This window comes from Carcharodon carcharias, chromosome 26 (assembly GCF_017639515.1).
Source record: "Carcharodon carcharias isolate sCarCar2 chromosome 26, sCarCar2.pri, whole genome shotgun sequence".
Lineage (NCBI taxonomy): Eukaryota > Metazoa > Chordata > Chondrichthyes > Lamniformes > Lamnidae > Carcharodon > Carcharodon carcharias.
This window is the reverse complement of record NC_054492.1, coordinates 33,446,274-33,590,452: the sequence shown is the minus strand read 5'-3', so window position 1 is coordinate 33,590,452 and position 144,179 is coordinate 33,446,274. Positions and strand designations below refer to the sequence as shown.

Sequence of the window (144,179 nt, the reverse complement as noted above, 5' to 3'; positions counted from 1 at the left end):
ATGGCTGTTTCTTCCTCCAGGCTTGTTCTTATGTTAATAGCGAGGAGGCAGGATGGAAATACAAGAGTTTAAATAAATACATATCTCCTGTGGCATTGCTCAGGTTACTTTTTTTATCTTTGCCAAAGGATTGGCAGTCAGCTGGATGTTATGGGGAGGAACAACAAGATGATAATGACATGAACAATTGGTTAGGTATGTTTGTTATGATTGATTTTCTTCTTAAAGGTGTAGGCCAACATGAACTCAAACTGAGTTGGACAAAACTAAAGTGTTGCTATACGGTTCATTCCATGTTGATAAACTGTGGGTGGGGAAGGGGGAGTCTTGAAAACTGCTGAGGAAGATGATGGTCTGGACTAACCTCATAGGAGCCACAAGACCTTGTAAGACATGACACAAGATGCTAGTTTTGGTTTTGACAATATTTTTGGCGGTTTTTGTTGCTTCTTGTTCTGAATTTTGTGCAAAGCTCCACAATGTTTCTCAACATCAGTGTCAGAACAGTAACTCATCTGTGCTTACTTTGTGGTTCAGTGAATTAGAGGCATTATGGTATGTTTTGTTGGCATGAGACTGACTGCAGGCGAGATAATGTGCATGGTGTGATGGTGCTGGGATAATCTGTTCCAAGTGCAGTATGTTGTCGGTTAATGAGACTCCTTTCCCTTTTTCTGCTTCATACTGTGAAGGTACTGGTGTAGGTGATATGGTGGGGGTGGGTGAAGCATTCCTTCTCCTCCATAATTGGACAGGTTTGTGGTGGGGAGTGATCGATTGAATTTTCTATCTCAACTTCGCAAACTGGGATTTCACTCTTTCCCCCACCCCCAACTCCCTTCGGGAACATCACTGGTGGCATGTTCCCCACCTGATATGCACAAATGGCAGTGGGAGGACAAAGCCCCAGTCCCAAGTGGATTAACCTCCAGCTGGCCTGACTTAACACCGCTCCCTGAGGCTGCAGGTGGTAAAGGCCTGGAGATCCTTCAATGAAAACAGAGGGTTTAGAGTGGCCTGCCCTCCCTCCAGTCACCCTGCAAATACCGGGCTGTTGAAGGAGCCTTCAATAGGAATCTTAAATATAGTCTTCATCTGCCCCTTTTAAACTTGATGCCCCTTCAAGTGTTGTACTCTGCAGCAGCACAGCCAGAGTTTCCTCAGTTGAATTCCCTTTGGCAAGAAGAGGATGGCTGTGAATAAAGAAGGATAGGGAGGGGTAGGAGGGAATGGAGGTGGGACAAAGGGAGGAAGTCCTGCACTCCTGGAACTCTTCTCAGAAGAAGAGAATTCCCACCCCTCCACCGACGCAGCTCCATGGAAACCAGCAGTTTCACACATGACCCAAATGTGAACCAGTTGAGGATAAATCTGATTATTTAGCATTGCTGCTGGAAAACTTAACAAGATGGGAGCACATATCAGAACTTGGGTGAGGAGGTCTGGCAATCTGGTTTGTAACTCATTACGATATCCATTTTAAGAGACAAAATGAATCATGTGGACTGTGAACTAGCCACATTGACGTCCATGCTCAGATTCCTGATCCGCACAATCACCATGTAAAACATTGCATCGATACTGTTAAAGTTTAGCATGTGTCCATTATTGTCCACAGTCTTTACAACCATGCCAGGGCTTGTGATTAATCTCCATCCTGTCCTCAAACAAAATTCACATCTTCCAGTGGGGAATCACTGGGTGACAATCAGAAATGGGATTTCTGGCTGATTTCCTTTTCCCTCTCCTCTTCTCAGGGTTACTGGATAATTCTGACAACCATGAGTGATGTGTGGCTGAGATCAACTAACTGAGCACAGACCATGGAAGGGACCTGTTTTCTTCCTTTTCTGTCTTAGTTTTCTGGCCAGATTTTGAAACGTCACCACAGGCTGGATCCAGCCCCTAAACTGGAGATTCCCCATGCCTGCTCTAGATCCATAGCTTTGAGCTTGTCTCTTAACTGCCCTCTGAAATGGCCTAGCAAAGCACTCAGTTCAAGGGCAATTAGGGATGGGCAACAAGTGCTGGCCTTGCCAGCGACATTCACATCCCGTGAAAAATAAATCCCAGTGTTTTGCACTTCCTTGTCAACCCACAAGCCTTATGTTTTGTTAGCAGTTTAAATGTTTCTTAATTGACTATTCAAAGAAAGAGATATCTAACAGGAAAGCGGAGGAGGTTATACAAGCATACACTTTCAAAAGACCAAACTATAAATAAGTAGACTGTGTTTCAAGATTTCTCAGCAGCTCTGTGACATGTTTAGATAAGAGTTCACATCATTCTGTTACAGGGAGTCCAAGCCTATGCATAGAACCACAAGTGGGCTTTATTTATACTGTGTGACCTCGAAATAACGGAAATGCTTGAGTGAATGTGAAAATGAATAATTTAAACATAACATGTGTACTTAGTGCTCCTCTTGTGCTTTCTTCAGGGGATTTACTCCATTAGAAAGATTGGCCCTGAGAATCAGCAGGCTGTAACTCTGATGGTCAGCCACTTTTCAATGTGGATCCTCACTGGAGTTAGTGGGGCTATTGCGGATAATTTAACATGCATGGCTCACCTTGACTGCAGTGCGTGCATGATACACTGCAGCAACTTACCAAGGCTCCTTCGACTGCATGTCTCAAACTCTCAGCTTCTACCACCTGCCAGGGCAGCAGGAGCATGGGAACACCACCAACTGCAAGTTCCCCTTCCCAGAGACATACCACCTAATTGGAAATACATCGCTGTTTGTTGCTGGCAAAATGTACTGTAAATCCCTGCCTAACAGGATTACCTACAGCAGAAGCATTGCAGTGGTTCAAGAAGATGGCTCACCACCATCTCTTCAAGGGCAATTAAGAATAATAAATGCTGGTCTTGCCAGGGACACTCATATCTCATGAACAAATGAAAAAAATACATGGTACCTATGTCACTGTGGGCACATCTCTGGTACCTGTTGCTACAGGGAAAAAACATTGCCACACCTCATTGGTCATGCTGACTTCCAATCTTGACCCAAGTCCCATAGAGTCGGAGAAGAGGGAACACTTTAGGCAGTTCTGGCAGTAAAGAGTCTCAATCCCAGCTCCAACTCCACTCCTCTTTGAGATTTGCCTTGTAAGGCAGGCCGGCATGAATATCCCAGAAACAACAGAGTTCCAGTGCAACAGGGCCCGTTAAGTTTTCCCGTAGGTTTTGCCAGTGTGTGGTTGAGAATATTGCAAGAATCCATGGAAATTAGGGGCCAATTTGTTTAATAAATGAAACAAAAAAGTGAAAAAGCATATACAAAGTTCCCACTTAGAGCCTTTTGTGTCACACTTTCTCCTTCAACCAGAAAATTCAGATTGTGTCCATGGCCACTGGTGTCTAATTAGATGGTACAAGCTGTACACAAGATGTTAAAGGTGAAAAGTGGGGACTAATCATGAAAAATAAATGAGCAACACCAATATAAAATATATAGCAACACACACAGCCTTTCATGCTACATATAGTCCAAGGAATTCTGAAAGATTTTAATAAACATCAAAGTGATAGTAAAAGAATGTTACTGGAGATAAATGCAGGCATGGTTGAAGAGGAATGTTACAGTTCAGTGAAGTGCTAACTAAAAACCATTCATTGCTGCCAAACCTATCTCTGACTAGCGTGACCAGAAATTTGTGTCAAAATTAAACTGAACCAAAAGCATTAGGATGGATTGACTCAGTGTATCACTGTGGCAAATTTCCCCAGGCATTCATCCTCTACTTCTCTGATTTTGGTTTTTAGTGTATCCCATTCTGGCTCCTCTCTCACTCTACCACCTTCAGCCACTATGCTCCTACTCTCTGGAATTCTTGTTCAGAGCTTGGCTGCCTCACAAAAATCTCCCCACTTCCCCAACATACCTCTTCAGGCATGCCTTCATTTACCTCCACTAACATTCTCCCCCTTCTCCACCTCTGTAACCTCCTCCAACCCCTCAAACCCCTGCAATATCTGCACTCCTCTAATTCTGGCCTCTGGAGCGTCACCAATTTTAATCGCTCCACTATTAGTGGCCATGTCTTCAGCTGCCAAGGCCTTAAGCTCTGTAATTAATTCCCTCTACCTCCCTTTCTGAGGGTTGTCAATCCTGCAGGATTGGGCTGTTGTCTCCAGGAAATGAAGATCAATCTTCAGGAGAGAGTTCTGTGTGCAATCCTGGAAAAAAATCATAGGGACATTAAAGAAGATAGTTTTTAAAAAAAAACAAAAAAATTTATTTGAACATTTCTCTTTACCAGATGTAAAAATACTGAAAATGTTTGAATAAAGGCTGGCAGTCAATTGAGTAATATGTCTTTTTGCTTTCCAGTTGGCATAGGAAGACAGTGTGTAGCAAGAATGGATGTGTTGGCCGACAAATGGCCAAGTCATGTGATGAAACCTCCAGGAATAAACTTATTCACAATTGGCAATCCTACCCTGTCCTCCTTTAGGATGCTCCTTAAAACTTATCTGTTTGGCCAAGCTTTTGGTTGTCCGCTCCAATATCTCTTTAATTTGTGTCAAGTTTTGTTTTATAATGCTCCTGTGAAGTGGCATTTTGTTATGATTAAAGGTGCCATATAAATACTGGTATTGTTGTTTCAGTTTAATATTTATTAACCCAAAGGCCTTGGGACATCTGTTACATGTAAATCACCGCACTTACATGTATGTTGTTGCTGATTTATCTTTAATGATTGTAGCAGACATTTCCTTTTAACACAGAGATTAAAAACAAAAAACTGCTGATGCTGGAAATCCAAAACAAAAACAGAACTACCTGGAAATACCCATCAGGTCTGGCAGCATCGGTGGAGAAGAAAAGAGTTGACGTTTCGAGTCCTCATGACCGTTCCACAGAACTGTTGACGTTTCGAGTCCTCATGACCTTTCCACAGAACTGTTGACATTTCGAGTCCTCATGACCCTTCCACAGAACTGTTCCACAGTTCTGTGGAAGGGTCATGAGGACTCAAAACGTCAACTCTTTTCTTCTCCACCGATGCTGCCAGACCTGCTGGGTTTTTCCAGGTAGTTCTGTTGTTGTTTTGGATTTCCTTTTAACATCTGTCTATATGTTGACCAAAAATTGTGGGGTTCCTTTTCCTACAGCTCCCTAAGTGAAACTACTTTAGTAGGGTGAGACATCCCCTTATTCCAGGCTGATTTCCTGGCTTTAGGATCACTATGAGCAGACTTCCATCAGGGATCAGGTTTCAGAGAGGGAGGGGAAATTAGTGTTTCCAGCTGACAAGCATATTTTTAACCTTTGTTTCCAATATTTTCTAAATTTGGAGATGAGTAAGTTCCATTCAGATCATGATATTTTAAGTCCCCTTTTCTTACAATAATGGTATCCATCAAAAAAGAATGGTGTTCTTAGTGTCCAACAATGATCAGAAATCCAGTGTACAAGCTTTTGCCATCATTTAGATCCCATTATAATTATAAAATTATATACAACACAAAAGGAGGCCATTTGACTCATTGTGCCTTTGAAGGAGCTATTCAATTAGTCCCTGCACTCTCCTTTATAGTGTGTTCATTTGGGTGGACATGGATGGATGTGTGCGACACACAGCGAGGTGGACATACAGCATGCAGTTAGGGTTTGGAATGCAATGCCTGGAAGTGTAGTGGAGGCAGATTCCCTTGAGGCATTCAAGAGAGCATTGGATGATTATTTAAATAGAAACGATGTGCAGGGTTATGGGGAAATGGCAGGAGATTGGCACTAAGTTAAAATGCTCAGAAAGCTGGTGCAAACATGATGGGCCAAATGACCTTCTGCACCGCAGCAATTATGTGATTCTATTTCTAGCGGAAAATTTCAAAAGTAGTGGTGGGAAGTGGGGAAGCGATGGAATGTCTTCCCGTCTGCTCTTCCTCCTCTGTCTGCTGGAGTTACACCAAGGAGCTGGATGTATCTCCAGATGAAAAGCTCTCCCAGTACATCTAGCACACCATTTTTCATCAACCAGATAGCACACACCACATGCCATAAGAGCACACCAATTTGTCCCAAATCCAACTGGATCCCGAAAGCCAGGCTGCAAGAGTGTTAGATTTTGCAGCAATCTCCGATTTCCCACAAGTACAAGGGGCATTTGACTGCACTCATGTGGCCTTCTGAGATCACTGGCAACAGCTTGTCACATCCATCGATAAGAAAGGTTTGCACTCTAGATTCTAGAACAGTCCCGGCAAATTGGAGGGTGGCAAATGTAACCCCACTATTTTATATAGGAGGGAGGGACAAAACAGTGAATTACAGACCTGTTAGCCTAACATCAGTAGTAAAGGTCGTGATAACAGGACACTTAGAAAATATCAATGGGATTATACAAAGTCAACATGGTTTTATGAAAGGGAAATCATGTTTGGTAAATCTACTGGAGTTTTTTGAGGATGTAACTAACAGAATAGATAAGGGAGAACCAATGGATGTGGTGGATTTTCAGAAAATTTGATGAAGTCCCACATAAGAGGTTAGTGTGTAAAATTAAAGCACATGGGATTGGAGGGTAACATATTGTCATGGATTGAGAATTGGTTGGCAGACAGGAAAGAGAATAGGAATAAATTGGTCTTTTTTGGAGAGACAGGAGGTGACTAGTGAGGTATCGCAGGGATCAGTGCTTGGACCCCAGCTATTCACAATATATATCAATGATTTGGATGAGGGAACTAAATGTAATATTTTCCAGTTTGCTGAATTTCTGGGCGTCAAGGGGCATGGGGAGAGGGCAAGAGTATGGCTTTGAGATGGAGGACCAGCCATGATCATATTGAATGGCGCAGCAGGCTTGTAGGGCTGAATGGCCTACTCCTGCTCCTATTTTCTATGTTTCTATGTCATCTTCCAGATAACAAATTCCAGCTGGTTATAGAGCAAAACAATCTTAAAGAGAAAGAACATCAGTCTCTTAATGCTGGATGCTTCAGAGATACCTGCTGAAAATTACAAATACTGCTATTTTCCTATCTGAAAAGCTGCCTGGCCAACTGTTAAACTCGGAGTGACCTGAGCCTCTGTTTGCTTAACAACAATTGTGTTTGTGGCTTTAAAGGGGCACACTAATAAAATAATACATTGTGTACTGCACGGTATAAAATTCCTGTCTTTATAGTGGTGAGTATAAATATCATCTATATCACTTAGCCTTCCAAAAAATAAGGCATTGCTGAAATTAGAATCTTGAAAATTCCTTTATCCCCTTCCTTGCTGTCATTAAAAGAAGGAACTGACTTTGAACAAAGGTTACTGTGTTGTTGAACCAAATGTCTTTGCCCTTTCTGGCACTCCCCACCATAACTCTGGTGGGCACACAGCGGAAGGGCTGCAAACTATAATGAGACCCTAGTGTCCTAAGTACGGATCATGCCTAGTGATCCAGTTTCCAGTGGCTGCAAGCCTCTACTCATCCCAAACAAGTCCATTGATTGTTGAGAGTGCAGAGCTCGGGTAACGAATCGAAAAACACGGGACTTCCCACATCCTTGGCCTCTCCATAGTGGCCAGTAAGCTAATTGAAAGGAGGCAAATGGGCTCATGGAAGGGCAGTTGTGGGGCCCACCTTGAGCAGAACTATGGCCTAGACTCTTTTAGAGAAAGACAGAAATTTTGTTCATTTGTAACACAGGGCACTGCACTTCTTGTTTTTCAGCTGACATCTCTCCCCTTGGTCTACTGCTATTTTGGTGAAATCTGCAGCATCTTCACTGTGGTGGGCATCCATGCTTTGCCACAAATCATGCAGATGCCCAGCGGCAATATCCAAATAAAAGGATCTTCCCACTGATAAACTTCAGCAGGCTAAATGGCAGAGATCCTTGTTGGTCACGGTCCTGGTGTAACTGCCAAGGTCACAGCCCACACATTTCAGAGCCATTAATGCTTTTTGCTGCTCCACAGGTCATCCTTGTCAGCCTGACCCTTGCCAGAATGGAGGCTCATGCCTGGCTGGAGTCTCTTTGGATTCCTATTACTGCATCTGCATGGATGGATTCAGCGGGAAACACTGCACGGAGATAGAACAAGGTAAGAAGCCTGGGGGAGAGCTTGATTGGATGACTGATGCTAAGGTTTGAGCTGTTTGTTCTTCCACCTTGCGTTTCTGTCTGCATGGCTATTTATCTATTCTTTTTCACTTTATTGGTTCAAGGATTTCACAGCTCTGTGGCTTTACACAGAAGCAAAGCAAGCAAAATTGGATTGAAATTAAATAAATAATTGAATGCAAATAAAATGTCAGATGCAGTAACAGAAGACCACTGCCTATTGTCCAGGACTTGGCTCCATGCCTAATAGCTTCTGTTTGAGCAGAATTTATTGGGGAAAGAATTCAACTGCCATCAGTGTATCATTGATTAGTGAGGATATACAGCTGTTTGTTTGTCTCTGACAGTAACACCATCTGTTGATTCTTTGAAACTCTATAAACTGCTGGTGTCCTGCAATTGAGACAGGCTAGAAAGAAAGACTTACATCTAACAGTGTCTTTCGCAACTTCAGGATATCCCGAAGCACTTTACAGTCAATTAAATACTTCTTGAAGTGTCATCACCATGGAAGATCTTGTAATATTGTAGGATAGTCACAGGTAATGGTATTAATGAGAATGAGAATTAACAACTTGATGAATATAACTGTGAAATGAGGGAGGGACTTAGTTACATAAGCAAAATAGATCCTTTTGATGTAAAATCAATCCACCAGAATTTAATTATTTATATACTTGTGACTGAACACTGCAAAATTCTTACCTCGGGCCACAAGAAAGATACAAATAAGACAACTTTCTTGGGCTGATTTTTAACTCATCCATCCAGAATCAAAGACCTACTATTTCCCATCACATCATCTAATTTCTTGTATGAGTCTGAAGTTTTTACCTCTATTCCACTTCCAGCACAGTGTAAGTGAAGTTCCTCCTACCATCCTCCTAAACTTTCCTTTCTACAGTTATACAAGCCACCATTATTCCAGCACAACGTCTAGAATGTAGGTAGACTTATAAAGTACAGGTCAAAGATTATAAAGTGCTTAGGGACATTCTGATGTTGTGAATGATTCCAAGTCAATGCACAATTGTGCACTGCTTCAAGCTGAAGTGTTATCTTTCCCTCACATTGCTGAACAATGTTGTGTTACATATAAACCTGCTAGCAATGTCTTTTTAGCCATGGTTAAAATGCATGAAAAAGACGGTTAAAACAAAATGCTTACATCTCTAATGTACCTTTTACAACTTCTGGAGGTACCAAAGTACTTAGCTAATTAAATACTTTAGAAGTGTAGTAACTATTGTAATACCACAGCCTATTTGCACACAGCACGGTCTCACAACCAGCAATGTGATAATGACCAGGTCATCTGTTGCTGAGGTTTTGGCTTGAGATAAATATTGGTCAAGACTCTGGGGAGAATGCCCCTGCTCTTCCTTCAAAATAGTGCCAGGAGATCTTTTACATTTGCCTTTTTAAAAGAAGTACAAGTTAAAACATCTGAGGAGGACTGAGAACCATCTCTAGTGAGAGGAATTTAAAAACAGAAAGATTTTATTGTATAACTTCTGAGCTGGGTCCACAGTGAGTCCAAATTCTCAACTTGCAGCAACTTTTCTGTCTACTTTGCAAGTCTACCTTCATTCTAGATCGACCATCCCAAGCCATGCCAGAGTAATGGTGGCTTGGATAACCACGGAAAGGAAAGTTTAGGAGGATTGTAGGAGGAATTTCTTCACTTACATTGTGGTGGAAGTGAAATAGAGGTAAAAACTTCAGACTCATACAAGAAATTAGATGATGCAATGGGAGATAGTAGTTTTGTTATTCTGGATGGATGAGTTAAAATATGCCCATGAAACTTGTCTTATTTGTATCTTTCTTGTGGCCTGAGGTAAGAATTTTGTGGTGTTCAGTCACAAGTAGATAAATATGGATTGATTTTACATCAAAAGGATCTATTTTGCTTATGTAACTAAGTCCCTCCCTCATTTCACAGTTATATTCATGAGGTTGTTAATTCAGTGCCTGGACTATAATTAATTAGAACAATCTGGAACTGAACAATGTGGCTAAGTGACCTCCTGCTGTTCTGTAAAATGCTATGATCTGTGCAAGGAAGAGTTAACACTGCCATAGTGTTTTTACTGTGCCCAGAATATCCCAAGCTACTTCACAACAAAATGTTTAAGAAATTTAACATGCTACTTAGGTGTATTGTCACTCAGCAAATCTCACAAATGGTAAATGGCCAGTTAATCTGTGTTGTTAATATGGTGTTAAATGAGGGAGGAATATTGGTCAGGATACTGGAGAGCACTTTGCTCTTCAATAGTGCCCTGGAACCATTGACGCCCTGTGAGCAGCATAGGAGGGGAGGATAAAATCTTAAAGAGGAACAGCTCACTCCATAAAGTGTTGGACCAGTGACTAAGATGAATTTACCTTTTTTTTGAGTAAGCGCTTTCTTTGATGTTAACCATAGCCATTTTCACCTTTTGAGTTTCCACTTCTATCTGTGAGCAAAACTTAAGGAGTCCAAAGTACTACAGTGGGGATTCTTATCTCCTGGGAGTTCTGTTGGGCAATGCCATTTCGCTTTTTATCTTCAATTTAGCTGTACCCAGGAAGTTCCCTCACATCACTTCCTGTGGTTTGCAAAGTAATTGTGCAGCCATGTTTCTTCTCCCTCCTTCTCAGCATATCATTTTATTTTAATAAAATTTATTGATGCAATCAAAACAGGAAGTGGTGCAGAGAAACATACCGGGTATACGCTGGAAGACATAAGGTATAACGATGTCACTAGATACTCCAAACCCTCAGGTAAGCTGCCTGTGATTTCTGACAACAGAAATGATGCTGTTGGACAGAAATTCAAAGCTTGACTGTGCTTCAGGTCACAGATCCTCACGAGTCTTGTGCAGGGTTCAAAGCCATTCTCAAACTCTCGCAGAAGGTGTCAAACCTCTTTCTCTTTAGTCTCTCTAAATTAAATGTTTGGTAATTGTAGTTGCTGCTTTGTGCGTGCGTGCACACTGATTGCTTGGGCTGCTGCACTCCCTTTCCATTCTTCGGCCTGTGTTTGAACGCTCGCTGCTAGCGTGGCGACACAACAATTGCTAGGCATATTTCTCAAGTTGGCGGGCTGACCCTGATGCCTGCTTCCTCGCTCTCCGACACCCTGATCAAAATACACTCCAGGGAGACCTTTCAACTCTGGAACTGGCGAGTTGAAAGTCAGCTTTCTGTTTCTTTTGCCTGCAGTGTGTGGTGCGGAGCTTCCATAGTGAAGCAGATATCTGAGCATACAGCAATAAGCTGCATATAAAGCCTGAGAACCTTTTCTTTAGCCTAGAATCTGCATCATTCTACATGACAATCATTTGCTGACATTGGCAGATCCTTGCACCCCAGGCAAATCATTGTCTGCTGTCTTTAAATTGCTGCTTTTGTTGAAAGATCAGACCTGTTCTTGAAATATATCACTATTGTCTGATAATTAGCCAAAAAAGGAATGTCCTTGTCCTGCAATGCCCCAAAATTCTGACTGTGTTTTTTTCCCTCCCCTCCCTCCTGAACCCACAGAATCTAGTCGAAGTAAACATTCCTCAGATGTGAGCCTGCAACTGTCAATTGGCTACCTGACCATGCCAGCCAAGGGCAATAGTGTTTTTATTTATTGTCCATACACACGTCTCTCGGTTGGAATCACAGAATGGGAGATCGGCTGTGATAATTTATCTCTCCTCCTTGATCTCAAGTGCTGGTTTTAGCTCGGGGCAGGTCCACGAGTGAAATTCCCACAGGCTCCTAGCCACATTAGGCCTCAGACCATTTTATCTCATTTAAAGTAGTTCAGCTGTGTCCTCTGCCCAAAACTGGTAGCAGTGCTGGCGTGACAGGTGGGTGGCAACAGGAATTGGAGCAGGAGTCGGGCGCCAATGAGCGCTGGAGTAAACGCTCCCCAGCAAGGTAAGTAATACAGGACTTACACAGATGGTGGGTGGCGGTGTGTGGGGCTGGGCCAATTGCAGCAGAAGCAGACAGGGCTGGATAGACCTGGACAACAGAAGCACAAGATTTCTTTGGACCCGGAAAACGATTCCAGGCCACGAGGAACCTGATCAGAGAGTTTAAAAATGCTTTCTTACCTGGTGACTTTCTGCGAATCATGCATTTTTGGTTTAAAATTACAAAAACCGATATGACATTTCAATATTTATGAAGCCCCGATTTGCCGCCTTTAGGTGATTGCTCTGTTTCCGATACCCGGAAGTCAAAATTGCCGGTGATGTGGTAACACTGTGGGAACCATTTGATTGCCCTCTTAATCCCTTGTCCGCATGGTTCCCACTGGGCAGGCAGGGTTAAAACCATCACTGTCACCATTTCCCATCACCAACCCAGGTCCGGTTTGTTATCTTATCACAGGTCCATGGTGGATCTGGCAATGTTCCTAGTTTGCAAAGGTCAGTTAGGTGTACAAGATTATGAGGGGCATGGACAGGGTGGATGGGGAGCAGCTGTTCCCCTTAGTTGAAGGGTCAGTCACAAGGGGACATAAGTTCAAGGTGAGGGGCAGGAGGTTTAGGGGGGATGTGAGGAAAACCTTTTTTACCCAGAGGGTGGTGACAGCCTGGAATGCGCTGCCTGGGAGGGTGGTAGAGGCGGGTTGCTTCACATCCTTGAAAAAGTACCTGGATGAGCATTTGGCACATCATAACATTCAAGGCTATGGGCCAAGTGCTGGTAAATGGGATTAGGTAGGTAGGTCAGGTGTTTCTCACGTGTCACTGCAGACTCGATGGGCTGAAGGGCCTCTTCTGCACTGTGATTCTGTGATTCTCACTGGATGCTGTGTTGAGTCATCAAAGAACTGAAGAAGTATGTTGGCTGGGAAATTCCTGAGAATTGCTCATGCGCTGATAGTGTTACTGTGCAAGTCCGATTTCTTGCTTTGCTAATGTGCAATCAGATTCAGAAAAATGGAAAATATTCAAAGTGAACTAATTGCAAGAGCAGTTAACTGCAATAAAAAAAAGCAGCCAAAGCTAATGTTTTGCCACTAGCATACATCACTGAAATGTCACAGAGCAGATTAACCTTTTGAGTACTGAAATTGTTTTGGAATTTGCACATTTGTTAACAATTAAAAATAGTTTTTCCTTTTATATTTATAATGCATTTATACATTTATACCACAGTCCTGAAGAAGTAACAGCAACTCTGAGGAATTTCCCAGCTGTTATTTGGAAATTTGGCAGAAACATCAGCTTAGTATCCTATGCATTCCCCTAAAACTCCTCTCCTTTCCACCTCATCAGAATAAACAATAAGGACAACAATAATATGCATTTATATAGTGCCTTTAACATAGTAAAACATCCTCAGGTGCTTCAGAGGAGCATTATCAAGCAAAATTTAAGGTGATGGTGACCAAAAGCTTGGACAAAGAGTAGGTTTTAAGAAGTGTCTCATAGGGGGAAAAAACAAGAGTAGTGAAGTGGAGAGGTTTAAGGAGGAATTTCCAGAGCTGATGTTCCAGGCTAAAGATGAGGTCTGATGGATGTGGATGAATTGAGGGGCTTTGATGAGGCAAAACAGGAAAACTGTTTCTGCTGTTGGGTGAGTCAGTAAGTGGAAGGTGTAAATTTAGGACCATGACCAGACGAATAAATAGGGTTTTAAGTTCGGTTGTTAAGATGTGCCTGACTAAACATGGTGATGGAAATGGAATCTATAATAGCTTCTAAAAGGGAAGATTGTCAATATTTTAAGAAGCAAAATTTAAAAGGGTATGGGAAAAGGGCCAGCAGGGTGGAACTATGGTGGCTGAATGACTTTGGTCTGTCAATTGTTACTGTGGGAGATCAGGATTGTCGATTTTGGCCTCAGTCTATTCCTGAGTTCATTGCCCAAGTTGTCGAGCATTAAGGTTCTGGCTGGATAGCTTTTATAGGGTGGAAGAAACCTGACAACTACTTCCAGTGAAGTGGACAAGGTTATCAACTGATTAATGACTCGAGTTCTGCAACAGAGTGCTTGTGGCCTAGAATATTTTACTTCACCCGGCAGCCAGATTGACTGAGTGGTTAACTCTAGCCTGCCAATTTAAATGGCACTTTCTACACACAATTATTTCTTTCTTCCTTTGCAGGGCCTTGTCACCCTAATCCCTGTGAAAACGGTGGCCTGTGCGAATTGATTTCACGCAGAGGAGATGTCTTCAGCGAATACACCTGCAAATGCCCCACTGGATTCCAGGGCATTCATTGCCAAACAAGTAAGTGAAATGATTTTATTTGGAAATTATTATCTGTGAACAATCCATGGATATCACAACTGTTAAACTATTGGGCGTCGGTGAAATTGAGTATGATGGCATCCAGTGTCTTGCATTTTGAGCTTCTAGTAGCAGAAAACGGACCCTGAATTGAATGGTCTCTCCCTCAATTGCTCATTAAATTAGCAAATGTATTAATTATGAGGCAGTCATGTAATCTTCAAGTTTAGGTGTTGGGTGTAAAATACTGGGCTCTGTTCTGGTGGTCTGTGATGATCTTTGAACCCATCTGTTAGATTAGCATCCTATACAGTTTACTTTTGAAAATGACTGTTCTTAATTTAGGGCCTTGTTAGGCATGAAATTGGATTGCTGGATTGGCTGTATATGGCGAAATGCCTACCTCTGACTCATGCTCATGCCTAGCAATGGTTCACGCAAGTTTTCCCTGTAACCCCTATTATTATTGATTATTCATAGTAATCTTACTATAGTTTGGGTGGGGCACTCATTTGGTTTTAAAGGAAATAAACTGTGCGTCCGACACTTTAAAAAGTTTGATTCCGAGAATTAAATGGACTACAGACTGTGCATTATCTCTGCAAATAGGAAAGGCTGTTCTTCATACTAAAACCTGTTAATATCGCTCCTGGGACTAGGTCAGAGTGATTAATGTGTATCCTGATAGCTCCCATGATTTCGATGGTTAACCAGCAAGAAATCCACCAAAGTGAGAAACCGTTATCACTTGGAGTTTGGATCTCATCCCAGAATAGTTTCAGAAGAGCCAGACAGCTGACCCATTTCAAATGGACTTAAAGGGGAGATTGTTCTCAAACTGTTATTTTTGAGATTTTCAATTATATTACAAATATCTCATGGTCAGACCAATGCTGGAAATGTGTCAACTTCCACATGTATGCGGACAATACCTAGTTTAATCTCTCCACCATCACTGTTAAAATTATAGAGTTATAAAATAATACAGCGTGGATGGCCCATCGTCCCTGTCCAGGGTTTAGGAGGTGCTGTCAAAGAAGTGTTGGCGAGTTGCTACAGCGCATCCTGTAAATAGTATATGCTCTGGCGTGTGGGTGGTGGAGAGAATGAATGTTTAGGGTATTCAAAGGTGCTATACAATTGCAAGTTGTTGATGGAATTGATGTATAGTTGTAAAGTGTCTAGGAACTGATATCGAGTGGTTCAGTCACTCGGACAGTATTGGGACCAATTTTGCAGAATGTCATCACTGCGTTTGTAAATGGAGCTGTCAAACACAAGCCCAACATGACCTGAATTTCAATGGGGATGGAGGGGACAATGTGAAACCTTGCTTTAGAAATTCATTCACTCAACTCCTGTCACTCTCGTCAATGGGAAGACATTTTCTATCCCATGGTGGTAATCTATCAAAAAGTAGATGAGCATTTGCATAGCACCATTCACAACCTCAGGATGCCCCAGAGACTTGACAGCCAATGAAGTACATTTTGAAGTGGAGTCATTGTTGCAAAAAAAAAAATGGCAGCTGTTTTGGGAGATGGCAGTGGAGTGGTAATGTCACTGCACTAGTAATTCAGAGGTCCTAGCTAATGCTCTGGGACATGGGTTCAAATCCCACCGTGGCGGTTGCTGGAATTCAAAATTCAGTTAACAAAATCTGGAATTGAGAGCCAGTCTTAATAATTCTGAATGTGAAACTATGGTCGTAAAAACCCATCTGGTTCATTAATATCCTTCAGGGAAAGAATACTGCCATCCTTACCTGGTCTGACCTATATGTGGCTCCAAATCCACTGTAAAGTGGTTCACACCTAACTGCCCTTTGAAATGGCCAAGCAATTCAATTCAAAAGGGTAATTGGGGATGGGCAACAAATAATTCTTTGGGACTTCTTACACCCACGAGAGAGGGCAGTCAGAGCTTCAGTTTAACATCTCATTTGAAAGGCTGCTCCCTCAATATTGCAGCACTCCCTCAGTACTTAACTTGAGAGCTAGCCTAGATTTGTGCTCAAGGGCTGAATTTTAATGGCCCAGGGTGACAGGACTAGAGGCAGTGGTTTTGGTGGGGGGGTGTGGGTTTGGTGAGGTTGGTAAGGTAGTGGGGAGCTGCATTGGGATAGCTCCCTTTCACTGTCCCACTGCTAGGGAAGGTTCCCAATTAGGAGGTTGCCTGTAGTCAATTTGCCAAGTCAGTCCTACTGCCAGCAAGTACGGATTTGGGTTCTCCTTTTAGTCTGACATTGGAGTCCCAAAGCCCATGTTAAAACTCATCCAAATCTCTGAAGTGGGACTTGAATACTCAACCTTCATGATTCAAAGACGAGAGTGCTTGTAACTAAACCGCACCGGAGACATTGTCCGGTATTGCCTTGTGTGAGAGTTGCTCTGTAGCCTCCAGGATTTCAGCTTTCGCTACATAAATCTTAGTGTTGGTGAAAACGAATTCATACTTAATGCACATTTTTCCCCACTAAAGAGCATACATAGGGCACTTCGATTTGGCCATTGCAGAAAGGGCTCTTTGCCAACTCATTCGGAAGAATTTGGATTAATTTAGCCAATCATCTCTCGTTGATAAACAGCTGATAACGCATGACTCATCCTGAGGGAAAAAGAGATTTCCTTTGACTTCTTCACATTAGGAAGTGACCCCTGCAACATTGTAATGTACACAGGGAACTAGGTCGTGCGGTGAATTAGGAAAAATAACTTGTTGTTTGACCTCAGGGATCTAGCTTGAAATCCGGCCCAGATTTTTGGGATGAAAGACTTCTCTGTCTTCAGTTGTAAATGTCTGGTTTAAAATGAGTTTGGGGCCATTTCAACCCAGGCGCTAATGGGTTTGGGAGCACAACACAAAACTTTTTCAATCGCTGCTAAATTGGCAATCTCACTGAGGCTAGAGGGTGGCTGGTGTAAGAAATGAGAAAATGTTGCCCTTACACAGCAGGGGCCATTCTGGAATTTGGGGTGGGGTCAGATTGTAGGCAAATGTAGAGGGAGCTTCAAAATGTTTCTTACCTCTGCCGTCACAGGCCTAGATGGAACTTTAGTCTGTACCTGACCTGTGCTGTTCCAGACCTAAGGGTGCTTGATGGACGCAGTTTTGCAGGAGGGCTACTTCATGTCAAAACTGTGCTGAAGATCATAAGATCATAAGAAATAGGAGCAGGAGTAGGCCATTTGGCTCCATCAAAGTTGCCCTGCCATTTGAGATCACGGCCAATCTGAACTGGCCTTAACTCCACTTTCCTCTCTGTCCCCATGTCAGTCCAGAAGATATGCCCTGGAGAGCTTGATGAATACACATGAAAGGTGGAATTGGTCAGCAGAATTAGTTCAAAATGGGCTGATAACAAATCAGCAACCTGTTTCCACCAAAGAAAAAGAGGCCTGGTGTAAAACGGGCAAGTAAGTAAATCCATTTCAGGGAGGACCATGATTCTATTCTTACTGTGTATCGAGTCTGATCATATCAGGAATGACAAGAGTGACTCTGACTGCTCTGGATCTAACTGTATCAGTGACTGACTATACTGAGTCTACCTATAGCCACCCTGACTGCACCAGGGGCTGACTATACTGGGTCTGAATGTACCAGTGACTGAATGTAGCTGGTGCCCTCGAGGTGGCTGAGGTGGGGAAGAAACCGTCGTCCATTTCTTTCTGGATTGTGTCTGTGCAAAGAAGCTCTGGAAAGAGATGCAGTGTTTTTGGTGAGGTTCATCCCGAGCAGCTCTGTGACACAGAGTCCATGCTCTATGGGCTGTTTTCAGGGACACACGCCAAGATAAACATCAGTTGCTGCTAGAGCACCATCAACTTGGTGAAAGATCTTCTTTGGGCTACCTGAAACCTATTGGTCTTCCAGTGCAAAGAGTTGTTCATAGTCGAGTGTTGCAGACTGGCACACTATCTAAGGACCAGCTGCCATAGTTACACCGAAGGGCTGGAAACTGAGTAAAATCCCTCAGGCAGTATCTTTGACATGGTATGTATATTGTGAATATTGTATGTAATTGAAATTGTATTGAAGCACTTCAGAGTGCCACATGAAACATGGGAAGAATTTGTTTGTATTGTACTTTTGGTAATTTCCAATTTGAAAGGTTCTGGAACGTAATTGTACAAGTTTTAATGAATAAAATGCTTTTTTTCCCAACAATGTACCAGTGACTGACTGACTGTATATGGTCTGACTGCAATGAGTCTGACTGTAGCTGGTCTGACTGTTCTTTTTCATAAGTGCTTTTTGACTTCTTAAAGACAATTGAGAGTGTGAATGGATGGGGAAACAATTCATTCATGGTGAGTGGTATGAGACGATTTTAATAAGAATTGCACTTTATTTCAGTTATTTTGGAATTAAGAAACCCAAGAGTTTTGCGTGAAAGAAACATCAGTTCTGGTACATTCAGCCCACTTACCAATGAATACAGACTCCATACTGTCAGACCTAGCAAAGTTGGATCTAGTGGATTCAATATGGTCAAACCCAGTACAGTTAGACCCAATACAGTTAGTTCTGACCCAGCCATTCTTGGTATGGTCAGTTTGGTAATATTAGGTGTGGTATATTTACTCTTGGTATGGCCAGAAAGAGTGCAACCAATCGTATATTCCTGACAAAAATAAAAATACCTGGAAAAACTCAGCAGGTCTGGCAGCATCTGCGGAGTGGAACACAGCTAACAGAGTCCGTATGACTCTTCAACAGAACTAAGTAAAAATAGAGACAAAAAAATGCCGGACATCCTGGTCCAGGTCAAAAATTCAGGTGGACTCCCACTTCTGCCTCTATCATTTAATAGTTGGACTGGTCCCAGCTGGTGAAAGGCAAGAGGTTGTTCAAAAAGGATTTGTAAACTTGCCCTTCTGTGGTCGATGACCAGAAGAAATGCTTCAAATATTTCATAAGAAAATAGTAAAGCTGTAAATAGTAGAACTCTGAAAGCAAAACACAAAATGCTGGATTTACACATCAGATCCATCAGCATCTGAATAAAGACAGTTTACCATTTGGGGTGGGGATCAGAACTGGATGTATTTCTGATGAAAGGTCACCACCCAAGATGTATGTCTGCCTTTGGTTGTTTCAAGTGCTGATGGACCTCCAGCATTCTCTGTTGTTTTCATTATTCTTTTTCAGATCTGTTGCTTGCCGTTGGGCTATTTGATTCTGATCCTATTCCCATGCCTTTCAGTAAACTGCCTGAGGGTGTGTTTCTGCTTAAGAGTGGATAGGTGTTTACTAAACACAGAATTCTGGATTTAAGAAGATTAACATGCTCTCAATATGCAGCGGCTTTAAAAAGGATTTCCAACAGCCTGGCAAGACACTGGAACACCTGGTCAATGGAGAGAAGATTAAAATCTTAGCAAGGTGCTGTCTGTGAAGATTCAGCATTGGACTCTGCATTCTGCTTCCTCCCATTTCATTGTTGCCCCCACTCAGCAGTTTTTCTGACATTTTTACTCAAAACATCCCCATTCATTTTAAATCAAATAACATTTCACTTGATTTGCGGATAAGCTTTTCATTCTGCAAGATTACCAAGTGTACATCAAAGTCAATCCTTTTCTTTTTCTATTGAAGTGTATGGAGATGGAAACTGGGAGAGGTCTACAAGGGGAGCCTGATCCATTTTACACTATTTCCCAAAGTTTAATGACCGTCCCCCCCACCAAGAGAGTCAGCTGTGTAGCACTGAGGCAAAACTCTCTCACTGAGCAAAGCAAAGAACTGAGATGAGGAGTCATTTCTTTACTCAAAGTGTGGTGAATCTTAGGAATTTCCTACCCCTGAAGGTTGTGGATGCTTCATTGTTGTCTATATTTAAGGCTGAGATGGACAGATTTTAGGTGTCTCAGGAAATTGAGAGATATGGGGAGTAGGTGAGAAAGTGGAGGTGAGACAAGATCAGCCATGATTGTATTGAATAGTGGAAGAGGCTCAAGGGGCAATATGGTCTACCCTGGCTTACCCTTGCTCCATCTTCTTATGTCCTTATGCTCTTACCTGCAACATAAGTAGAACTTAATTTACTAGAACCTGTAACTCATTGCTTATTGTCTAAAGAAGATAGAATTTGCTACCACAAGGGATAGTCGAGATAGGTAGCATAGATGTATTTAAGGGGAAGCTAGATAAGCATAAGAGAAAGAAAGGAACAGAAGGTTATGCTGACAGGATAAGATGAAGTAGTGTGGGAGGAGGCTCATGTGGTGTATAAAAACTGGCATAGATTGGTTGCATTAAATGGTCTGCCTTTGTGCTATAAATTGTACGTAATACTGGGAAGCAACTAAGATAAATAAATTCATTGTGTGAAGGTCTGGGGGAGTTTTAGTCCTTGCCCACCCTCTCGCTTCCTGCACTCACCCCCCCACAAGGCATTGTGTGAGCAAGAAAGAAAAATGAAAGATGTGTGTTTATATAGCACCTTTCATGACCTGAAGACATCCAAAAAATGCTTTACAGTCATTGAAGTACTTTTGCAGTGCAGTCACTGTTGTAATGTAGAAGTCATGGCAGTTAACTTGTGCACAGTTGCCCACAAACAGCAAAGTGATCTTCTTCAGTTCTCTGCCTGAAGGCTGGTCTAACCCACAGTGCCATGATCTCCATCATGGGTAGGCCAAGGAGGCTGGTCCCATAACAGCCAGAACAGGGGTCAAACCCCGTGCTGTTGGCGCCAATCTGATGCACACCGGCCGTCCAGCCCACTGGCCCCTTCCAAGAGTCATGTATGTAGCAACATACATTTTTACATGCATATTGTAGCCTGGAGCTATGAATAGCAATGGTAAAGGCTCCAATTTCTTTCCATCACAAGGGGCGGAATTTTATGGTCCCTCCCTCTGGCGGGGTTTTCCTGTCCTGCCAAAGTCAATGGACTTTTGAATGGTTCACTACATTTTATGACCCCGCCCCCACTGCGATGGGCCTGTAAAAATCCACCCATGGAACTGTTAACAAAATAACTAAATGGGGGCTCCCATGTTCATTGTGAGGTGAGCTGTATCCCTTGTTGCTCAGATCTGATAGTTCTTCCAAGAGAGGCTCTTTGATGATGAATTGGCCTTTGTTCTTTAGCTGTGGAAGAATTGGTTCTGCTTTTGAATACACACATTTTTTACAGTACTGACTCTCCCTGCCCCAGAGAGGAACATAATCTCTATAACCAATCAGAGATTAACTGCAATTGATGCCTCCAGGATATATATTTCTTCCTTTCAAGTAGTGGGTAACAGAAGAAGGAGGTATTTACAAAATGATGTAGCTGAAATACCCAATTTACATGATACATTGTGGTCAGTGAGAGATAGCCTCCTTCTCTGGCATCTGGTGGCACAGCATAAATAGTCCTCGTCATTTATTTTTCTGCAGGCAGTCTGAATTCTTGGCCAATCTGCAAAAGTTGGTAACATTTTCCCATTGACCTTGTCAACATCAGTGGAAGATTCACAACCATAAGTATGAGCTCCCTTGACTGACTTTTGAGCAGCTGTCTATAATCGAGGCCTCTGACTGTTTCCTTGGTCTCTCACTACTTTTTAAGTGTATGACTGCGTTGTTCTTTCTCCAGCTGCCTGGACAGGCATAGGGAGAGAGAGGGGCAATAAGTAGTTTCTTGTATAGTATTAAATGGAGCCATTTTTTTCCCCCAAAATTATCATTTGAAACTTGGCAACTGGAAATGAACTAACTACTTATATGCCAGTTCTTTGGGTGCTGTCTTTGGTCTCTAACTGGGACAAGCTTAACCACAGTGACTTTATGAAGGGGTGTAAATATTCCACGGCAGTTGGAATACAATGGGCTGTAAATTCTGAGCTCCAGGGCAGTGTAACTGGGGGATACCCAAAAGATGTGTTGGAGAACTACCCCCCCCCGCCCCGCCACCCCCACCTGAGAAGTTCCCAGGTAAGGTTTGCATGGCAATTGCCCAGGAAGTGCAAATTCTGGTGGCTGATTGCCTTGAACAGGGAACCATCCCACAATGTGATTTAAATTGCAAACTTCGGATGCTTCCAACTGTGTTACATCAGTAATTACCCAGAAAAAAAAAGAATTAAAACCACTTCTAGCTTCTGGGTAAGTATCGTATAGACCCACACCAATCCCCCAGGGAACTCCCAACTCCCCACCCCCAAAGGAACTCCCTCCCCCAAGGCCTGTATGACGACCTCCCCACACTCTTTCCCCCACCCCCATCCCTAAGGCCCAACTGGCCCAATTTAGCACAAATGAGTTGATTGTGGAGATTAAAAAAGAAAAAAAGACTTGCATTTACATAGTGCTTTTCATGAACACTGCATACTTCAAAGTGATTTACAACCAATTAAGTACTTTTGAAGCAAAAACAGAATTACCTGGAAAAACTCAGCAGGTCTGGCAGCATCGGCGGAGAAGAAAAGAGTTGACGTTTCGAGTCCTCATGACCCTTCGACAGAACTTGCGTTCGAGTCCAAGAAAGAGTTGAAATATAAGCTGGTTTAAGGTGTGTGTGTGGGGGGCGGAGAGATAGAGAGACAAAGAGGTGGTGGGGGTGGCGGGGGGGGGGGGGGGCTGGTTGTAGGGACAAACAAGCAGTGATAGAAGCAGATCATCAAAAGATGTCAACGACAATAGTACAATAGAACACATAGGTGTTAAAATTAAAGTTGGTGATATTATCTAAACGAATGTGCTAATTAAGAATGGATGGTAGGGCACTCAAGGTATAGCTCTAGTGGGTTTTTTTTTATATATAATGGAAATAGGTGGGAAAAGGAAAATCTTTATAACTTATTGGAAAAAAAAGGGAAGGGGGAAACAGAAAGGGGGTGGGGATGGGGGAGGGAGCTTACGACCTAAAGTTGTTGAATTCAATATTCAGTCCGGAAGGCTGTAAAGTCCCTAGTCGGAAGATGAGGTGTTGTTCCTCCAGTTTGCGTTGGGCTTCACTGGAACAATGCAGCAAGCCAAGGACAGACATGTGGGCAAGAGAGCAGGGTGGAGTGTTGAAATGGCAAGCGACAGGGAGGTTTGGGTCATTCTTGCGGACAGACCGCAGGTGTTCTGCAAAGCGGTCACCCAGTTTACGTTTGGTCTCTCCAATGTAGAGGAGACCACATTGGGAGCAACGAATGCAGTAGACTAAGTTGGGGGAAATGCAAGTGAAATGCTGCTTCACTTGAAAGGAGTGTTTGGGTCCTTGGACGGTGAGGAGAGAGGAAGTGAAGGGGCAGGTGTTGCATCTTTTGCGTGGGCATGGGGTGGTGCCATAGGAGGGGGTTGAGGAGTAGGGGGTGATGGAGGACTGGACCAGGGTGTCCCGGAGGGAGCGATCCCTACGGAATGCCGATAAGGGGGGTGAAGGGAAGATGTGTTTGGTGGTGGCATCATGCTGGAGTTGGCGGAAATGGCGGAGGATGATCCTTTGAATGCGGAGGCTGGTGGGGTGATAAGTGAGGACAAGGGGGACCCTATCATGTTTCTGGGAGGGAGGAGAAGGCGTGAGGGCGGATGCGCGGGAGATGGGCCGGACACGGTTGAGGGCCCTGTCAACGACCGTGGGTGGAAAACCTCGGTTAAGGAAGAAGGAGGACATGTCAGAGGAACTGTTTTTGAATGTAGCGTCATCGGAACAGATGCGACGGAGGCGAAGGAACTGAGAAAATGGGATGGAGTCCTTACAGGAAGCGGGGTGTGAGGAGCTGTAGTCGAGATAGCTGTGGGAGTCGGTGGGTTTGTAATGGATATTGGTGGACAGTCTATCACCAGAGATTGAGACAGAGAGGTCAAGGAAGGGAAGGGAAGTGTCAGAGATGGACCACGTGAAAATGATGGAGGGGTGGAGATTGGAAGCAAAATTAATAAATTTTTCCAAGTCCTGATGAGAGCATGAAGCGGCACCGAAGTAATCATCGATGTACCGAAGAAAGAGTTGTGGGAGGGGGCCGGATTAGGACTGCAACAAGGTATGTTCCACATACCCCATAAAGAGACAGGCATAGCTGGGGCCCATGCGGGTACCCATAGCCACACCTTTTATTTGGAGGAAATGAGAGGAGTTGAAGGAGAAATTGTTCAGCGTGAGAACAAGTTCAGCCAGTCGGAGGAGAGTAGTGGTGGATGGGGATTGTGGACTTGAAACGTCAACTCTTTTCTTCTCCGCCGATGCTGCCAGACCTGCTGAGTTTTTCCAGGTAATTCTGTTTTTGTTTTGGATTTCCAGCATCCGCAGTTTTTTTGTTTTTAAGTACTTTTGAAGTGTAGTCACAGTTGTAATGCAGGAAACATAGTAACCAATATGCACACAACAAACTCCCATATATAGCAACGTGATAATGACCAGATAATCTGTTTTTATGATGTCGATTGAAGGATAAATATTAGGAAAGGCATCGGGGATAACTCAAAACAAAAACAGAATTACCTGGAAAAACTCAGCAGGTCTGGCAGCATCGGCGGAGAAGAAAAGAGTTGACGTTTCGAGTCCTCATGACCCTTCGCCGAAAACTTTTTGTTTTGGATTTCCAGCATCTGCAATTTTTTGTTTTTATCGGGGATAACTCCCCTATTCTTCTTCAAAATAGGGCCATGGGATCTCTTACATCCATCCAGGCAGATGTCCTCTATTTAACGTCTCGTCCAAAAGACAACACCTCTGATGGTGCTCATTGGTGGGGCTGGATTGGAAGGTTGGATACCTGCAAACAGCTCTTCAACTATTGAAAATCACTCTGTGTTAAAAATGTGATCACTCTTAAAAATATCACTGATCGTGCATTTAAATGAGTTCACAATCTGTCTCACTCTTTGGCATCATATAAACCTCACTTTGTATTTTCCCAGTGTTACCAGCTTTGCTGGTTGAGCGTTTTAATCTTAATTGTGCTGGTCAGGCCTCAGAGACAGAATTGGTGAGGAAGAGGATGAATTGGGGGTTAGATCACTGCAGCCTGTGGGTCTATACGATACTTACCCAGAAACTAGAAGTGGTTTTAATTCTTTTTTCTCTGGGTAATTACTGATGTAACACAGTTGGAACCATCCAAAGTCTGCGTTTTAATTCACATTGTGAGATGGTTCCCTGTGCAAGGCAATCAGCCACCAGAATTTGCACTTCCTGGACAATTGCCGTGCAAACCTTACCTGGGAACTTCTCGGGTGAGGGTCTCCTAATACTTCAAATTGGCCAGTCTAAGAGGTTTAAGGTCTGGGTAATTATTTAACCTGTAAACTCAGGATTTGATGTATGCTGTGGAGAGACAGCAGGTTTCTCCACCTCCCTCCCTTTCTCACTCACTTTCTCTCTCAACAGAAACAATTTGAATTTGACAATCAGTGAGAAACACAACTGAATGTCAGCAATCTAATTTCAGACTAGTGCACATCTACCCCTCTGTATTCTATAGAGGCTGTAATGTACACAGCTGCATGTAAATGGTTCTGTCACTCACCTCAATAAGCAGCTGAATAGGATCAATAGAACCTGGTGATCCCACATTCCAGAAATTTCTTCACTCATGAGTTAAACCTTTGTAATTGGACTCTTGTGAGCTAGATGTCTTTTAAATTTATGAAAGATGCTGTCAGTGTTTTAATCCAACATATTACTTACTCTGGATCAATGGAGCACTTTAGGGAGGGAGACGACTGGAAAAGAGGTTTCCGCTTATTACAAAGTACAACCTGGGCATGGGACCAATGCAGTCTTGTTTTAACAGGCCTGTGCGAGAAAAGAAATCCTTGTACTCGATGATTAGAATATTCCCTGGAAAGGTCATAGCTCAGACATTTGAACTTTGAGTAACTTAATGAGAGATTGAAAGCTAATGATTTAAGAATGATCGGATCAAAATTTATGTGATTCCTGCACGATCCCTACAGTTTTGTAAGTCTAATGGCCTCTGAAGGTATTGCAGTAATTATGAAGCACATTAACTTTTTTAGGGAATTTAGGAAATTAAGCAATGCATAGTTTATGTAATCTACCAGCCAGCCCTGAGACTCAGATTAAGGCTGCATTTCAAGAAGTGGCATTTCTGAATACTAACCTGGGCCATTTGCAGCAGCCACCTCTACCCATGGCCCCAGGCAGACTGCAGACTCTATTCGTATCTTGACTTCTGTTCACACCCCACCTGGGATGCTGCTGAGCTCCTCTGAGATCCAATATCATTCCCTCTCAGCTTCCTACTTTCCGGATAAAGTCATCAAGCAAATGCAATTAGGAAGCAGGGTTATCCACTTCTCATAAAAATGCCCCAATAAAACAGAGCTGAAACAATGCAGAGAAGGGTTAGAAGGTCAATCCTGTCAGTCCTAAGACTGTGTTATGGGAAAAGACTCAGAAAAACTTGGATTCTTCAGCTTTAAAAGTAGGCAACTGATAGGACGTTAGAAAGGATATTAAATACTAATTGGAATAGAATACCTTAATCCCAAGAACTATTCCAAGGTTGAGTGCAGAACAAATGGGACATATGTACAAACTAGTAAAATGTCAGAATTGAGATTGATTACAGGAAGTATTTCTTCATACAAAGAGTGACTAATATCTGATTTGGTCACAGAATTTGATAGAGGAGGCATTGACATTTTGTACTGAGGTATTGTAAGCCTTTGTGGAAGCATGGGTTGGATGGGACAAAAAATTCCCCTTATCTATACAGAAGAACTTTATTCTCAATTGGACTTTATTAACATTGGTCTGTAGTTTATTTCCAGTGGAGAAGTTTGGCATCAGGTCACAAAGGCATGATCTGAAGTTTACTGTGTGAAGAAGTCTTTTTTTTATTCATTCATGGGATGTGGGCATCACTGGCTAGGCCAGCATTTATTGCTCGTAACCACTGCAGTCCATGTGGTGTAAGTACACCCACAGTGCTGTTAGGGAGGGAGTGCCAGGATTTTGTCCCAGAATAGTGAAGGGACGACAATATAGTCCCAAGTCAGGATCATGTGTGGCTTGGAGGGGAACTTCCAGGTGGTGGTCCCATGTGTTCTTCTAGATGGTGGTGATCACGGTTTTGGAAGGTGCTGCCTTGGTGAATTCCTGCAGTGTATCTTGTAGATGGTACCTACTGCTGCTATGTGTCTCAATGGGAGTAAATATTTGTGGATTTTTTTTATTATTCATTGGATGTGGGCATCACTGGCTAGGCCAGCATTTATTGCCCATCCCCAATTGCCCTTGTTCAGAGGGCATTTAAGAGTCAAGCACCTATAGGGCAGACCAAGTAAAGACTGCAGATTTTCTTCTCTAAAGTGAACCAGATGGCAATCAGCAATGGTTTCATGGTCATCATCAGACTTTTAATTTCAGATTTTTGTTGGATTCGTATTTCACCATCTGTCATGGGATTCAAAACCAGGCCCCCAGAGGATTACCCTGGGTCTCTGGAACACTAGTCTAGTGACAATACTCTTGTAGCCACGGTGTTTATATGGCTAGTCCAGTTCATCCCCCAGGATGTTGAGAGTGGAGGATTGGGTTTTGCTTGGGCTTCTTGATGCCACACTATCAAATGCTGCCTTGATGTCAAGAGCTCCATCACTGTATGGTGCAACAATTTTGAGTGTGGCCTTGGAATAAAGCAGTGGTTGGGGTTGTGGGTCTGACAATGCATGACATTAGCCTTAGGCGTGGAACTGCATTACTATAGGTAATCACTGAGATGGAAAGTAAAATACATTTTCTCCCTCTTTCATTTTCTTGCCTTTGTCCCTTCTGAAGATAGTTTGGGAGTACTGGGTTTGGTGAAATTATACTGTGAAGCTTTTCCACTGTGATTAAGTTGTCCTGTGTATTAATATGCAGAAATTCTCATGTTAGAATGCTGCCTTGCAATGTTTAATTGTGATTGGCTGTACATTAATGCAACCCAGTTCTTATTGATAGAAGTTACAAACCTGTAGAAGATCTTTTAATATTAATTATTGGGAAGTGGGCAACACACTGGCAAGGCCAGTATTTATTGTGCATTCCTAATTGCCCAAGTTTTTGGTCAAACTGTGTGGCTATCTAGGCCACTTCAGGGGGCAGTTAAATCAGTCATGTTTGTGTGGGACTGGAATTAAAAAGAGATCAGACTGAGTAAGGACACGAGGTTTCCTTCCCTGAAGACATTAGTGAACCACTTGGGTTTTTATGACAATCCAACAGCTTTTTTGTCACTTTTATCGGGACCAGCTTTCTGTTTCCAGATTCTGTAAACGAAATTCAAATTCGATAACTGTCATGGCAGGATTTGAACCCAGATTTTCTGAATCACTAGACCGGTAATACAACCTACAATAGCCTAACATCATTACAGGAAATAGGAGCTGGATAAGACCATTTGGCCCTTTGAACTTGCTCCACCATTCAATGAGATCATGGCTGATCTTCCACCTGAACCCCACCTTCCTGCACTATTCCTTGTTTGTCATCCTTCCAAAAGCGAGAGATGATGGGAATATAGCCTCAGAACTTTAGTGGGGTTAGATGAGATCATCTGCTGCACTCCTTTTGATGGCTGAACAAGCCGATTCTGGAAAGGCAAAGTCTGTCACAAGTGCCGTGCATGAACTTGTCATTGCCAGTGTTGTGGGGTGATCTCTGCTGATGCTTTGTTTGCAGGGCTGGCGTCTGCTTCGAAGCTTCTGAAATCACATGTTGTGGTGGTGGCAAATTTCTGCCCAGGGCTGGTGTTGCCACTCGTTATGATTGATGTTGAGGGCTTTCATGACTCTTTTGGCTGCATCCTAGAATTGAAGCTTTGGGTGCTCTGCATGGCATGGGCTACCTCCCCATATCCTTGGGGTTGCGACCATCTTTCATCCTGTGCACATGACTAAGCCAGCGAAGCCTTTATCCCGGATCCCTTAATTCCCTTAGTACCCAAAAATCTATGGACTTCTATCTTGAATATATTCAATGACTGAGCATCCACAACTCTCTGGGGTAGAGAATTCCAAAGAGTAAATAAATTTCTCCTCCTCTCAGTCGTAAAAAGACAACAGCAAAACAACAATGGGCGGAATCATCCCAGATCTGCAGGCAGGAAAAATGACGTTTTACTCACCGGCCGCAATGGCAGCTTCTCATGTGGTATCGTCCCAAACCCGCCATATTAGTTATGCATTCCTGGGGTACAAGCCATTTTGATGGCGGGTGGGGTCTAATTTGCCTGCCACGCTGTCACCTCACCACTTCATCACACCAGACACCACATTTAAAATCCAGCCTCGCCCAGTGCTTCCAGCCCAGGACTGCAGCAAAGAAGACATGGCCCCAGCAGACAAGAAGACTGCAGCTCTCAAGCGCCTTTTGGCTGCCGTGGAGGCCCGCTGTGATGTCCTGTATCCCCGCTCTGGCTGCAGGAGGGGCAGCAACATTACCACTCCAGATTGGTAGGCGGTGGCAGTGGTGATCAGTGCCAATGCTGCACAGAAGAGGTTGGCCATCCAATGCAGATAGAGGATGAATGATCTCATCCATGCAGCCAAGGTATAGCAATTGTCTCATCACTCGAAACTCACACGTTCAAGCTCATCACACATTCACTGGCATCTCACTCACTGCTCAAGGGACATCACCACTCACTCTCTCTCACACACCCTCATTTCTCCATCTCACCTCATCTCCTCTGGAGACTGCGTCCTCAGTCCTCACCATCTTGAGACCACTTGCACAAATCAACATGTGCCCCCACACACATCCTGGGATACCTCACATCCCCAGTACAGCCCTTGTCCTGCAGCCTCTTCCCTTGCGTGAGGCCACTTCTCCCCCCTCCCCAAGCAAGCCCTAGCCCTGCAGCCGTTGAAAAGCCACCCATGTATGGCTGATCTAGTAGGTTGAGACCTGCCGCTGAGCCCTCTTTATAGGTGATGTGGAGCCGCCTGTGAAGGCTGGCACTGATGACTGCGAGTACTGACTGAAACAAGGTAGGCAAACAAACCTTGAAGTCCCAAGTGAAGTGCAGCCTGCCAAGTGCACACCTTATATATGCTGTTGTGAAACACGTCGGTGTGTTTTCCTGCCAATGTGGGTGGACAATCCAACCGGGGCTATTGAGTCCGGTGAGCTGGCCTTATAATGATATGCAGATGTATTACAATGAGGTTCCCAACATTGTGAAACCAATTTTTGGCCTTCTCGCCATATTGTCCACTCACACCGCCGAACACGCCCAACCGCCAGTGGGCACAGAAAATCCCAGCCAATGTCTTCCATCTGCATGGCATCTTTAGTACGAAAATAATCCCAATGCCTATGCAGAGGGAAACCCCAAAAGGATATGGCGGGGAAGTTGGAGATTATGACCAAAAGCTTGGTTGAAAAGATGAGCTTAAAGGAGGCTTAAACATTTGGAGAGAGAAATAGAGAGGGGTTTAGGGATGGTATTCCAGGAAGTGGGAATGGGTATCTAAATGCCCCTGACACTAGTAGTGGGGCAAATAGAGTGAACTGATGGAAGATCGCAGATTGCAGTATTTTTAATAATAAAAATAATATTAACATATATTCCTTTTTTTCAGATGTCAATGACTGTTCTTCCCAGCCTTGTAGTAATGGAGGGTACTGTGTGGACCTGGATGCAGATTTCTCATGTAATTGCCCATCTCCGTATGTGGGGAAAAGCTGCCAACTCAGTGAGTGTTTGTGCTACTCATCACCTGCATGTTGGGTTGGGTTGGGTTTTGGGTGGATTTGTGGGTTGGCACTTGCCTTTTCATCATTGGGACCTGGCTTCAAATCCACACCTAACAGAGGGATGTACACTTCCCCTAACTACTGGGTACAGAGAATGGGACCAGATTTACAATAGAAACGAGTGAATAAGGGGATGCTCTCCTGTATTCTTAAAGAGCTCAGAAAGAGGACACAGAGGGGAACTTGTACACCACAGTATTAGGATAATTAATCATTGGTGGTTTGTGAACTTGATGATGATGATACCTGATTCTCAGGTAAATATCACAAAGTCTAGTCCAGATGAAGGAAGTCATTCAGCCCCTCAAACTCATCTTTCTGCCAAGATCTATGATTCCTCCCATTCTCCATTATGGGGAACATTGTTGAGACAAAGTAGAGGGAGCTTTACACTGCATCTGACTTTCACTGTTCTTGACCCGGAAATAATTCACGCTGACACTGAGTGCCTAAAGTGGTAAGGGTTTAATTCCTCAGTACTAACATTTCTCACACTGCGCACCAACATGATCCTGTTCCTGTTCACTACTGAGTAATTACCACTGCAACATCTGCATGGCTGGATGTCAGTAGAGGACAGAATGGAGCCCAACTGTGATGCCCTCCATTGCCAATCAGCCTGCTACCACTCAGCAACTCATCTGTCAACTTGATTGAGGTACTGGAGGGTCGTTGGCCCTTGTGGAATTGTACTCCAACTTCAGGAGAGGAGGTGAGACGTTTTGGATAAACAACACACACAGCCAGGGGCTTGGAAAAGCACATGAAGTCCCCAATAACAATCCTTTACCCAGCTTAGCCTTTTTGGGGACTAAAGTGTCTGCCACATTTTTAACATTCCTCCATGACAGTAGCTGTGGTGAACTAAATACTGTTGAATGAATCAGGCCCCTTCTGCTAAGTTTATTGTAGAATTACCTGCCACCAACCACACCCAACACACACACAACTACTGCACATGTAAGCAGCTGCAGCTCTCTCACCTGCACATTCCCCTTCTGAATGAAGCCTGATCAGAAAGGAAATTGCCGTGCCAATGGGGAGGGGTGGGTTTACGGAGACAATGGGTTGTTAACTTTGCGAGCAATTGGAATGTAGAGCAGCCAGACTGAAAAACTCACAAGCATTGTGCTGTGAGCTTGCCCTTTAGTACATATTCTGTGTTAGCATTTGCTTTGTTTATCCTTTCTGTCTGGAAATTCAGGTAACAGTCTGCTCTTTTTACAAGAGAGAGGCTGACATTGGGTGACTGCCTTTCCCAGTGTGGTAGCGAGCCATAAATCCAGGTAGGATATTGCATTGAAATCAAGATTCATCGCATTTTCTCCCACTCCATCTTAATATGCTCCAGATCCACAGAAATCCTTCCCTACCTCAGTCTTCCCTTTCACCTCTCCAAATCCAGGCTGGGGACACGTCATCAGTAGTGTTTCCTCTGCCCAACTCTTCAAGCTTGCTGGTATAATGCATCACAATCTTTGGCCCCCTTGCCAGGGTTTGTCAATAATGTTAAGAAGTCTCACTCCTGGTTATTCACCAGTTTTCCTTTAACCTCCTCATTTCAGCCTGTGCAAGTCCATTAGGAATGGAGGGGGGAGCGATAGATGACCATCAGATCAGTGCCTCCTCAGTGCACCTTGGATTTCTGGGCCTGAAACGCTGGCGTCCAGAGCTGGCACGACTCAACAACAAGGGAATTGTGAATGCTTGGAGTATGGCAACCTTTGACATTAATCCATGGTTTCAGGTACTAAATCTCAAAAATATCTTTCCGCTTGATTGAAGTGTATAAGATTATGACAGGTTTAGATAAAGTAGAAAGGCTGTTCCCATTATCAAACACTTCAAGGAGAATGTGAACGTCCTTGAGAGGATGCAGAGGAGGTTTTCCAGAATCATTCCAGGGAGGAGGGGTTTTAGCCAGAAGGTTAAATTGGATAATCTGGGATTGTTCCTAGGACAAGGGAGATTGAGGGGAGATTTGATAGAGGTGTACAAGATTATGACAGGCTTGGATAAGGTAGACAAAGGAAAGTTGTTCCCAATTGCTGATTGTACAAGGACAGGAAGACATAGATTTAACATTTCAAACAAGGGATACAGAGGGATTTGAAGAAAAACCTTTTTTATGCAGCGAGTGGTAATGACCTGGAACTTGCTGCCCATTAGGTTGGTGGAAGCAGAGATGATCAATGGTTTCAAAAAGAAATTGGATAGGCACTTGAGGAAAATAAACTTTCTGGGCTATGGAGATAGAGCATGGGAATGACTGGGTTGTTCTACAGAGAGCTGTTGAAGACCCGATGGGCTGACTGACCTCCTTTTGTGCTACAATGACTCTAATGGGATTATAGGAAACCCTCCAATTGACCAAGTATTGTTAGTAGACTTGACACTCAAAATGTCCATCCAATTGCAGAGCAACCAAGAAAACCAATAAAAGGTTGGAATATATCAGATAATAGGGCAGTTGCCAGAGGAAGTCACCATCAAATTATACAGTGCTCTGATGACACCACATTTTGAGAATTACATAGTATTTAGAGTACAGAAACAGGCCATTTAACCAGTGGGCCCATGTCAAGGTATTATTCTCTGCATGAGCCTCCTCCTACCACTACTGTTAAAACAGAAAATGCTGGATAAACATTCATTAGGTCAGGCAGCATCTGTGGAGAGAAATAGACTCGATGACTCCGATCTTGAAAAGGACAGATTTGGTGAGTGTGATGGGTGTCTTGCTGGAGGGGTAAGAAAGCAGTCTTTTCAAAGGGAAACCCACAACTGGGTTTCCCTGCATGCTGAAGAGATTTATTTCCTAACAGCACAATCCCCATCCAGGATCAGCCCAACCCACCCATTTTTGGGGGATTAAATTTCATGCCAAGGTCTCGTAGCTAAAAAAGTTAATGTTAAATATGTAAATACAGAGAGTGTACATCATCAGTGAGGCAAAATCACATGACAACAGAATATGCTGAGAGATAGCCCTGTGTTGTAAATGCCTTTAAAGGACCTCAGCAAGACATCACTAGAAGGAAAGTGTGTCATGTGATCCAGTCTTAGTTTCATTTTTGCTTTGAGCAGAGGACAGACATACAGCTCTGATGTCGTCAAGCTTCATACCAGTTGTTCTCATGTGCATAGTCTTAAGTGAATTCACAACACGTTTACCCAATCCCTCATGAATGATTTGTGCATAATGTCTTTTGCAACAAATAGGACATATCATTATAAGAACACAACACCATGTAGAGCCTTGTGCTAAGCCTTGTACTGTACAGTCAGTATAATGTTCAATTAAGTGTAAAGTTTACCAATAGCCTTGCCTTCAGCAATACCTGCAAATCCCTGACCATGAGCAACCTCATCTAAGACCTACAATGATGATAACAGATCTCAGGGCTATGATTTTTCATCAGAATTAGAAGGAGGTGGGTTGGCACTTTAAATGCTGTAATGAAACCATGGGCCTCTTTGTTCAGCTTTTCAACTTTATCTATGGTTGGTTGGGTTTCCTGGTTGGAAGGCCAGCAGCAGGTGGCTTGCCGGATCCAGGAGGTGAGCGCCTTTACTCCTGCCTCCTGCATGGCTGCCTGAACAAGCCTTGCAATTGGGCAACCCACCGACCACCCAACCTTTCCTATTGGACATCCAGTTCCCCTGGCCAAACCCAGGCCTTACTGGAGGGGGAGAATTTACCTCTTATGCAAAGCAGCTGGGGTGGTTGGATTTTGGGCCGGAAACTTCTGAATTAAGAGGTCAAGTTGCAATATAATTACCTGTTTTGAAGGAAGATGTTTCTTTGTCTACTCAAAAACGTTACATTTTTGGTTTTGCAGGTGAATTTGCTGAGAACGATGCAATTTACTGGAATTGTCACACAGGGCGCATTGGCCATGGGGGCTCCAGAATATATCAAATTGTATAAAATTGCTTACAGCTTCGATGGAATAAACTTCACCACCATCAAAGGCAGCGGGAGTAATAAGGAAAAGGTAAAGTGTAAATGATAGAGATCTCTGTTGATGAAACTTTCTTAAAATGGCCTTAATGGACAGGCCCTTGGGTATATGCGACAGTTAGGAAGGATATATATTGTTACATTTCAGATAGGTTCAGATGAGGCTCAGCTACTTAATCTCATTCATATGGAATCCCAATACATAGTCAAACAAAGCGCTGAAAAGGGCAATGTTGTTTGTTATCTGATGGCCCACTTGGTTATAATGCTGCCCTGTGTGGTCTTTCAGATGTGATGCTAACCTGAGACCCAGTCTGCTTATTTAGGTGGATGTGTAAGATCCCATAACACTATCTCGAAGACCAGAAGGGGAGTTATTCTGGGCAATATTTATTCTGTAGCCAACATAATTAATACGCATTATCTTGTCACTATCTTATTGCTGTTGCTGGGAGCATGCTATGGTCAAATTGGCTGCTACATTCCTTCATTGCAACGGTGATTAGACTTTTAAAAGTACTTAATTGGCTGTAAAATGCTTTCAGAGGTCCTGAGGTTGTAAAAGTGCCATGTAATTGCAAGTTCTTTATTTCTTTTATGGAGCCATTCAAGTGAGGAAATTTGATTGCTGGTCTTTCTGCACTTATCTGAACTCGGTGGTCTTGGGGTGGGGGTGTTGGGGGTGGGGGTCGGGAAGGTGCAGTGTCGGGGGGTCTATAATTCACTTCAGTATCATGGGGCTAGGATGGTGAAACTTCCTAGTCACTATTCAATGCCTGCTTGGACATTGGTTAAAGGTGGTGCTCAAGAGGAGCTGTAATCTTGTCTATGGTCATAATGTCTGCCAACACTCATTGTCTAAGCTAACATTAATGGAATGGCCACTCAAGTGAGGTAATACAAGGTGGCCATCGCTTATGGAACAGTACCTCAGTGGGGTGTCGAAGGAAGGAATGCATTTGGGGGAAAAAAATAACACCAAAAACCACCTCTCCAGCACCAAGATGTGGCAGCCTTTCCTTAATTACCAAGGGTAGAATTTTTGGGTCGTTGGGCGGGCACGATGGGCAGGCCTGGGAGCAGCCGGGGAACAGTCCGCCGCCCGCGATTAGCCCCCGACCGAAACATCACACTGGCTGGTCAATTAGCGGCCAGCCAGCCTGAAACGTGAGCTGAAAGGCTCAGTGCTGCCAGGGTGGGGGCGGGAGGAGGGCAAGCAATGAAGTCAGCGTGGGTGCGGGGGAGCGGGCACTGAAAGCTCCCTGAAGGGAGAGAGCTGCGTCAGGGAGCTGAAGAATTTTAAATACAAAAATAAAGACTTTGAAACTCTGAAAAAAATGTCCCTGCATCAGACTCCCTCACGTAAACACATATTCTGTCAAAACATTTTTTTTAATAACTATCGGAAACCTCATCCCGCCCGTGGATGAGGTTTCTTCAAATATGCAAAGGCCGTGTGGCCGATTTGTCCACCCGCCAATTGTAAAGATGGATGGACAGTGAAAAATAGCTCTTAATTAATACACTAATGGCCTTATTAGATCTCTTAATTGTTGGCAGGCGTGCTGCTGACTCTCTCTCGTGCCCATTGACCAAAATATCGCGCGAATGTGTGATGCCATTGGAACGCTCACCCAATGCCACCGCGCGCTATTTTACGCCCAATCGGGTCGGGCGTGCACCTGCCTGCGGGACCTAAAATTCTGCCCCAAGATTTTGTATTTTTGGCAATTTACCATTGCCATTTTCAATGCCTTTTCTTGTTTTCACAGTTATTTACTGGAAACCGCAATAACAACGAACAGAAGAGGAATCTGATTGATCCACCCATCATTGCACAGTATATCCGCCTTATTCCTGTGGTGTGTCAGCGGGCTTGCACACTGCGCATGGAGCTGATTGGCTGTGAATTGAATGGTAAATCTTAGATCAGGAACATTTGGGGTGGGATGAAAGTCAAATGCTTCTGGAACATAGCTCAGGGGCTGGGAATAGAATGGAAGGGGAGGCATATTCCCTGCTAAAATCCTTTGCAGAAGGTGGGTAATGAAAAATATCCCCATTATTGCCCAGATATTGCTGCATCAATGCAGGAAACAGCTTTAATGAGGAAATTTTGTTTGATAATTATCTTGTGAAGTGCCTTGGGGCATTTTACTATGTTAAAGTTACTGTATAAATACAAGTTGTTGATGTCGTTTAGGACAAAGGGAATAATTGTGTATCAATACAATAGATGGTGTGTACTCAGACAATGAAGCATGTGGCTAACATGAGATTGTTGGTTAGAATTACACTGTTGTTCCTTGTGATATAGTTAGAGTGAGGCTGCTGCTTAGCTTGATGTTGTTAGTTTACAAAATGCTCGATCCTGGACTTTACGTCATCCATTTAATCTCCTGAGGAAAAGTTCTCTATGATGACTCCCTTGTCCCTAAGGGTAATCATAGATAATTCTGGAATATTCTTCTGTCCTCCCATTTCCACTTTTCAATTGCCAAGGACACTTGCTTGCCCTTGACCCCAGGACCACAGAAGAACAATTAAGAGCCACGGTGAAGAATTTGCTAATTCGCCTGTCCTTATTTTTATGACTTCCAATTCCATTCCAACTAGATATTTACCCTATTCCTTTTTCAAGGGGTTAGTGAATTTGTTTCTAATATGGGTCAGTTTGGCTCAGGTGAAAGTGCGAAGAGTTCGTAGCGCTTTTTCTTCTGGGTAGAGAGTGCTGTGAGTTCAAGGCCTACATTAGGGGTTCTGTGCAGAGCATAGGCTGACTGTCCACTACAGTATATAGAGTGTGCTGTACTGCCAGTGGTGTTGAGAATAAAATCAGGACCTTCTGCCTGTTCCTGTTCTCTCAATGTCCAGGGCAAATTTGCTCCCTCAACCAATGCCATCAAAAAAAGTACAAATTGATTGGCCATTGCTGGTGAAATAGGGTGCTGTGCTTTCTGACATAACAAAAGTCACCACACTTCAAAGGAAAGGCATCTAATAAGATGTTACTTCATCACAAATATTAATGTTATTTATTTGTTCTTTCCCAGTTGCTCAGAATCTGCTGCATGATGGTAAGGATGGGATATCCTATTACTGAAAGTAGTGAGATGAGTGGGGGAGCAGAGGAAGTCTGCCAATCTGTTTATGCACTATCGCTGACATCTCTATTGACAGTGAGTGTTAGGTTACTAATAGGAAACAGCTCACTTGACATAAGGTACTTGGAGTAATTTATAGGCAAATAGAAAAATAATAGCATTTTCGACTCAGTTGTAATATGTAGGCACTGTAATCCTTCCTCTTCCCTTTACACTGAGTACTGTAGTCTTGTCTTCCCCTTAGCAATATTTTAACCATTTTCCTGAAGGTATAGATTCTTTGCTGATGTAGGGTTCCTCATCCACCAGTCTAATCATGGACATGAAACCATTGTTGATTATTGTAAAACTCATCTGGTTCACTAACATCCTTTAGGGGAGGAAATCTACTGTCCTTACCTGGTCTGACCTACATGTGACTCCAGACCCACAGTAATGTGGTTGACCCTTAAAAATGCCCTCTGAAATGACCCAGCAAGCCACTCAGTTCTCAAGGGCAATCAGGTATGGGCAATAAATGCTGGCCCAGCTAGCAATGCCTACAACCCATGGACGAATAAAATAAAACATACTCCTGAGGCACTGCAGCCAAGAGGCCATTCTTCAAGTGTAATTCTGACTCGTGAGATAACCAGGCTCTTCAAACATGGGGGCAATGATGACAGAGGCTGATCCTATACTCATGCAATGGTTCTCACAAGCACACTATCAATGAATCGCAGTCAGGAACTTGGAGCAGAAATTTGCGCTGAGTGGGTGGGTGTGGACCCGATCCGCACAAGCGTAAAATAATGCGCAATATTTCAGTTGGTGGGTGTGCATGGGAGTCAGCAGCGTGCCTGCTGACAATTAACAGGCCTATTAAGGCTATTAAAGTTCTAATTGAATAAAATTTTTCGCTGCCCGTCCAGCCTTATGGTTGGTGGGATGAGGTTTCCAACAGCAAATAAATTTTTTTTAAAAATAATTCATAACATGTCCCTGCTCGTGTAACAGAGTCACGTATTTTTAATATTGCAAACGTTTTTTTTAATTTTTAATGCTATAAACCTTCAGTTGCCTCAGGGCTTTCATTGTGCACATGCACAAACTTCCACACTCGCCCTCCTCCCATGCCCCCCCCCACCCCAGCAGCTCTGAGCGTTGCAGCGCGCGTTTCACACTGCCTGGCTGTTAATTGGCCAGCCAGCATGAAATCGATATCGGGGCCTGATCGTGGCGATTGGCTTTGTGACCGCTCCAAGGCCTGCCCACCGTGCCCGCCTGACAAGGTAAAAATCCTGGCCTTGGAATTGCTTGTTTGTGCCCACTGCTGATCCACCATGGCTGAACCAGCCCAATAGATTTATCAATTTATAACTTCGTTTGTTCCCAATTCTATAGGTTGCTCTTTGTGTCCATTCGCCATTCTCCAGCGAACTAAAAAAACCCATTGTTAAACTTTTCCAATTACTGTTTTCTAAACAGTAGTAGAGGAGCTCCATAGTGTTCAGGGGATGTGCCCTTTTGACCTGTTGTTTTTTTGTTCTCTGTGGGTGGAGCTCCTCACTTGTGTCTCACGGTCATTCAAAGAACAGGCATTAATTCCATGTTGGCCTAACTCCCACTATTTTGGGGGTCATTTGGTTGTTAGCAAGAACCCTGGCCTTTTTTTTTAAAGAAATTTGCTGGAATCATGAAACGTGATCCCCAAAATGCCGAAATCCTGGAATCTCACATGATAAAAATTGACTTGTCCAGTGACTGTAGGACAGTAGAACCAACTATGAACAGATACCCATGAAGAATGATCACTTGAAGTACTGGAGGCTGCCTGGGACAAAGGGCTTCAAGAGAACAAGAGAGGATAAAGGATGATGTATTATATTTAGTGATTTGGAGGCACTTCCCACTCTGTCATAAAAATTTGTGTTTACAGTTTACTTAAACACAACAGGTTGCTCGGAGCCACTTGGGATGAAGTCAAAGTTCATTAGAAACAATCAGATTACTGCCTCGAGTACGTACAAAATGTGGGGGATTGACGCTTTTACCTGGGCACCTTGCTTAGCACGCCTGGACAAACAAGGAAAAACCAATGCCTGGACTGCTGAGCTCAGCAACAAATCACAGTGGCTTCAGGTATTGGTCCTAAACCTTCTTGACTAAATTAATGTGATTGTGTCTACTTTTTCACAGGTAGTGAACAAATAAATTGGGGACTGGATAGTGCAAAGATTGGGCAGATGGTCTATCTCCCTCTGAAGGAATATCCTTGCACCTTTGCAGCCTAATTCTAGAATTTGAGCTGAGTTTGTTAAATGTAGATCCAGAAAAAAATCTTCATACAAAGATTTGCGTGAAATGCACTGCCCCTGAAGGTCGTGAATGTAAAATCACTTAATGTGTTTAAAAGGGGGAGATCAATGCTTTCTTGGCAACTAAGGGACTAAAGTAATGTGAGGAGAAGGTAGGTAATTAGGATTAAAAAGACTGCCTCTCACAGCAATGAAACAGGCTGGAACAATTGAAAGGCTTCCTTTTTTTCTGACTGTAATCTGGAGTAGATCTACTGGAAACAAAGGGAGATGAATCTCAGTCAGCAGTGCAAGTTACTACAGAAACACCAGTCCATCATTTGTGACCAACATTTAAAAGCTGATCACGTTATTAGGAGAAATAAACAATAGATACACAAATATGTGTAAAAAGTAGTAATTTCAGGTCCTGTTGGGATCATGTGAATATAATCTGTCGAATGCATGGATTTGAGTTGATTAACATAGATTATAATGTTGGGTTGATATAATTGCGTATTTCTAATCCTTGGAGGAGGGCCTGTAAATGAGATGTTTCCCTAAATTGCACCAAATTGGCACTTTGCCTCTGTCACTGTTCACCTCCCACAAGAGTTTGAGGTGGACAAGGACAGCTTTGACTGATATGTTCCCTCCCCCATGACCAAATAAGCCCACGAAGACTCGATGCCTAGACTCACACTGGAAGAATTGCAACTTGGGTAAGTCAGGAGAGAGTTTTCACTGCCAAAACATATAAGAGCAGCACTAGTTACCAACTTCAGGAACAGCAAAGTACTGGCATTAAGGTCGGAGGGAAAATTGACGTGCTTATAGAGTCCACGAATTTGCAATTTGTACACGGTCTGTTCAAAGGATTCAGCTCGATTGAGCTCTTGTCCTTTTATTGTCTTTATCACCTAGACCTACCTTATGTGATGCCTATCTGTTGTCTCTTTTCTAGATTAACCTCTTGATTTCTAAAAGGGTCACTGGCATCATCACCCAAGGAGCGAAAGATTTTGGAGTAGCTCAATATGTAGAATCCTTTAAAATTGCTTACAGCGATGATGGACAGTCGTGGTCTATTTACCAAGACAGCATTACAAGGACAGACAAGGTAAACAATGTGGTGTGCTATGCATTTACAGTGCTGTGTGCTAAGAAACACAACAGATTCAAAAGAACCTCAAAGGATGTTAATGGGGAAACATTCATATTTATTCTAGGTATTTGCCAAGCTGACAGCATAGCTACACAGTTATTGGCAGTTCCTCCTCTTAGAGAGGAGATTGTGGGTTAAAGCCCCACTCTTGTGCATCTTATCTAAATTACTTATTCAGTACTGTACCCAAGAATTGTCGAAGGGTCTGTCCTGATGAGATATCAGACTGAGGCCCCTTTTGCCTGCTTCGGGTGGATGTTACAATGAAAAGAGTGGAAACTCGAGGCCACCATCAGAGGCATCCTGCCTGCAGGGGAGTTTTCCTGGCGTCCCAGTCAACATTCTGTCCTCAGTGCTTCCCTATGTCACAGTCCACACACTTCAGCACAATTTTTCTTTATGGGAAGTACTTTGGGACATTTCTGAGAGATAAGCTCTGTACAAATGTAAGTCTTTTTCCTGCTTAGATTTAATCAGCCCTGTTAGAGGTGGTTGAGCAAAGGTTAATGAAGAGTGCTAGTTAAGAGTTGGGTACTGGCACTCTTTAACTGAAAACTGTTCAGATTTGACTCGGCCATTTCGAGCTACTCAGGGGAATTGTCCTTCAGCCAATATTGAGCAAGTGAATGTCAGAAAGTTTCAAGCCATCTAGCTGACATCCACCTCACAGCCCTGAGAGTGATTTCCACTGCCCGCAACTCCTAGAAGGCACTCCTTCCTTACCCACAGAGCGGGAGGTGCTGGTGTTAGGGTGGTGAGGCTGGAAGCTAGTGGATTTCCCTCCTGTCAGCTGCAGTTACTACTGCTTCCCAGGACCACCATACTAAAGGTGACGATAGAAATTGGGAAGGTGCTGCTAGTTCCTTTATTTCATTCAGTGGGATGAGAAGGTCTTGTAATGGTCACGTCTACTTCCAGTAGTCCCCTAACATTTACCTGCCAAAAGCCTTGATCCCAGCCCAGGCCCTTGGCATGAGTCTCTCTTCTGATTACTGAGGTGCATCTATCTTTAAGGTCCTTCACCCAACTCTGCTGCTGCAATTTATATTGAGTTAGCCGGGGTGGTCTGGGGGCCACTGCAGTTCATCTCAGCCAGTTGGGCTAAGGAGGGAAAAATGAGATTTCCCACTCCTGTTGGCACAGTAGTGACCCCTGCTGGAAAGTGTTTGTATGAACATCTTAATAGGCCTGGCTGTAATGAATGCCTCTTCACGATTTAATGGTCTACCAGAACTCACTATCTAAGATCACACTTGAAGGATGGTCAGTCAAGTGAGGTACCATATGGAGTGATGGCCCAGCTAGTAAAGAGAAAAGAGTTGCGTGGGTGGGGAGCAGCGCGGGGGTGGTATATTGTTGAATAAAAAGTTTGTAATCGGAATAAAGAATAACATCTTCTTTGTTTCTTGAAACCATTATCGCAGGTTTTCCAGGGAAACTATGACAACTACAGCCATAAGAGAAACATATTCGATCCCCCATTTTATGCACAGTTTGTCCGGATCTTGCCTCAGACCTGGCACGAGCGGATCACACTCCGTGTGGAGCTCCTGGGATGTCAGGAATAGACACTTGTTTCTTGCATGCAATAGGGGAACATTCAATATGTCTTGCGCGCTGATCTGCATTACTGCATTGTACCTGTTTATACACACTGGAACACCAGCTTCACTTTATGATAATTTTTCATCAGCAGAGACCAATTGACCATGTTTTAAAGCAACAGGACCCATAATATTTGTTGCGTGCCTTCCCTTCACCTGCGGACCTGCATGATCTGCAAGTCCCCATAAGTGTCTGAACCTCCATTCCCAGCTTGCCATGGGATATTAATGGGAATTCCTGCTGTTTTCTTTCCTTTCTCTTGCCCACTGGCAAAGAAATGCAAGCAAACATTGTTGGGAAGCAGGATTATCTCAGTTTCCACACAGTATGTAAAAGAACCCTAATAAAAATGAAACAATTGGTGGTCCTATTCCTGTGGGGAAGTGTCAGACTTCCACTTACTAACTGAACGGAGCAGCGTGATTGAAGTTAGGAGCTCAGCCTGTGGGGAAATCTCTGGCACTGCCTGGCCCAGCAGCCCTGAGAATGTTTTAAGCAATTGGGATTGTTGTACTTAAGAGAAAAATGAGTTTATCACTCTAATGGATCAATAGGTGAAAACCTCTACTTCTATCTTAGCCTCCAATGAGACAGGGAAAGGATCTTTCACTATGTCACATCATTGATAAGATATGAAACTGTATTTGGGATGGAATCTCTAATAAAGATTTCAACTGAGTAGGGGTAACTTTAACTTCTTACGACAACGTAAAACAGACAATATCGGATTAGTCGTCCATTGTACATCTCTCTTGGTTTTCATTTTGCATTCCGTTGAAGCCAAAAGAAATTGGGAGGAATGTGGAACAAGCAGCTGATTCGCTATTGCCCAAAGTCAAAATTACCCCCATTAACCCCTCAACAAATATCCTTAAGTGTTAGTAATCCCTGTTGCATTGGGGTACAGTTTACGTGCAGGTCACTATATATGTGGATCCCTTCTCCCGTACAGAGAGTTTCTCAGGGATTGCGATCAATGTAATGGTTGTGTAAGAAACTGCATCTTAAAGGAAACTGCATCTGCTAGTGATGGGGCTGTGGAGTGATATCAAAGCAGCCATGGATCAGACCAGACTGAATGTTTGGGGGAGGGCAACTGCGCAGTTTGATTGCAATGGATGTAAGCTACATCCTGAGACTAAAGACAAGAACAAATATCTCACACAAAGGGGAGTAGAAATCTGGAACTCTGAGGCTGAGTGTCAATTGAAAATTTCAGAACTGAGATCAATAGGTTTTTGTTAGGTAAGGATATTAAAGGCAACATATCAAAGGCAGTTCGATGTGATCAAGATACAGATCAGCCACAATCTAATTGAATGGCAGAACAGGTTCAAGGAACTGAGTGGCCTCCTCCTATGTTCCTAAATGGAGAGCAATAGGGGTTTGGCAAGTTACAGTCTCCCATCTCTGCCTCTCACCTAAAGTCAAAACAAAGAGCAGGAAACTCCCAGCAAGTTTGCAGCTGTCATAATTTACAAAGGCATCGCCTTCAGCTAAATTAAAAAGCAGGATTAATGAAGAGGCCAGTTTCTAATCATACATCATTTTAATTAACACAGAGAAATTAGATACTTCTTACAGGAGACACCTGGAGGTGATATTTTTTGCTTGCTTGTATCTGTAATCTGTCTGTTTGCATATTTCCCTTAGGTACTTGTTATTCAATAGCCAATGCGTAGTTCAGCTGTGCTCCGACAGGGAACTAGAGAATGTAGGGGTAAGAAGAGCACTTCTGTCTGCACTGCTCACCTGAAAACAACAAGTGTGCCAAGGCAGGAGAATTTGTGAATGATCTGTGCTAACATTGTCCATTCAGAAATCATCTGTATAGTGATACACCATACAAAGATTTGTGAACATGTCTGTAGGCAATCCCTAGTTAAACAAGGTGCAGTTCTTAAAGGTGATCTTTAGGTATTTATTGACTTACTTATTAACTTAGGTCACCAATTCCTACACCTTTGTTTTCCTATGGATTTGATGTTGGTTGGCTGTAGGTTAGTTTGCTTGCTGAGAAAATTTAACTCATTAATTCATTGGCAAGGCATTTATTATTTTTCAAGGAACTTTCCATTTCATAGCCTCTACACTGTAATACCAAATGCATATAAAACATTAGGAACATACACTTTGTAGAGTAGACCCAATGGAAGTAGAGTGAGTATGTATCCCAATAACTGGCAATGGAAAGCTAGAAGTCCTCATCCAGATATACCATGAGATTTCTACAGTCCTTACCTAGGACATTCTCAAGGAGCTTTTAAAGTACTTTAATATCACCAACATACAGTGATCAAATACTCCATGGGACGATGGTCTTCTCAGCTGGTACTGAGGGATTGCTATCTGTAAAGTGCAGAAAGTCAAGGTTAAACAGTAAAGGTGTGAAGAGAGTTGAACTTACGGATGTTTTTCTTGATTATCTTTGAGGAATTGGGGAATACAGAATTGTGCCTCAGGAAAGTGAATGGATAGAATGATAAGACTGATTATACATTGTTTGTGTGGAAGATCAACTTATTGAGGTAGAGGTTGTGATAGAACAGATTGTACATGAATTGTAGAAGGTGATTATATGGGAGGTGTAGATCCCACAATAATATAGTTTATACAAGGGCTGCAAGAGGAGTGGGATTGATGGGCCAAATGGCCTTTTCCAATCTATTTTTTTCTTGCGTTCTAAATTAGCTGGTGGCAGAGATGGGATCAGGAGTTGGGAAAATAAGTGAATCATGAACAATTGAGCATGAAAGAAAGGGAGCTTTGGAGGACCTCTCAGGACTTCAGCAGCGGACACTTTGCAACAGTTTGTGATTTAGGATCAAAGTTTGTGCATGACTGAAGTATGATTTTAAATGAAGCTGTTGAATTGTACAGCACAGAGGGAGGCTACTCAGCCTATCATGCCCATGCTGGCTCTTTGAAAGAGCTATCCAATTAGCTCTGCACCCATGCTCTTTCCCCATAGCCCTTCAAATTCTTCTTTTTCAAGTGCATGTCCAATATGTTTGTGTGTTCTGGTGGAGTTACTGAATGAGATTTTATATTAAGTAGGAGTAATAATGCGAGGTTTCTTTCTATGGCCTATGTTCCTTGGCCTTTCTGATTGTAAATTGTAGGGGCCTAGTCTATCCAGAAAATGAAGTATCATTTCAGCTAACCCCTTTCACCACCAAAAAAGTCCAACAAAACTCAATGAAGCTGAATTTATTAATCAAATGCAGCATGCTTGACTGGTATATCCTGTGCCTGCAGAACAGAGTTCATAAGCTTCTATAGAGGCTTTAAGGCCTTTCCAATGAGGACACCCTTTTTGGATTAACCCTTCTTGTGCTGAACACCAGACAACTTGCATGACTTATGCTATAAAGTACAGTAGTTTATAGAGCATAACAAACACTCCGCCACTTACTGTAATCTCTGATTTAGGTAAGAACTAATTCTGCTGGATTTTTTTTCTTATTGGTGCAAACAATTAAAAGGATTAAAACGATGTTTTCTAGCTTTCTGTGTCTTTGTTCTGTATTGCACCAGTAACGTTGATTCCTTTGATAGACCCAAACTTTTAAGTTTTCCTTTACTTTTGGACTTCAGTGTCCTGTACAATGGTCGTTGATTCTCTGAAGCATATCACACACACAATCTTGATTCATCAACAATGCAAAGAGTGTAGGTAGTTTAAACAATAAAGACTTTTATTTATACAGTGCCTCTCATGGCTTCAGGATGTCTCAAAGTGCTCTACCACTAATGAAGTACTTTGTGAAGTGTATGGAACTGCACGTCACCAAGAATGAAATTTCTTCAAGATAAGTGAGAAAATAATTCATACACCTTCCCCTCCTACCATGACACTCTGCCCACCATTCCCTCTCCCCACCCTCCTACAAATCAGTTGTAGGAGCAAGGAATATTTCCATTTTTGTTGCATTTGCCAAAATCAGAAGTCTGGCCTTGAGGCTGTTAAACACTGGCTCATTCACAAGCACACGGTTCACAGCAAGTTTCATTATAACAGCATGAGGTGTTCAGCTGGGAGTTAAGGTAAATCTGTCAATATGTGGGTTCATTAGCAGCTGGGGGGCAAAGACTTCAAAGCTCCTACACATAAAGAGACCTGCCTTAACAAACAAAATGAAGCCTCTTTTGTAGGAGTAATGTAATTTGTTTTAGGAGAGAATGGGTCAAATATGTCGCAGTGCAGAGGGTGGTTTAAATATGCCAGCAAAACTTCAAATACCTTCAATTTCAGATCTGTAATCTTACATGGAATAGACATAAAACAGATTCTAAAGCTTACAAAAAGCCAGTCCCTTTAAATATATTGTAAAGTAAAAGTGGCCAAATGTGACTCTGTTTGATCTTGTCCCTGAACATTAGGTTGATTCATTCCACTGTCCACACCACATGAAGAGATAGCTTTCAGTTTTGAATTATCCTGTCTGATGGATTCACTCCAATCTCCGATCAGAACTGGACTTGCAGAACACTTCAAACGACAGAACAGCATTTACAGCCAATTACAAACATTAAAAAGAATTAAAGCATTGGATTAAGATGATAAGCACGAAACCTAGAGCAAAATTCAGATGCTGTGAAACTTATTTTAGTGAATGGTAAATGAAATATGGAATTGGGTTGCTCAGTGAGTCAGAACACTGTCCCTTCTTCTTTGGGACTAGGTCCAGGCTGAAGGATGGAGTCTGAAGGAAACACTCCATTGCTAAACAGTTGCTGCTGAAGGTCCATTACTATTTGTTCAATAAACATGACTTTTATGGAATCTCCAGCATCCTGAAAACAAGTCAAAGTCACAACCCAGCTTCTAATGGATGCAAATTGATGCCATGAGTTTTCTCAATTAGGTCTTAGGATGGCTGATGTGGAAAATGGAACAAGGTCAGACTTGTAATGTAGTTCTGAGGATGGAGTTAAGGCATCTTAATGGGACACTGCTGAGAAAATATCAAAGGATTTTGAACATTGGAATGTGTTTAGACTAGGTGGTTCCAATGTGGAAGTTACTCCCCCACAGTCGCCATGAGATGATGGACTGTGCTGAAACTTTGAATTCCAGGATATTCATAACTATGAGGCTGATTATTTCTGCATCCAACTGTACTGGATTCCAAGGATACCCTGTAAACTAGGACATCACAGCAACAGAACAGTTAGCTATATGGTAAGAGGTTAACCCACCCAGGTTAAAATAATCTCACATGGTGTGCGATTTATCCCCACACAGCTCTTCTGTGGTTGCATATATAACAGTTAAACTATGGGTGGAATCATCTGCCCTCCCCCATGGCGGCTTTGGTGGCTGGAGGGGGCATTTAGTTGAGCGGGCTGGTGGCATGTTCCCGCCTCCACCCCGATTAAGTCCATTAGAGGAAGGCCGATGGATGGTCTTCCCCTCCTGCTGCCAGTTGAGGCCCTTAAGTCAGCAATTAATACCCATATAAGGGCCTCATCTTTAGTATTAACACAGCTTCAGGTGAGGAGCTCATCGTGCAGGGAGCATGACAAGCAAACCAGTGTGGGGTACTTTGCGGCTCCTGGGACCGTGTTCAAACGCACTCAGTGCCTGATTGAGGGAATCGGAAAGTGGGGCTGTTGGGGGGGGGGAGGGGGGAACTGAGAGCAGCCTCACTGCCCTTGTTGCCGAATCTCTTCCCCTGCCACACCCCTCTAACTATCATTTTTCAGGCTTGGGATCCAGTGATGATCCTCTGCCTCGATTGAGTGTCATACCAGCAGCAGCCACTGCCTCCCTGGTGGCACTGCTGTTCAATAGAGCTGTTGGCCTCCGATTGCCAGCAGCTCGGGTCCTTGATCCCAGAGGAACATCCGCCATTGGCCTGTCAAGTGCCTGGGTGGATCAAGATGCAGCAGACCTTCCCAAAAAGAGGCTCCGGCTGCATCTCCAGCCGGTGGCCGAGACCCTCCTCCCCTTCACAACATTCCAGGCTATAGGATTCACATCAATGCAACCATAGGAAGAGATGTTAGCTGTGTGCAGATTAATCTCACACCATTTGAGCTCACTTTACACTGTAGGTTAATTTCTCCCCGTTTGGGTAATTTCACACTTTATGGGGTTAATCTCTCACTTTGTGGGTTAAAAAAAAACTCACTGTATTGGTTAATCTTGCACTGTGTGTGTTAATCACACACTGTGTGGTTTAATCTATCACTGTATGGATTAAACTCTTACTGTATGGGTTAATCCAATACTGTGTGGATTAATCTCTGTGTGTGTGGATTAATCTCATATTGTGTGGATTAATCTCACACTGTGTGGGTTAATCTCTCTCTTTGTGGGTTAAACTCTCACTGTGTGTTAATCTCACACTGTGTGGGTTTCTTTCTTAATGGAATATATCTTTCACAGAATCACAGTGCAGAAGAAGCCCTTCGGCCCATCGAGTCTGCACCGAGAAACACCTGACCTACCTACCTAATCCCATTTATCAGCACTTGGCCCATAGCCTTGAATGTTATGACGTGCCAAGTGCTCATCCAGGTACTTCTTAAAGGATGTGAGGCAACCCGCTTCCACCACCCTCCCAGGCAGTGCATTCTAGACCATCACCACCCTTACATTCCCCCTAAATCTCCTGCCCCTTATCTTGAACTTATGCCCCCTTGTGATTGTCCCTTCAACTAAGGGGAACGGCTGCTCCTTATCCACCATCTCCAAGCCACTCATAATCTTGTACACCTCGATCAGGTCGCCCCTCAGTCTTCTCTGCTCCAACGAAAATAACCCAAGTCATCCTGGTGAATTTCCTCTGCACCCCCTTCAGTGCAATCACATCCTTCCTATAATGTGGCAACCAGAACTGCACACAGTACTCCAGCTGTGGCCTCACCAATAGAGTGTTGAATGAATATCTCACATCCGTCTTCACTCAAGAGAATGAGGATGAAGGTATTGAACTCAGGGAGAGAGACTGTGAGGTTCTTAAGCAAATTGATATAGGGAGTGACAAGGTATTGGAGGTGTTGGCAGGCTTAAAAGTAGACAAATCTCCAGGTCTAGATGATCTGTGTCCCAGACTGCTGAGGGAGGCAAGGGAGGAGATCGCAGGGGCTCTGACCCAAATTTTTTATTCCTCTTTGGCCACGGGGGAGGTGCCAGAGGACTGGAGAACAGCTAATGTGGTTCCGCTATTTAAGAAGGGTTGTAGAGATAAGCCAGGGAACTACAGGCCAGTGAGTCTCACGTCAGTGGTAGGGAAACTATTGGAGAAAGTTCTGAAGGAGAGTATCTATCTCCACTTGGAGAGGTAAGGTTTGATCAGGGATAGTCAGCATGGCTTTGTCAGAGGGAAGTCATGCCTAACAAATTTGATTGAATTTTTTGAGGAGATGACCAGGTGTGTAGATGAGGGTAGTCTACTTGATGTAGTTTATATGGATTTCAGCAAAGCCTTTGACAAGGTCCCACATGGGAGACTTATAAAGAAGGCAAATGCACATGGGATACAGGGTAATTTGATAAGGTGCATTCAAAATTGGCTTAGTTGTAGGAGACAGAGGGTGATGACAGAAGGATGCTTTAGTGACTGGAAGCCAGTGTCCAGTGGCGTACCACAGAGATCTGTGCTGGCTCCCCTATTATTTGTCATTTATATAAACAACATAGATGACTACGTGGGGGGTAGGATTAGTAAATTTGCAGATGACACAAAGATTGGCCGGGTGGTTAACAGTGAGGTTGAGTGTCTTGGGCTACAGGAAGATATAGACGGGATGATCAAATGGACAGATAAGTGGAAGATGGAACTTAACCCTGAAAAGTGTGAGGTGATACACTTTGGAAGAAGTAATTCGACAAGAAAGTATTCAATGAACGACATGACACTAGGAAGTTCTGAGGAACAAAGGGACCTTGGCATGTGTGTCCATAGATCTCTGAAGGTGGAGGGGCATGTTAGTGGAGTGGTGAAAAAGGCATATGGGACACTTGCCTTTATCATTCGAGGCATAGATTATAAAAGTAGGGAGGTCATGTTGGAGTTGTATAGAACCTTGGAAATATTCATTCAACACTCTAGCGATGTCCTCTGTGTTAATCTCACACTGGGTTAATCTCTCATTGTGTGGGTTAATCTGTGGGGGTCAATCTCTCACTGTGTAGGTTAATCTCTTTCTCTGTGGGTTAATCTCTCACTGTGTGGGTTAATCTCTATCCCTGTGGGTTAATCTCTCATTGTGTGGGTTAATCTCTCTCTCTGTGGGTTAACCTCTCACTATGTGGCTTAATCTGTGGGAGTTAATCTCTCACTGTGTGGGTTAATCTCTGTATGGGTTAATCGCACACTGTGTGGGTTAATCTCTCACAGTGTGGTTTAAACTCTCAATGTGTGGGTTAATTTCTCTCTCTCTGGGTTAATCTCACATTGTGTGCATTGATCTCTCACTCTGTGGGTTAATCTCACACTGTGCGGGGGTCATTCACAGTTTTGCTGCTCCAAATGCAAAACAAAGTTTAAAATGTTTCCACATAGTGCATCTTAACTGGTTTCCGGCCTTGCACCATACCTTGGTTTCTCAAACAAAAAGTGGCATACACTCACACTCAAGACTCACGCGTACACTTACCTCAAACACACATTCACACACATGGCTTTACACACACAGATATAAGCATACATAAACACAGACACACACAAACACACACACACACAGATATTGTTTAACTATGCACATCTGGTCTGTTACAGAGGGGCTCAGGCTCCTTGCTTCAGTAGCTCAGGGGATTCATGTTTGTTTTCAATGTCAGTCTGTGTGAATACTGAGCCACTACTGGACTGACCAAAATCCTGATCACATTCACAGATACTCTCAGCCAGAGGCAACCATCAGCTCTCTGATCACTGAGGCTACACCAAGTAGGAAGCAACTTTTAATAAATTGGAAAGAAAGGACAAAGAGGTTTCCGGGAATCTCATCAAAGTTAAACAATGCATAGTAAAAAGGGTCATCTTATAATAACAATCTGATCAAGCGCTCCCTGGTTGACACAGCATAGGTTAGTTATAGAGTAATGCTGTCTCTGCACTGTTCTCATCAAACAATCCCAGGGAAGGTACAACATGGTTGAGATACAGGGCAAAGTTCCCTCTACACTGTTCCATCAAACACTCTGCCGGCCAGATAAAGCACAGGTTAGATACAGAGTAAAGCACCTTCTGCACTGTCCCATGAAACACTCCCCAGGTCAGATACAGGTGGGTAGCTAGAGAGTAAAGCTCCCTCTACACTATCATGTACTTTGAGATCAAGTGCAGCATAGATTAAACACAGGCAGTTTTAGCCTTGAGTCTAACTCAGTCTGTTATCTTCTGTGTAACTCACAGTTGTGAGATGATTTCCCTAATCAATTTCCTCTATAAAGTAATGAAGAGATACACATTTCGCGCAAGTTTTTTTGATGGCTCTCTCCTACGTTTTGCCACAGAAGCTCCTGTTTACAAGACTGAAATAGAAAATGTTGATAAAGTGTGTGAGCCCAGAACACATGGGCTGAGAGTGATGCCCAATATCTCTGCGCTGTTTTGAACAGAATTTTGACCTATATTGGGTTAGATGGGAAGCTGAAGGTAGCTGGTACCTAATTCACCACTTTAAAGAACTGGTTGCTGTAATAGCTTCCAGATTATAACTGAAATGAATTGACAGAACTATCATGATATAGTGCAGCAACAGAAGTCACACAATCCTTTATGTCCCAGGATTGATCCTCAGTCTGTTGTGACTTTGCTGCTTTCAGTAAATGAATTACAAGTTGTAAAATCTCTTGAAGAGACACTTACCTGTGTGAAAAGTGAAGAACAGCCTGTTTAAATCAGTGTGACACTGACTGTAGTGAAAACCTCTTGCCTGTGTGGTATGTTATGCGCATCACTTATGAAAACACAGCTGAGGACCAAATATTAACCTGTAATTCAATTTTGAGTTAAGGTCAAGAAGGAATCTGAAAGTATATTTAATTCTAAATTGTTTTGAAATAATTATATAAAGCAGCGTCCCTGACATTTGGGATCCAGATGTTGCTTCTGTTCAAACACTGAAACGAAGAAAGGTTTCTCTGATTATTTTGTCCAATTTGAGAAAAGAATTCTTGAATCTTGGATACTGATCAGGAGCGGAAATCCTATCTGATTTTTTTCCCCCTCTCTAGCCCCAGGCACTAAGGTCACTTGTAGCAACCCCATCCCCCACCTCAGCTGTGAACACTTAACTGGGCACAGACCTGGGATCAAAGCTGAGGTTTTGCTGAATGTGGGGATCTTCAGGCCCACGTGGGACAGAATACAAACTGAGCCACAAGCGGGTTCCAATAAATTGGATTCTGGATCTTTCAGATTTTGAGTGCCTTTTTTAAAATTATTCATTCATGGGATGCTCGCTGACGATTGCACAATGTTCAGCACCATTCGCGACTCCTCAAATACCGAAGCAGCCTGTGTCCAAATGCAGCAAGACCTCGGCAAAATCCAGGCTTGGGGCTGACAAGTGGCAAGTAACATTCGCACCACACAAGTGTCAGGCAATGACCATCTCCAACAAGAGGGAATCTAATCATCACCCCTTGACATTCAATGGCATTACCATCGCTGAATCCCCCACTATCAACATCCTGGGGGGTTACCATTCACCAGAAACGCTACTGGCCATATAAATACTGTGACTGGGTAACAAATAACTTTTGATTGGGTGGATTACTGGGATTTAGTAGATGGGGGCGGTATGTTATAGAGCACTAAGGGAGCCCAAGTTGCTGTGGCAACATACACTTTTTACATGCATGTTGTAGTCTGGAGCTATGGATAGTGATGGTAGATGCTCCAATTTCTTTTCATCACATGCTGACCAGGAATCTCTCCCACTCTTACCACATGCCATTGGTGCATATTGGACGGATTTACAAGTTGATATTCAACCTATTAGCCACATTATGAATGCACCTTCATTGACCGTCAATTCCTGAACTGGGACTTAAACACTGAAGTTCTGGCTCAGAGACAGAGAGATTGCCCACTGCGCCACACAAGATCTTCTGATTTACTGAATAGGAGACTAACAGCTGAACATGGGTGGTTAACAATGTGGCAGGGTCAGGAGGAGGAAGGGTTATTTGTTTTGTGCAACCAGGGTGTCCTGTGTGAGACTATGTGCCAGCTCGGATGATAAGGCCACATAGGCTCTTTGCGCACTCTGTTCCTTTTGGGAGCCCTGGGACGCTGAATGGGGCTGTGTGTGGAGGTGGGGGGGTCACTGGGGCTGTGTGTGGAGGTGGGGGGGTCACTGGGGCTGTGTGCGGAGGTGGGGGGGTCACTGGGGCTGTGTGTGGAGGTGGGGGGGTCACTGGGGCTGTGTGCGGAGGTGGGGGGGTCACTGGGGCTGTGTGTGGAGGTGGGGGGGTCACTGGGGCTGTGTGCGGAGGTGGGGGGGTCACTGGGGCTGTGTGTGGAGGTGGGGGGGTCACTGGGGCTGTGTGTGGAGGTGGGGGGGTCACTGGGGCTGTGTGCGGAGGTGGGGGGGTCACTGGGGCTGTGTGTGGAGGTGGGGGGGTCACTGGGGCTGTGTGTGGAGGTGGGGGGGTCACTGGGGCTGTGTGTGGAGGTGATGGGGCTGTGTGTGGAGGTGATGGGGCTGTGTGTGGAGGTGATGGGGCTGTGTGTGGAGGTGATGGGGCTGTGTGTGGAGGTGATGGGGCTGTGTGTGGAGGTGATGGGGCTGTGTGTGGAGGTGATGGGGCTGTGTGTGGAGGTGATGGGGCTGTGTGTGGAGGTGATGGGGCTGTGTGTGGAGGTGATGGAGCTGTGTGTGGAGGTGATGGGGCTGTGTGTGGAGGTGATGGGGCTGTGTGTGGAGGTGATGGAGCTGTGTGTGGAGTGGGGCTGTGTGTGGAGGTGATGGAGCTGTGTGTGGAGGTGATGGGGCTGTGTGTGGAGGTGATGGAGCTGTGTGTGGAGGTGATGGAGCTGTGTGTGGAGTGGGGCCGTGGGTCACTGGGGCTTTGTGTGGAGGTGATGGGGCTGTGTGTGGAGTGGGGCCGTGGGTCACTGGGGCTTTGTGTGGAGGTGATGGGGCTGTGTGTGGAGGTGATGGGGCTGTGTGTGGAGGTGATGGGGCTGTGTGTGGAGATGGGGCTGTGTGTGGAGGTGATGGGGCTGTGTGTGGAGGTGATGGGGCTGTGTGTGGAGGTGATGGGGCTTTGTGTGGAGGTGATGGGGCTGTGTGTGGAGGTGATGGGGCTGTGTGTGGAGGTGATGGGGCTGTGTGTGGAGGTGATGGGGCTGTGTGTGGAGGTGATGGGGCTGTGTGTGGAGGTGATGGAGCTGTGTGTGGAGGTGATGGGGCTGTGTGTGGAGGTGATGGGGCTGTGTGTGGAGGTGATGGGGCTGTGTGTGGAGGTGATGGGGCTGTGTGTGGAGGTGATGGGGCTGTGTGTGGAGGTGATGGAGCTGTGTGTGGAGTGGGGCTGTGTGTGGAGGTGATGGGGCTGTGTGTGGAGGTGATGGGGCTGTGTGTGGAGGTGATGGGGCTGTGTGTGGAGGTGATGGGGCTGTGTGTGGAGGTGATGGGGCTGTGTGTGGAGGTGATGGGGCTGTGTGTGGAGGTGATGGGGCTGTGTGTGGAGGTGATGGAGCTGTGTGTGGAGGTGATGGGGCTGTGTGTGGAGGTGATGGGGCTGTGTGTGGAGGTGATGGGGCTGTGTGTGGAGGTGATGGGGCTGTGTGTGGAGGTGATGGAGCTGTGTGTGGAGTGGGGCTGTGTGTGGAGGTGATGGGGCTGTGTGTGGAGGTGATGGAGCTGTGTGTGGAGGTGATGGGGCTGTGTGTGGAGTGGGGCCGTGGGTCACTGGGGCTGTGTGTGGAGATGGGGGGGTCACTGGGGCTGTGTGTGGAGTGGGGCCGTGGGTCACTGGGGCTGTGTGTGGAGATGGGGGGGTCACTGGGGCTGTGTGTGGAGGTGGGGGGGTCACTGGGGCTGTGTGTGGAGTGGGGCCGTGGGTCACTGGGGCTGTGTGTGGAGATGGGGGGGTCACTGGGGCTGTGTGTGGAGGTGGGGGGGTCACTGGGGCTGTGTGTGGAGTGGGGCCGTGGGTCACTGGGGCTGTGTGTGGAGTGGGGCCGTGGGTCACTGGGGCTGTGTGTGGAGGTGATGGGGCTGTTTGTGGAGTGGGGCCGTGGGTCACTGGGTCTGTGTGTGGGGATGGGGGGGTCACTGGGACTGTATGTGGAAATCGGGGGATCACTGGGTCTGTGTGTGGAGATCGGGGGATCACTGGGGCTGTGTGTGGAGATGGGGGGGTCACTGGGGCTGTGTGTGGAGATGTGGGGGGTCACTGGGTCTGTGTGTGGAGATCGGGGAATCACTGGGGCTGTGTGTGGAGATCGGGGGGTCACTGGGACTGTGTGTGGAGATGGGGTGGGTCACTGGGGCTGTGTGTGGAGATCGGGGGTCACTGGGACTGTGTGTGGAGTGGGGGGTCACTGGGGCTGTGTGTGGAGATCGGGGGGTCACTGGGGCTGTGTGTGGAGATCGGAGGGTCACTGGGGCTGTGTGTGGAGTGGGGCCGTGGGTCACTGGGTCTGTGTGTGGAGATGGGGGGGTCACTGGGACTGTGTGTGGAGATGGGGGGGGGCACTGGGACTGTGTGTGGAGATGGGGGGGGGGTCACTGGGACTGTGTGTGGAGATGGTGGGGTCACTGGGGCTGTGTGTGGAGTGGGGCCGTGGGTCACTGGGTCTGTGTGTGGAGATGGGAAGGGGTCACTGGAACTGTGTAGAGATGGGGGGGTACTGAGACTGTGTGTGGAGATGGGGGGGGGGCACTCACTGGGATTGTGTGTGGTGGTGAGGGGGGCCACTGGGACTGTGTGTGTGGAGATGAGGGGGGGGTCACTTGAACTGTGTGTGTGGAGATGGGGGGGTCACTCGGACAGTGTGTGTGGAGATGGGGGGGTCACTGGGACTGTGTGTGGAGATGGGTGGGGGTCACTGGGTCTGTGTGTGTGGAGATGGGGTGGGTCACTGGGGCTGTGTGTGGAGATTGGGGGTCACTGGGGCTGTGTGTGGAGATGGGGGGGTCACTGGGACTGTGTGTGGAGATGGTGGGGGGGTCACTGGGGCTGTGTGTGGAGATCGGAGGGTCACTGGGGCTGTGTGTGGAGTGGGGCCGTGGGTCACTGGGTCTGTGTGTGGAGATGGGGGGGGGGCACTGGGACTGTGTGTGGAGATGGGTGTTCACTGGAACTGTGTAGAGATGGGGGGGTACTGAGACTGTGTGTGGAGATGGGGGGGGCACTCACTGGGATTGTGTGTGGTGGTGAGGGGGGCCACTGGGACTGTGTGTGTGGAGTTGAGGGGGGGGGGGTCACTGGGACTGTGTGTGGTGGTGAGGGGGGGCTACTGGGACTGTGTGTGTGGAGATGGTGGGGTCACTGGGACTGTGTGTGGAGATGGTGGGGTCACTGGGACTGTGTGTGGAGATGGGGGGGGGGGGTCACTTGAACTGTGTGTGTGGAGATGGGGGGTCACTCGGACAGTGTGTGTGGAGATGGGGGGGGTCACTGGGACTGTGTGTGGAGATGGGTGGGGGTCACTGGGTCTGTGTGTGTGGAGATGAGGGGGGGTCACTGGGACTGTGTGTGGAGATGAGGGGGTCACTGGGACTGTGTGTGGAGATGGGGGGGGTCACTGGGACAGTGTGTGTGAAGATGGGGGGTCACTGGGACTGTGTTTGGTGGTGAGGGGGGGCCACTGGGACTGTGTGTATGGAGATGATGGGTGGGGGGTCACTGGGACTGTGTGTGGAGATGGTGGGGTCACTGGGTCTGTGTGTGGAGATGGTGGGGTCACTGGGTCTGTGTGTGGAGATGGGGGGTCACTGGGACTGTGTGTGTGGAGATGGTGGGGTCACTGGGGCTGTGTGTGGAGTGGGGCCGTGGGTCACTGGGTCTGTGTGTGGAGATGGGGGGGTCACTGGGACTGTGTGTGGAGATGGGGGGGGGGGGCACTGGGACTGTGTGTGGAGGTGGGTGTTCACTGGAACTGTGTGTGGAGATGGGAAGGGGTCACTGGAACTGTGTAGAGATGGGGGGGTACTGAGACTGTGTGTGGAGATGGGGGGGGCACTCACTGGGATTGTGTGTGGTGGTGAGGGGGGCCACTGGGACTGTGTGTGTGGAGTTGAGGGGGGGGTGTCACTGGGATTGTGTGTGGTGGTGAGGGGGGCCACTGGGACTGTGTGTGTGGAGTTGAGGGGGGGGTCACTGGGACTGTGTGTGGAGATGGTGGGGTCACTGGGACTGTGTGTGGAGATGGGGGGGGGGTCACTTGAACTGTGTGTGTGGAGATGGGGGGTCACTCGGACAGTGTGTGTGGAGATGGGGGGGTCACTGGGACTGTGTGTGGAGATGGGTGGGGGTCACTGGGTCTGTGTGTGTGGAGATGAGGGGGGGTCACTGGGACTGTGTGTGGAGATGAGGGGGTCACTGGGACTGTGTGTGGAGATGAGGGGGTCACTGGGACTGTGTGTGGAGATGGGGGGGGGGTCACTGGGACAGTGTGTGTGAAGATGGGGGGTCACTGGGACTGTGTTTGGTGGTGAGGGGGGGCCACTGGGACTGTGTGTGTGGAGATGATGGGTGGGGGGTCACTGGGACTGTGTGTGGAGATGGTGGGGTCACTGGGTCTGTGTGTGGAGATGGGGGGTCACTGGAACTGTGTGTAGAGGTGGGGGGGGTGGTGGTCACTGGGACTGTGTGTGGAGACGGGTGGTACGGGGGTGGGGGGGTGGGGGGTGTGCTCTGGGACTGTACAATTGGCGAATTGTGGGAGGATGTTTTTTTTTGAAGTGGTTGTGCCGGTAGAAACATCGGGCTGTAAAATTAGATAGCTGGAAAACACAGGAGACTGACCAAAAGGAATAAAAGGTGTGGTTTGTTCACAAGAGACACAAACATTAAATTAGATGTGTAAATATAGCGGGGTTGATGTATAGATAGGAGACAGAAACAGTGTAATTTAACAACTCTCCTTATTTATTGATCTAATGCCAAACGTATTCTGCACAAAGTCGTTTTTATAAAAGAAAGTGGCTGGGCAGATCCTAAAATACATCAAAGTTTAGCTTCTAGTTTAATTCAGACTCAAGGAAGGCAGGTAGATTTTTTGGTCGCTCGGAGGTGTTGAGCACTCAACATTGTCACTGAATAGTCTAAATTCCAACGGCCTTGGCTCTGTTAGTGCAGACGAGCCCCCTACAGCGGACGGGCAGACATGATTCAGGGAGAGATCTCCTTCAAGAACATATTGGTTAACGGCAGGACAAGCAGGGTGGGCGAGGAGGGGCTGCATTAAGGACGGAGCGTCACTGAACTGGCTGCTGACGTTGTCTTACTGCCCCCCCACCTCCAGTTTTTTTTTTATAAAGTACAGTTATTAAGTGCCACAGATTTACTACAAGCTTTGGGATACAAAGGGACAGCGGCGTTTGGCACAAAGGGGTGAACAGTTTGCAGGGGACATCCTGAAACACAGCGACAAAAATTGTTCATCTTTGTAAGTAGCAATGCATTCTCTTTTTAAAGAGACAGATTGGAGCTGTTTCAATCCACTTTTATTTTCAGACCTGTGGTTACTTATTTTAATGTAGACTCAGCTTTAGTCGATATATAAGGGAGAAAAAAGTTTGCAAGTTTCCTTTCAAAGTTTGCGACAAGGGAAAAAAGGCGAGCAATTTTTGGGGAGGGGTTGATGTGAGCCTTTTGGGAAGATGTGAAAGAGTTTCAGAGGGGGGAAGGCAAGTAAGTTGTTTTTGAGTGAGGGGAAGTGGGACCATTAAATAAGGAGCAAGGGTCCTTTTGGTAGTAAGCTACCTGTTCAGAAAAAACACAAACTGTAATCATTGTTATAACATGTGTTAACGAATGGAAGAATTAAAATATATTCCTGTACTTGGTTAAAAAAAATGACTTTGTTTTCTTATATTCGAGTCCCTTTTTCATTGGACAATGAATGATATTTTAATAGCTTTTCTGACAATTGAAACAAACCAGAACAATGTGGAAACAGCACATTTTATTGCAACATTTCAATCAGATGAATTTTGTTTTTTAAGATTTCTCCCTATTATTTAATTTTTAAAAAAGTCATTGTTACTGACAGAACTCACTATGAACTTAAAGTTGCAATGTAGATTGAAACACAAAGGTGACATATGAAGGAAGATTGCTCGCGTTGATGGCTGGTTTGCGGTACAGTTAAGAGGTTTGTGCGGAAGTGAAGTTCTGAACTTTTTGAAACTTCGAAAAATTCCCAAACTTTCGGCCGAAGTTTTTTGAGTGAAGGAAGCGGCTGTCTGCAGCGCGCTCTGCTGGCGGCGCTGCCACTCTGCAGCTGGGAGGATGGCAGGCGCCCCAGAGACAGAGAGCTGGACTCATGGGCAGCTGCAAGAGCCTTTAGCAATAGAAATAAAACCACACAAGGCACATCGAATTAGTAATTCCAACGAAAAAAAGACTTTCCAGATGCACTCAGGTGTATGCTATTTTAATGCATTTTTTTGGGAGGGTGGCGGTTAGTTTAGCTGGTTTTAATTTGGCTAAATTGTGATGTGGACATTGGTTATTTTTTCCGCCTTGTGATGTATCTGCTTGGTTCCATAACATGTCGAATTCCTTTCCCAGCACGAGATGCAAAATCTTAAAACCTTCATTTAAAATCAGTTATCATAGTGTGAAATTTCCTTTAAAATGTACAATTAAGAAATTGTTGAGGCAAATATTTTCACTGCAGTACAGCATCTGATTGTAATACAAATTGACAAGTCAGTAATTGAGAATGATTCCATAAAGTATTTTTTTATTCGTTCATGGGTTGTGGGCGTCTCTGTTTCCCAGCTTTGGAACAAAGTGTGAAAATATGAACAATACTTTGTGCTAAAAAAGACAAAGTTTTGTGAAATAATCTAATTTATCGCTTAAATTAACTATTGGATAAAACTCTTTTCATATCTAGTGGAAATAAGCACCAATTTTAAAAAGCTTTAACACTGGGGTTATTGCTTTAATCTGAAAGTTTTACGATCAACCCATTTTGGTATTGAGCATTATTGCGTGGGCTCGAGATGTTTACAGCACAATGCTGGCTCTGAGTTTCACAATCAGATGATGGTTTCAGGGCCCGAGCACATAATCCAGACCAAGGTTCCAGTGAAGTACTGAGGGAGTGCTGCACTGCCAGAAGTGATGTGACTTTAAACCACAGCGCTCGCAGCCCTGCTCAAGGGGGTTATTAAAGATGTCCTGATGCTTTGAAAAGAAGCACAGCGAGTTCTCCTGGTGACCTGGTCAATGTTCCTCCCTCAACCAGTACTAGAAAAAGCAGATTATATGGCCATTCATTCATTTACTAGTTGTAGGATCTGGCTCTGTACAATGGGTGTGCCGTGTTTCCCTATGTAGCCATAGTGTCTACCCACCAGAAGTGATTCATTAGTTGTGAGGTGCTTTCAGATATCATTTGGCCCATTGAATCCATGCCAGCCCTTTATAGAGTGACCCAGTCAGTCCCACTCCCCTCTCTATCCCCTTCACCTGCAAGCTTATTTCTCTCAAGTACCCTTCCAGTTTCCTTTGGAAATCATTCATTGTCTCCACTTCCACCAGCGAGTTGCAGGTCATTATCACATGTTGCACAAAACAGTTGGTGAGTGTTGCTGAAAAAAGACATTTGTCGAAGCTTTTTATCTTGCACTTATCAGGACAATCGCAAGAAAACCTGATGAGTGAAAGATGAAAAGCTTCAATACAATGTCTTTTTTCAGCTCAGTGCTACCAAACAAAAATGGAATAAAACACAGCAGCATCTATACCCCCTCAGTGTCACTTCCGGTTTTACATGTAGCTCAGTATGCACCCCCACCTTGCTCACAGGACTTGGGAACCAGAGTCTGATTTTGAAATTCAAATTAATTTTCTAAGGAAATAGAAACCAAATTTCTTTAAACCCAGCTTTCAGCTCCTGACACTTCTGGTGAAGTTCCTATTATCATTTTCATATGACCCACCCCAGGCAATTATTTCTTTAATATCGGTATCAGAATGAGGGGGGGGAGGGAGAGTTTGTGCATTCACATGTCTCAAGCATTCATCTGATGTCCCAACAAGGTGGGGCCCACCTGTGATGACGATGGGAACCTTTCAAATACAGGTCTGTGCCACATAGCGTTTTGCCAAGGCTGCTAACTCGCAGTTATCAGGAATAAATGGATGAAATCATGAAATATAATCCACAAAACAACAGCCAATATCCGAAAACCCCGTGCAGTAAGAATGGAATTTGATTTATTGAGTGATCACGAAGCAGGAGCCCTGAGCAATACTCCTGCCACCAGTGTGCAGAATTCTGGAATCTGACTGAGAAAGACTCAGTGCCAGCAGGGGGAGCTGTTTGCACATTGGAAGCCATTCAAAAAGCTCAAGCAATGGGCATTTGGGTGAGAGTTCACAGTAAAACACCCTCGTCCCTAAGAGCCTGCTGTAAATTATCTTCCTATTTCTTTGAGAAATACAGTTTCTGCAGTTGATAAGGTGACATGGAACTTGTTGCCCATGAGGGTGATGGAAGAAGAGACGATGAATGATTTCAAAAGGAAATTGGATAGCCACTTGAGGGAAGTAAACTTCCAGGCTGACGGGGATAGAGCGGGGGGAATGGGACTGACCGGATTGCCCTACAGAGAGCTGATTGGTCTGGATGGGCTGAATGGCCTCCTTCTGTGCCATTCTGACTGTATGTGAGGGCTAACAATGCTCCACCATAGGAGCATGCTAATATGATGCATTACTCCAGCGCTGTGCACTAACAAGAGTGGCAAAGCATCATTGCTCAATTGATAGGGTAGTAGAATGCTCTTTCAGAGAACCCATGCAGACTCGATGGGCCAAATGGCCTCCTTCTGCACTGTAAAGATTCTGTGATTCTGTGAATAGGCACAAGGTGTCAGCTTTGGTTCAGTGGGAGCATCCCTACATCTCAAACAGAAGGTATGCTCCAGAGACCTAAGCAGTAAGTCTGGGTTGACTCTGCAGTGAAGTCTGGGTTGACTCTGCAGTGGAGAAGGTGCTGACTTACAGATGAGACATTAAACCGAGATTGAGCATCCCTCTTGACCCTCTCCTGATGGGAGATCTGCTGTAGTTTGAATTTTCTATGTTGGTCTCTGCTGCCATCTGCTGTTGAATTTAGACATGAAACCTGCAGCATAAAAGCTTCTGTGCTGAATGGTTTTTAACGCAGGAGGTTGAGGCTGGGGGCTCGATTTCAAATATGAAATATTAACTTCTCACTGAACTAATTTAGACCAGAATTTGTTATCCTGGTGCCGCTGTGAGGGCCAGGACTCTTGTCGCATCCTGGTGATTCACACTTGGGGATGTTTTTGCAGAGATCACACTCACTTCTGACAGCCTGAATCATCCTAATAACAAGAGATTTTTATTTTTATAAACATTAATATTCTGTTTGTGCATCAGTGGGTGTGAGTGATGTTAGAACTGGGTGTTGGTGATATAATCAGCACCAGTTGCGTTTCTCAACAGCAACAACTTACATTTATACAGCGCCTCATCTAGCTCCAAGTCTCTTCACAGGAACATTAGAAAAGAAAGCATGACACTAAGCCACATAAGGAGATTTTAGGTCAGATTGTCAAAACTTGGTCAAAGAGGTACGCTTTAAGGAGGGGAGGGTCTTAGAGGAGGAAAGTGAGGTGGAGACGCAGAGGGATGTAGGGAGGGAATTCCAGAACTTGGAGCCTAGACAACTGAAGGCACAGCCACCAATGGTGGAGCGATTATAATTGAGAATGCACAAGAGGCCAGAATTAAAGGAGCGCAGATATCCCTGATGGTTGAAGAGCAGGAGGAGATTACAGAGACGGGGAGAGACGAGGTCATGGAGACATTTGAGAACAAGAATTAGAATTTTAAAATCAAGGTATGGATGGACCAGGAGCCAGTGTAAGTCATCGAGTACAGGGGTGGCAGAGGGATGGGCCTTGCTGTGAGTTAGGAAACGGGCAGCAGGTTTTGGATAATCTCAAGTTTACAGAGGGTAGAATGTGGGAAAGCAGACGGGTGTGCGCTGGAATGGTCGAGTCTGTCGGTAACGAAGGAGTGGATGAAGGTTTCAGTAGCAGATGAGCAACTTCAATGTAGGAAAATATCTCAAGGCAAACCACAGGACCGCAAATATTCAAAAATCAATACTGAGCCAAAGAAGGAGCTATTTGGCGAAGTGACTGAGAGCTTTGCTAAAGGTTGCAGGGAGTATATTAAAAGTGGAGTGGAATATTTCTGTATCTGGACTCCTCGGACTGGAGTTCCCAGTCCCGATGGTGGTGGGCTTGAGGGGAGGGCCAGAGAAATGGGAGCACGTTCCCAGCACGGAGGTGGGCAGTCAAGTAACATTGTTAATACATCAACTGGGAGTGATTTTGCACTCTCTGGGCAGCCTTGACCACATGGGGAGACAGCCAGCTCAAAGGAGATGTCCTTCGTGTGGCAGACTGGTGGTATTATCAGAACCTGGGGCACCAGGCTGCAAAGATTGGGCTGCAAGCATGGAAGGCCACAGTCGAGGTCAAGTCCAATCCAGCAGAGGGGTTTCCCCTCCACCCATAGATATCTCCTGGCTGGAATCCTTGTTATTTGCTTCCTGCTGTGTAGGCCAATGAAGATGCCGCCATTTTGAGATGCCCTTGCAGTCGCTCTGATTGGGTCACTCACATCGAGAGCCAACCACCCCCCACCCCCGTGCTTAATTGGACAATGATTACGCAAGCAGCCAATTAGGAATCCGCCTCTGGGAAGAATGTTCCGCTGGCCTTGTGCCTGGAAAGTATGGGCTTGGAACCACCATATAGGCCTAATGTCAGCTCCCAAAACCCACAGTAACATCCAGCCCCTAATGTCAGCTCAGTGGGTAATTCCACTTCATGTGTGGAGTATTGACCCTGACAGAACTGAAAATCAAAGCTCAGGGCAGTGCTGAACCATGATGCCTTTTACAGTTCAACAGCTTGTTCATACTTGTTATTTAGGCTTGCACACCATCAATGTTCAGGGCCATTTATTTAACAGTAACTAAATAGGCTTTTTGCTTTTAGTATGAGTGTCTAAAGTATTTACTAGTGTTTTTTTGGATTTAGGATTCTTTTATGTCTGTGAAAACCTTGTCAGTGCCCTCTCCACAGATGCTGCCCGACCTGCTGAGTTTTTCCAGCATTTTCTGTTTTTGTTTCAGATTTCTGGCCCCTTGGGTCCAAACTGCTGTCATTCCAGATCCTCCCCACTCGGTGGCGCCAACGAGGCCATTCCTAGTTCCTGCACACCAGCGCCGCTCGGTGGCTAGAACAAGTTATCACAGCAACCCAATGAGATAGGTCATGACAGCGCCACCATGCCGCAAGTACTGGTCAGTACATAATGACATATTGCTCCTGAAATCTCTGAGCCGACTTTTCCGATGGACCTTTGGATTGTTGCTGTTGCTATTTTAAGTTTTTTTTTTCTGGAAGGAGGAAAGTTGCAATTTTCTCTCAATAGAAACGTCACTGAAAATCGCAAACTGCTCGTTTAAGCCTCAAAAAAGCCGGATGTGGTGACTTCAGTTTTGATTCATTCTCATTCATCATTTACCTGGATAATGACTCCCCTCAGCCTCCACATCCTCTTATGATCTGGAGGCTTGAAACCCAATTTTCACATCAACTGACCACTGATTTCCTACTTAAGGCAGCGCTGACCCTAACTGCCCTTGTTTTTCTTTTGTAGACTTGAGGGTTCCGGTGGGGATTTTCCATCATGAAGTTTGCGCTGATTGTGGTGACCCTGCAGCTGACTTGCCTGTCCCTGTGTCTGGCACAGAATGGTGCTTTCTACATTAATGGTAATGGTAATGGCTATAGCAATGGAAACGGCGAGTGTAAGTATTACTATTAACGCCATCATATCCTTAAAATATCCCCCCTTTGATTCCAGTATCTGTTGCACTGTTTGATGTGATGAAGGGTTTTCCAGATGTTACTCCCAGGACCAGCGGAGCCCTTCCCGATCCCATTACCGTTTCACCTGCTCTCTGCTGTGCTCTTCTTAAACAAGATTGGTTGAATCCCTATTTGCGATTACGTTTACAAATTGTTTGTATACATACATGGCTGTTTGGAAAACCCTTAAAGAAATATTTACAGTTATATAGCACCTTACGTGACCCCAGAACATCCCAAAGTGCTTTACAGCTAATGAAGTGCAGTCCCTGTTGTAATGTCGGAAAGGCGGCAGCCAATTTGTGCACAGGAAACTCCCACAAACAGCAATGTGATAATGACCAGATCATCTGTTTTTGTGATGTTGGTCAAAGGCTAATCTAGATGTTTGAGTAAGCCAGCAGTAAGCACATTAGAAAGCATGTTCTCAGGAAGGCCATTTGGCTCATTAAACCCATTCTTTCCACACCCCATCAGAGACTTTATTTCACCTTGTGATAACCTAGTGTACCTAGCTAACTGTATGTTATTTATGTTCAGCTAACTGGACCTCTAGACATTTCCACAGTCCTGGCAGCCAGGAAAGCCCCTCTCTGATTTCCTTCTCTTCTCCCCTGAGGATGTTGACTCATTGCAAGGGGTCTCATTCCACAGGCACTTAACCACTAACCAGAACCTCATTTAAGTGGCTCTTTTCCATGTATGAGCCTAGACACTGAGTGTTAGGAAGGGACTCATCTGTGGAGGGAACTGAACTGAGCTCTGACTCTTGCCCTCATCTGAGTCACACCCAGGGATTGTGTTCAGCAGCAGCAACCCTGGCTGATCTCCCCCCTCCTTAGCCCAGGGCCACTATTGTCACCTTCTGCCTCCATTGAGATCGTAATGGACCAGGGGACCAAACCATGGCATCCTCCAGGTCTCTGTGTCTCAGTGCCACATCAGGCAAGACACTCTCTTTATTTTAAAATGTATCAGTTAAATGTTAGCAGTGAGCAGTTTTTGCTTTTATTTCAGATCACAACAACGTCAAGCTCCACATTCAAACACAGAGGGACAGACAGTTTGCGTACCGAGGGGAGAACGTGACCCTGACCTGTCACTACCATTATGAGCCAGCAGTGAACATGACTCGAAAGGTCAGGGTTAAATGGTCCAAACTCAACATGGATTTCTCCAAAGAGAGTGACGTCATTGTGGCGATTGGATTGCGCCACCGCAGTTTCGGGGAGTTCCGGGGGCGCGTTTACCTGCAGCAGAATGAGGAGCGAGAGGTCTCGCTGGTCATCACTGATGTCAGGCTGGAGGATTATGGGAAGTACAAGTGTGAAGTGATTGACGGGCTGGAGGATGAAAGCAGCATTGTCGAGCTGGAGTTACGAGGTAATCTCTGGACAAGACATCACACTGAGTAAACAGGTGGATTTTAATGAACTTCATGGCCTACCAGCCGCTCGAGTTGGGAAGATAGTCACTTGAGGACTGACCTTTCAGCTGCTCCTAGGTGGCCGATTTCAGAGCAACATTGGCAAAGAATTTCTTCACACAAAGGGCAGTGGAAACCTGCAACTCTCTCCCCGAAATCTATTTGGGCTAGGTCAATTGAAAATTTCAAAGCCAAGTTTGATAGATTTTTGTTAGGCAAGCATATCATGGCTACGAAACCAAGGCAGGTAAATGGAGTTAAGATACAGATCAGCCATGATTTAATTGAATGGCAGAGCCAGCCTGAGGGGCTGAATGGCCTAGTTCAATTCCTATGTTCCTAGACATTTGTATTCTGGATGGTGGGGGTGGGGGGGTGGTATGTCTATGGGATATAAAAAGGGATCAGTTGGAGTTCTACAGGTACTGCACTCAAATGGCCATACATCAAGCATGAACCTAGACATTGGATGCTGGTACTTAATTGAATACAGGGGCTTTTCACAGCCAAGTGAGTCCTGAGCACATCTGAAGCACATATACAGGGGCTGGATTGTTATCAGGAGTGGGAGCCCTGGCTGATTTTCCAGTACCCTTCATTACAGGATGTAACTCTTTTGGGTACAAACACATTTCTATCTGTTCCTATTCAGATGAAGTTAATTTGTTACATAGTTTGCCATTGTGAGATTTGAACTCTTGATCTTGGGGTTGCAAGCCCAGTACCATAACCACTTGGCTATTTAGGCCAAGCTATTACAGGAAGTAGCTGAAACCAATTGTAGTAGCCCAGTTAACACCCTAACCAAGATCAGCTAAACCGGTACGGACCAGGGATGGGTTTTCTTAGTCTAGATGGTCCAGATTGTATCCTGGATGGTGCAGTTATCAACTGAGCCACAAATAACTATTCAAACTTGTAAAAACTCCAGGGTGCTGTGGAACAGAAGGCTTTGCTTCTTGAGCACCTACTTTGTGGAGGCTAACAGCTGCTCATGCCTTGTCTTTCAGGTGTGGTCTTCCCTTACCAGCCACATCATGGCCGGTACCAGCTGAACTTCCATGATGCCAAGCAAGCCTGCGAGGAGCAGGATGCCATGATCGCCTCCTTTGAGCAGCTCTTCCAGGCCTGGGAGGATGGATTGGACTGGTGCAATGCGGGCTGGCTGATGGACGGGTCCGTTCAGTACCCCATCACAACGCCACGAGAGCCATGTGGTGGCAAGGACAACTCAGCCGGCGTCCGGAACTATGGGCAGCGGCACAAAAACCTGCACCGATACGACGTGTTTTGCTTTGCCTCAACTCTGAAAGGTATGGACGGCGGAGAGTTTGTGGCACAACATAAGATAGGGAGATACAGAGCTTCTGGCAGTGGGAAGGCAAAGCGGTGCATCATGGTGGAAGGATAGGAATTTGCGCCCATGATTTTGTACACAGTGGATTGCCAGTCACAAATGTGCCACATGAGATTGGCATGGAGCAGAGGGTAAGTGCCTTCCTGAAGAAAGGAAGGGGAAATTAGAGGTGGAGTCTCTCCTCCAGCCTTGGCTACTCTTGCGTGCCTCCCGTTGATGTTAATGTGGCCTGAGATGAGGTCTCGGGTCTATGACTGCCTTCCCAGTGGCATCAGTGGGACTGTGAAGAGCTTATCACCCATATTCAAGGTTTGGAAAATGCTTGACATGGGGAGAAAGAGGAATTGGGGCAGAAAAATCATACATTTGTAGCTTTGGTGTTGCTATGGAGATCAGTAACCAGTACAATGGGTTTTCTCAAGTTACAAAAATAACTGAAGTTTGCATTATTAAAAACCTGCAAGAGATATCTTAAATGGAATAGAAATTTAGGCTGTTTTAATTTAAATTTGTTTTTTCTACCCAAAGGCTAGAAATGGTTCCATTGTGTTTAATTTATCTTGAAGAGAGGTTTTCTGAATGAATGAAGCATACCACAGGGATATTTTGCTACTTATTAACATTAGGATATTTGACTGTGGAAAGCACCAACACAATCCCACTTTCACTCAACATTTGTGCAATTGCATTTTCCAGCAAGAGTCATTTGAAAGCAGATTATTTACCTATGAGCATTGAAAGCAATTGTGGCTTCCCCTCAGCATAGAGCGGGACCATTGAAGACTTGTTGGTCTGAAGGCCTCAGCAACCATGAAGCCATTAGGGAGGGACACATGCAACACATGATAATGCCACCTACGGTTGACCAGCAGTGCACATGGAAATGTGCCCTATCTTTGGCACTCTTGTTTCTGAGTCAGAAGGTCGTGAGTTCAACTCCTGCTCTCGGGACCTGAGCACAGGATTTAGGCTGACACTAAAGTGCAAGTATAGATGGGGTACAGTGCCCTCATAGTTTCCATCTTTCAGATGAGGTGTTAAACCACCTTAGCTCTCAGATGGACTTAACAGATCCTGTGGTATCATTTTGAAGAAGTACAGGGAAGTCCTCCCACGCATCTTTGCCAATATTCATTCTTCAAGCAACATCATTAAAAACACATGATCTGGTCACTATAGGATCTTGCTGTGCACAATTAGCTACATCAATTCCTACATTGCAACAGTGACCACACTTCAACAAAGCACTTAATTGATTGTTGAGCACTTTGACATGTCCTGAGATTATCACAGAATCACGGAATTGTCACGGGGTAGAAGGAGGCCAATCGGCCCATCATGTCTGCGCCGGCTCTCTGAGCATTTTAACTTGGTGGAAAGCTCCTGACTTTTCCCTGTACCCCTGCGAATTTTTTGTATTTAACTAACCATCCAATGCCCTCTTGAATGCCTCAATTGAACCTGCCTCCACCACGCTTCCAGGCAGCACATTCCAAACCCTAACTACTCGCTGTGTGAAAAATTTTTTCTCACCTCACATATAAATGTGAGACTTTCTTTGTCAAATCAGCCCTTGACATGTTGAATAATGGTGCTGAGGTCCCTAGATGAGAACTAGGTACACTTGCGCTACTTTGCTCTGTGCACTATTGTTGGGCAGATTTTTTGGTTCCTTTACTGACTCCAATCTTTTTTGCCAATTACCTTGTGTCTTTTTCTAGGTAAATTGTACTTCCTACGCCATCCAATGAAGTTCAACTTTGATGAAGCGGTGAAAGCTTGCCACGACGATGGGGGCGAGATTGCCAAAGTGGGCCAGCTCTACGCTGCCTGGAAGTTCCTCAAGTTCGATCGCTGCGAAGCTGGGTGGGTTGCCGATGGCAGCATTCGCTACCCCATTGCCTTCCCGCGGCCCAAGTGTGGCCCAGCAGAGCCTGGGGTTCGCTCTTTTGGCTTTCCGAGGAAGGAGAATGGGAAGTTTGGGGTCTACTGCTTCAAGCTGAGCTAAAAGCCCGGGGTGTGGCTGTGTTGATCACAGGAGGACCTGCACTTGAGTCACCCTCATTGTTTATAGAGCCAGTACTCATCTTTAAAGGTGAAATCAGATTATTTAAGAAAAGTTAAAATATAATCTTCGTGTTAGGATCCTGAACCTATTTGGAAAATCCTTCCTAATTTGCATTTATCTGAAATTTTCCGTACACATATTTTTTTGATTTTCATATTACATTTGCTTACATTCATTTCAGGAGGATTCTATTTAATGAAAACATAAAATCGAGCCTTTAAGAATTCACTAAGGCAGCTATGGAAAACCGATGTTTTCTATTATACTGTGAGACTTCATATTATCACTTTTTGCATTCAGAATCTCTGTTCCATTGACTCTTCCCCTGTTCCCCTCTCCCCGAGCTCCTTTCCCCACTGCTGTGTCCTCACGTAAGAATCTGGAATGATCCAAGCAGTGATCCCAGCCATATCAACCAGGGATCTAACCAACTTGTTTGGAGGGGATGACCCCAGGAGTGGGATATTGGGTTGCATTTTTGGGCACCAATCTGGCATATGTTTGTCCCGTGCAGAGTGGAAATTTGAGATATATCAAATGCTCCCTCTCGATTACAATCTATTATCCTACCTACATCATAACACCCACGTTGAAGAACTGATCTCAGCTCCACCATTGACACTTAACAACCAATTTACAGAATAATTACAGTCCAATGTTACGGCTCTGTAATATATCTACTCACCATCTCGAAAAACAGGAAAGTAGATCCAGCCAAGGAAACCTCTGGCCTTCACTTTGCAGCTTAAAATCTACAGTTTTGTGGATAATGTCTTTCAAAATTGACTTTTTGTATATCTTGGATTCACAGTTGGTAAAACTCAGGGGTTTGCAATGCCAAAGCTAAAAAAAAATGGTAGAACGATATATGGACCTCCTTTGACAGACAGCTCTTCTTATTGAAGAAATTAGAGAAGCAGGCAATAGATCTAAATCTCCTCATCCCATTAGGGTTGCCAACCCTCCAGGATTGGCCTGGAGTCTCCAAGAATTGAAGATCAATCTCCAGGACACTGCTGTCTGTAATCCTGGAGAAAAACCATCAGGACAATGAAAAAGATTGTCTTTTTTGTTTGTCATTTCCTTTGGACTTTTCTTTTTACCAGATGTAGAAACATTGAAAGTGGGAAAAACTTTGTTGGGCTGACAGTCAAGCATCATCCAATTGGGTCATGAGTAGTTTTGCTTTCCAATTGGTGTAGGAAGACATTGTGTCACAAACTGGATGTGTTTGCAGATTAATGGCTGGAGCATTGGGGCAAGTCATTTAATGAAATCTCCAGGAATATACTTAATGATAGTTGGCAACCCTACGTTCCATTGAGATAACAAGGATCATCAGACTGAGATGGTCCTCTTTTTCACCCAGCCCCTTATCATTGCGCCCTCTATTGGGGACAACGGATATCATTCAGTTCTAGTAGGAAGTAAGGAAGAGTAGTCACATATTCCATAATCCAACTACATATCTTGAACTAAGCCATCAAGGATCAGCACTCTTGTGCATTCATGCAATAAAGTGACACAAGGTAAATAAGGGGTAGTCCAGGGAAGACCAGCTGACAGAGGTATAGTCAGGAACATTACAAACTGTTTGTGTGTGCAGGGAAGAGTATTTATCCCAGATCACATGTACATGGTCAGATTGGTCCTGTCTGGTCCACCTCTAATCTTCAATAAGCTAAAGGCTTATGGGGATCACCTCAGCTTCAGTCTGATTAGTGTGTTTAAGGCCCATAAAATGTTGGGACAACATTGCACTCTAAACTTGGCCAGTTTGAGATTAGATTTGGAGTGGGGTCACCAGTGGATCTCAGGTTTGTGGGTGTGCACTTGAGTTCGGGCAGAGCCTTCTATGTCCTTCTCCTGAAAGCATCAGTGGGCCAGTCCCTTCAGCAGCCCATAGTATCTTACCCAAGTGACCAGCTGTTCACCCACTGGAGCACAGTTGAGCCCAATCCTGTCCTTATCCACTGTTCATAGCAGTCACTGGGCAGAAGTCAAGGGCAAGAACGCTGGCTGTTTTTTTTGTCCTTCCCCCTATTTCAAGGGCACTGCGGCTTATGATAACACCCCTAATCCCTGCTTTGCTTGGATCACAGATCAGGGATCAAACCTGGCACCTTCAGCTCTGTGTGGTTCACCCTATGTGGGGCATACATATTGAGCCATCAGAGGAGCTGCAGTCAGGTTCTGAACAACCTTGGGAGTCGAGGAACATTTTAAATTCAATTATGCTCTGATGCAATTCATTTAACACCCACTGTCTTAAAAGGAAATGTCTGATTTCACCTTTAAAGCGTGAGCACTTTGAACTACCGAGAAACCAAATGGCTATGTCCGGCTTGTTCCCCGGCGAGCAAAGGAAATCTTTCTAATGATTAGAGTTGATGTTCAGATTGAATGAAGATGTCTGCAGCAACCTATCATATTGGGGGGAGGGGGGAAGTGGGGGAATTATGAAATTATGCATTTTTCAAAGTTTATGGATATTTTAGAATGTTTTATTAGTTTGAACCGGACATCATCATCATTCGAATCTGTTTAGATACCTTGGCCAAACATGATTCCATAGTACAGTAAGGTCACTTTCACATTGCTGTTCAGTTTCACTGGATTCTCACATTCACGCACTTCCCAGCGGAGTCACTGGATAGGGAGTGAGAGACAATGAGTTGCCATTCCCTCACCCTCCCTGCTCCTGGCCCAAGGATTCCAAGACCAGTTGTGTTGCAGCTATCCATCAGAAAGTGGGAATCTCTGCTAACCTAGCACAAATGGGGAGCACACAGTTTGGAAACATATTTTTCTGTACCTACAATACCCGAATGAAGTTATGCGCAGACTGGATTATGTACATATGTATAAAAAATAGTTTGAAAATGCCTTCCATCTAAAAATATAGACCCTTCTTGTGGTATTTATTCTATCCAGAATCTTTATTCTAAACCAAATATTCATTTAAAGATAAATAGGTGCTGTAATGGGCAGCAAAATGCCTGTGTTTGATAATGTACATTGGAGTAGCAGAGTACTGCATCTCTTGGATGTATTATTCTTATGACATTAGACTAAGTTTTTATGCTGATTGGGGGAAGTAAGTGGACAGCAGGGCATGCTAAACCAACAGGGGTTGGATCATTGAGTTGGATTTGATTAACCCCTTCCATGCCACAACATTCCACAGATAATTGCAGACTGGCCGACATCTACAATTCTGAAATGCCAATAACCGCGTGGTGCTTTTATCTTGTCTTTCAGCCAAGAGAAGAAAGTATTTACTCTTTGCTGGTGGTGGGTTTGTATATGAAATCAATCTGGGCAGCCCCAACCCAGTTCCCTCTGGTCAGGGGCACAGAACTGTAAACTGCCCATCATTAAACTCAATTGCCTCTAAATTGAGTGATCTCATTCAGGAAAGTCATAAGAATAACTGATGTGGGAAACAGACTTCTCACAATCACATGGTTGAAATTGCCACTATGGTGAGGATTCCACTAATACCCCACCATTGCTTTGACACAGTTCTATTGCAAACACCTCATACCTGCAATATGCAGGATCTGTAATTGTTAAAGACATATTTAAAGATCTTTACTTTTGTTGTGTTTATCTTCAATTTATTTTGCCTCGGGAGATGTAGAGCAATGGACAGAACAATGAGGTCCTCTGCAAATTTAACATCAGGATGGCCATGAGGTTCATGTGTACTTATAGGTGACCATCCCTTTCCATCCTGTGGTTTTCTTGGCATGAGTTGAGAATCAACCACCCCTTAGGGTTTTTGCCTGGCATGCAGTGGATTGGACATTTCTACAAGGCACCTAAACTGCTGCTTGTGGGCAGCCAGATGCTCTTTTGACATTTACTCCAAAAGGAGATCTTGGGGTGGCCATTGGTCATCGCTTGCTATACTATAGATGTCCCACCTCTACTCTTTTATGTACTCAAACATGGAACTCTGGGGGAGGTACATATAGACTCAGCAAATTCCTGTCAAGGGATAGACCCTAAGGTACTGGCTTGCTCGTCTAGGGCCATGTTAAGGAGTGCAGGGCCTTGGAGGGGTGGGACGTGATCTGTGATCATCGATCCTCACACTCTTGATTTCAATTGTACGGTGTGCTTGAATTCCCTTTTCACTTGTGCCATGATTATGAAATGTCTTGACTCCAAATAGCATCCTTTTTTCCACTTGAAGAGCAAGAAGAGAATCGAATAACACTGCTGCCCACTCTGGTGGCTTTTCCAATTAGACCAACTGTGAGTAGAAGTCCAAGACTCGTGGAGCAGTAACTCTTACTGATGCTCAGATGGGATGAAGGAGAGGTGGTCAGCAAAATGGCCGGTGTATTTATTAATGAGTGCCTCTGGCGTTGATTCGTGACCATGCTGCTTCTCTTGAATGCAAGTAACTACCTATAAACCAAATTGCCCTCAGACACAACTAAAGCACAGCGGTTGGTCAGAAATCTTTCCTATCCACTATTCTTTGCCTCAATGCAAAAAAGAAGCAGCATATTATTCAGTCAAAGACTTCAAAATAAATGATCAATGACAGAAGGCCTCCCTCATGCTAATGTTACCTATTATTTAGATCCTTAGCTATTCACTAGTCCTGACACTTCTGTTACCTCACACTTAGTACATGCTGTTATCCTAAGATGTTGCTTATATTGTATTAAAAGACATTTTTATCATTTAGACTATGATTACATATTGTGAATTGCTCATTATCGACATTTATTGATCCTCTCTGATGAGATTTGTTTAATTATGTAAACAAAAGACGCTTGACAAACTTTGATATTGGAAAAGTGTGTTTTTTATGTTGACTTGAACCTCTCTTTATGATAAAACATTTTTAGACTGTATATATTTTCAAAAAACACAGGCAAAGCCAATTCAGAATATTGAGTCAACTCATGTGTGTTCTGTTTCAGTGCTACAGAATGCATGCCTTAATGGCCTCAACTTCAGACAAACTTGAATTTATTTTAAGGAAACTTTTTTTTCTCTCTTGACAGGAAGACTAGTTTTCTTAATGTTTATGTATGGTAGTCTGTGGCTAATTATCTTCCAAAAAAAACCACAAAGGTGTTTGCATTGTTGGCTATATACTCCATGTCTTCATTTACATATTGCTGACAAGTGTACTTTGTAAAAGGGAGCTCTTGTGGATGAACGTTTACATCAAAATACCTTTCAAATAAATAAGTTGTAATGGTTCAAACATGGCCTGTATCTATTTATACCAAAGAGATGAGATTAAAACCCAAGACCAGTTTACATGGTGAGACTGGTACGGAAATTATTATTTAGAGTTATGAAAAGGCGGAAGAAATAAAATTAAAATGAAACATTGGGTGGAATAATTTGTTGATGACAGAGAATCCCAATAGCATAGGCTATACAGAAATGGACCAAACACCACTGCAAATATATTATTGAGGCATAACGGTGATTAAAAGGTTACTATATCAGAATGATAAACTCTCTTAATAAAGCCTTTATAAACAAAGGGACACAAAAAGTGTCATTAGCATCTACCACCAATACATCTGGGTTTATCTGTACAAGTAAATGAGGTCCTGTAGGGTCTGGATTTTTGCTGAGCTGGGCTTACTCAGGAGCCTTTCAAAAATGGCGGACGGGTGCCGATTTTGGGATTCCTGACCCCATTCCCGATGTTTTCAATTTTCAGGAGTGCCTTTTAAGGACGTGGGCTGGTTCATGTCAAAAGCCCGCCCCCTGAAGTGCTGACCTGGTGGCCTCATTGCGGGCACAGGCATGTCCGAAGCCTTTGCAATTTTCATGGGGCAGAAAGTTTTGCTCGGTGGGCAGCCACGCAGCCAACCCGCTCGAGTGTGACATGATGGGCGTTGATGTTGGCCAAGCCGTGCCGATGCCAATGTGCAGTCATGCGATAGTTTGGTCGCCTGCTGACAATTAAAAGGCCTGTTAAGGCCATGAAGTAACCAATTAAATTAAAATTTTTGCTGCCCATCCAAACTTACAGTTGACGGGCAGGCGAAAAGGCCAAGGGACCTTTGCATTTTTTTGGAAACCCCACCCACAGGCGGGATGAAGTTTCCAAAAGCAAATAAAAATAAAATAAAAACTTTAATTTTTCATTAATAACATGTCCCTACTCATGTGACAGAGTCACATGAGGGGAACATGTTTTATCATATATTTATTTCCTTTATTATTTTTTGTTATATCTTCATCTCCCCGAAGCAGCTCTGTGCCTCAGGGAGATTATGCAGCGCTCACTTGTGCACATGCGCAGAATTTGTGCTTGACCCGCTTGCCCTCCCACCGTCCGCACAGGCGGCGCTCAAACTATGGCATTTCCATGTCCATTCACCCACTATACACTGTATTGAAGCAATGAGCCCTATAGTGACAGCTGGATGTGTAAAAAAGAAGCTTTACAAGAACAGTCATTCGTTAATAAAAATATCTTCTACCACAGCCTGATAAAAGTGTCAATTATCCAGGTCTTTTAAAGTTTCAATGGTAGAAACTGCAAGCACTTGAAACCTCTTTATCTTGTGTAAATAAACATTGGGAAATTGACACTAGAGATCAGTGAGCCAGAGCTGTCAATCAAGCAATGTTTTCTCTGGGGGTCAGGTGTTTCAACAGGCTAATGGATTGCTGGTGTTTCAGCCAAGCCTTATTATGTATTCTCGGTTGAGAACCCAGACATTGATTAGAGTGCTAAAACAAAATAAAACAATGAAATCTCCACTGGCTCTAGGTGCCTCATGTGAAAACATTTGGACCTGAATTTTTCAGCCAGCATGCAGTTGGGGGCGGGGTGGGGGGGGGGGGGGACCCGACACCAAGGTGCGTATAATGATATGCGATGACGTCTGGCTGATAACTGATAGGCTGATTAAGGTACTTAACAAATTAAATAATGTAATTGTTTACGCTGCTGGTCCAACCTTAAGGTTGGCGGTCAGGTGAAAAGGCCAAGCGGCCTCCATGTTTTTTAGGAAGATTCATCCACGAGCGGGATGACGTTTCCGAAAGCTTTCACTACTTAAATAAAAAATTTTCTGAAATATAAAACATGTCCTATCTCTTGTCGCATGAGGGGACATGTTTACTTAAGTTTTCAAACCATTTATTCATTTATGTTAGAATGCTTCAATCTTCCTGAGGCAGCTCTGTGGCCCAGACTCTCCCTCCTTCCCCCGTCCCCGCAGGTAGCGCCGAGTGGTACGGCTCGTGTCATACGCTGGGCTGGCCTGCGTAAAATGGCAGTGCGGAGCTAATCACAGGCGGTGGCCACCCCTGCCCACTTCTGCTAAGCCTGCCCGCCACCTCAAAATTTCAGGCCTCGATTCCTTGTGAGTGCAGACTATTTAGTTAAGGGGAGAGCTTCCTTCCACACTGACAAATACATGCTCGTTTAACTTGTTGAAATGTGTGTCTGGTTTATGCCTGCTGGCACCTCTGATACATCAGTACAGTTTTACTTTTCAAAACCCTAGTACAAAACATTTACAAGCTTGTTGCATTGTATCAAGGGATTATGATGTACACAAGTTAAGGAGTGTGAGGAGGACCATCTTAAATGTTAACTAACTGTGTCTTTGAGCTCCATTTCTCTCCAAACTGAGTAGTCTGTTTAAAAATCATCGTTATCAATCAGGGCTTAATTTGATTCTTAAAGTAAAAGGCCAACATCTAATTTATTGCCCCATCTAATTGCTTTTTGTTTTGAGTTCTCAGCCTACAGCTGAAATCTGCCACAAAAAAAAAATATTTTAATACTGCACATTCCGATCCCTTCGCCTCACACAACAGATTTTGGTTAAAAAATGTTTGTTGCAAGATTATATAATGAGCTGTTGACAGATTTATTTGATGATGATATTTCTGTTACAGAGAAGGATTTCAGGCTTCGGGTTAGGTGATGTAGTTATTTTGTTTATCTTTTTATTTGAAAATCAAATTCTTTTAAAAAGTTTATGGCTGGAACATTTAATGCAATCTGATTTGTCAGTAGATTTGAGTAATTATCTCTACCACCAAAGATGGGTGGAGACAGTGCTCTCACTGCTCTCACCCTGTTTGTTTATCTATTTGTAAACATTATATCTCAAAAATTAATGGACAGATTTCAACAAAACTTGGTATAGCTTATAGCCCAAGGAAGGACCGAATAGGTTTTGGTGAAGATGTGAATCCAGATCTAAATCTTGGAGTTTTTTTAAAAGATCCGTTAACACTGGGAGATAGGCTAAATTGACATTTTTAAAGAATATTGTGGGTTGTTTTTTGATTATTGTTTGTTTAGAATGTTGTGGGTTGTTCCAGCTGCTGTGGTGGAATTTGTCGCAGCTGTCAAAATTTGAGCAGAATTTTCAAAGCAGGTTGTTTTTATCTGGTTTGGTTCTGAAGCCTCCTCAGTGAGGTGGAAGCTCTTAATAAAAATATTTCCTTTTTCACTTTTGTAGTTACAGAACATCAACTGGGCAGGGAAAATCCTCAAGAAAGAGCTGTGTAATCATAATAATGGGCAAGATTTTTACCTCTCCCGTGATCATGCCCTGACCGCAATTTCATGTTGGCTGGTCAATTAATGGCCGGCCAGAGTGAATCGCGTCCTGCAATGCTCGGCGCTGCCTGGGTTGGGAGGGGAGGTTGGGGGGTAGTTGGGGGGGGGTGGGGTGGGGGGCGTTGGTGGGAGGTGGGGAGGAGTGCAAGCTGCCTCAGGGAGCTGAAGATTTTTAACATTACAAATAAAGAATGCAAAAATAAGGAAAACATTATCCCCTCATGTGACTGTCAAATGAGCAGGGACATGTTAAAGATGAGATTTAAAAGTTTCTTTTAAAATCACTGGTCAAAACCTCATCTCGTCCGTGGATGAGGTTTTGCAAAAAATTCAAAGGCCTCTTGGCCTATTCACCCGATGGCCAATTACAAATTTGGAGGGTAGGAGAAAATTCAATTCAATTAATTAATCAATGGGTTTAACAGCCCTCTTAATTGTAGGTGGGTGCACAACTGACTCCTGTGGGCGCCTGCCGACCAAGTGCGCGACGATGTCGGGATGCTCGCTTGATGTCATCACGGACTATTTTCTCCCTTTCGGGTCAGGCGCACGCCTGCCCAACGAGAGAAAAATTCTGCCCAATGTTGTGTTACCACAATGTGGGCAGATGTATGTGCTCTACTGAGTGTCCTCTTGGTGATTATACCTTTAGGACACATAGTCCAGATATAATCAATATAGAGAGACACTGTCCCTTTCCTTCATAAGGATGTAGGACCATGCTTTCTTAAAAGTAAAAGGTGAACACCTGATTGCTGGTCTCAATGTGAGCTGCCCGGCCTTTGAGCTCTCCATGATAGTTCAATTTGGTGGACTTAGAGGCAGTGCTGTGTTGAGGTGTTTCATTTTATTGGAAAAGCAAAACACACACTAGCCTTTGACTTTTCTCACAGGCTAAGGCTTTCCAGTGTCCACAAGTATGAGAACAATGAGAAGAAGCCATCTTTGTCCATCTCTCTTACACTGTTACTTCAATCTATGTTGCAGATTGATGGTATTCATGGGGAGCCTTGTGCTGCTCTGCTGAGTGAGAGAATGTGGAAACTAACAGAGCACTCTGGTGTAAACAAAAGAAGCAAAAATACTTCTGTTCAACATTTCTTTTGATTCAACATTGAAGATCTCAATACTTACTCATAAAATTCATTGTGTTGTATGGTTTCTTGGCCTTTGTTTCCCTGGTATTTTTTGAATGTTAATCAAGTTAGTGGAGCAAGAGGATGGAACACTTTTATGCTGCATGACAGGTACAGTGAAGTCACCCACATCAACAATGTGCATTAGCTCCTATCCAAGGAAAAGCACTTCCTAATGAGTTTATTTTTATCTCCTACGTTTTTGGTCCTTTCAAGTTAGATAGTGAATTAATGCTGAAGGAGCTGTTTTATGCTAGATAGATATTACCTCACATTCACTTCATGTAGCAAGTTAGAGTCGACAGAGACAAGGAACTTTCATTCCATTGCTCTTGACTGCATTAAAACCCAGGTCGCAAAGAGCATCCAAAAGTGCATTAACATCAAATGAACTCATTCCTCTTATTGCACATTATGGCCATGATGAACCATTCTCTAAATTATAATGCATCACGGATTTGCACTTTAGCTGTGATTCTTTCAATAGCAATGTGTGTAAAAAGCAACAATTGAATTTGAATTGTCAAAATGTTTTAAACAATTTTGCTAACCAGGAACTGATGTCTAGAGTGATTTATTTAACAAGAGTAAATACAATGGGAAATGGTTTTCACCAAACACAGATACTCGTCAATATTAATTTGATTGTAGCTGGGTGTCTGTTGGATTTGAAAAGTACAATGACTAGTTTTCTGCGTGTCAATTCTTCCTTTCACCATGTTGAACTAATTTCTTTGATCAGTGAAATGTGAACTTGTGACTGAGTTTAGCTTCCTCTTTACTACTGAGGTCAAGAAATAAATAAATGGCTACTCCAATGGTTCAACTTTGGCTCATCCTGGACAGCAGGTGGCTTTACTTATTCCTGAAGAATTCCACTTTAAATAAACTTCCTACATCTGGTCTTCCTGCAGGAACCATTCATCTCCTCACAGTGTAAATATGCAGCATCTGGACATGTCCCTTGCTGCACTCAGTGGAACTCAATTATTGTCTGACAGATGTTCTTTGCATAGGGCAAGTTGACCATACTGTATTTCACTCCTCCTTACCAGCACCATTCCAGTGGAGCATACTTTATCTGCTATTCAGCTGTACCCATGAAGTACGCTCCTATATTAGAATAATGGACAGCCTTGGGCCTCAAGGCCAATGCTATCCCAATTATGTTATTGTGAAGCTTATCCTATGCTTACACATCTGTGTTCAAAAAAATTGTCGGTTGTTCCTGTTTAACTGAGACCTGGAGTAATTCTTGATGTTATTATGTGAACAGGTGATGGTGAGTCAGTAGCCTGTTTGACATCTCTCCTGATGATTTCAATGGAAGTAAAATTTGGAAGACATATAAAAGGCATTGCTGACTCACTATATTCAGTTTTAAACTATCACACAAAAGTCAAGACCCTCCTCACTGTTGTTTGAGTTTGGATGGTCACTGCTGTGGTTCTTAGCCTAGGAAGGTAAGAGTTCCAACTGTAATCAATGATCAGGCAGCAACACAGGTCCTCATTTCTAATGCCCATTTCCCTTAGTACTTCATTACAGTGAAATGCATGGCCAACTGATGCGACCTTTTGGATCTCAACCATTAAAAGCAGTCATGGTAAAATGAAGATAATGGGCAGATGTTGTGTTTGGTTGCCAATATGTCTCAATTAGTGCCACTGGGCAGCCCTAGGCAGGAATTATGTTCCACTTGTAGGTGGACTGGCAATTCGTTACTGCCAATTTATGAAAACCACCAGAGAAGAATACTGTCTCTTGAAATGTAATGTGTCTTTATATCAATGATAGTGTGAAAGTTCTTTTGATGCCAGTCAGTACAACAGGTTTCCGAAAGCTCATTTATGGACCTGACAGCCACTAATTCTTTTTAACTGATTATTGGTTTTGTTATAATGGAGAAAGGTACATTGTAAAATTTCTACTGATTTGAAGAGGTAGGCTGGAAATAAAACACAAAGTAACACCTTATTCCTGCCAACAGTAACCTCAGGGTCGATAAAGAGTCTTTGGCTAAACAAACAGTACAAAATGTCAACTGCAGCATTTACAAGTAGGTCCCAGGATTCAGCGTATGAAGGTGATTACAGATTACAGATAGGGTATACATCAAACAAGCAAACTTTAGTGTGTGATACATATACAGCATGATAAAGCAAGACTCACAATAAAGATGCTACGACAATAAATGCTATTTTCAAACTATATTTCCTATGACTGGCCTGCATTGAATACAATGTTACAGCTTTTGTAAATCTACTTTAACCACACAAAATCATTGATCACTGAATTTTACAAACAAAAGTATGAATTTGAAATTATTTATATATTTTTTTTAAAATTTGAGCATTTTATCTACATATTTAACACAATGAAATCAATGATTCTGCCAACATTGGATTGGTTTGTGATAATATTAGAATGCGGTGCAGATTTCAGAGTCCAACCATAGTATCCCTAACAAAGAATCGAAATGTGAATGTGTTATTTCAGTTATAATCATTTTTATCACACTGGTACAGTAATTTCCTCCTACAGAACTCTATCATTAATATACCCTGTGATGTACTGTATACTGGGTATTACCAAGTAAAAAGACCCTAAACCCCAGTGGCCCATAATTCATCCTGCTCTGCTGTACTTAAATGCAGCAGGAGTGGGTGAACCTAATGGCTAAATGGATACTTAATGTATATTAAACCACATAGGCCATAAAAATCCCAATTCAGGGTCTCAGCTGTGTTTGATTGGACCATCTCAGGCTGGGTGATAGTTGAAGTGTGTCAATTGACTTCAATTGCCTTGGGCTAGAGAATGAAAATAATAACACCTAGTTTTCCCGTTCCTGAGCATTATCCAATATCCTTTAGTATTGTGTTTGAATATTGGGTGAGGCTTGGGTTGGGCTGTACTGTGTGATGATTAAATTGTCTGATGACATTACCATTCACACTTCAAGTGGAGCTACTTGAGAGAAGTAGTGGAGGATTTCTGAAGCAATACCACACTCAGTCATGTATCTTCAGGAGGAGAAAAGTATCACGGGAAAATAAATACTATGAAGGCTTGTTAGGAAGTCCTTCACTTATCTGACTGGTGACCCTGCTAAAGTATTCCTGACCAGAGGTACACGAAAACTAACTTTAAATTATTGAGGTGAAGAGAGGAATAAGTTTACCACTGCTGGTTAGTTCCCTTTATTAATAGATAATCCATATAAAGAACCATCGCTATAAAAACACATCTAACTATAACAAGATTTTTACATTGGGCTCAGATGAATTTTATAGAAAAGCTCATCCGAATACTCAATATGTTGAAAGACAGATTTATTTTCATTAGGGAAGATGAACTATGTATCATGCAGAGGTACAAATGATGTATGTGGAACCAAGGTATTTAACATGCCCTGTGATCAAAAAAACTAGAGGGCACTGAGTAAATGTTAGAAACATTCCAAAAGAAGCAAGAGATTGGAGAAGTTTTTCTTTCCCATTGTGTGTGGATGTGGGTCAGACTCATGGAAAGATTAAAACATTGGGTTTGTTTCTTGAAAAGATATTTTTTTCAAAAAGGAGCTGATAAATGTTTGGGAAGAGGCTTGGAAGTTCAGGGAATAGATTGAGATTGAACACTCTATAAGACTTGCTGCTGGGGCTGGGTTGGATGGTTAATTATAGTCTAGAGATTGAGGATGGGTGGATGAATGAATATTTTGGAGTCTTGCTTGATTATCTTTGGGAATCTGGAAGTACTTATGCAAAAGTTTCCTTTAGGATATTAATTGGGTGGTAAGGTGTGTTGTACGTGGGCTGTTGAAGGAGTTTGCTTGATTGGATGAATAATGTTCCTTTGCTCCATGCTTTACAGTGTTCTTTGGAGAACTACATTTTTTTTCTAATAGTCAGAATCAATTTTATTTTTCAGGAGGACATAATGTCTTAGAACCAGTTATTTATTTTTTGTATGTGCTTCTTAATTTGGATCTATAAATTAGAACATCACCATCAAATTGCACAGGTCAACACATTCCCCAAACAATTTATTGAAGTGAACATTCTGAAGCCTGATCTGTTTGCATGCAGCTATTTTGACCTCTTTAATACATAGCTCCTGGTTGCCTTCCAACACCTCTGTACCACAGAATCCTATCCAGTTCTGATGAAAGTTCAACCACCTGAAACGTTAACTCAGTTTTTCTCCCCACCTATGCTCCCTGACTTGCTGAATATTTCTAGCATTTTCTGTTTTTATTTCCAAATCCACAGTGGAGGCTGATTCCTTCAGGACAATGAAATAATTCTCTCAGTTGCTAGTGGAGGCATTAGTCACAGTTGTGCTCTGTAATCCAGTTTAAACCTTTGAAATGGACTGAGACCTTGGCACCTATTGTCCAATCAAGGGAAGTCAAATGGAAAGTTGGAGTTAACTGAGCAGCCATTTTACTTGCCCAGGCTGAAGGAGAGCTGCTGGATAATTCAACAGCATTTTTGACCAAATATGGTTCAAATTTCTGTAGAATTATTTCCTATTTTCCTGGCCAGAGTCACGATTCTCTGGGAGAAAGGAAAGCTTAATTACAAACTGCTCTGATTCATGAAGAGGTTCTTTTAAACTAGTTTGGTTTTAAACCAGTTTGATCCTGCAGAATTGTCAATGTGCTTTCAGGTCATGTACACAATAACTGTCTTTATGATTAGAAGCCCCGGCCAATGTACAGACAACACATTTAATACCTTGGTGATAAATGGTCCATTTTTCCCATTATATTTGGTACCATTGTCAAATTGGCAAAGGCAGTGGGGCAGCGATGTTTATCAGAATGGGCAGGATGTGGGTTCGATTTAGTTTCACACATGTTTATGTAGGAAAATCATGTAAACGTCTCCTTCAAGGAGACAATTGTCAGTGGACCATTGTGGTGTTTGGTTCACTGTAAGTACTTGTACAACCCTGGAGAAGGCCATATGTTTTCTCAATTGCAGGGTGGCATTAGGCTATGGGAAGTTAGATGCACAAATTAACGTTCTGTATTGATCCCAGGAGCGTTACCTCATGTCTGAAACAGGGAATGCTTGCCTGCATTCTTAGGGAGATTTCAATTGACAGTTCAAATGGTGCTGGATTTATTACAACCATGAAGAGTAAAATGGTTTTATTTAAAGGCGATACAGTGGAGGTGAGGTCTATAATAAAAACTGGAGTGCTAACATCCACCCACAGATTAACAGTGCAAACCAGTACATGCATTGTGCAGGAATTTACCTGTCCTTGAAAGACCATATAAAAGTAATGAAAAACATCCATTACCACTATCATTGAAATCTATCAGTATATAGTCAAACAGTTAGTATCTAAGGTTTTTTAAATCTGTGTGACTGTGAGGCAGCAGATTTTCCTCCATTTGCTGCACCCAGTTCTCTTATCCCAGCAGCATCATAGAACCACAGATGGGTCAAGATGTTTTGAGGATAAGTGAACCAGTTTTGGTAATATAAATGCGATGAGCCAGTCCCAAGTGTTCATTTCTGTGGAGTGCAGCCCGCTGATGGAGGTTGGTCTCCAAACCTGAATGTAAAAAGTGGGAGATGGATGCACAGACATTGCTCTCGCAGAACCAATTAAACTAATACAAATAGAAAAGTGGTTGAGGAAGATTTGCTGAATTGAAAAGGTACCAATATCCAGGATGGATTGGCGACACAACCTACAGGATGCCTGGTGAATAACTAATAGTGTCAACATGGCAAGTGACAAATTTGGAACTGGAGCCTCTGTCTTAGCTTATTCCATTGTGAACAAAAAACAACTTACCGTCAAAGACATGACTGTGTGACTGAGGGTATTAATACATCATCTGATTAATTGATATAAATATTATATAGACTCATTTCATTATGCGTATAGTGAATGTTAGTATTCTTCATCTCCCCACTTGACAAGCACATTGTCTGACATCCCTGTGAACCACTGACATAGGGAATAGTTTGTAAAAGGCATAATGATTACCATGAGTTTACTAGAACAATCTATTTGTAGACTGGCAAGAGGGAAGCATGTTTTATAGAGTACATATTAGATAAGAAATATTGTTAGGAATTAGTGAAGGGAAAATCTCATAGATCTTATTTCTCATAGATCAATCCAATCTACCTACTTTCTAACTGTATCTCCCAAGCCGTCACTTCAGAAACACAATTTAATCCCATTTATATGGTTTTTCAGTGCCCTTCCCTTGTGGCTAATTCAAATAAGTTAAAGCATAAATCAGGATTGTCTAATTTCTTTCCTTGGTGGCTGCATGGTTGTGTGCAATTGAAGTTTGGTAGTCTGATTATGCACTCATGAGGCAATAGCATTAATAACAGTTTTTTCCAAAACCCTAGGCTCATAAAATTCAAACAGAACAAACTAGTAAATAGGAAATAAAACACAAAGAGGTCATAGTTGTAGGGAACTTTTGGGCTATAGTTTGGACACATCTAACGTAATCAAAACGGAAGCAAAGTCAGATCAAACTGGCTCAGAGCATGATTCACAGTTGTGAGCAGGGCTGGAACATGTCATTGTCCCCAGTAAAAGAGGCATAGGTATTGATTAAGTAAATCTACAAAATAGGCTAAGGTAGAGGGTGGGGTATTTTATGTATTAGCATGTGGGGGGTACATAAAACAGGATGGGTGACTAGCCCTTCGACTTCCTGCCCACGCTCAAACTATCCCGATAATTAGGTGGGTGGGTAAGGCATCTGCCAACCCACCCACTCTTAGGCCATTTGAGGCCTATAGCTGGCCAATTAAGGGCCTATTTCCAGCCCCGTCGCAATAATACATGTGGCTGAAGAAGGCGGTACTAAGGAGGCCAGCCCACTATTTCACTATCTCAGGTGAAAAGGTGGGAAGGAAGAGGGAGTACCTCCTTTTAGGGGGGGGTGGGGGTGCTGTGTGCCAATTGGGTCATCGCAATATGTGACTCATCCCCACCCCCAGGCCTCCAAAACCTGACCTCCACCGCCCGCAACCCCCACTTAGGGCCCCAATCTTTCCCCAACCAAAAACTGTGAACTCACCTTAATGTTGTCTCCCTTCTCGTGATTCCTTTCTAGTCCCAGCAGTGGCCACTACTGAGTTCTGGCGCTGTTGGGGCTACTCAGCTGCTAGCCAATCTAATTGATCGACAGCTCGAGGGTGGGACTTACTTTCCCGGAGGGCTGGAAGTTCCACAATCACCTTGATAAGGCCTCCCCCAGCGTATTAACACCCCAGGGCAGCCTTTTTTAAAGTGTCTGACTTCTCACTATGATCTCTGCAACCCCCCCCCCATTAGAATTTGGCCCAGAGCACGCTGATATCCTCTACCCTCGATCTGATCGCAGGAAGGGCAGCAAAATCACCACTCCGGCTTGGTATGCGAATGCAGAGGTGATCGGTGCCAATGCTGCACAGTAGAGGTTGGCCATCCAATGCAGATGGAGGATGAATGATCTCATCCATGTCGCCAGCGTCAGGCAACAATCTCATCACTCTAAACTCACAGACTCAAGGCCATCACATATTCACTGGCATCTCACTCACTGCCAGCTCAAGGGACATCACCACTCACTCTCTCACACACACCCTCACATCTCCATCTGGCCTCATCTCCTCTGGAGACTGCCTCCTCAGTCCTCACCATCTTGAGGCCGCTATCATAGGTCAACTTGTGCACCCCCCACACACCCTTCCCCAGTACAGCCCTCACACTGCAGCCTCTTCCCCTGCCTGAGGCTATATTTCCCCCTGCCTAATCAAGCCCTGGCCCTGTAGCCGTACAAAGCCACCCCCAAATTACGGCTGGTCTGGTAGGTAGGGACCTGCCTGTGAGACCCCCCCCCACCCCCCTCCCCCTAAAAGTGCTGTGGTGCTGCCTGTGAAGCCTGGCGCTGATGACTGTGAGTGCTGCCTGAAGCAAGGTAGGCAAACAAACCTTGAAGTCCCGAGCGAAGTGCAGCTCGCCAGGTGCATGTCACTTATGTGCAGTTGTGAAACATATCGTGGGGGGGATGAGTCTGGTGGGCTGGCCTTATAATGATACGCCGATGTATTACAATGATGTTCCCAATGTCCGAAGGCAGGAAACATGGCCTGCCATCGACGGGTTGAGCAGACAATTGCAAACAGGTTTCACAACGTGAAACCAATTTTTGGCCTACTCGACATATTGTCTACTCATGCTGCTGAGCACACCTGATGCCAGCAGGCACAGAAAATTCCACCCAATGTTGTTTGGCCTTGCTCCAGTCAATCTTACAAAAGAAAACTGAACATGGGGGAATTGTTTTGGAGCACACTGCTTTTGAACCAATTACTTTTCACCATTTTGGTCCAATATTGCAATGGAGCTGCACCCATTGGCAATGCTAAGTATCAGCCATGATTCTAATGCAAGGTGGTGGTTCAGATAACCTATGCTGTTAACACAGTCACTCCTGATGCACCGTAGAACGTAACCTGATCTCTAATTTTCTGTAGTTTCCTGATTGCCTGTGAAACTTCAAAGAACAAAGATAATGGCAGTACAAAGCAACATTGAACTATCAGATTTTGTGTTGGAACAGATGAAGCTGGATCTCCATCTACTTGATTTGCAAAGCTACTTTGAGGTGTTTTTTGTCCATATTTGGATGAACACATTTCCAAATGATATTTAGGAACCTAATAAGCCAATGCCGTTTTTCCACTCAATAAGGTAATGGATGTTAGTATCAACATCAATCATGTCGATATTAGGTGTAGCCAGAGCTAAGACTAAAATCTCTTGCTGGCCCAGTAAGTGCCAATCTCAATCTTGTAAGAACACTTACCATGTTCATTCCCTTGCGCTTACTCTGAATGAGATTGCCAATAATGTGGTGTGAGTTTGTTCCCCAAAAGAACTGTATTGTAATTTTGTAAAACTACCAGATAGAAGAGACTTTCATCGCAATAGTTTGCTGTTGAGTGCAGTTCCCAGACAACATTAACTTAAGTTTTTAAAAAAAAACTCTGCAATTGACATCTGATTAACATCCTTAAGTTTCCATGTGGCTTCACTGAAAACTTAACTAATCGAAATAGTAGAAGGACATTATGGCAAGAAAATGGAGTTGATTTGAGATCCATGAACCTATAGGAGGGCAGAGGGGCATTTCTGCTCTTACTTCTTATGGTCTTATGTTTCTAAAAAGACTTCTCCAAGTCTTGCTGGTAAATATTTAGTTATTGAAAAGTATTTAGTTTTTGTAGCGCAATCGCTGGTTAAAAAAGCCAAATGACCAACAACCTGTGAGATTTATTAACTTTAAATTCATGTTCATATGCACAAAATCTGAAATTTAATGAGGATATAAAAAAGTGAAATAATTCAAAGAGATTCATAGGCACATAGTTACTTCTTTTTGCCCCTGTTCTATGGCTCAGGTCGAACACAGTCATACAATTAGAAGAGGGGTCAGCAGTGTCACAAGGTTTAAATTAACACATGGTGCAGATAAACAAAAATCAGAACATGTATGGCTATGCTGTTAGAGCTTTCATCTCTGTGGCAGAGTGAATTTATTTACACACACACACACACACCATGGCTCAATAGAAACATTTTTTCACTGTTTTGAAATGCAAGGACAAAATGAATAGCTATTGAAACCATTGTTTTGAGACACTCACATAACACACACGCACACAATGCACACATTCTCTCTTTCTCTCTCCAGCCAAGCTCTAAGAATTTTGTAAAGTCACCGGGTTAGTTGAGAGCAGGAGTAACATGGGATACAGTTTATTGTATACAATTCAATGTATGCAGAAATAGATTGGTTTCCTCATAATTAATACATAGCCGTGCTTAAATTAACACCTACATTTCTGGGCTTATGTTTTTTTAAAAAAAACAAACATTACAAAATGGCAAAACACATACATAATTTGGTACAAATCCTCACATGCAGGGTGTACAACCAGTTCCTCTTACCAGCAAATACAATGCTCCAACTACAAAGATTTAAAAGCGCTCAATCCTGGCTTGCTCAGAGTTTACAAAAACGAATTATAATAATCTGCACTTACCCATTTTTCTCACAGCATTTGTCAAAGGAAAGGTCTAATTCATCTTGAAAGCAACTTTTATGAATTTCTAATTGGTGTAATAAATCTTTAATTAATATTCATAAGATTGTTTGAATACAGCTCCCTCCCTACCACAAAGTTGCAGGTGCTAAATGGACTGATGGAATCCATAGCACAATATTACATTAGGTTTTTATTATATGTAAACAAACTTGATACATCTGCCTAACCCAGACTACTGGTGGTTGAGCACGGGCTGCGTAGTTGGTAACTTGAATTATTCCTATGTAAAAACATTCAAGTTCAGAGAACAACGATTGACATGGAATGCTCCTTTAAGTGGGTTGTTCTTATAAGGATGAAATAACTGCCAAAAGGAAATTTCTCTGTGCTTGGAGCACTATCCATGAGTACACCTTACTGCACCTGGTGACAGCTTAAACAATGGGTCACATATATTGCAGATCAGCATTGCTGGTGAGGCTTGGGTAAGGTGATGTCAGCCTCCGTAGTCAGCAGAAGACTCTAACTACATCTCTATAGTGTCCATCTGGGTTTTTGTCCAGTGTTTGAGGTGATGTCAGAGACGTCACAAGATGGGGCTGAACTGAGATTGAAGAGGAGTGTTACGCTCAGACTTGGGGAAAATAAAGTCTATTAAAAAATTGTAGACAAAATCAGGGATGGGAACACAGTTGGAGAATGTAAATTTTTACAGAATGAAGGGTTTATGTAGATGCTTTACTTTGCAAAATAGCCTAGCAAGCAAAACTGCAGGGCAAAAAATAGCCATCACCCTATGATTGTGGTAATTCATTATATTATTTTTAAATCTTCTTCACCTTATTTCTTGTTCTCTGCTCCTTAAGGTGTTAACTCAATCAGGAACGAGCACTGACTAGCCTATGGTCCCTTACTTGTTCCTTATTTTCTAATTTTAATCTGGGCTTGTCTGTACTGGTGAAGAGAGAATTTTCTGCTGTATGCCAAGTTGATCCAGCAACCGATCACAGCATCACAGGGTTTCCAGATAAGAAGTCAGCCGTGGTCTGACTATAATTTGAATGGGGATTAAATTTCACCAATGACTTCTAAGGCTGCACTTACTGTACAATTTGGGTGTCAGCACAAAGGGCTTGGAATCCACACCAACACCAAGAAATTGTAGTATGAATCTGGAGTGAGAGCCCAACGTCACTCTGCAACAAACTGGAGTGAACTTCTCTGGGTTGGGGAATCACACGCTGACTCTGCATTTAGCACTGGTTTGAAGCTAAACCACTTTGCACTGATCCTGCAGTTGTAGCATCAATGAAATCTTATAAGCAATCAGTTAGGGCCAAGCTGATATTCAGAGTGGTACTGAGGTTACATTCAAAACTAACATTCTGAGAAGGAAGCTATATCTTCACGGTGAGCCTTACATACATATTATGGTCCATTTATTTTGTATTTTTGGGTGTTTATTAAGAAAGGTGACATCAGTGCTGTGATTCAGAATCTTGTCTTTCCTATTTTAGGCATTCTGTGCCTGTGTCAAGCACTCCCACATCAGGTGTAGCACAGCCTTTACTTCTACATTGCCCCAAAATTGTCACCTCGGTTCAGAGCTGTGCCCCTGACTGCATTAGTCTGTTTCTCACATCAGCTATCTCATGACCTCTCTCAGATTGCAAAATTAGGGCTAATTTTGGTATTATGGGGCTCATGGTGACAGGGAACTGGACTGGCACTTCCCAAACTCATTTTGTTCAAGGCATCTGAGACTGGCAGGGAATCGAGACATTCATCCCATTAGCCTGGGTTGGGATTTAAAAAAAACAGATGCAAGAAACAGAAAGGCAGCATCTAACCAAACAACGAACACAATGAATGTTCTGTAGCTTTACGGAAAGGTTATAGCTTTCTTTCCAAAACAAAAAGGACAGGGGAAACCCACAGTTCCACAGCTGCTATTGGAGGCTATTTCCCTTTAAAAGGAAAGAAATTTTCTGCGAGTTTAAGATTCAGAAGTAAATTATACGCTATGATGCAGGAAAGGAATGTTAATTTTATAATTGGTTTCCACAAGTTTTAAAATATGTTTACACATTCCAGTCCTTGATTTATGTTTAACTAAAATTTAACAAAAGCAAAGCTTCCTTTCTGTTACCTGTCCACACAGTTTATCTCTCAAACATTCACAGTTTAATTAAAACGAGCACACTCGCTCACACACACACACGCACACACACATACACACACACACTCACAATTGTCTGAAATATTCTTAAAGCTGTTACTGTTTTTCTTTTACTCAGGATAAAACATAACGGATCATATTTTATTTTACATGTTCAAGGAGGTATTTGTCAAAGCAATTGCCCCCCCACACATTTCTTTTTCGAAATAATCAAATCCACTATTTTTTTCTTTGCTCGTTTTCGAGATCAACAGTTATGCAACTCAGGATTATTGTGCAACATGCTCTCCCTATTTGGCGGATGTGGCGGCTGCATTTGATAATGGGTTAGCACTCCAATTTCTACTATGCACCTCAACATATAAAAGACACCCGATACACCATGCACTGCATGGTCCCAGTTGAATAGCATCAGGACTGTTGTTCTATTGCTTTTGAGTTCACAGAAAAGAAACCATTTTTTTTAAAACTTAAAAATAATCTGTGAGTGTGTTGCATTTGTGAATGATTTTGTTGGTGTTAGAGATTGCAACATTGTTTTAAACTATGTTGCTGCATCTTTCCTGCTACTGTCTAGCTGTTAAGTTGATCTAATTTTTCTTATGCAGTATAGTTGTCTGAAAATAAAATCCTCGGGATCTCCTCCCAAAGAGTTCAACCTAAGTGATAATGCTTGATTTGAAATCGAGAAAAAAAAAAGACATTGGATCTAGGGCTGCTTTGGTGTTTTATATATTGGCTGGGAAAACAACTCTCTTAGCTGATAAAATTATCTTATTATAAATGTTCTGGAATAGAATTATATCCTTTTATTTTCTCTTAAGGGTCAGAGCTGTATGAAGCATTCGATTCAGATTGAGGATGCGGCCTACTTGTATCAACCCTCTTCTGAGGCCTTTGGTTATAAGTGGCAGCTGTAAAAGGAAATAGAAAGTCAGTAAGTATTTTTGTAAGGGCTTCCTTTATTCCACGCAAGTACAGCTTCCATCGAAGATTTGTCTTGTGAGCTTTATCTCTGGAATTGCAAATTTGATATTGGGCAGGAATTTCTGCTTGAGTGCAGTTTGCCTAAAACCAGCCAAATCAGTGCCAAAAGAATTAAGAAATTTCAAGCACAATTATGCTTGAAGCAAATGGACTTTATACGATCCTTTAACTAGTTTAAAAACATCACGGTACAAGCTGGCCCGGCTTACAAAACTGGTCACTCTGCCAGATCGGATTAATCACCATTGCTAACTTCCGCTAATTGCGGCCATTTTTCGGGCCTTCAAGGAGGTCTTTAAAATTATACTTTTTTTTTGAGGAACAAGGCCACTAATAGCTATTTTTTAAAGCTTTCATCTTTTGAATTTACTAAGAAACTGATCGCCATTGTGGCGCACACTGGCCCACAAGTAATACAGCCATTTCCCCCGTTGTTAATGTCTCCCACGGTTGAAAATCGATATTCAAGGCCTTCATATAACTCTTGCAAGCATCCTTGAAGTGGAACCTTGGGCTGGTGTTTTGGTTCCAAATACTTATCATAAGAGGTCAGCGGCTGCTTGACAAGAGGCATCAATGTCTAAACAACATTTAAATGACACCCGATAACTACCTCACATGTGGCATTGTGGTGGAACCTGCCTTTGACAGTACCTTCAGTCATCAGCAAAGAGCACCATATGAAGTTACCCCATTGCCAATAGATTTGTTGCATGTCCATCATCTCACATAGAGGGAAGGACCAATGCTTGCCCATCTGAAGCAGGCATAGCAGTGTTTAGGTGACCTGGCTCTTCAGAAATTGCTTAGCACAGTAACAGTTTTAAGATCATTTTCAGTTATTTAAAATTGAGTTCCTCAAAGGTGGGGGGTGGGGGGGGGAACTAGGTGCTCAGATTAAAAATGCTTATTTTTTGTGATAATCCCATGTTCAGCTGGTATTAATAAAGATGCACCAAGTTGCCAATCTTAAATAAACCAAGATAATATTTTAACGCAAAAGAAATGCCCAATTGTGCTGATTTGCGGCAAATTTTATGTTGGCAACATGCAAATTATCTTAGGGGTAATTTACATGTAGATTGCTGTTTGCATCCAAATCAGAAACTCTTGGCTCTTAGGTTTGGTTCGGTTTATTTACCTAGCCATAAATATTTTTTGGCCTCTGTGTTTCAGGCCTTAGCTGCCTACACCTTTGGAATTATTATCTAGATATCAGTGCAAATGGAGAAGTATCATATTGCAGTTGGAATAATGAAGTATTAATTTTTAGGTTGTTTCAGCTACTGGTTTTATTCCATGCCTCCACCACAATGTGGAGACTCGCAGAGTAACATTAAAAAATATATTATTTTGGGTAGAACAGCCAATTAATAATGAAGCTTTTCTTTTAAAGCAATTGTCAAACTTTGTTTATTTCTCAGATAGCAGGAAGTAATTGTTTCCAACTGTGTGCTAAAACTATGTTGTAATTTTTTTTACATAGTGGATCTTTAATTCCATAACAGTTTCCAGGACTTAGCCATCTGTTAAATTCAAACAGCTGTAAAGCAGATAAGCATGTTTGTATTTGAATTGATTGACATGCTCCTTCCTCAGGGAAACCAGGCGAAACCAACTGAATAAGTGTTGTAACAATGATTTGGGTTAAACTGGACTGTGAATCCTGAGGTTGATTTTTGTTGTTAACCTCTTAAGTGCTGTGACAGAATTAAAGAGGCCAATTCAAGCTAAATCTTTGACAACACCGTTCAACTTATGTTACAGATGTTACCTTAATTTCAGGGAAAGGCAACCATTTTCAAAAGGAGAACCAGCCGGTTATAAATAGATGATTTTTACAATTTGAATTATTTTTAAGATAACATTCCTCAGTTTCTCTCTGAGACTTTAATCCATGGCACAATGTGATTCCACAGGTGCTGGCTGCCCTTCCCACTTCACTGAAGTGGCTGTGATAAAATGGTGCTAGTGATTGCACTGCTGGGCATTCTTGCCTGCATATTTTTAGAAAAGTGAGGTTTTTCAGATATTCTCCTGTGATTACCCACCTCATTCAGAATTTTGAGCATCTTGGAGGGTCTACAGCACTACAAGTGTATATCCAATTTATTGGAAAGGACAGCTACATCAGGTCAGACTGGTGTTCCTGAGTGATGTTATAAGACCCCAGAAACATGCATGCCTCCATCACTTAATGATACAAAGAAGTAAAATGCAGCCAGCAGTTTCCACTCTCCTAGATTAAGGAGGCTGGCAAGATTGTTAGATCAGGTCCGATGAAGAAGGCCCTTCATGCTGTTTGATCCCATCCTTCACAGACATGAACCCTACAAGTCTTGCATTCCAGCAGTGAGCCGGTTCACACTGAATTTGCCAGATATATTGTGAGAGTGTGATCAAAAATAATTGAAGGCATGTGGGAAGGGAAGAAAAAAATTTCCATTTAACAAAACAAGACCAGCATGAATTTCTACTTACTGTCTATGCACATTATCCTTGGCTGCTCCCACTGCCCATCTGGCTTACATTTGATGTTGGGAAAATGGCGCTGTAAGTAGCCATCTTTACACTGATAACGCACCAAGGAATTAATTTCAAAACGTTCCCTCTTTTTCCCAAAAGCTTTGGCATGTTCTACTACCGGGGGTTGACCACAAGCAACTGATGGAAAAAAACACAAGTTATCTGTCAGTTAGAATATCACAAGTGGTTGATACTTTACTGGAATTTGGGTTATCTTAATCCAACTAGACTTAGTTGGTATTAATCTTGCCTCTGCAAGCACTCTTCGTGCATTACTGAGAGGGTGCTGCATTGTCAAAGTATCATCCTTTGGTAGAGAAATTGAACCAGCTGGATGTTAAAGGTCCCACACCTCTATTTAAAGAAGGACAAGGAGATAACCCGGTGTCTCATCAAACATTCCTCCCTCAATTAACACCACAAAAAGAGCATTGATCAATTGGTCAATCACCTTACTGCTGATTGCAAGGTCTTGCTGACTGCAAAACGGCTATTGTATCAACCTGGTTGACAACGATTTTTGAAATAATTCAAAATATGTGATGTGCTCCTGATGTGGGATAAAGTGTTATATAAAAAGAAATTTTTCAATAAGAGAATTTTGGCACCTTTTAACAAGAAATTGCCTGATCTACTTCATGAATAGAGACCCATACATTTAATTAAATCTTATTCACTTGAAAGAATCCCTTCCAACTCAAGGCTTTGTCTTTGTGAAAGGATATCATTCTGTGTCTTCCATTTGCCCTCAGAAGCTGATTAGAAAGGTGAGAGTGCTGCGGATCAGGTGCAATTAAGTCTTTGATTCATGACTCTGTTGAGTGAGACTCTGGGTGGTATTTAATGGAGGCATCAGGGGTCTTGCACATTGGCTAGAGAGCTGGGGAGAGCCTCGCATCGCCTACTTTCAGGAAGGCCTGCTGAATTGAGTGTCAATCAGACAATTAACTAGGAAGCGGTGGGCCTTCCCCAGGATCAAGGACGCCAGAGGCAGAAATCTCGCACCCCCCACCTCCTCCTGAGAACTGCAGGCCAGCCGCAGTGCATTGCCAGGCATTGCCATGGGGGAGCGGCAGCTGCTGGCAATTCACCCATCTGAGGCCCAGGCCACAGGTAAGTGATTGTGGGATGCGGGTTCTGGTGGGATATTTGGGATTCCTGCATGGTGGGCCCTCCACCCACCGCTGGCTGAATACCAGTGGTGGTGGGATTAGGCCATTAAGTGAGCATTAACTGCCGTCCACAAACCTTCCCATTCCAGACTTAATTGGGGCAGAGGTGGGAATATGGCGAGATCCCCAGTTGTTACTGTTCCACCATCAGATACACCTTGCGGATGGCATTAAATTCCACCCTCTGTGTCAAGTGTGGAGTTTCTAAAAGTGTCTAAATTCCTTCTATACTTTACTTCTTCCCGATAATCTCAAAAAAACATGAGGAGTGGTAAAGGGGGATCAGGTCTATCCCACTGCACCCTGCATTGTTAAATGTGGCCATCCCCATCTTTTCTCCTGCTCCAAATTGAACAGGTTCTATTACAGTTCATGAATCTTTGAGATTATAATGGACCCCAGGCTCCTTTTGCCCTGGAGTCACAGGTTGGATAATGTTCATGATAACCCAATGTTATTTTATCCCTCTCAGGTCTGTACAGGTATCCCCCAGGCAATGGTAATGACCTGGTGGCCAAGAGTAAAAGTCACGATGCCCAATTTTCAAACCACTGTATAGATTTGCCATGGCTCTTTGTTTGTTAGTTAGTCTTCATAGAGTGCAATCCTCTCTCTAACTTATTAGTCCAACTCTGCAGCACTAAGGGTTGAGCTATCACACACCAGAATCAACCTGGCATGGACTTGTAGACAAGGAGGCATGTGGAGAAGGATTCCTGATTTGACTCATTCTTGGGATAAAGGGGTTAATGTATGTGGAAAGGTTGAACAAGTTGGACCTGCCCCCACTGGAGGTTAGAAAAATGAGAGGTGATCTTATTGAAACATATAAGATCCTGAGGAGACTTGACAAGGTGGATGCTGAGAGGACGTTTCCCCTAATGGGGGAGTCTAGAACTAGGGGACACAGTTTAAAAATTAGGGGTCTCCCATTTAAGACTGAGGTGAGGTTAATTTCTTTTCTCTCAGAGGGTCATCAGCCTGTGGAATCCACTTCCCCAGAGAGCCAGGGGTGGTTGCATCATTGAATATATTCAAGGCTGAGTTAGATAGATTATTGATTGACAGGGAGTCAAAGATTATGGAGGCACAGAGAAAGTGGAGTAGTGGAGTTGAGGCCACAATCAGATCAGCCTGATTTTACCGAATAATGAAGCAGGCTTGAGGAGCCGAATATCCTACTCCTGCTCCTAATTCTTGTGTTCTTGCAGATCATTTCTATGGCGAGATGAGCTAGAGGACCAACTGGCTTCCATTGTATGAATAAATGAATTCGAAATCTGTAAGCTATTTTACACAGTTCTGCTTTATGTCTGGTGATGGGGTGCAGCAACTGTTTGTTGGAATAGAAGTATCACTGCACAGGAGTATCCAAGCTTACCTGTCCCCTTCTTGCAGGTGAAAGGCAGATGGTAATTACATGGGACATCATTCCATTGACCGTTTTCATGCCATATCATGACAACGCAATCTTCGCCAGTATTGAAGAAACTGTCGGGTTGATTGGGTCGCCAATTCTCGTACAACTATTTGAAGGGAGAAATAAAAAGATACATCCCATTTTGAAAACCACTAACCCAACACTGCCTTTTGTCTGCACTATGGTGTAGAAATAAAAAAGAAACTACAAATGTTGGAAACCCAAAATGAAAAGATAACATGCTGGAAATACAGCCTGGTCTTTCAACACCTAAAAAAAATGAATTAACATTTCAAATGCTTCAATTTGATTGTCAGCCTAGACTGTGTACAGTCTCTCCATCACGCTGCTCTGGTGATGTTCAATTATGGCGAGCAACCTCTGTGCATCCTGGGGCATCTCCTTTACAAATGGGGGAGAATGATTTCGAACCGACTTGAAAGTCACCCCAGTGCCAACTGACCCCAGAAAATCAAGCACAGATGGGGAAATGGGACTACAGACTGGTTTGGAGTTCCAATGCCTTCTGTAGATCTTCCTTAGAATGTTTACCAATTACACGATTGGAGAGGAAAAGCACAGACAAGACTGTATTCAATGGTCCAGTGACAACAATAATACAAAGAAATATCAAATGATATGGATTGTTTCAGATTTCCAGCATCTGCAGTATTTTCCTTTTACATCAGGTGATGTGGCTATTTGCTCATTTTAAAAAGTGCAGGTACTTGGAAGAAAAACTACTCCCTTAGAATCTCAGTGCACATTCAAAATATATAAGCAAAACTGTATTCTGTGGGGAAGATTGATTGATAATCTACTCTGCAAGCAATGTCCCAATGTTGCTCTGAAACGGAGTGCTAGAGAATGGGGAAAAGACAATGGTTAAAATATTTTTTCCTTCTGGCCTTTCTTCTCTCTGATCTTACATGGAGTTTGGCCACTAAATGAATAACTGATTTTTAATCATCCAATGCCAAGTCTTGTTTTTCATTCCCCATTGATTTTACTGACAGGGATTTGTATTCTCCTGCACTATTTTCAGATAAATTCATCTTCTTTTGAAAAAACTGGTAACCGCTGCAAAGAGAATGGGAAGCCTAGGGTCAAAACTCACCAATGGGCTTTCATCAGACCAATGGAAATCACCCTCTATTGTCTTGTCGTTCAGTCCAATCCATTGATAATCCTGGGCATGATCTGGGCACACAAAGATGGCAACAATATCAATTTCAGAGTTTACTTTCATTGTCAAATGAAACAAGCCATGCACTGATATCGCATGTCAGTTTTAGAAGCAGAATTTTAACCCTTACACAGCCATAGCTGGAGAGTCCAATCGCTCGAGATTTTTTTGGATTGAAAAAGTCTGGGGAAGGGTCAGGGCCGTTGAACAGGACATCACAAAAGTTCATAAGAGCAGGAGGGAAGAAGTGATAATATCAAGCAACAGTGGTTAGGTGATGCTAAATTTTAAAAGCCTGTAGGTTGTAACCCAAAGGGAAGCCTGGGGGAATACAAGGAGTTCCAACATTTGAGGGATTGAGAAAAAGCAGTGAAAAGACAAAAAAGTGCAATGAGCCTTTAATTCAACACAGGAAGGAGGAAGAATTTGTTGTACGGTGTATTTGCACAGTAGGAATTGGAAATGATAATGGGAGAGGAGGAATTTAGGAATAGTTAGATGAGAAAACACAAAGGTTCATCTAGTTTCTTTTTCTTTACTCTTTCGTGGGATGTGGGCATTGTGACCAGCATTTGTTGCACATCCCTAATTGTCCTTGAACTGAACTGTTGGCCTTCTAGTAGCCACATGATGCAATGATAATGAATTTGTTGACAAATCATACCAGTCAATCTCTATTGATTAACGTACAATGGACCCAAGGACATGAGTTGAGGAAAACGCAAAGATTGAAGGCTTTGTGAGGGGTATACATCCAAGACAACTGCTCCTTTCAAGCAGGCTGCACTTACCAAGAGGAACACTGACCATCATAACATTGATAAAATTAGAGACAAAAAGGCTTGGCAAAGACATAGAAGAGGATTGAAGACAAAAGAGGTGAATGATTTTTTTTCCTTGTGTCCAGTCCAGGAATGTGAATGCATTTGAACATCCTGTACATATATGGGAGAAGATTTCAACTCTTTTACAACCCTACATAAGGAATTGTTGATGTAATTGAGCGATTTGTATGAAAAGAGGATCCTGGGCTTCTTGGAAGCATGTTTCTCAATAAGGGCATTCCATTGAGGTCAGAGAGGTAAGGCCAAAAATGTCAATGGATGAAGTTGGATCAAGATTGCAGTCATCAAAGTGACATAGATGGAATATGAAGTAACAAATGATCCTTACTATTGCCTCAAACACTCACTGTTAACAAACTCTTGTTCCTCTGGAGTGACAATGCTGGCCAAGTGAGCTTTGTGTTCCCTGCATTGGTGCTCTGCAGCTTCCCATGTCTGTCGGTCAACAAAGTGCTTGTAGCAGTGACCCTGAAACTTAGCCCAACCATCTTCGCACTTTTCCACATCTACAGAAAAGAAATTTGAATTGTTAGAGATTGCATTACAATAGCTCATTTCTGGAGCTCAGCACCTCTCTGGAACATCGCTGTATAGGAATTTGGTTTTGTACCTCGTAATCATAAACATGATTGCAATTTGTTTAATAAGGCACATACGATCTCCAAAAGAAATCACCTCAAATCCCACAACCACTGAAAAATTTATAAACCACTGTGAACATTAACAGACATCTTTTTCTACAATGCCTTGCTTCTGGTAGTGTCGACTACACTGTGACTGCATGAAGTTTAGTCACTGGGCAATTCCATTTCCTAACTGGAGGCCATGATTCAGGTCACGCTAATCTGAGGTTTGGTGAATGTTCATTCGCTCCCTTAACTGTGTAAAATTGAGTTCTTTCCCACTATTGTAATCGTAACTCACACTGGAAAAACCTGCAGGCTTTTAATGCTTTACAATGCTGCCTTTATATTGCCCAGACAATTATACATAAGTGTTATAGTCAGTATACAAGCCAGCACCCAATTAACCCAGAACATATTCAACAAATTACCAAAAGAAAATATCAATGATGGAACCCATTGCAAAACTGTGGGGAAAAATCAAACCTACAGAAGGTACAAATACTCAGTTAACTTACTGCAAATTGCCAATTACAAACTTCAGGCATATCTGCAAAGATTAGAGGCAGAATTTTCACCTTGACATGGCCCTGGTTCAAACATTAAAAGGGGAAAGAGAGGAATTGATCTTTGCTTCTTCAGTCCTCCAGCACTAGTTGCCGTTACCTGGCATATTTTAACATAATGGTTGCACTAATGCTTTGTTGGGTCGTACGTGCTATTTAGACCACATGAGAGACTAATAGTGAGCTGGTGGGATGGTATATTGGATGTCCTGAACAGAAAACTGTCAATAGGTGGATAGCATCAGGGCTGGCAAGGGTGAATGGGATCTTGAAGGGCCAAATATGAATCTGATTATAAAAGCAACTAAGTTCCTTAGTTCTGTTGGAGAGTCATAAGGACCCAAAACGTTAACTGTATTCCTCTCATGCTGTCAGACCTGCTGAGTTTTTCCAGGTATTTTTATTTTTGTTATGAATCTGATTATGACTGGCTAGGTATGTTGGAGTTGCTGTCAGTAGGAATTAGACGTTGCACAGAGACTAAGTTGTTGAAGCCTAATGCTTATAAACATAGTACTACTGTCGGCAAAATGGGCATTGGAAGATAAACCCCTGCTCATCAAGATTCTTGTCATAAATGGAATAGGTGTCCATTAATGTGTTCGGAAACAATGATAACTTTCTACCTACACAATAGTCCAGCACCAATTCACAGCTGGGATTATTCACAAAAAGCAATTTGGCTTGTTGGTGTAAAAGTGAGGGAGGCTGTACACAAGAAGTGACTAATTCACAAATCTGACAACCTTGCTCCTACCTGCATAGCAAGAGTACCCAGGATCTCTTTGCCATGGACTGTGCTGGAGGAGAAGGCACCGATACACGGCTTAAGATGACGTTAACGATAGTGAAACTGTGTTAGTGCCATTGGATCATGATGAAAATTTTGCCAACAAGTTTTACAAAGAATATGAGAAGGGAAATGAGAAAACTGTTACAAAGATTTGACTTTTGAGTAGTTTTGTAAAGATTTAGGTGATCTACAATAGTTTGCTCACACACAGCTTTTACCAAATTGAAGAAGGGACCAATTTGAATGGTTGGTGTTGAATGAGGAAGGAGATTTTAAGTTAACACCTCATATCAGCATTACTCAATGTAGGGTTTACGGTTGTTGACTGCAAAATTGGCCTTTATATTATTCACATATCTAACCTCAGAGCTTCTTGGCCTGTGTGGGGGTTCCTGGTCACTGTAGCGTCCGATATGGGCTCAGGTTGTTGAATTAAGGGAACAATAAGGATCCTATCTTACATTGTGCATTCATAAACTCAGAGTTGAATTAAAGGAGCATTACCAGGAAGAAACCCCATCATACAAGCCACTATATCTTATGTAGAACGAATGGGGACTTTGGAACATCAAAGGTGACAATGAACATACAGTTGGGTACAATTATTACAATAACGTTTATTGGATCATTTCTACTGTCTTATCTTTCCCTACTCTTCCATAGTCACTGATCCATGACACTCAGGTGGCTGTTGTTCATTATGTGAGCATTAGTTGACTGAGGGGTCATCAAAGCTTTCAGATAAAACATTGTCCAATATAAGACCTTGGATAGTAGTAAGCAGGCCAGTAAGTAAGGCCAGTTAGCTTGATGTCTGTCGCGAGAAAGGTGTTAGAATTGATCATTGAGGCTATAGCTGGGCACTTAGAAAAACTCAAGGTAATCGGGAAGAGTCAGCATGGTTTTCTGAAAGGGAATTTATTGGAGTTATTTGAAGAAGTAAAATGCGCTGCAAATAAAGGGGAGTCTGTAGATGTACAGTACTTGGATTTTCTGACGGCATTTGATAAGTCGCCACATCAAAGGTTACTGCAAAATAAAAACTCATGGGGTAACATATTAGTGCGGATAGAAGATTGGCTGGCTGGCAAAAAACAGAGCGTCTGCATAAATGGATCTTCTCCTGATGGGCAGGATGTGATGAATGGAGTCCGGTAGGTGTGTGCTGGGGCCTCAACATTTCATAAGTAATATCAATGACTCAGTTAAAGGGAGCGAAGGCATGGTAGCTAATTTTTCAGATGACATAAAGATAGGTAGGAAAGTATGTTGTGAAGAGGACATAAGGAGGTTGCAGACAGATATAGATGGGTTGAGTGAGTGGGGAAAAATCCGGCAGATGGAGTATTATGTGGGAAAGTGTAAAGTTATTCATTTTGGCAGAAAGAACAAAGAAGCAGAGTATTACATAAATGGAGAATGACTGCAGAATTCTGAAGTGCAAAGGGATCTAGGTGTTCTAGTGCATGGGTCACAAAAAGTTAGTATGCAGGTACAGCAAGTAATTAAGAAAGCTAATAAAGTGCTATCCTTTACCATGAGAGGAATTGAACATAAAAGTGAGGGTGTTATGCTTCAGTTATTCGGGGCACTGGTGAGACCACATCTCGAATAGTGTGTGCAGTTTAGCTTTCCCTATTTAAGGAAGGATGTAAATGTGTTGGAAGAGGTTTACTAGATTGATACCTGGAATGAGTGGCTTGTATTATGAGGAAAGGTTGGACAGGCCGGGCTCACTTCCACTGGTGTTTAGAAAAACGAGGGGTGACTTGATTGAAGTATATAAAATTCTGAATGGTTTTGACAAGGTGGACGCGGAAAGAATGTTTCCTCTTGCGGGTGAGAACTAGGGGACACTGTTTGAAAATTAAGCGCTGCCCTTTTAGGACAGAGATGAGGAGAACATTTTTTCTCTCAGAGGGTTGTGCGACTTTGGAACTCTCTCCCGCAGAAGGTGGTGGAGGCGGGGTCACTGAATATTTTAAGGTAGAGGTAGATAGATTCTTGTTAGGCAAGGGAATCAAAGGTTATCGGGGGCAGATGGGAATATGGAATTCAAAACACAAATAGATCGGCCATGATTTTATTGAATGGTGGGATGGCTCAAGGGGCTGAATGGCCTACATTTGCTTCTATTTCGTATGCTCATATGTAAGTAGCATTTGTGGGAAAATCTCCCTCTCACACAAGGTTCTAGAGACCAGATGTCAGATCCAAATGCTGCCCTAGATGAGGCCCAACTTGTCTTTGTGGTAACCTACAAATGTTCATTGCTGGAAACACTAAATCCCGACCAGGCCTTCATAAACGTTAACCCTATCTTCAACCAGTGTTGAAGTTTCCTCAAAGTTTTATTGATTTGTAGATGAGATGTTCAATGTGCTCATGCCCATGAACTGAAAGGGCCATCTTAAATGGCAATTGACAAGCCAATGGCTGGTCAGCTTTCAGAGAAGCACAACTTCTATTTACTAAACCTGAACCACTACCAAGTGTGGCTGTCACGAATCATGGGATCACCCTGTCCTGATCCAGACTAAGCACTGATGAGTTAAATGAAGGAAAGGTTGGAGGAACCTTTCCTTTCAAATAAATAAAACAAGCAGTAATGGGATCATACCTATCAAACAGTTGTTACCTTATACCCACACTCCCTGTATTCCAAGCAGCTTTACTGCAGGAATATCTGAATAACATAATAAATCATTGAGCACAATGAACGTTTAAGATTTTTACTATATTTGAAGAGGTGGAGGAATCTGGCTCAGAGGTTGAACTGATGATGACCAATGGAACATTGGACAATCTGTCATGTTTCATTAGTAGCCTATAAGCAATCTTAACCTTCCTTAAGGTAGATTGTTATAGAGTTGTTGCACCTATTGAAAGACGATTTTATGGGTGTCTAATGTATAACCCAATGTTTTTGTGGATATATATTTGAGCCATCTATGGCTTTGTTCTATAAAGAGGATAAAGAAACTTTTGATTTAGGTAGATCAAAAAAGCATATAGCTTCCCTATGCCTTAATGGGTGAATGCACATGAAGTCTGAGGTGCAGCCACAAAGAATGGGAAGGTTGCAGGGTTGATTTGCTCCTTTAGGCTGTCTATGTTGATCTAATCTGGGACCCCACTGGGGATGGTGGGTGTTAAAATTGGCCTGAGTTCACCTGGGCAGAATAGATAAGAAAAAAATCAAGCATGAAAAATGGCCACTTGTGACAACAGAGGGGCGGAAGGATCAATGGGGCTCTACCTCAGCATGGCAGGAATTTTATGCCAGTGGGATTTTACGGTCCTGCCAAAGTAAATGGACTTCTGAACGGCTTGCCGCATTTTACAGACCCACCCCTGCCTCAACCGGGCTGTAAAACTTTGCCCTATGATTCAGCATCTTCAGAAGAGAAGGGGGCAAATGAAGTACAGAACCAAGTAGAGGGGAGATTCAGGTCATAAAGCAGAATAACTGATTTCCTTAGAGGTCATTCCAGTCTACTTAGAGTTAAAAAAAGTCACCTGTTGGGACAAATTTACTGATAAGATTGCCACAATTTAGCTCATACATGAATCGGGAAGGGGGTCAAACAAAACAACTTCACTAATTCGTCGGGTTTAACCTTGAAGTTGGGTGACTACTGAAGATTTGAGCAATCCTTGCTTTGTCCATATTTCTCACTATGTGGAGTCCCGCATTTGACAAATTTGCGCCTTGAGTGACAATAATTAGAGTGATGTCTCTTGTTTGGATAGAATAAAGTTTCGCTGCGAAATGACTCAATTATTGGACTATCTTTTTGTCCAGGCTGGATCTTCCTGGTACGGTGTGGATTGCTTCTACACAATAAACAGTGCCACCTGATCCTCCAAGAGCAGTAATTATTACCACTGTTGTGCACAAACTATCAGAAAAAGAAAATCACCATTGAATCCCTAAGAATAAAGGAGAAGATTAGTTAGAAAAAAAGAATACAATGTAAGTGAAACCCAGAACAAGTTGCCCACCCTAAAATTGGGCTAGTCTTTGTAAGCTGTTAGTAAAATTAGCTGAAGCCACTTTCTCGTACCAACTTCACAGAGGTCCCCTCCATAGCTGGGTAGGCACAAGCATTTGAAAGAGTCGATGCCATCGATACAGGTAGCTCCATTCAGACAAGGGCTCGAGTGGCACTCGTCAATGTCTGCAAGAAATCAAGTTCTGCCATTAGGATTTCAAGCAGGGAATTGTTTTACAGGGTGGGGAGGGAGAGAAAGAGGGTTCCCCTCTGCACTTATTCTGAAGACATCCATTTGCTGTGGTGTTTAATTATATCGCTGCAATTACCTTTGAGAAACATGCTGAGAATTGGAAGCTAATACCTGCTAGTTGCTTTGAGGGAACCTTTGCATAGGTCGGCTATCGCTTTCAGCTATAATTCATTTCTTTCATAGATCTTCCTTTGCTAATGGTTCCTCAAAATCTTTCTCGTCTCACCCTCTGTCTCCCTGCCATGTCTATGTGCTTTCACCTGGCTTTCTTTTTCTTGGCAAATGGGTATGTGAAACAGGCACATGATTTCTGATGCCAGGTGGTCAGAGATGGAAAGTTTTGCCTACAAACCCAACTGAGAACAAACAAGGCTCCAGTCTTTCTCACCGATATTTTCCACCTTGAATTAATTCTAACCGGCAAGCTATTCAGCTGGCTTGACTAGTCTTCTGCTTAGACTCCCTTCTGCTAATGTGACAACTAACTGCTAATACAATAGCTAATTCAGTCAGCTTGGACAGAGATCCATTTAGAACAATCTGTTCAAACTAGTTTCTAATTGGGTTTTACTGGAATAGCTAGAGTCAGGACCTTTGAAATTTTAACTCAATGCATTTGCATTTCTCAGATTTCTTCAGCTTTTGAGCCGATCAAGATGAAAAATTGTGACGGGGGAATGGAATATGTGGGTATGGGACTGATTGTTAGCTCTCACAGAAAGCCAGCATAAGCACAATGGGCCAAATGGCCTCCTTCCTTACTGTATGAATCTCTGTTTTGGGCACACGTTGTCAGCATCAAGCACTCCTTTATCAGCTATAACTTTGGTAGATGCAGAGTAAAACCCCTCAATCATGCCTCAAAAATGTGCCTCATCACCAGGTGCAGAGGAATATCCCCTATCACACCAGTTTGACATTTTCCATTTCTCACCTGAGCTAAACAGTGGCCTCTCTGAATGGGACTGTCAATTAGTACTAGGGGCCAGTACAGAAGGGAAACTTTCACTCCATCAGTCGGAACACAGACCCAGAACTTCTGTTGGATCTTGTGTAAAGCGAGGTTAAAGAGGGAGTCTTAGCTTCAGGAAAACAGACTCATAAAAATGTTTTTTCCATATAAGGCTTTGAATTTTTTGTTTATATAAACAGTGAATTGGATAAACTGTTGGAAACCAGTTATTGATAAGTAACATATGACAGGGCCATGCTCAATTTCTGACCATTATTGTGGTTAACTGACTAACCTTGGGCAAAAACCTATTCTGACCACTTAAGGTGGTGATAATGCAAACAAGACAATGTTTACAATTTCACTATGCAGGTGAAATTTCCATGAACAATTCAAGCAATTATCATTTCTCCTGGTTTCAATTTATGTGGCAATTCAACTTTTTAGGTCTATGCTGTGGCATCCTCATTGAGGGTTTCAACATCCACAGATTAATGGAAAACCCATTTCACAATAAAGTCTTTTTGAAAGGCCTGATCTTTAGAATAAGGCCTGATGAGTCTCTTCAAACAACTCCGGAATAACATGCTCGCTATAACTGCCCAAATTCATTGGGAAAAGGCATCAGCTGCCATTTATAGAATTGACCCCTTCCCCAAAACCAGACTGGCAGGAGCAAAGGCAAAAGGCATTTCACTGGAGGAAAATTGTTGAAATTAATTGGGGTTAGTTGTGTGAACACCTGCCTATGAATATATATTTCCCATTGCAAAACCTCAACTGGGAACTAAATAACATTTAGCTGTTGCTTTGCCATAATCCTTTGAAGCTATATACCCAACATGCATCTCTTTAGCAGCACCATAACACATGGTTCAAGATGGAGGCCAGCAGAAAAGTGTATGAGTGTTCCCCTTTCATTAGTATCTACTAAGAGCAGACTGTTACTGTTTGCAAGAGAGTTTAGAAATGGAGAAGAATTGGACTAAGCATACTTAGCATTCAAAATGGCAACTACAGTGCTCAGACTTTAAGACTAATGGCACTGGGGGTGAGGCAGCAGCTGACTTTAGCCCGTAGCATAGCAACATTTTTTTTTGAAACAAATTCACTTCACCAACATACTATAGGTCAACTTTCAAGATTGGATACAAAGGTTTTGGAAAGATGCAATGGAACAAAGTCATCCGGTTAGGCAACATATAATGACTAGTAAAACAGTTATTTTCATAAATATCACAACAGTATGTTCTTCTTCATTAATGGAACTAGGTGAAGAGTCAAATTGGTCTACTTGCAATACACTTTTGGTCATGTAATAGTGGAGTTCTGTTCATCATGTTACACTATGGTGATGGCATCATGGAAGCCAAGCCGAAAGGTATTGTGCACAATCACAGTCGGAAACTGCGTTCTTTGTCAAAACCTTTGTTTCTCATCCTGTAAACCAACTGCTGAGGAGCAAGAACATTTTCATAAAGAAATGCAAGAAACATTTAGCAAAGTGAGCGACCCTAATTTTATCTGAAAACAGCCAGACAGGGGATACAGCTCCAATCTTCAACCCAGCTTCGGGAATGAATGCATTTGACTGCCCTTTTCCAAGCTGGTATGTGTTAAAGGGTCTTCACCTTCATGAAACAAAGGGTTTGGCAAAAGAAAGAAAGGCTTGCATTTACATAGCACCTTTCCAGACTCAGGATGTCCTAAAGCCCTTTACAGCCAATAAGTACTTTCAAAATGGAGCTGAAAGAAAGAGACATGCTAATAAATATTTAATATGTATTTAATAAATAATAAATGCATCTATCAATAAGAGACCACTTGCCACCCAATCAGCACTCTCTTTTACTATTGGTATTCTTCCAAACTGTCCTGACAAATGCAAGATGAAAAGATTTGACAGTTTGTCTCTTTTTTTCAGCAACACTCAGGTTCTGTACTACCAAACGACTATTATTTTTGAAAAAACTATTGTAATGTGAGAAACACTGCAACCAATTTGCACACATCACATCATTGCATTGCTTGTGTGCACCCCATCAAGTTGGGGAATGATGATGGCTTTTATTTTTGTTCCCAGGTTCTCTAACTTATAGAATGGTTACAGCACAGAAGGAGGCTATTCAGCCCATCATGTCAAACAAGAAATTGCCAAATGCAGCATCACGAAGGTAATAGTTCATGAATCAATCTTATTGCTCATCTGCACCCTTCAGAAAACCTGAAGACATTCCAAAAGTTACTTAAACTCTTAGTATCCATGCCATGGTAAAGGTCTTTGATGCAAATCATTCTATCAATGCATCTATGGACAGGTGAGTTGGGATCTCAATTTGCAGCATTTGTTTTGTAAAGAAATTGAAAGCTGCAAAATTCAGATTCAAATTTCATTGCTGAGCTTTGGATGGATCTATCCAGAATAATTCAACTGAAACGGGAACTGAAGCACAACGCGCAGGCTACCAGTGAACATCTATAGCGCAAAAACTGGAATATTTCAGTCTATTTTAAATATTATTGCTGGAATAGGATAAAATATCTTGCATTAAAAACAAAAAACTGCGGATGCTGGAAATCCAAAACAAAAACAGAATTACCTGGAAAAACTCAGCAGGTCTGGCAGCATCGGCGGAGAAGAAAAGAGTTGACGTTTCGAGTCCTCATGAGGACTCGAAACGTCAACTCTTTTCTTCTCCGCCGATGCTGCCAGACCTGCTGAGTTTTTCCAGGTAATTCTGTTTTTGTTTAAAATATGTTGCATCCATTTCTAAACTAGTCTCCATTTGATTTACTTCCATCTTAGATTCCTTAACCACAAACAACTTGCGAATACAATGGAGATAAATAGCCGATGTTAGGTTTTTCCAATCAAGTTTTGATCTGTTGTTTAACTAGTGCTGGGATTGCCATTCTACTGCATTCCTAACCTCATTGCAGGATGTGCTTCCATCATTTTGTACCTGTTGTATGCAGCTGAATGCTGCTGTATCTTCAAGCGTATTGGCGAGGATGACAAGGTCCTGTTGGATCAGCTCCTTGCATATGTGGAACTTATTTGTAAAATCCAACTGGGCTTTGAAACTTTGGAACCTCAAATCACATCTTTGGTGTTTTGTCACCCTGAGCTATCCACACTCAGTTACAGGATGGCGTAGACATGTTGTAATGGACCTTCCAATTCTTCGTGGGAATAAAATTACTTATCATTTGTAATTGCCTTTGACTGGAACAACTTGTAAGATAACTCCCCCACCATTTAGCATGGAAAAATTAATTCTTGGGTAGCCAATGCTTCTGCAAAATCCGCTAGAGTAAATTGTGCCTTAATTGTGCAGCTCGTGATACAAAAAGATTCTCCAGTCCATCCAGTTTGTCCCATCCTGCTGTGATGGAATGCTTCTGCCATAAAAATAGGACAATCAGCTCAAGTACCTGACTGGCTACAATTTACTCCAGATGTACTGTCCTCATTATCTTGCTGCACCTTCAGCAACTTGTACAGAAGTGACGCCATAAACGAGATGACCACTAATAATGTACTGTGACTGGTAAAGCAGAAACAGCATTTGCCATGTCATTAGTCTGCTGACAGACTGAGCAGTTTTCTCCCCCTCACTACAGGCCAGCCCAAGTTGTTTTCATTTATTGCTCTTTCTGGTATCTTCTGCAGCCAATGAGGAGGTATTGGGATCGGGGGAGGGGGCTGGGGGAAGGGGAGAAAGAGCAGCACCAGAGCACTCACCAAGGCCGCAGAGTTGACCTTGTGATGTGAATGGGGCCTTTCTACAGCAATAGGATCCTGGGGCAGTAATGCCTCTTGAAGTTGGATTGATGATATGAATAGGGCACAAATTGCTTGGAATGCACAATTAACTCATCTCTCACTTACACCTTAAGCCATGAGAAGAGCACAATGGTAAAACTTCAGTAAATATTTTTGATGAAAAGACTGTCCCCATAAATCCATCCACAGAGCAACCTATTGAATCAAACATGACGTATTCTTAGACTCACCAGTCAAAACAGTCCCCTCTTTAAACAGCGATAAATAGAAATACACAAACACAAAATAACGATTGGCGTATTTATTTTATTTTCATTTTTATTTGCTAACTATCACTCTACTTCCTCCTGTCTTGCTCAATCTCCCACTCTACATCTGTAACACGGGAAGAGTTGAGAACTAAACCAGAAGTTTAGAAATTGGGGTCAGGATCATCTCGCTTGTGGTCATCTAGGCCTATGTACAGCACAAAATGCAAACGCAGTGCCTCAAGAATTCTCTGTTCTATTTATATTTTCAGTGTTTATCGATTTATTAACCCATAAATCTTGTTGCTATGAACTTTGAAAAGAAAAGCGTGCTCTTCAATGGCATCACAGTTTTGCTTTGGGGAGTGGAAGCTGAGTCTTGTTTTTTTAAAAAAGGACAAGAGAATGTCAGCCTTTGCATGCCTTTCTTACAATTTTTTGATAGTTGCAGTGGGTATCCAGAATTATGTCAGAAATTGTATGGGGTCCCTATGAGTGTGCTAGTATTTGAAACCCAGGATTCCCCAGGAATATACTTGTCAATACTTTCAATGGGGCCCCCATTCCCTCTGGAAGACACTAACTGCCAAGTCAAAATCAAAAATACCTGGAAAAACTCAGCAGATCTGACAGCATCTGCAGAGAGGAATATAGTTAACGTTTCGAGTCCGTATGACTCTGTTGAAGATTCATACGGACTCGAAATTTTAACTGTGTTCCTCTCAGCAGATGCTGTCAGATCTGCTGAGTTTTTCCAGGTATTTTTGTTTTTGTTTTGGATTTCCAGCATCAGCAGTGTTTTGCTTTTAACTAACTGCCAAGTGTTGGACAGCACAGCAACAAACTGCACTGCCTTGATGTTGAATGATAGTTGATTGTACAGCACCACCATCTTGTGGTCAAGAGAGGAACTGACAATTTTTCACAGAAATTGAGGCTGGAACATTTGAATGTCAACCATTTGCAAGATAAAGAGCAGATAGGACGCCATTCAGCCCCTCCCAGTTCCAGGAAGAACACAACATCGAACTGTTTCTTAAACAATATCTCTAGGCTCTTGCCCCATTACTCTGCTCACCCTGTGTAGAAGGACTGATGCCTGTTCGCTCGTTTGAAACTGTTTATCTCTGTCATGGTTTAGTTTGAAATTATGTTCTGGGTTTACTGTTTCTAACACCATTTGCTGTTGCATATCTCTCAGTAAAATCACCTCCAAATTGCTTCCTTTCACAGTTTAAAAGCCCAAGTTTCTCCAAACTCAGTCCTCTGAAACTATCAATCCTCTTTGAACTGGCTCCATGGTTGGAATGTCTCCTTGTGTCTTGGTGACTGGAACTAGATACTAAGTGTGGTCTACCCATGTTGTTGATGTGCTGAAGATATACTGCATTAACTGCACTCTATCCTGAAGCTGAAACAATCATTATAATTGAAGGCGATCATTGTGCTGCATCTGCATTTACGATACTGAACACGACACCACGGGCAGAATCATCCCATATTTGCACAGATTGTTTTACCCACTGGCCACGATGACGGGTTTTCACGCCATTTTGTCCCAAACCTGCCACGTTATTTACGCACTCCCGGGAAACACGCCGTTTCCATGGCAGGCGGGCCCTTATTCGCCCGCCCACAGTCACTTCGTCAACTCATCACGCCAGGTGCCATATTTAAAGTCCAACTGCGCACACACATCTCCAGCCTACGACTACTGTCCACGTGAGGCAAAAAGACTGCAGCCCCCAGGTTTAATGACGCATAACTGGAATGCCATCTGGTCGCCATGGAGGCCCACCATGATGTCCTCTACCCTCCCTCTGGCCACAGGCTGGGCAGCGGCATCACCAATGCAGCATGAACGGCGGTGGCAGTGGTGATCGGTGCCAATGCTGCACAGAAGAGTTTGGCCATCCAATGCAGATAGAGGATGAATGATCTCATCCTTGCTGTGATGGTAAGGCAACCATCTCACCACTCTAAACTCACACACTCACGAGGCCATCACACATTCACTGGCATCTCACTCACTGCCAGCTCAATGGACATCACCACCCACTCTCTCACACACACCCTCACATCTCCATCTGGCCTCATCTCCTCTGGATACTGCCTCCTCAGCCCTCACCATCTTGAGGCTACTTGCACAGATCAACATGTGGCCCCCCCTCAGACACACCCTGGGATGCCCTCCTTCCCCAGTACAGCCTTCGCCCTGCAGCCATTGAAAAGCCACCTTCGTATGGCTGATCTGGTAGGTAGAGACCTACCCATGAGCCCTGCTAAAAGTGATATGGTGCTGCCTGTGAAGCCTGGCACTGATGACTGCCAGTGTTGTGTGAAGCAAGGTGGGCAAACAAACCTTGAAGTCCCAAGCGAAGTGCAGCTCACCAGGTGCACGTCGCTTATGTCCAGTTGTGAAACACATTGCCGTGTTTTCCCGCTGACGTGGGTGGGTGATCCAGCACAGGGGGAATGAGTCCAGTGGGTTAGGCTTATGCTGATGTATTACAATGAGGTTCCCAATGTCTGGTGGTGGGAAATGAGGCCCTCCATCAGCTGGTAGAGTGGACGATCGCAAACTGGTTTCACAGTGTCGTGAAACCAATTTTTGGCCTTCTCTCCATATTGTCCGCTCATGCCACTGAGCATGCCCGATTCTGGTGGGCACAGAAAATCCTGGCCTACATTTGGGAAGAATGCAGGTTAAATCCAAAGATAGTGATGGCCCAATCACTGAAGAGCCATCTTTCATTGGATTAGAAAGACTGCTAGGTTGGCTGTATAAAATAGTAATTGACTCACGTACCTATTTCACAACGTTCTCCTGTGAATCCAGCTGGGCATTCACAAACAAAGCTGCCATCTCTCAGTACACATGTTCCACTACCACAGATATTGTCTTTACATGGACCAGGAACAACTGTGGAAAAACCAGTAAAATCACAGAGTGATGCAGTTATTCAATGTGTGATGCAGGTAGCAACGAGGCACCTAAAGGACTAGGAACTAGTCCAATTAAAACACACCCATGACTAATTGCTTTGTTGTGTATGATTTAAACAGGTCATCCATAGTAATCTAATGAAGATGACTTAATTACCCTTGACCCAAATTGGTAAGATCAATGACTTCTGAAGCATTTGAAAAAAAAATCCTTTTAAATTCATGCACATTTTGGAAAATTCTTCATTTGCAGTCAGTACAAAACATTTGAGCACTTTGCTTCAAATCCACCTTGCATGTTCGGGTTGTAGGGCTGGATCTACAGCTTGTTCCCTCTGGAATATAGATTACATAGGATTACATAGGATATACGGCACAGAAATAACCAGCCCAACCAGTCCAGGCCAGAGTTTATGCTCCACTTAACCTTCCACCCAGCTTCTCACCATTGTAACTTTCTATTCTCCACTCCCTCATATGTGTGTCCAGCTCCCCCTTAAATGCATCTATACTATTTGCTTCAACCATTACCTGTGAAAGCGAGTTCCCCATTCTCATCACTCAGAGAAGTTTCTTCTGAATTCCCTATTGGATTTCTTGTTGACTATCTTATATCTTATATTGGTGGCCTCAAGTTATGCTCTTCCCCACAAGTCAGAACATTCTTTTGTATCCACTTGATCGAAACCTTTCATAATTTTAAAGACCTTTATTAGATCACCCCTCAGCCTTCCTTTCTCAACAGAAAAGACCCCAGCCTGTACATCCTTTCCTGATATGTATACCCACGCATTCCTGGTACTATCCTTATAAATCTTGTCTGCACCCTCTTCAGTGCCTCTATCTCTTTTAGAATACAGTGGGCAGCACTGCACGCAATACTCCAGCTGGTTTAACCAAGGTCCAGGTATTGGAGCAATGACAGGATAGACTCACAAATACACACTGAGATGTACTTCCTCACTGATTTTGCAAAAGCTCACATTAAATCCCTTTTCCTGCTTTTTATTGCCAGTTTTTTTAATATAAAACAAAGCCAAATGGAGAAATTTAGCACAACTGGCTTGGGTGTTGGCAAGGAAGCTGGCTAGAAAATGTACATAATGTCAATTCTTAAAATTCATTCTCAGGATGTTGGCATCTCTGGCAAGATTTGTTGCCCATGCAGTTGCCCTGAGGAAGTGATGGTACAACTGAAAGGCTTGCTCCACCGCTTCAGGAGGCAGTTCCGGATCAACCACATTGGCGTGTGACTGAATTCACATTTAGCGCTGGATTTAATGCTGCCGTTGTGGCAGGAGACATGGCTGCCAGGCCCAGTTAATCATGTCAGTCTCTTCGTGGCAGGAAAACCTCTCGTGATTAAATGGAGCTGGGAAGGAGCCCGGGCAGTGGGGGGGTTGGGGTGGGGGTTAACTTGTCCACTCATGCTGGGTTGTCAGTTAGGCTCATTATTGGGCCAATTGACACTGATTATCCCTAAAACTTAGTGGTGGCTCAGGGATTACATACGATTGGCACAGCTTTCCCGTTCTTCCAGAGGACCACCAGGCAAATCCAACTGCATGTAGTGCCCGATCAGCATCTGACATCCGACCTGCATCTGGCTCTCATTCACCTATGGTCTGGGTCCCGCAGTGACCTTAGGCCTCTCCTGTGCATTACAGGCAGCAGCCATTGCTCCTGGTGCTGTTACCTGTACTGGAGAGCTGCTGGCCCCTGCTTGGCAGTCAGCACTCAGCGGGTGGGATTTCCACTTCCGGGGTCCTGACAGACACTTCCTCTGGTCAGGTCTCCCCCTCAGAAGCAATGTGGGTTTCTCAATGGGTTTCCAACCAGAGAACAGAACGAGCACCAATTCCATTAATCTAGCCCATAAACTAGGTTGGGTAAGGGTGCCTGGACTTAAAGGACATTAGTGAACCAGTTACGTTTTTAACAGCATTCTGACAATGTCACTTTTACTGACACCACTTTTTTATTTCCACATTTAAAAATGAATTAAAATGTTAAAAGTTGTGGGATTTGAGCTCGCTCTCTCTTTAGTCCAGTAACCAAATCAGTATTGCCTGATTCACACTAAATTTAGTGAAAAAAGACAGATAATTAGACTTCTTGGGAGCAAAGTGGGTGTGTGGAGGAATGACATTAGACACTGAATTATCTATAGTGATATAGGCTTAGATTTCATCACTGCACGATAGTGTAACGATTTCAGGTAAACATTGGCACAATTTTGAACACTTCGCCTTTTCACATACTCCTAAAGATATTTCAGTGTTTAAGCAATTCCTCCATGCCCCCCTTTCCCCCAAAAAACGTAGTGCTCGATCTCTAGCTAATTAACCTCTCAAGGGCAGTAAGGGATGGGCAATAAATGCTGGCCTAGCCAGTGACATCCACATCCCGTGAATGAATAAAAAAAGCTTCAATATATGTCAGGGCAGACCTGGAGGGGTTAAGATACTGTCCCTTTTACCAGTCGGGTCCGACTCTATCTCCAAATCATACTGATGCGATGAAGGTCTGTTTTTTTGCCTAGTTGCAAGGGGTCAACAAGGAGAAAAATTTCAAGGAGCAGAAAGGAGTGCATTTTCCTTTTTGTTCTTTGTTTTCCCTTCAGTCACCCTGGACCATAAATGCATATTAGGAACATTGGAACAGGAGAAAGCCTTTCAGCCCATTGAGCCTGCTCCGCCATTCAATATGATCATGGCTGATCGAACACTTCAATGCCTTTTACCCACACCATCCCCATAACCCTTTACATTATTGTTAATCAGAAATATATCAATCTCTACCTTAAACATACTCCATGACTGAGCTTCCCAAGCCCTCTAGGGTAGAGAACTCCAAAGATTCACAACCCTCTGAGTAAAGAAATTTCTCCTAATCTCGGTCCTAAGTGGCTTCTCCCTTATCTTGAAATTGTGTCCCCTGGTTCTAGACTCCCCTTCCAGTGGAAACATCTTACCTGCATCTACCCTGTCTATTTCTTTAAGTATTTTGTAGGTTTCAATGAGATTACTTCTCATTCTTCGAAACTCTACAGAATAAAGGCCCAGTTTGCCCAATCTCTCTTCATAAGACAGTCCTGCCATTCCTGGAACAAGTCTGGTGAACATTCATTGCACTCCCTCTATGGCAATAATATTCTTTTTGAGGTAAGGTGAACAAAACTGCACACACTACTTCAAGTGCAGTGTAACCAAGTTTCTATACAATTGAAGCAAGACTTCATTACTTCTGTACTCAAATCCTCTTGCGATACAGGCTAACATTACATTAGCCTTCCTAATAGCTTGCTGCACCTGCATGTTAGCCTTCAGTGACTTATGGACAAGGACCCCCAGGTCCCTTTGTACGTCTATACTTTCTAATCTCTTATCATTTAGGAAATACTCTGCACATCTGTTCCTTCTACCAAAGTGGATAACCTCACATTTTTCCACATTATATTCCGTCTGCCATGTTCTTGCCCATTTACTTAGTCTGTCCAAATCCTCCTGCAGCTGCTTTAGATCATATTGGAGGATATAGGGCATCGAGGTCATGTAATCTCATTGAGTAGCCCAGAATAAAGATGCACCATAAATATTTTAAGTGTCACTTATGTGACTAAACATCTGATTCCTTATTACAATAACTTGGGCTGAATTTTCGAGGCCCCTGAAGACAGGAGCGGAAGCGAGTGTGTGGGTGGGGGTGGGGGAGCTGAAAATAATGGCGCTGGGCAGCATGTCAGTTGGTAGTAATGAGCAGTGTGGGGGAGGGTGGGACCGGGATCCTGCTCTCCCTCCAACTCAGATAGTTAAAAAGTTCAATAAGAGATTTAAAAGAGTTGGACTTCTGGTTTTTAAAGGGGTTGTCAGGTCATCAGCACCTTCAAAAGCAATTGATCTGAAAGGAAGTGGGAGCAGAATTGTGAGCCTGTCTAAGCTGTGCCAGGGCATCACCCTGGCTCCATAAGAGGGCCAGTGCAGCAGAGGAGTAGGGGGGGGAGTGTCCTTGATGCTGCAGTGTTGGCATGGAGGGTGAGCACTCAGTGCCCAAGCTTTGAATGGGCTCAGCAACCACTGACATCACAGAGGTAGCAGAGTGAGAAAACAGTCTCCCCATCAACTAAGGGCTCATCCTCATGAAAATCTGAACGACAGTCAGATGGAGGTGGGTTTCTGATCCAAAAAACAGATGCTGCTTCTGTTTCCCAATTCTGTGGCGAAAATTCAGCACTTAATTCCGATGAAAGCCTAGCAGGAGACCTTACTTGGCCCAATCTGAATAAGCTTTCTTTCTGAATGTCAGTTCTTTTGCTGGGGCAACTAATCAGACAGATTGTTGGGTAATGACAAGATGCCCCCTTGTCAGATGAGAAAGGTAACCACACTTAATAATAAACACAACTCTCTCTCCCCCCCACCCCCTTAGGTTGAGCAATAGGCAAAGTGAAGATAACTGAAAACATATGCTGTATTTTAACAGATATTAGAGAATAACAATTAAACTCTGACTCGCCAACTGACCTGGAGGTGGATTTGTTTACAGCAATCAGGTTTTGTGGTTTTAAAAGCACAAGCTATCTTAAACATATGTCCATATGTGTACAGAATAGCACATTACACGGTATAAGGCTCCAGTCATTGTAAAACAACATTTCATCTGACTTACCGTGAGCAGTGCCACGGGTGGTCCGCTAGTAAGTGATAAATTATACAATCCCAGTGGCTTTTGGCTCCAGTTTCCATTATGCTGCTGGAACACCACTTAATACAGAACCTACTCCAAGTGAGGAAGATAATTTGAATCAAAACATTTAGTACCTTCTGCTATCACCGGTTCAGCCACAATTGTCACAACTTCTGGCGAGATTTGAGGTGGAACAGTTGTAAGTGCTATTGGGGCAGCAGGAGTAACCTTTAGCACCCCTACTCTCTTGTGCACAATTGATATTTCTGTTCCGCCGGATGTTGCACTGTCTATGGACACTGAAGAAACCTCATCACCTTCCCGTTCAGCTTCCTCAGGTATTTTGGTTTCCACCCAGGTTATCTCAAGATCTGTTGGTCCAGTGCTCACTACCACATCAGGTAATGGAACATCTCCAGAAACATTCAGAGTTAGAGGTAAAAGTGTCACAGGAAGTTCGCCACTAACTTCAGGAGCACCAGACAGTACTTTACTAATTTGATGCACTCCTGAAAGATCTCCGCTAACTTCATGAACTCCCGAAGGTTCTTCAGTAACTTCTGCAACACCCGAAGGTTCTCCACTACCTTCAGGAATGCCAGAAGTTTCCTTACTTATGTCAATAATTCTGGAAGTCACACTAACAATTTGGGGAACTCCAGAAGGTTCTCCACTACTGTCATATGGTTTTCCAATGGCTTCCAAATCCCCACTAGAAATTGGAATCCCTGAAATTTGTTCTTCAATGGGTCCTTCACCTGCTTCTACAAAAATAGACGGAATTGATGGATATTCTTTATCTTCCGGAGTAATCAGGATTACCTGTATTTTAGTTGGTTCTGCACTGATTTTTGGTATGCCAGGCTCTCCACTAACAAGAGGTTCTCCAGAAGGTTCTCCACTAACAAGAGGTTCTCCAGAAGGTTCTCCACTAACAAGAGGTTCTCCAGAAGGTTCTCCAATAACAAGTGGTTCTCCAGAAGGTTCTCCACTAACAAGAGGTTCTCCAGAAGGTTCTCCAATAACAAGAGGTTCTCCAGAAGGTTCTCCAATAACAAGAGGTTCTCCAGAAGGTTCTTCAATAACAAGAGGTTCTCCAGAAGGTTCTCCACTAACAAGAGGTTCTCCAGAAGATTCTTCAATAACAAGAGGTTCTCCAGAAGGTTCTCCACTAACAAGAGGTTCTCCAGAAGGTTCTCCAATAACAATAGGTTCTCCAGAAGGTTCTCCAATAACAATAGGTTCTCCAGAAGGTTCTCCACTAACAAGAGGTTCTCCAGAAGGTTCTCCACTAACAAGAGGTTCTCCAGAAGGTCCCTCAATAACAGGTTCTCCAGATGGTTCTCCAATAACAAAAGGTTCTCCAGAAGGTTCTCCACTAATAACAGGCTCTCCAGAAGGTTCTCCACTAACAAAAGGTTCTACAGAATGTTCTCCACTAACAAGGGGTTCTCCAGAAGGTTCTCCACTAACAAGGGGTTCTCCAGAAGGTTCTCCACTAACAAGGGGTTCTTCAGAAGGTTCTCCACTGACAAGAGGTTCTCCAGAAGGTTCTCCAATAACAAAAGGTTCTCCAGAAGGTTCTCCACTAACAAGGGGCTCTCCAGAAGGTTCTCCACTAATAACAGGTTCTCCAGAAGGTTCTCCACTAACAAGAGGTTCTCCAGAAGGTTCTCCACTAACAAGGGGTTCTCCAGAAGGTTCTCCACTAACAAGGGGTTCTCCAGAAGGTTCTCCACTAACAAGGGGTTCTCCAGAAGGTTCTCCACTAACAAAAGGTTCTCCAGAAGGTTCTCCACTAACAAGAGGCTCTCTAGAAGGTTCTCCAATTACAAAAGGTTCTCCCGAAGGTTCTCCACTAACAAGAGGTTCTCCAGAAGGTTCTCCACTAATAGGTTCTCCAGAAGGTTCTCCACTAATAACTGGTTCTCCAGAAGGTTCTCCACTAACAAAAGGTTCTCCAGAAGGTTCTCCACTAATAACAGGTTCTCCAGAAGGTTCTCCAATAACAAAAGGTTCTCCACTAATAATAGGTTCTCCAGAAGGTTCCCCGCTAATAAGGGGTTCTCCAGAAGGTTCTCCGCTAATAACAGGCTCTCCAGAAGGTTCTCCACTGATAAAAGGTTCTCCAGAAGGTTCTCCACTGATAAAAGGCTCTCCAGAAGGTTCTCCACTGATAAAAGGTTCTCCAGAGGGTTCTCCACTGATAAAAGGTTCTCCAGAGGGTTCTCCACTGATAAAAGGTTCTCCAGAGGGTTCTCCACTGATAAAAGGTTCTCCAGAAGGTTCTCCACTGATAAAAGGTTCTCCTGAAGGTTCTCCACTAACAACAGGTTCTCCAGAAGGTTCTCCACTAACAACAGGTTCTCCAGAAGGTTCTCCACTTCTGTCAATTTCTGGCAGAGATGTTACGTCAGCAAACCCTGAGAGAAAATGCAAACAACTTTTTAAATTAATTCAAGGAAAATTACATGAAACTTACACTGCACATAGAGCACTGGAGTCTTCTATATTTCAAAATACACCAAATTGTTCACCTCTGAAATTGTGCATCCTTGTTTTTAATTTCTTTGACAAAGTAATTTTTTCAAAATAAAATCTTCTTGAAGCTACTGCACATGCTGTCCATTCACCACTATCCCTGTACATGGACTCAACTTTGCACTCTCAATGGATATTCATTTGCATCAACCATACAGCTGATTGCATTTGTTAAAAGAAAACATGGAATAGAGTGTGTCTAATTGTTCTGAGTCATCAAACCAAAGATATCTCTGAGTGGATACTTACAACATAAAACCACTGACAGGATTTTGCAAAATTGTGATTCTCCCCTCCCTGACAGACCTGCCAATATAGAATCACAGAATCCTAACGGCACAGGAGACTGCCATTCAGCCCATCACGTCTGCACCGGCTCCCCTAATGAGCATCATGGCTTAGTGCCATTGCCCTGCCTTTTCCTCATACCCCTGCACATTGTTTCTATTCAAATAATCATCTAACGCCCGGGTCTTGGAAACTAAGTGGGAAAAGTCTGAGAGTGAATCCACCCCCATGATAGACAGTGAAGGCATTGACTTTTGATGTCAATTGAAGATATTGGCATTCTATAAAGCGGACAGTCGATTGTGCTGAACGATACAAAAAAAGTTGAAGGCCAATTTTATTACCTACCCTACCCCTCTTATCATTCCGTAAGCTCATTAGTGAAGAATTGTCTCTTAGACAAGAGAACAGAAGGCTCTCTACCAGCATCCTTAATGTAGTAGAAATCAGCTACTTCAGGGATAGGATTGGAAATATATAAATCAAAGAGACCATTGAGACAAGGGTCGGTTCCTCTAATATACAACATTAGTTTGTAATACTCCATCAATAGTAGCTTCTTGCTTATTACTTCCAAATAATTATATCTAGTGCTCACCAGGCTCTGTTGTGGGTGTTACTGTCACAAAGAATTTCTCAGCCTCTTCAGTTGTGAGATATTTATCTGGGATGGCTTCAGTGGTAGGCTCAGAAACCAGGGATACTGTAGTCCATGCAGGTGGCAATAGCTCTACCTTCGGTGCCACGTGGGTTGCAATAGCTTCTTCAATCAAACCAAATGTAATAGTGGGCTGTCCTGTGGTCTCCACAACAAAGGTCTCAGTCCTGCCCTGTTCAGCTTCTTCTGGGCTCACTGTCTTTTCTACATGAAGCTCAACTTCAGCAGTTGTTGAGACTCTGTCCACTAGGATCACAGGTACTGTCAGTTTCTCAACCTCTGGCTCTCCAGTAACCACAGGAACAATGGCTTCTAAAAGAAAGGTAAAAAAAGATAATTAATACTAAGAATACTTTTTATTCTTTCACTGATGTGGGCATCACCTGCAGGGATAGCATGTATTTCCCATCCCTAATTGCCCTCAAGGTGGTGGTGAGCTGCCTTCTTGAACCACCGCAGTCCATGTGGTGTAGGTACACCCACAGTGCTGTTAGGGAGGGAGTTCCAGGATTTTTATCCAGCGACAGTGAAGGACAGTCAGGATGGTGTGTGGCTTGGAGGGGAACTTTGAGGCAGTGGTGTTCCCGTGTGGCTGCTGCCCTGGCCCTTCTAAGTGTTAGAGGTTGTGGGTTTGGAAGGTGCTGTCAAAGGAGTCTCGGTGATTTACTGCAGTGCATCTTGTATATGGTACACACTGCTTCCACTGTGCATCAGTGGTGAAGGAAGTGAATGTTTAAGGCAGTGGATGGAGTGCCAATCAAGTGGGCTACTCTGTCCTGGAGGGTGTCGAGCTTCTTGAGTGTTGTAGGAGCTGCACTCATCCAGGCAAGTGGAGAGTGTTCCATCTCAAAGTGCATTTAATGTTACTGTGAAAAGTACCCCCTGGGAGTTTGTGAATTAGCACCACGTCCCTATGACTTTCCAAGAAAACGTTCAATATCATGGTGGAGAAATTCACTGGGGTTTTCCCAATCCCAACCTGCAACTGCAGTGAAATGGTGGAAAAGGCTGCTTAAAGCATTTTTCCACCAAAATTATATGTGGAGATTGGGAGAAACCTAACAGAAATTCCTGGAGCATTTATTTAAAATCACAAACTTTAGCTGAATACTACTCCCTAATTTACTTCCCTCTGGCCTGCTTTTTTCAACCCTAAGGTGTCCTACACGATAGGTCTTGACCTTTCACTTGGGTTTTATAATTTAGAATAAAACTGGCTTACATGATGCCTCCCCCTTTTCTCATTTAAAGAAAAATACCAAAAGCTACATTTTATTATTACTGCACCTATTTAATAGTGTTAGAGTGAGCATCTATTCTTGGCCCTCTCTTATTTCTCATTGACATGCTGCTTCTTGGCAGCATCATCTAATAACACAGCATCAGTTTTCACATGGACGCTGATGACACCCAGTTTTACCTCATGGCCACCTCTCTCCAAACTTCCACCTTCTCTCAATTGTCAGGCTGCTTGTCTGATATTCAATACTGGACAGAAATCTCCTCCCACTGGGAAGACCACAGTCATTGTGGAGGGATTTAATGGGGCCTGGAAGAGCGGGAAATGTGGCAGGCAGGGTGATTTAATTAGACGGGAGAGGAAATTTTGGGGTATCCTGACGGCGGGTTCAAAGTGAGAGATGAACTCAACGGCGTGATTGTGGTGGGTCACGCCTCATGCTGTCCCTTGGCAGGTTCCTACTTATAATACATTTGTTCGCCACGAATACTCATTATATTAAAACATTTTGTAATTATGTCCGACCTTCAAGATAATTCAGCTGTGCACAAGAGTCTCATGACACCTGGTTCATATTCATTTGAAGGGGATGTGCAACAGTCAGCTTTGTGCATTTATGTCTGAGGTTAGCGGCTTTACTTGTTGAACTCTGCAACACAAGGGAGGGCAGCAGGAGAATGACGGTTTGCATGGGGGCTGGCAAGGGTGAGTCAGTGGTGAGGGGGAGGGTGGGGAGTGAGGTCAGGGGCTTGGAGGAATGGAAGAGGGATTTAAATGTGGACAGAGGGTGGGGCTGGGATCATGCAGGAGTGAAGTGGGGAGAATCAGGCATCCTCGGGGTGGTGGCGGCAGTCAGGCAAGGTAAGAAAATGAGGGGCCTAAAAGGTGGCGTCAGTGCTGTCCACATGTGGGTCCATCTCAGGATGCTGGCTAGCAGAGTCTTAAGAGCTTTGAGTTCACCTACAACATTTCAATTATCCTCGCTGAGAGTGATCTCGGACAATATCGTTTACAATGGGAGGGAGGGCCATCTGAGCCTGTAAGTTCAGCCATGTCCTATAGAGTGGCGAGTACAACACTGGACACTAACATGAACATTCAATAAAGAGTGAATGCAAAAACACGACATTGTTTCTCCCACAATGAAGAAATGTCCCTAATTTCCCTGTAACCATCAATGTGTGCCAACCATCAGGCATGCCAGCACAGTTGGTCTCTGACTAAGCTAGCCTCAACAAATAATGACAATCACGAATAAAGGGAAGCCAATGTGATGAAAACATTTACAAGCGAAATTTAAAATTGGAAAACACCAGTGCCATCTTTGTCCTCTCAATAATTTTTATGCTACCGGTAGTAGAGTTGGACAGGAAAGCTGTGGGCATGATGAAGAGCCTCCCTGTTTCTCCAGGAGGCTCTTTTTTAGCTCGCCCATGCCTGTTGCATTGTCAGCTAATGGCATGTTTCACCACTTCTCCCACCGTGTGATCATAGTGTCTCCTGTGCACGACGTTGAGACTTTCAATTTTAATTGTAATCACATGGGAACCAGCAAAAGGCAAGAGAGAGGAAGTAGCACTCAATTCCTGTTCCGCTGCCTGGAACGGCATGCTATGATTAAAGTTCTGCCCTCGCCACACCATTGCTGCAATTCTTCATTTTCCACAGTATTCACCCTTATAGATTCTTTGGGCTTGATTTTCAATTGCGCATGGAGGAGCGGGAGGGAGAGTGAGGTGGCAAGGTTGGGTGCGGGTGCACTTTGAAATAGCACTCCTGGATGGTGTGTCAATCTTGTGAAATCTCTGGAATGCACTATATCAAAGCGAGTGTGATGGTTTGTGGGGGGCGGAGGGGGAGTGGGGAAGGGAAGGGGGGATAGAAGAGCCGCCAACCCCTCGTCTCCAATTAACGGCCTGATAAGCTCCTGGAAGAGCTGGCTAACAGGTTGGGGAGGGCATGGAAACCAGGAAAAGTGAACAGTTCGGTCATGTTAAGTGTTCAGCTGTTGGGAGCAATGTGGGGGAGTCATTATGTGGTGTAGGAATGAAAGCAATGAAAAAATAAGGTGATTCAAACAGAGGGTGTCAAGTACCTTCCGATTGACTGTTTGGCTACTTGTTTGCACCTCAAGGCTGATGGCCTTCTGATTTCCTACTTACACTATTCTGCAAGCCCTGTCATGTCTACCATCTGCCTTGGAGCATTGCAATCTAGAACCAATTCCCACTTCCATGCCATGCCCAGTGCCACTAATTGGGCAGCGACCTTGTCTCCTGTCCAAATAATGGTTTACCATTTGAAAATAGCGTTGCGTCAGTGGCACAGTGTTGGGCTTGAAAGTGATCTGCGCGTTGGGTCCCTGACCAGGATTGAAAATCAAGTCCTCTGGATCATACTGCTACTTTTATATCCAAGGGCTGCTTTATTTTGTGGAATCATATTCATGAGGAAATGGGTTCAAACCATTGGAAGTAATTTTATGTTGGACCATTAAGGAGAGCAGTGAGGGGAAACTCTCAATTAGTCCGGGAGAGATCCAAATGTACAAACCCTTTGCATTGCTTCACCAGTTTTGTATTGGGGGAATCTCAAAAAATAAAAGGAAAAGATATTATTTCTTGCTTACCTCTAAAGCAATAGACATCATAGCGTGACTCAGGATTAGGGTATCCAGTCTGATCCAAGTTCAGGTACACTGTTCTCACTCCAGCTCGCCCACTGCCACAGTATGGTCTGGGATTTTGGATTGGGTATCTAACGCTGCCATCTGATAGCCAGCCTGCCCGACACTTGTCCATGCCCTGTTTCCAGGCTGCATACAGTTGGCCAGTTGTGGCTATCTTAGCATTGTGGCTGAGGCAATAGTCAACTGCTTCATCATAGGTAAACTTATCTGCCACAGTTGCATGGAATACCTTCCCTGTAAGAGTACAGAAATAAGCACAATGAAGCCAGCTTAGTAATATCATATTTTGCAAGTAATGTATGGACACTTCTTCTAGTCTTTGAAAATTGTTACACATTTATGGATAGCAGGCATAAAGATTTCAGCGTCATTTTTCAATGTAGAATTGTGGAAAATTATGATATCGTCTCTTTCTAATATCATTAATATGGTTTCCTACCAACTTATTTACAATTTATTTCTTTCATATCTTCATAGAGAATATGTTAAATTTTGGAACTTTGTAATAGTATGGTAGGCATCTTAGCCTGCCTATGTATTGTTAAATGACCCCGTTGTACATTTTAAATATCCAGGTCCCAATTCTCTGCCAAACATTTCACAGCTCCAACGTTCTGCCCTCCAGGGCAAGATTACAATTATCAGTTCCCTTAGTTGTGAGAAACACAACTTAACCCTTTGTCATTTCAATTCATCACCTTGCTCTCACGCTCACATTTCTGTCCTCAGTCTGCTGCAATGTTCCAGTGAAACCTAACACAAGCTGGCGGAACAGCACCTCATCTTCCGATTAGACACTTAACAGCCTTCCGGACTTAACATCGAGTTCAACAATTTCAGATCATGAGTTCTGTCCTCCATTTTATATTTTTCTCCTCTCACCAGTGTCAGTCTGTATCTTGTTCTCATGTTTTGCTTTCAGACAACACTGACCTTTATTCCGCTATTAACACCTACTCTGAACCAAAGCTTTGTTCCTTTACTAATACCATCAGCCCTCTCTTTGTCTTTTGTTACATGGCATCTTTGACATTTAATCTCCCCCATTCTCTAACCTATACCTGGCCTTTCTTTTTGCTCCACCTGACCCCCCTCCCCCCTTTTTCAATAGCACAAAACCCATCACATCTCTACCTCTCCTCAGTTCTGAAGAAGAGTCATATTGAACTTGAAATGTTAACTCTGTTTCTCTTTCCACATATGCTGCCAGACCTGCCAAGTTTTTCCAGCACTTTCTGTTTTTATTAACTCAGCTTGCTGAGGGAAAGCAGCCGTTGAAGATATAACATTACATCCTGCCAACTTCTCAACATTAGCCGCTACCCTATGATGTTACAACATTTCTTATCTCTAGTGTAGTGATAAAAACATGAGCATTACCTCTTTAACTTTCCTCTTTCTAATCTGCCATCCTATAATATTCTTCTCTTTATATCCTCACTGAGTTGAAATCAAGACTCATTAACTGTCTTCCACTCTAACTCTTCCTCCACAGACCTCAAAACTGTGAAGCTCTATCTTGTCATCTTCTTTAGCTCTTACAATCTATGGCCTTTTTCAAATATAACCTTGGTGTTATCTGAACCTTAGTTGAGATATACTTCATCTTGTCTATTCTTTTTTCAAACTTAGTGATTTCCAGCACTGTTGGCCTGCATTTGATTTCTTGGTACTCAAAGGGAGGGAAACATAAAGTTTGGAAGGAGAATGACCATTTGGCCCAACACAACTGCAGCCCATAGATAATTGTCTCAGCCATAGGCTTCTCCCACATATGCAAACAAAGGACACCAGACACACTTCCATTCAGAATGATTCTAATGTACATACTGCTGCCCATCGCTCCACCTTCAGCAAACAAGGACACCCAGCTCATTCCCCTTTTGAATTTCAAGCTGAGTGCATCTGCCACAAAATAATGACTCGAATACAATGAAGCTGATGGAATGGATGTGTTCTTTTAAGACCTGGATTGCAGTTTGTCAAATATCGCTGCACAATTTAGCTCCTGAGCAACTTGCATTCACATAATGTCATTAATGTGGTAAAGAGTCCCAACGCACTTCACAGGAGCATTAATCAATTTGAGACCGAGGCCGGGATTTTATGGCTCCATCATGGTGGGACCCGCTGCAGGAGATTCGGCCCAGCGAAAAGTCCATTGACTTTCAGCCGGACTGGAAAATCCCACCCCAAGTCTTGTAAGGACATGAAGTGGTAGATTTTAGAATGCCTAAAAAGGAAAAGAGAGATTTAGAGAGGTAAAGAGATGTAGGGACAAAACTATGGTTCCTGGCCATATTTGGGTACAGTACCATTGAGACTGTCAATGTAGCAGTAAACATCATAGGTTTCCTCGGGTTTGCGGACACCATAACTTCTTACACCAGGGAGGCCATCTTTGTCACCAAAACAGCGTTCTCTAGGGTTCACCATTGGATACCTAATCAAAAAGAAGTTTTGGATGTAAAATATCTACAAAATTACATTTTTGTACTCCTTCGAACTTTGCCTCCAACCGAGGGGCAAAACTCTTATTGTGGATGAGAGAGTGGGGATACTTTAGGCATCCCTGCATTAGGCATCAAAGCATCCCTGAAGAGGTCAACATTTCCCTCCCCCACCTCCCGACCCATGGGAGACCCGGACTTGTGAGTGACCAAAATCGCCAAAGGCTCATTCTGGAAGACACCCAACACATAAACGGGAACGTGCAGAGGCAAAGCCCAGGCTTCAGAGGGAAAAGCACAAACTCCAAGCATTTGGCAGAGTCTGCAGATCGTGCATTGGACTTATCAGCTTTTTCGGAACTTATCAAACTGGAATAGAAGCGAGTCATCCTCAATCCCTAGGGACTGCCTAAGAAGAGCCTCTTCACTAAGAGTGGCCACTTGGTGATTCACCACAGGACATCTTGCTGCCTTGAACACTAATCCACAAAAGAAGTCAATATTTTTGGGGAAGCAAGACAATTGGAGAGATGCTAAAAAATAAAAATGTGCTTTATGTCCATCTCTCAAAATTTGTTGCTTTTTAACCAAAATCAAAAATGCTATTTTCTTTTGCTGCTCTCTACTATCAGGCTCTCGACATGTTTCAATAGATCATTTTCAGAGCTGAAAACCCTGCAACGATATTTCAGAGTGAAACGTGTAGAATTAGATCCCCCATCTGCAACCTAACATACCGCTGGCAAATCAATTGACTGACGCAGTATAAATGAGTTGCTAGCAGGAACTTTGGGGAGGTGGGTAGCTGGGGGCTGCATGAAGCCCTGTGCACTGTACAACCACTGTTCACAGTGATGAATCTGTGCTATTGTTTTAACTGTGGGAACTGTGGATAATTTCAGGGACTTGCGGAAAGTCAAATTTTAACTTAGGATCAGCATTCTCAGAAGGAAAGAAAGAAAGATACAATGCCTTTTGCATCCTCAGGTTGTCCCAAAGTATTTTACAGATAATTATATTCTTTATTTTGGTGTGATCACTGTTAAATGTACAAATGTGGCAGCCAATTTGCGCACAGCCAGCTCCCTGAAATCTGATAATGAACAGATAATCAAATCTTTTCAGTAATGTTGGTTGAAGGATAAATATTGGACAGGACACCAAGGAGAGCTCCCCTGATTTTTAGCAAAATTGTGCCATGGGATCTTTTATGTCCGCCTGAGAGAGCAAACAAGGCCTCAAGTTAGCATCTCATCTGAAAGACGATGTCACAGGACAGACTGTCATAGGGATGTTAAAGGTTTCTGATTCATTGTTTCCTTTTTACAGTAGCAATTCAGGAGTGGAATCCCTTAAACACATCTTCACACAAAGGGTAGCAGAAATTTGGAAAGCTCTCTCATAAAAGGCTGTAGATGTTGCCACGTTGGAAGCTTCCAAGACTGAGATTGATAGATTTTTGTTAAGTAAGTCAAGGGTAACAGGGGATATAGAGCAATAGTGGGAAAATGGTGCTGAGGTGCAAATCAGCCATTATTTAATTAAATAGAAGAACCAACTCTAGGGGCTGAATGACCTCTTCCTGTTCAAAATGTTACTATATTATTCATTGCAAGTATTTTATACGATTTGTGCACTGTTTAATGGCAGCACTAACACATGGATTAATTTCACCATTAAACTAATGGATAAGGGAATGTCTACAATTGTATTCACAATGTAGGTTATAATTTTCAGATATTTTTATTTACAGGTGAGGCCAGAACAACAGGCATAAATATAAGATAATCACTGATAAATCCATTAGGGAACTCAGGAGAAACTTCCTTACCCAGAGAGTGGTTAGAAGGTGGAACCCGCTTCCACAGAGAGTAGCTAACTTGACTACTATAGGTGCTTCCAAGGGGTAGGTTAATAAGTGTATGAGAGACAAGGAACAGAAAGAGATTCTGATTGGGTTAGATGGAGGAGGTTAATATCCAGCATGGACCTGGTGGCTCGTTTTCTGTGCTGTAAATACTTGGTATACAACATACTGTTTGGAGCAAAGGGATTTAGTGCATGGTTTACCTGACAGTCTGGTCAGAGAGCCAGCCTGCGTCGCACTGGTTGTATCCATGCTCATAAGCTGCTTGGAGTTGCTCAGGGGTGGCGATGACGGCACTATTTTCTAAACAGGCAATTTGGGCCTCGGTGAAGTTAAGAGTGTACCTGCTCGAAATAGCACGGTAATGGAAAACGATCCCTGTTGAGAAACACATATGCAGGTAACTGAGTCGAGTCGGATAAAACATGCTACATACAATGGGTGCAATCTCACTGTTAAACCATTACCCCTACCATATAATGCACACTGGTTTTTTTTAGTAGTATAGAGAGCAGATGAACTATGGTTCCCAGCGAAAGGGGCCCCCTCACCATGCATTCCTTATTGTGATACTTGACTCCTAGGGACACAGCTATAAGAAAGCTTTGCTGCACTTTGTATAGGAAGAGTATAAAATAGCTTTGGTATTCCACTCTGATCTATTTGGGCTCTCATAAATCTGTCAGTTATACAGGAGAAGTGAGCATGATACGAAGCAACCAAGAATGTACTCAGTGAAAAGAAATTCATGCACATTCCGAGATGTGACAATGAGTAAGAACATGAACTGGATTCTTCCAGGATCTAATTCTGCCTGGGATCTCCAGGATTAAATTTATTCTTTTTGAATAAACAAGATCGAATAGTGGAGTCAGTTTATTATCACTCTGACCTGTCTGAATAGGCACAGGCACAGGCTTGAACATTTTTAGCAGTATTTAAGTCATTGATTAGCAAGTTTGAAGGTTAGTCCTTTAATTATCCAGCCAACTGTACCTGTAGCTGGCTTGGCACTATTAACATTGGCTCCATTATAGTGTCAAGACTTTTTAGTCTTATGAGGTTTGCTTTGCTAATCACTGACAAAGATACAAATACAAGGACCAAAGCAGGGCTGAGCTTTGAACTAGGGCTATACTGACTGGAGATGAGAAGGTTAGAGAACGATCCAACAGACTACTCAAAGTTTTGAAAGAACTTTGCAACAAAGATCACTGGTCGATGAATTGGTAACAAGAATTGGGAGCATAAATTCAGTGTTAATGCTATGATTTTTTTCCCCTTTTACGCTCAAAAAATTTATCATATACAAGTTTATTAGATTATTAGCTGTGTTATAACAAGCAATTGTTGAAGCTTGGTCAATCACAATATTTAAGAGGAAATTAGATAAACGCTCGAAAAAGAAAGTATAGAGTGCAAGGAAAGACAGAGAAGTGGAATTAGAGTAGATACTTCCAACGTAGAGCTAGCATTGACCCATGAGCCGAATGGTCACCTTCCATACTGAAAGCTCAATGAGATTATGATGTACCTATTTTAATCAATGAAATTAGGAAATGTCCTGATGTATATTATTGTTTTTATTGAGAAGTTAAGCGAAGGGGAAAGGCACAGAGGGGAGCACCTCACCAAGTAAAACAGCAGGAGTGAAGCTGAGGTATATTTAAAAAATGTTGATATGGCCTAAAGTTCAGTTTAGAAGGATACAGATGGCAGGAGCAAGTGATGATCAAGGGTTCAAAGTCCTTGTTCAAGTCCCTGGGAAAGAATGAGTGAGAGCAGAGGAGTACCTGAGTCTTAATTTTAGCATAGTAATGATAAAGGCCAGAGGATAAATGAACTGAAGGGGAATAAGAGAAAATTCTGAAAGGAATGTAAGAGATGAAAAAAGAGATGTAAAACACCAAAAGGGTGACTATAATTGCAGAGGAAATAAATAGAAGGAAATGGAGGGAGTAAAAACAAGATCTGTCAGTTATCTCAGGACATTGAACATCCCAGCTGAATTTTGCAAAACCTGCTTCAATTACAAAAGACCATGATATAGAAAATCCTACAATTGAAGAGATACCAGTTGATACATAGAAGCCTCTTTGTTGGATCGTATTTCACTCGACATGTGGAACTTAATAGCGTTAGAGACTTTTGGACACGTAGACATAGGGAGTATCAGGTCTGCATCTACCTTGCTGACTTTCCCCAATCCTTACAATTGTATTAAAATACACCAAAAGGCATCAACCCACTAGAACAACCTCCTGGTGATTGTTTTGTTTCTCAGTCATTGCAATTTCCTCTTACACATTCTTAATAGGCTTTATCATCAAAAATATTGAATGACAGTTTACAGACATAATGACCTCTCAATCCCCAATTAAGTAGTTCCATCAAGAATAGTCTTGGTTGCCTTTTTTATATTCTAACAGAAAATTCAAAAATATATAGATTTTTTTCTTAAATATGAAAAATATTATGTTCCAGGGAGTAACTCAGTAGACTTTCCCTTTATACATGATCAGGAAGCTTTTTTTAAAAAAAATGTTCTTGACATGAGGGTGGCAATGGCAAGCCAATAATTATTACCAATTCCTAGCTGCTCTAGGGGCATTAAAAACAAACCACCTCATGTGGGACTGGAGTCACATGTATGTCGGTCAGGTAGAGGTGGATGGTCACTTTCTCTGAACGAGCTTAATGAATCCATTAATTTCCTCCTGATGCAAACTACAAATAACCAGATTTATTGAATTAAATTTCATAACTTGCCCCAGCAGGGCTAGAGCTCAACCTCCAAGCTGCTACTCCATTACCATAGCCACTAGGTTACCATACCCTCTTCTGGACCCTACTGTTCCCTGTTTAATAGCACCATCTGTTGGCAAATCTACTGTTGTACACTTACTGTGATAACTACATTAACTTACCAGTTGGAGTGAATGGGCTGCCAGGAATTATTGGTTCTAATGTTGCACTTCCCTCCTCTTCAATCAATATTTGGGTGATGGCCCCTGTGACAGGCATGCCTGTCTCTCTTGGAGCTGTTGTTAGCTCCTCAGGCATTGTTGCAAGTAAATCTGGAGCTGCTGTTGCCGCAGTAACAACCTCCTCAATGGTGGCTAGAGCCTCACGTGGAGTCATTGTGATTTCTTCAAGCCTTGCAGTTGCTGTTAGTTCTTCGACAGGTACAGACACCTCAACAGTTGGTACCTCAGAGACCACGGCTTCTGCTTGAGATGTCGCTGCAGTAACTGCCAAGATGATTCCAGGGGTGGTTAATTCTTCACTAGCTGTAATGTTTTCAGGTAGGTCTGTAAATTTAGGAACAATAATTTCCTCACTAATGGATAGAACAGGTTCCTCAGAAGCTGGAGCGCTGCCAATCTCTGGGGTGAGAACCTCTGGAAACCTGGTCGCCTCACGAGCTTCCTCAGTGAATGGAAGAGTTACTGGAGTAAAAGGACTAAGTGTAATAATGTCTCCTATTGCTTCTCCCTCTGGGGTGGCTCTTGTGAAGAATTGCTCTACTCTTTCAGTAATAGTTTGAACAGTAAAGGCACTTCCTTCATCAGTAAAGAACTCTTCTGGCTCCGTGGCTGGGTAGGTTAACGGGGTCTCTGTGAATGCTTCTATATCAGCCTTTGCTGTCGGAAAAGAAACATGTTGAAGAGATTAACAGTGAAGGGAACACTTTAGGGAGGACCCCTATTGTACTTCACTTTGCATAGAGTAACACCATTGAATTATATGTTGAAGAGTCCTCTCAGCCTCTACTTTTTATACTCATGCAACCTTTTAGACTAAGAGGCCTACACTAAATAAAGCATGTTAGTATCAGTATCACAATCCATTCGGGCTTATCATTCAGGGTTTGTTAGCACCACTATGCATAGAAATGGGGTTTGCTTGTTTTTGGGTACATAACAGATGGTGTGCATGGAGCTAACTGGGAGGGCTGAAATTTGCCCTTCGCAGTGCTCTGGAGCTGAGCAAAGCACCCCTGTTCCTCCTGGCTCCACTGGAATGTTTTTAATCTTTCTTAAGTGCTGCAGCACTCATTATAGAACCCCAGTCATCGCTCACTTAGTGCACAGGCTATGAAGCAGGCATTGGATCCCTTACATATGAAAACTGGGGGACTATGTAAAAGGATGAGCATCGTAGGTGCTGAGGCAGCTGCCTATACTGTTATTTAGCTCTGGTGATGATAGGGTGCACACATGCACGCCCAAGGGACTGCCTTTGTTTAGGCCGGATTCAAACCCAGATTCCTGAAGTGAAATTGGTCGCAAATGTAATTTCAAAACTCTTCCAGAAGAACCTGCTTCTCTTTATCATCCCTTTGTTGAAATTACTGTTTTGTGAAAGTGATTGGAAACCCTTCTCTATATTGTGGCTTGGGCAAATAATCAGAGCTGAAGAAACTTTTTTTAAAAATTAAAGTAAGCTTTAGTCACCAGATAATACTGTTAAGCTTTATAAGCCTGTCATATGCACCATACTTCTCAGTTTCTTCTGTCTTCAGATTCATCAATCGCTTTGTACCGTCTGTTTCAGTTACCTTCTCTGCACCTTAACACTCATTCAGTCGAACACTTTCTCTTGACTTCCTTTCTTGCTCCTAGCTGTCTATGTTTTATTAAACTTGTATCCTGTAGTATTTGAACTCTTCACCAGAATTAACAATTTATTTGTATCAGCTTCAGAACCCCTTCGTTACAATAGTAATAACCAGCATTTATAAGTCCAAGCAAACCTGAAATTCTTAATCGCTTACCACTGAAGCAGTAGGCATCATGTCGACTGCTAGGATCAGGGTAACCAGTTTGGTTGGGGTACCGGTACACAGTTCTTACACCTAGTAGGTTGCCACCACAGTTGGGTCTTCGCTTCGAAATTGGATATCTAACACTGGCATCAGCAAGCCAGCCAGTATTGCACTGATCCATGCCATCTTTCCATGCCATGTATAATTGTCCTGTGGTGGCTAACTGGGCACCTTGGTCAAGACAAGCTTCCATTGCTTCTTTAAACGCATATCTTCCAATGGTAGTTATGTAGAAAACATTACCTACAGACAAGGGGAATGAAGTTGATGAATTAAGTCCATCTCAAATTCCAGCAAAATATTTCCACTAAAACGTTACATCTGAAAAATCATAACAGAACAGTGAAATCCATCAGGTCCAAAGCACTGACCGTTTCACATGGATTAACCCAGCTAACTTGTTTTCAATCTTTTCCCTCCCTAGAATGACATCCAATGGCTACTTCTATTATCCATTGGGTGAAAATGTTTCACTGACTGCCCTATTCTTAAATATCTAATTTTAAACTAGTGGCTTCGGAATCTGAATCACGGATTCACGGATTTTGAATTCTAATCAAGTTTGGTTATAATTGGTAGTGCCATAATCTGACTGTTAAAATCCACCTATGTAATTAGATTTTGAAAAGTGTCCAACACTATTATATTAAATACAACACAATCTTGCTCATAATACTGCTTTTCCCCCCTGAGATGAGCGGACTGGGGATGAGACACGCTTCAGTTATAATGTTCCATGCATATTCAACACACAAGGATAACATCCATTTGCTCTTCCACAGAGCTGTAATGCTAAAAGGATTCCTCTTCACTATTGAGGAGATACTAACTGTACTCTCTTCTGCTTGAGTAAGATATTAGCTCAGAGAAGATAATTGGTCGATAATGTATGCCCATCCCCATATCCACCTCCTTCTATCAATATTTATTTATAAAATGTAATGACCATAAATTCTTTCAGATGACCAGCACTTATCCATTGCCTTTCTGAAACTTCTCAAAATGCCCCAGTTCTCCTGTCTGCACATTAGTTCATTGTGTGTGTGTGTGTGTGTGTGTGTGTGCATAGCTCTTTTGACCCAGAACTGAATCTAAATTTTTGATTTCTTTTAGCTTTGCCGATCCTAAATGTGGTATCCTATACACTGCAGAGAAGTTTATCTGCTTCCCAATTGGAGGATCTAAAAGATTTAAGAGGTCCACTTTTAGGACAAGAGCCTAGATTTCAACAATGGTCTTATTTTTAATTTGATTTATTGTCCATCCCTAATTGCTCTTGGAAAGGACTTGTCTGTTTGCCACCTATAATAATGAGTTCCGAAGAAGATTTGGCTCTCTTTCTCTCTCCACAGTGCTGCCAGGCCTGCTGAGTATTTCCAGCACTTTGTTTTTATTTTATATTATATATTCTATATAATAATCTGAACATTCCCTGCATGTATACCAATAACGATATTGGAAGAGACGCTCTGGCTCCAAACCTACCCTACATAGTGTGCCTATGGACTTCTAACAAAGCAATGCCAGATGATGTGTTGTCACCTGGCACTCCAATTATGCTAACTCCTCTTGCTTTGTGTGGTCAACTTCATTAACATGATGCAGGTAGGTTCTTGGTCCATATTGGAGGTGACATTGGGAAACCACTGAACTTGGGTATCATTTGGCTACTTTCACCTTATGTTCTTTCATATTTTTTCAACTTTGCATCCTACATTGTGGACCTCAGGATTTTCCAGGAAAGAACACATTTCTTACCTTGCAATTCTTTTGCAAAACAATAAACATCATAGGTTTCATTTGTATCTCTAATACCATAGGATCTGACACCTGGGTATTCATCCAAATTACCATAGCATCCCACTCGTGGTTTGTGAATTGGATACCTAAGAATAGAATTTTGGAAATATTTGTCAGGAATAGTGTTAGCAATGTCTTATTTGTTCACTATAAATATTGGTATTCACTGTAGAAGTTCTAAAATGAACAAAACAGGAACTGTCTGGGCCCAGACCAACATCCTCAATCTTCTGGCTTGTTTTATATTTTGGACTTGCACAAAGTTCACACAGCCAACCTGTGGGATAGGCTATCACCTACCATAATAAATATTGGCTCTGTGAAGCATATGAAAGGGGATTACCTGGATTCCTACTTCAGCAGAGACTGTCTAATCCCATTTCACACAGAAGCCATACAGTCAACACACGAATAGACTTGGCATCGCATCAGCCATGGCTGGATTTGAACCAAGGTAGCAGAAATGAAAAGCTGATGCCCTAAGTCCATTGTACCAGGCAGACCCCATTTTAGTGGTTCTTCGCATTAACATTGGATGCCAGCTGACAGACGTATGTGCTGTTGTTGAGAAGCCCAGTGAAATACACATAGGGCATATTCAGTTTTAGCATTAAATATGTGCACAAATTTTAATGTAAGTGGCATTTTCTCACCAAATATTATTATTGCTCTTGCAAAGCTCTCATGGATCAATGGTAATTGCCCCAATTGTCATACAGACCAGGAAGGTTCCGTATTTGATACCCAGCTTGTGCCAAGTTAACCAATGTATGGGTGGGAAACAGGGGCAGGAGTGGTAACAGGGGATCAGCTATTGTTGCTGCGCTTGATCACCATCCAGTGACCCTTGCTGGAAAGACAACTTATGTGGATGTGTGAGAGGATGGAATCAGGATGTAATGATCCATCATGGTTGAATTATCTGCCAAGATTCACCATCTAGGCACAAGTGGGAAGGCTATTACGTAAGGTCTATTAAAATTATTGATGCCTATAAAACCAGATATAAATATTAATCATTACTCTCAGGGACAGGAGAAAATAGGACATATTGTGTCCTGGCATATGTTAGATTGTCTCTTGTATGCTGCAAAATAATTTCCACGCAGCATTATTTCTGCAATATAATTCAAATACATGTTGGGATAACTTATACAAGTCCCTGTGCCACTTGTGGAGTCTCATTAAAGCTGGTGCAGTTTAGAAATTAATGGACTCAGTGAGACCTGGGAAAATTTGCTTGCTCTATGATCTTGTTAGTTCTGGGACTTGATGCACCATGATCCCAAAATGGTATCCCAAACACATTTGCAGGCAAAGAGTAGAATTGGTCCAGACCTCACTGTTTGATCGGCTAACCATCCAGCATCACACTGATCAAATCCATCATCGTAAGCTGCCTGCAGTTGTTCTGGGGTTGCGATAGTGGCAGTGTTGTCAATACAAGCCTGCTGGGCTTTGTAGAAGTTGAGGGTGTATCTGCTGGAAATTGCACGGTAGTGGAAGACAACACCTAGAATCAGAAAAGAAAATGCAGGTAACAAACACCCTCTAGATTTAACCTATGGCATTTATAGCTGTAAATAGTTTTAATTTATAGTTGTAAATCATCTGTTAGAATGGCATCGATAGCTCAGTCTGCTGTGGCTGGATAACTATTTTTACGGAGTAGACGCTGTGAGTGATATGAAAGTCTAGATGGCTCATTATAATTGCCATAGATGTCACAAGACTTTGCCATTGTTGCTGCTGACCAAATGCTGTCAACTCGTTAATTTTCTTTAGTTTTGCACACCCACATCATGAGGGTAGACTTGAAGGATTTGTAGTCCCAATTTGACTTCAACTACAGTCAAAGGCCCTACATTGCCACAACAATCTCTTTGGAAGAGGAAGGACCACCACTTTTGGGTATTCTGGTTTTCAATCATGACTCTCCTCTATTGGGGGTGGGCTTTGGGAGTCAGTTTGGTGGGTATTGGAATATGTCAATGTAACTCCATTGGTAAAAGGAAATGTTTTTGTTAGCAACAAACATACTAAGTAAATCTATTCCTGACTACTATTTAAAAAATAACTCTCCCAAAAACAGAGAAGAAAAACGGCAATAAAATAAAGCATAATATTTACCTTTGACAACCAATTCTATAATGTCCTGGCTGTCCTCAATACCATGTGTCACCTCACAGCGGTACATTCCTGAATCACTTGACTGTAGTTTATCCAACTCCAAGGTAGCGTCACTTGGGATTTCATTGTAGCTTGGAAGCTTGGCTCGTCCTTGGTACTCTTGGCTAATCTTAACTTTTCCAGAAGTGGCAACCACGATGACCGTCTCTTTCCCCCCTTCAGTGATTTTGGTCCATTTGATTCTTGGGGCTAGCAGAGTTTCTAAGGGAGTGTCCGGTGAGAGTGGTGTGGAGTTGATGAAGTAGCAGGGGATAGTCACAGAGCTCGCAAGAACAGCCTTCACTGGTGACTGCACAGCAATCTTCACACTCAGTGCCTTAGCGTTATCTATTATACAGGAAATAAGAAAGAAATCTCCTTACACCAATAATGGGCCAGATGCCTTAGGATAACTGAATATCCCAATTTTTGTGTACATCTTAAACTATTCAATGACTGGGAACAGAAATGACAAGTTACTCAGGGTGTCATTATACTGTTGATACGGGTTTGAGGCAAGCTCCTACTTGGGTCTGCAAGCTTCATGGCATTCTAAGTTATACTGCTGGCTCTTCAGCCAGGGAACATGGGCCAGGATTTTACAGCCCCGCCACGCGCGGCTCCCCCTGGTGGATGTGGCGAGCCATTTAAATCTCCATTCAGTTCGAAGGTACCGTAATATCCCGCCGGGAGGGAGGGGCTGTAAAATCCTGGCGGTGGGAATCTGATGCACAGTTCGGCATCCAAGCACCAGCTAAACTTGAATGGTAGCTTAAAGCTCATGAGACACTAATCTCCTTGCTAACATTAAATGATCAAGCATGAAGTTTGATGAATCTCCAGGAGATCCATTGCTTTTGAGATCCACAATCCTATTGCACTAATGGTCATACTCATGGTCAGTGAGCATCCTAAACTATTAAAACCTGTTGCCACAGGCACGTGCGTTACAAACGGAGTCAAGACAATAACCCGATAATTGATATAATAATATATAATCATGAATTTATGTTGAAAAATTTCTTACCAGAAACTTCGACAGAAATAGCCGCTGCGATCACTCGCAAACATACAAACACTAAAAGCAGAGTGGTCATAATTTACCTGTAATGGAAAAAGTTAAATTGAGTTATCACCATTCCTGTAGAAAAAACACTGATGAATGTCAAAGGAGGAGGTCCCTGCTGGCTTGAGGAATTATCAAGGATGTTTGCCAGTATGAGAGAGAGCCTCAACTTGGTCTGAACGTTTGAGCTGTGAAGCCTTCCTCAACATAAATAGAAACTTATTTTCATGATAGAGTGTTTTAAGCATTTAACAAGGAGAAAAATGTGGACACTGAGCAGGAAGTGAGATTTAGGAGATCAGAGGTTTTGTAGAAGTGAGTTTTAAGGAGGTTCCTGGAAGGTAGAGAGAAATAACAAAGTGAAATGGCTTTTGAAGAGAAATCAGATCTTTTCATGCTCGTTAGTCAGCAGTAATCTCGGTTTGCCGGAGCTGTTTAAAGCTCCAACTGGCTTCTGAAACGCTAGGCTAGAAGGGGGCTTTTGCTCACTGCAATGACACAGGTGGACTTGGGTGTGGACTTTGGGTTGGGACACAGCTGTGATGCCTTCTTTCCTCAAAATACCCCACTGAAGTTTACTGGTCAAGCATATATGTTGTATATGTTATATATCTCAGACCAATGCAGAAATTACATTTCTGTGGCCTAAATTTTCCGGTCCCGCCCGCCACGAGAATAGTCACAGTCGGGATGGAAAATTTAACGGACCAGCAAAAGGTCCATTGACTTTAGGTGGGAATTTCTGGTCTCGCAGTGGGTGGGACCGGAAAATCTCATCCAAGTTTGTAACATGTTTATTTACAAGAATTTTAAAATATCTCTGCAATCACAAAATGTCTGCATCCTGCTTATAGCTCGGCTTCTCGTGGCTTCTGTGGTGTCTGTTTACTTTGCTCTGAGTCCACACCCAGGCTTAACCAATCAAGCACAGTGAACATAGATCATTTACCAGACTCACATAGTCAAACGCAGAACAATTGAATACTACAGTATACATGAAAAGTTGCCAACTAGGTAAGGGTCCTAGCAATATCTTCAGGGCTGTAAGGAAAATATGCAGCCATTTACTTGTTTCACTTCTTTACCTGTGAAACAAATTAACTGTTTTAGCCACGAGTAATCTGCTTTAAAAGGAAAATTTAAAGCACAAATGTTCTGAATGCCACATTGGGAAGGGAAGCTGGGAAGGGGAGGCTGTGTGGCATATTGATGAGGAGAGGCTAAGCAGCCATTAGGCAACCCTTTCCTGCTCAACTGATTAACGTGATGGAGTGCAGAGTGCTGGTGATCAGTTATATTAGAAATCAATTATATTGATTAGTTAGGTTTCAAATAAATCATTAGGTGTTCTCAGAATTCACTGTTGCCTTTTTTGTGGGTGAAATTTCTCCAGTTAAGTTTTATACAATAAGTTGCCATGAGTATAAAATGGGGGTTCGACTCCTTTGTTGGTTGAATCAGCTGCCTTTGGGCTCCACTTCCACAGTCATGACATATTGATCAGTTCAAATGCAGGGTCACACTGTCAACACTAAACCACTGAATGGTGCAAGGAACATTTTAGAGATTAGTAATTTTCCATAGAAAACAGCCCGAACGATGATATATGCTGGGATAAATAGAGTAACTGCTGGTGTATGTTTGTGCAATATTTCATAGGAGATTCTTTCAGCATCCATGGGGATGTTTGTTCCTCCAAGGTCTGTCTGGCTCCCTCCAAAATACGTAGCAAAGTCTAATAATTTCCAAAAAAATTTCAATAACGCCTTTCACAGCAAGGAAAATGTCTCTCGTTTGGAGCAATTTTCAAGATAGAATGGGGAGAAAAGGAGCCTTGTTATTCCTGGAACTCGTGCTCGATTCATCTGGGCTGCATCCCTCAAATATGTCCTCAAAATGTCAGCTGGAAGCTGGCAGTGGATGAAGGTCCAATCTCAATCTAAAATCTCACCAAGGATAGGTTCACTAAACTCGGTGTTTTGAATGGCAGGGGTAGCTTAAGGGGTAAGGTTGATGTGTAGATTTATACCCCATGGTGTAAGCAACTCTTTTTCCATTAGCTGAATCAGCTCTATTTGCCCACGGTATGTAGAGAGGGGTGACATTTTTCACTTCCATGGCCAAATGCAGCAAAACTTGGACAATACCCAGGCTTGGGTTGACAATTGGCAAATAACATTCATGCTACACAACTGTCAGTCAATTACCATCTCCAATAAGAGACAATCTAACCATCGTCCCATGACATTCAATGGCATTACCATTGCTGAGTCCCCTACTCTCAACATCCTGGGGGTTACCATTGACCAGGAACTAAAATGGACCTGCCATATAAATACTGTGGCTACAAAAGGAGGTCAGAGGTTAGGAATCCTGCGGCGAGTGATTCACTTCCTGTCTCTCCAAAGCCTGTCCACCATCCACAAGGCACAAGTCAGGAGTGTAATGGAATACTCTCCACCTGTCTGACTGAGTGCAGCTCCAACAACAATCAAGAAGTTTGACACCATCCAGGACAAAGCAACCTGCTTGATTGGCACCACATCCACAAACATTCACTCTCTCC

General features: G+C 43.1%; 3 protein-coding genes across 7 annotated transcripts in view; 2 read left to right on the top strand and 1 right to left on the bottom strand.

The window, feature by feature from the left end:
• Positions 1 to 46,617, top strand: part of mfge8b (milk fat globule EGF and factor V/VIII domain containing b) — an 83,164-nt gene extending 36,547 nt beyond the window's left edge. The window contains exons 2-11 of one of the 4 annotated variants that reach the window (XM_041175046.1): positions 7,931 to 8,056; positions 10,768 to 10,848; positions 14,183 to 14,308; positions 30,833 to 30,946; positions 32,573 to 32,754; positions 34,850 to 35,005; positions 36,744 to 36,888; positions 40,012 to 40,196; positions 41,316 to 41,471; positions 42,941 to 46,617. In XM_041175046.1, coding sequence (XP_041030980.1) covers positions 7,931 to 8,056; positions 10,768 to 10,848; positions 14,183 to 14,308; positions 30,833 to 30,946; positions 32,573 to 32,754; positions 34,850 to 35,005; positions 36,744 to 36,888; positions 40,012 to 40,196; positions 41,316 to 41,471; positions 42,941 to 43,084 — 1,415 coding nt within the window. In that variant the 3' untranslated portion in view covers positions 43,085 to 46,617. Of the gene's footprint in view, positions 1 to 7,930; positions 8,057 to 10,767; positions 10,849 to 14,182; positions 14,309 to 30,832; positions 30,947 to 32,572; positions 32,755 to 34,849; positions 35,006 to 36,743; positions 36,889 to 39,993; positions 40,197 to 41,315; positions 41,472 to 42,940 lie in introns of all 4 variants that reach the window. The other 3 variants (XM_041175045.1, XM_041175049.1, XM_041175048.1) reach the window with 3 other exon arrangements.
• A 12,951-nt stretch (positions 46,618 to 59,568) lies between these two features.
• On the top strand, positions 59,569 to 76,277 carry LOC121269911 (hyaluronan and proteoglycan link protein 3-like). 2 transcript variants are annotated; one of them, XM_041175035.1, is made up of 5 exons: positions 59,569 to 59,707; positions 65,986 to 66,136; positions 67,215 to 67,580; positions 68,634 to 68,936; positions 70,702 to 76,277. In XM_041175035.1, the coding sequence occupies exons 2-5, from the start codon at positions 66,016 to 66,018 to the stop codon at positions 70,986 to 70,988; spliced, it is 1,077 nt and encodes a 358-aa protein (XP_041030969.1). In that variant the 5' UTR covers positions 59,569 to 59,707; positions 65,986 to 66,015; the 3' UTR covers positions 70,989 to 76,277. The 2 variants fall into 2 exon arrangements, with proteins under 2 accessions (XP_041030969.1, XP_041030970.1); XM_041175036.1 differs by lacking the exon at positions 59,569 to 59,707 and adding an exon at positions 65,482 to 65,626.
• Positions 76,278 to 90,406: 14,129 nt separating this feature from the next.
• Positions 90,407 to 141,644, bottom strand: LOC121269779 (aggrecan core protein-like). Its single transcript, XM_041174688.1, has 12 exons — positions 141,575 to 141,644; positions 140,509 to 140,895; positions 139,717 to 139,891; positions 138,337 to 138,464; positions 136,531 to 136,821; positions 115,195 to 115,308; positions 107,218 to 107,331; positions 101,516 to 101,674; positions 100,255 to 100,337; positions 99,099 to 99,243; positions 96,501 to 96,683; positions 90,407 to 93,946 (listed from the first exon to the last, which is right to left on the bottom strand). The coding sequence occupies exons 1-12, from the start codon at positions 141,642 to 141,644 to the stop codon at positions 93,852 to 93,854; spliced, it is 1,944 nt and encodes a 647-aa protein (XP_041030622.1). The 3' UTR covers positions 90,407 to 93,851.
• Positions 141,645 to 144,179: the final 2,535 nt, after the last annotated feature.

Coding starts and splice junctions, on each gene's coding strand:
- LOC121269779 (XM_041174688.1), bottom strand. CDS start 141,644: ATGACCACTCTGCTTTTAGTGTTTGTATGTTTGCGAGTGATCGCAGCG. Junction 138,465..139,716: donor TTAGCCGATCAAACAGTGAG/GTCTGGACCAAT, acceptor TTCTATTCTTAG/GTATCCAATTCACAAACCAC. Junction 93,947..96,500: donor AAGGATAATGTGCATAGACA/GTAAGTAGAAAT, acceptor TTCCTTTTACAG/CTGCCACTTATAACCAAAGG.
- LOC121269911 (XM_041175035.1), top strand. CDS start 66,016: ATGAAGTTTGCGCTGATTGTGGTGACCCTGCAGCTGACTTGCCTGTCC. Junction 67,581..68,633: donor TGTCGAGCTGGAGTTACGAG/GTAATCTCTGGA, acceptor CTTGTCTTTCAG/GTGTGGTCTTCCCTTACCAG. Junction 68,937..70,701: donor CTTTGCCTCAACTCTGAAAG/GTATGGACGGCG, acceptor GTCTTTTTCTAG/GTAAATTGTACTTCCTACGC.